We start from the raw sequence: 144,179 nt of genomic DNA on the forward strand, positions 1-144,179 counted from the left end.
AAAGAGTTGACCAATATAATTTAGACTTAATATACAATGATACTGCTTAAAACAAAACAAAACAAAACAAAAAACATTTAAAATGTAATTTGCTTCACAGTTAGGCCTGAAATAAAACACAGATGATTACTTTTCTAAAAGAAAACCCAAAACATTCACATTTAATAGACAATAAGCTGCCACAACTGAATGCTTTAAAGTAAAATGGAATTTAAGGTCAACATACATGAAGTGAAAGATGCTACAAGATAGAAAGGAGCTTCTTTGTCAACAACAGTGATCATTCAAATGACTTTTTTTTTTTATGTTTTTATTTTTTATATTTATATTTGTTATATTCATAAAAGATACGTTATCTGATGTGTGGTTATTTTGACTTGAGTTTCTCCATAGCACTATTTGTCAGTGATGCTTAACCCTCAAAGAATAGGTAATAAAGTGTATGGTTAAAAAAAAAAAAAAGATACTGAAAGAAGATAATGAATAAAATTTTGTGTCTCAGTGAGCATCTACTTACAAAGTCATGTGGATAGTCAGAAGGCAGATATGAATCTTTAAACAGAAAATGTTTTGATCTCTATAACATAAATAATTAGCATTTTTTCTAGTATACAAAAACTAAGGATTGGACTTACAATTTCTTATCATGTTAAAAAATAATATTCAATCTTAGGGAAGAAAATTCACAAAAAATCACCAACTGCACAGCTGTGTTCCTAGTTCACAGAGCTAACTAAAATTCTCAGACAGAATAGAAAACAGCAATTAACAGAAAGCAAGACCATGGTTTTCTGCTCTCACAGCAATAAAACAATGAGTATATTCTAACTATTTTCTAGCTAATGAGTGTAACTATTCAAATCTATGCTAGTCCTCTCATGTCATGCAGTAAAGCCCTAAAAATAAATAGTGACTGCAATCAAATCATAATAGCGAATGCAAATCAAAAATAGTGATTCAGTTTGTCTTGGCCTCATGTTGTTTAAAACATCTGGAGGTTTCTTCCTCAATTAAAAACGAACAAGCTTTTGTTCCTTTAGTGGACAGTGTTTCAATAAGAAAAAAAAAAAAAAAGAGAAAAACAAAAAACAGCAAAAAAAAGCAGAAAAAAATATGTTTTTATATATATACAGAGACACACACTCAAAAAATTTCCTTGGTTTTGAAGAACCTTTTACTAAGTTTTCCTGTAAATTAAATTCATGCATTCTAGGAGACTGCTCATCCATTACAGATTGGTGTCAGGAGTATGACTCTCATATTCATGCTTTGTGGGCTTTTAAATTTGCATTCTTCTTTGCACTTTCTTTGTTTGTGGTATGTGAAATGTGCTTGTTTTGTTTTGTTTTTTCCCCTCCAAAATCCAAATGAATAAACATAGTCTTCATCTAGATGCTAAATTTAGTAGCAAAACACGTATAAACTGTGTAACTGTGTGTCCTAGGAGTCCTGCATAATACTTTATTGACAAATAAGGCCATTCTATAAAGAAAAAGGAAAAGAAATAAAAAAGAAAAAAAAAAAAAGAAAAAAAAAAAAAGCTAACTATAAGAATTTCCTCAAATCGTTCTGACAGCTTAGATGGACCAAATCAGAAGCATTCACATCTGCCTTAGAAACTATAAAAACTGTGAAACCTTTCATATGTTGATCCAATACATTTATGAGATTGCCAAGAAATTTCTCTATGAATTTTATAAGAAAAGCATAAATAAATAAATAAATAAAATAATCCAAGGAGAACAATGTTGTTCATGAAAATAGTGTCAAAATTGTCAACAAAATAATATTTACAGCAAATGACGTGTTTTAAATGGGGTTCAAACTTAAGTTTATACCAAGTTATTATTTTTTTACACTCTTTCAGAGTTCTAGAATGAAATCTTTTAAACAAAGTTTGATATTAAAGGATGACAAAACCCCAGAGAAACAGGGAAATTGTGTGCAAATTGCGCTGCTTGACACAGGCACCTTGGTCTATTAAAACAGAAAACCAGAATGAAAACCCAGCCTCACAAGTGCACAGAACATGCATGGGTATGATAAAAAGCCCCAAGGTGCTTCCCTAATTAGACTGCATGTATCAGAAAAAAAAAATAAGAAAAAAAAAGAAAAAAGATTCTGATTCATTATGTGACCTATTACTTAACAAGGATGCAGTGCAGTATAATCTGTAAATACACATGTTGAAAGAAAATATATGAATAATCTGCTTGACCTTCCTGAAACTTCTCAAAGTTAAGGATCTGAGCATGTGATTTAAATGCATACAGGAAACAAGTGCAGAATTATTTATTTAAAAAAATAAAAAAATAAAACCAACCAACCAACCAACCAGTCTTTTTCCCATATTATTATGGGTATAATTTAATAGCTGTAAAAAAATTTACAAACGTCTGTCTAACATACATGAAATTTAAATACAAAGTTCTTTCCATTAAACACAACAGTTTAAAGACAATGTTCTTTCCAATAAAAATATTGGAACTAATAAATTCTATGATAATGTGCTGAAGATGCAAAACTGTTCCCTTTTCATTTATTATTAAATCTGAATTAAGAGGCAAGGGCTGTATCTTTTTTATAATTTTCTGCTGCTGACAAACTGTTTACAATTATTCTTAATTAACCACAAAATGATTCTGTAATTAGTGACAAAGTTCAAAACTGCAGTAAGTGAGCCTTTTGTGAATGTATTTTTAAATTAATTCACTGTGGTTTGTTTTCAATCCTTCTGTTTTGCAAAAATGTATAAAAGAAAAGAGTTTAAGCATGCTCTTGAAGATGTGATGTGTCAAGTCAGTTCAAACAAACAATTAAATGAAGAAATAGTAAAGTTTCCACATATTTATTTTCTAAAACATTTGCCCCTAATCTACAAAATAAATATGTGCATATCCATAAAAATCTAAATGGCACTTCTAAAAACTACTAAATCTAAAACCACTGAAAGAGTTTGTAATTACTCTTGTACATCAAATAGCCCATTGCACCAGGGCTACCTCTCTTTAGGCTTCTGGAAGGCCTTTGTGTTCCTGTAAAGGAAAAGTTTTAGTCCAAACTATAGGACAGCTTTATAATTATGGCATAATTGCTTTAATAGGCAGGCCTAAACAAACAATCTACCTTGACCTTGACTGGTCACCAGGTGTTTGCCAAACCACATTCTTACTTCCTCTCCTCAGCAAGAGAGGGGCAGAAATAAGATGAAAAAACTTGTGGGTTAAGAAAGAAACTCAACATGGGATAGATTACTTTTTTTTTGCCAGTTAAAAATAGAGTAAGATAATGAGAAAATCAACCAAAACTAAAAACATCTTTCCTCCACATTACACACATTTTGACAGGTTCAGCGTCACTCCTGACTTCTCTACCTCCTTCCCACCTAGCAACATAATGGGATGGGGAATGCAGATTGAGGTCAGTTAATAAAACTTTATCTCTGCAGCTCCTTCCTCATACTTTTCCCTCACTCTAGGGTGGAATGTAGTACTTCATGAACAGTTCTTTCCCATGTGCTGCAGTTCTTCAAGATGTGTCCATTTTTCTTACTCCTTTCTCTCACAGCTGCTACACAGCATTTTTTTTTCATTGTTTCTGAGCCAGCAGCACACGCTTGCAGCCCAGAAAGCCAAATACATCCTGAGCTCCATCAAAACAGTGCTAATAAATTTTGGGCATATTAACACTTAACTATTTTCTTGCTTTCAGTTCTTTCAGAATATCATAAAATGATGATAATTCATAAGTCTGAAAAACCCAAAACAAAATTCTTCACATTATTCACAGTACATTTGTCATCACTCTACTTTTCAACATCCACTTTTATACATTTGCATAATATAGTTCTTACCGTGCACTATTTTCTCCTCCAGAATCCCGAAGATATTTTCACGTAGCCTTCACTAATAATCACACACTCCTGATTATATAACATCAGAAGCAGTAAAAAGTCAATGGAGAATCAGATGCAAGAAGTTTCAAAAGTATCTCCTTTCTTTTTTAAGAATTTTAGAATTTAACTGTTTTAGGAAGTTTTGGCAGAGCAACCTGCTGGTATCGCCAGTATGTTAGAAAACTTAAACTGCATACATACTCAAACAGGAATCGACAGGAGTAAATATTTAAGCAATCCAAACGCACTCTTGAGAGAGACACCATCATAAGTAAGCTTAAAAAAAATAAATTCATATTTTGAAAAAAAGGACCAGCACATTAGTAATAAGAATAGCCTTTGGCAAGGATAATATGTCTGAAACAATTCTAGTAAAATTCATGGAGTGTTTAATGAACCCTACATTATTGTGATATAAGGAAAAATGTAAAGTGCTAAATGGAGCTTGCTGCTGTCTTGCAGATTTCTCCAAGCTTCAGTTACTGAGTCTTGAAGTCTGAGGAGCTGGACAGGTAAAGAAAAAAAAATAATTTAATGTTAAGCATAACATTTGAAATGAACTCAACTGCAAAACATCCATTATCTCGCACTGGAGAATTGTTTACTGATTGGCTTGTCTTCTGTGCTCACATCTTGGAAATGTTTTAGAAGCCAAAAGGAATTTCACTGTTAGAAAAAAAGATTTTACTGCATCACACTTCACACACTACTCATCATCTTAACCCACAGTCACAACGAAGCTTCCCCTTTCTGAACTTGAGTGTCAACATTGAGCAATGCTGTGGCCAGAGATATTTTCCCATCCTCTCTACAGTCTAATTTCCTCAGGAAAACACCTCTTTTTCAATGGGAAGGGCCATTACACACATACACACACAGACCAGAAGTATGGCTAGCCACACCAGTTGATCAGGATTGTACTTTGCTCCTGTGGCGTACACACACCTTCACTATCTTAATTAACTCCCATGCTGACATGTGTGGGTATCTATTCGTAGAGTTGACTCTAATTCTTTCCAGCTTCCATGGGTATATGAGCTACCCACATGCTGTGCTCCTTTTCATCCAGTGACTAGCTCCAAATCTGAGTATTTCCTTTGGTCTCCTCCATGCTGGCTAGCCCAGATTGAAGTTTGCTAGCAAGTTACATGCACAGAGATACAGAGTACAAACTCTGAAGACAAAATATTTTAAACTCAGAATAGCTTTTCAAATCATTAATCAGATATCCTCATGAACCAGATGTCCTTGCATCCCACATATCCTTATGTTCCAGATACACAGTGTACACAGTGTACACCTCTGTGCTGACAACTTTCAAATACTTTAGCAGTATTATTCTTCCACTGCAGGCTCAGTTTAATGCATTACACCTGGTATTCATGAATATTTAATGAATATTTCACTGTGTAATTTTTATGACTACTAAACACAGTAAAGAAAGACTAGAGAAAACCTGCAGCTGCAAAAATACAAACTTCTTCTAAATGTTGTCTGTATACCTACAACTTTATACCTACATTGAAGGCAATGCCTAGGTTAGTGTTTGCATTCATTCCTAAAACTTTCTGCCCAGCTTACCAGCAAATGTGCAGTATTCTTTGGGAATAAAGATCTTTCATGCCTTAAATTCACTATCATTTCTCTTCTACAAATAAAAATAAATAATAATGATTAAAAAAAAAAAAAGTCCTTTGTTAATGAAAATGGGTGCATTGCCATTAAATTTAACAGAGATGCACTGACTGGGAGCATAAGACCTATTGCAAGGTTTTCCACTTATTAGAATGACATCATGTTAAAAAGTCTGTTATAATACAGTGTTTTTGTGCTATTCCTCAATGCTGGGGTTAGTAGTTAGCTCTCCAAAGCTTGTTGTCTACTGTATCTAATCCTCAGTCACTACATGCATTAATCCTATCTATTTTTACATAAAGTAAGTTTGTCAGTTTCAATGTCCATATGGAATATAAGATTCAGCTTATACAGTCTTTGTGTTGAGATTTGCACATTACCAAATTTAGCACTGAAGTATTTTCTCATACTGACAAAGGTTAGATGGAAAGATCAACAACACAGCAAAATCAGGGGAAAAGTACCCCAGTCTGCAGGGATTTTGCAATGTTCACGTATTTAAAATAGACTAAAAAATAATCTGTAACATTTATACTCTCAACTTGCAAGCATGGAAATAAACTTGAACGTTGAACCAAAGAGCTTCTGCCTTCAAGGAGTCTGACATCTGTGCCCCTGATATTCCTCAGATTTGTAGCAGAAAATCAAAACATCTCTATCTGTACGTTTAAAAAGAGAGTTAGCAAATATAAGTCTGTCTATATTTCTGTTTATATATGCACCAGTTAGAAACATTTTTAATGACCAGGACAGGTTTGGTTTTTTTTTTAAAATGGATATTTAAAGAGAGATGAAAAGTGTGCCAGCACAAATCTAATGCTGAGTGAGCTGTTTCACCCTTAATAATTATATCTAAATGACTGTATAGCTGCTCAATAGCATTTTCTTCATAATCTTTTAAGTGCAATGATTTATCCAGCAGCATTATAAGTTATTACACAGAAGAAGTTGTTAAGTATATAGTATATAAAACAAACAGAAATTTGAATTTAAACATTTGCAACAACAACATGACAGCTGTCTTTTTTGTCAGCAACTTAATCACCTAATTGATTTCACTGAGTATTGTGAAAGTCTTGGTGCAATTTATTTTTTTTTCCAAATATTTCTCCCCTGTTAATTTAGTATTAAGATCCATTTTGTAAAATGAAGTTGTGAAACTCTATATTTGCTTCAATTTACTTTCTAGGCTATGTGATCTCAGTTAAGATGAAGATAAATATTTGTTTTGGGGTTCATACTTGATGCAGCCCCTAGATTGGCAAAGATCATCTAAAGTGCTATTCATTTTACATGCACTTTGTAGAGAAAGTCCAATGAAGCTTCAGTGAAGTACCAATGAAGTAATGAAATACCAATGAAGTAATATGAGTGCCTGATAATTTACAATATAATAAGGAGAGATGACCACTTTCTGCCAATAGATAAACATACGCAAAACCAAACCAAACCAATCCAAAACAAAACAAACTAAAACAATTTTGAAGGTCCAGGGATAGTATATAATGTTATTATCCTTTGATGCCTTGATGTAAAAGCTCAGAGACAACGTGAATGTGATATTCTCAGATCTGTGAATGCAAAAGAGAAGATGGCAGAACAAAGCAGAAGAAAAATCCATCCTATTCACACAGGGGTGCATGCAGGTGTGCATATATTAGCGTGTATTTATGCATCATACCCTCTATAGAGTGCTTTGCAATTCTGCCAAGCCTTCTATCATGCCTCCACTGCCCTTACACTTGACAGTGAAAGCAAGTTAAAGCTGCATGCATAGAAATTTTAAAGGTGTATCAGGAGCTTGCATTCCTCACCTTAGGACAATATCAACTTCCAAAACACTTACATGTTTTTTAAAAGTAGAACAAGAACAGTAAGATCAACTTTAAATGACAAGGAGAAAATTGTTTTCAGTATTGAGATCATTGCAAAAATTCTGGAACAAAAGCTGTTATAATCAACACAGTACTTTTAATTTGATATGTAATTAAAAGCTGCATTTCATTTTAGAGCTAATTAACTTTTTTTTTTTTTTTTGGTCAAAATATGAAACCTCTACATTAAAAAGAAAGGCTATGTTTCATTTAGAAAATGCTGAAAAAAAAGACATAACCTCCCTCTTTCCCCAAATGAAATTAATAACTATATTTTACTTGAGTTTATTAATATATTTTTTCATGCAAAATATGTTTTTCAATGAACTAAATATTATTATTATATTATGGTCACCTATGCACAAGATAACTCTACCTCTTCTCAAGAATTATGCATTGCTTTTACCCAAATTAATGTTCCACTATTATCTACTTATTATCCACTATTATTATTATTCACTATTATCTGGGGTTGCATAATTAAAACATATTGCTTTAAAAACTATTCATGTTTGAGCTAATATTTGGAAAACAAACCTAAGTCAACATAAGAATAAGAGGTGTTCTTTACTTCTTTCTTTATTTATTAGCCACTTATATATTTCCTAAAGACAGTCTGAATTTGACATAAACATCAGATTCTGCAGGATGACGTCAGGGACCTACAAATACACAAACAAATCAGTATCTTATCAATGTACCCAAGGATCATGCTAGTATTCAGCACACTGAAAACTGTTGGAAAGTTCTGTCTGCACTTTGGAAATGTGTAATTATAAGCAAACTCAGATTTGGCCTATTTCATTGCAAATATTTAAACATAATATATTAAGATAATATCCTGGGGGGGAGAGGAGGGGGGAAGGGAAGGGGGGTAAATAATCAATTGGATATTTAAAATGCCATTTGCAAAAGTTGTAAACAAATTTCCACCATAATGCCTCTCCCACCCCCCAAAGCAAAAAAAAAAAAAACAAAAAACAAAAAACAAACAAACAAAAAACACACACAAGCATTAACACACAAAGGAGATTGACTGAGAGCTCAACAATATGTCCGTGTTGCTAACATCAAAGAAAAATCTTGTCTCCTCCTGACAGGAAAGTTATGCTACTTCATGCTATTCAAATGATAACATATTAAGCTCTGTTTTGCACTAATATTTTATACCATTATGTAAACTCACATGGGTGCTAAAATAATCAGAAATCCTAAATTCTGTTAGTTTGCAGACCCAGACTCTCAAAACAAATAACAATAAAAAAAATAAAGAAAAAAAAATAAAACACTATGAAGCTAGAAGAACTTAGATGTAATAAGTCAACCCACTTTGAAGCTAGAAGAACTTAGATGTAATAAGTCAACCAATTTCTTATTTTAAGTGAAATTGTAAAAAGAAACTGAAAATTAAGGATAATGATTTTGTGTTTATATAGCACTGTAGAGAATCAGTTATCTAAACCACCAGAACCTCTGGCACAGAGAGGTTGCTAATTAACAGTGGTTGGATGTTAATCACACTTCTCCCCTCTTCATTCATTCCAATAAGTGCTTGCACTGCAAGTGCTCTTGTTGGTTTGAGAAGAGCAGCTGTACCTACTCCTATGTATTCAATCAGACAGATGTTAGAAGGGCTTTGGATTTCATACTTTTGTCTGAAAAAAAATCTTACTGTTACAGTCTCTATCTTAAGACTAATGTTTCACTAAGGTGGTATCTTTACTATGGCACTGAAATTAGAGCAGTTGAGCAGCTGAGCAAGTTGAGCAGTTGAGGTAAGTACTCAATAAGTAAATTATAGTCAACTGATGGAAGGGGAATGGGAATGGGAATGGGAAGGGGAAGGGGAAGGAGAAGGGGAAGGGGAGGGAAAGGGGGAAAGGAAGGAGGAGGGGAAGGGGGAGAAAAAAAGGGAAGGGAAGGGAAGGGAAGGGAAGGGAAGGGAAGGGAAGGGAAGGGAAGGGAAGGGAAGGGAAGGGAAGGGAAGGGAAGGGAAGGGAAGGGAAGGGAAGGGAAGGGAAGGGAAGGGAAGGGAAGGGAAGGGAAGGGAAGGGAAGGGAAGGGAAGGGAAGGGAAGGGAAGGGAAAGAAATAACATATAGTAATATTTCAATACTTTTTTTTTTTTTTTTTTTTTTTTTCATTATATTTTATAGCAAACACAAAATTGATGAGGTTGAAAGCTACCTCAGGAAATCATCCAGACCAAATGTCTGCTCAGGCAGAGTCAGGGTCAACAAGAGCAGGTTGCCCAGGACTGCAAAAAATAAAAATAATAATTTTTGAAAATCTTCTATTTAAATGGAATTTCTTGCATTTCTGTTTATGCACATTTCTTCTTGTCCTTTCACTGGACACCACTGAGAAGAGCCTGGTTCTGTCTCCTTTACATCATCCCATCAAATATTTGATCCCCACAAGCCTTCTCTTCTTCAGGCTGAACAGCCCTAGCTCTCTCAGCAACTTTTCATACATGTATGAAACATGTTCCAAACCTTTAATCGTTTTTTGTGGCCCTCTGCTGGATGCCATCTCGTAAGTTCAGTGTCTCTTGTCCTGCAGAGTCTAGCAGTGAACATACCACTCTAGATGTGTCCTCATCAGTGCTGAGCCACTGAAAGGATCACCAGTTTAACCTGCTGAAAACAGTCCACCTAGGACAGCCTCAGAGGCTGTTGGCCTTCTTTGCAATGCTGCACTTTGCTGACTCATGTTCAACATTTTGTCCGCCAGGACCTTTGGTACTGACCCCCTTATCTCAAAAAGGATATTCTAAAATAGTAAAAGGGCAGCAAGGATGATCAAAACTGAAAGGTAGTTTTTATATGAGAAAAAAAATATTATATATGGGGCGATGAGAGATAGTAAAGATCTGTAAAATCACAGGTATCATGAAAAGTACAAAGTGATCAGTTAATTCCAGTATTTTCCAATAAAAGAATCGGAGACATAAAAAAAAAAAAGTTAGTAAGAGACTGGCTTAAAAAGGGTAAAAGAGTTCATTCATGATAAGTCTGCTTATCACAGAATCACAGAATCATAGAATTGTCTAGGTTGGAAGAGACCTCAAGATCACTGAGTCCAATGTCTGACCTAACACTAACAAGTCCTCCACTAAACCATAACACTAAGTTCAACACCTAAACGTCTTTTAAAACTTCCACGGATGGTGACTCCACCACTTCCCTGGGCAGCCCATTCCAATGCCTCACAACCCTCTCAGTAAAGAAGTTCTTCCTAAGATCCAACCTAAACCTCCCCTGGTGCAACTTTAGCCCATTCCCCCTCATCCTGTCACCAGGCACATGGGAAAATAGACCAACCCCCACCTCGCTACAGCCTCCTTTAATGTACTCATAGAGAGCGATAAAGTTGCCCCTGAGCAACTTCTTCTCCAGGCTGAACAAACCCAGCTCCCTCAGCCGCTCCTCTTGTAAAGACTTATCATCTTATGGGTTTAAAGAAGAAGTCCATGAAAGAGAAATACATTGTGGCTTAGGAAGTAAGTAGATACTACAGCACAGCTAAGGAAGTTCCCTGTTTTACGACATTTAATGGTTAGCATAGTGACAGAAAAAATATGCTGGTGTTATCCGTCTGTCTCGCACATGAGGGAGGACTTCATTCCCTGCTCCTGAACATTTTTTAAAAATGACAGTACATAGACAGACTGTTTTCACCATAGCCATTTCCTTGTTTGGATACCTTGCAAAATAGTATGCAGCATTAAGGAGCATAATCCAGACCATTTTTTTTCTATTGCTGACATGCAGCAAATGGTTGCAGGTTAGGACAAGAAATGATAACTGGTTAATTCTTTCATAGTTAATGATCAGAATAAAAAGCATCAAAAATTGTGAAGTTATTACCTTTTTCAATGTTATGTTATTGACCTTATTGAACTTCAATTAAAAAAATTATAATGGTCCATGAAAATAGCAATTTTCAAATGTGTGATCTCCTTCCTTCTTAAGTTATTGTCTTATTACATACAGTATAATTGCATGATAACAGACATGAACTAACTCCACATAAGCAAGTAACACAGATGGAAGTTTGTGGAAATGTGGTATGCATACCCGTGTTAGTTCTCCAAAGTATGTTGTCACTGTACTGGACCCAAGTAAAATAAAAGCACACTAGGCCTTTAAAATTATAGTATAAAAATTAAAATTACAGTGCATAAAACTTATTGTGGTCTTACTTTATCTCTTTCTTTGGTACATTTCCTTTCCTCTGTTCTGAAGGAACACATACCCATAACTTTTAACTCTGTGTTTCTAGTGTATCAAAAGGAATTCAGATATATTTTGTTTGACAGGTCTTCCCAATTCACTATAAAATTTGTTAGCTTATCCTTGTCATTTTTAACAAGAAAAACTGTTTTATCTTTCAGCACTTTTTTTTTTTTTTTTTTTTTTTTTTTTTATTCAGATCCTTCTGTTCATTTAGAGAAATACAAGAATATTTCTTAAAATTTATAAGTTCCATAACTTCAAGATTTCCAATGGCACAGATCTGTCCCTTAGTTATGATGTCAGTTAAACCATACATTGAATAATTCTTTGACCTTTTACAGACTGGGACTTCAAAACCACTATCATCTGCCACATAAGAGTATGTAGCTGGAGAAAAGAGAGAGAAAAAAAAAAAGACAAAGTGGGTGACAAAGTCTCCAAAATGATAAATATATATAATTTTTTCATTTTCAGCAGAATAAACTGTTTTTCTTGGTATGAACATCAGGTCTAAAATCAATGGGAGCTAAGATCAATGGATTTAATGAGCACTAATGAGTTAATTGTCTAGCAGTTCACACAGAAGGGCACTAAGAGCTCAGCAACTGTAAGACCAGCATACACATCCTCAGCAATAGTGGTGTCATGCTGCACAGAATAGTCTTCAACAGATGCTGTACCAACTGTATCTGCAACATTGGAGGCCTTAACTCAGATGGAGGTCCAGAAGAAAGACATATCTCTGCAGGTTTCAGGCTTCAAGAAGCACCTTGGTCCTCTTTCTGAGGCTGGGACAGATGGCCTTCTAAACTCTAGGAGCTATGGTCTTGTGAGATATGGCTGCAAGATCAAGTCAGGAGTCTGCACAACACTAGATCAACTGGATCTTTTCTGAAACACTGGAATTTCAAGACAAACATCCATCTGAAGTGGTAAGACAGGCACAGACTGTGTCTATCATGTTGCAAAATGGAAATTCCCATCATGGCAAAGGCTGGAAGCCTGTCACCAGAAAGGCTACTGCTCTCCCTGAAGGCTTGTAACTATTGCATAGCTTCACTGCCCTCACAGCTGAAGCTGGGATTGCTGTTGAAAGGAGCATCTCTGACAGCTAAGCCTGAACCTTTCAGGGCACCAGAAGGAAGCAACAAGTGGTAGCAGTGGGAGACTCCAAGGGACAAAGGCTGCCATTTCTCAGCCCATCCTATAATCTATAATCTGTTCAGAAAGGGCCCACGTTCCTGAGACAGTGAAGAGACTCCTGTGTCTAAACTGACCTTTGGATAAATATCCCCTTTTGCTCTTCCTTGTCAGTACCAGTGATACTGCCAGGACCACCATTGATACTGACAGGAGAGGGATAAAAAGTGTCAACCATAACAGCGCTGTTCGTGGGATGATGGACAAGGGCAAGGTGGTGTCTTCATGATCCTGAAAGTGAGAGGAATGTTTTTAAAGAGGACTGGACAATCTCATTGGGATAATGGAAGTGTTGTGGCATAACTTACATGCCTGGAGAAGTGCAATGGATGCAGACCCATGGTCAGGAAGATACTACACCCTCACTAAGAAGGTGTAGGTGACAGAATGGTTGGAGATCTTTTTTTTGGATGAGCTGAGAGCTTGTAGGTCAGAGAGTAACATCATGGGGGATACTATGATAACTTCTACAGACCACGTGAATGAGAAGAAGTAGGTGAGTTGAAGTAGTTTTTTCTTTGGAAAACTGGAAGAAGCCTTGAGTTTGTAGGAATTCCAACAGGAATTTCATGAAATTCACCTGAGGGAAATGCTAAGTCCTGCCCCTGAGGAAGAATAATACTGCACGTGCCAGGAACCACATGACTGGAAAGCAGTTTTGCAAAAAGGCACCTGCAGGTCCTGGTGGCCTCCAAACTGAACATGAACAAGCAATGTGCCCTCATGGCAAAGAAGACCAGTTGCTGCCTGGGCTGCATTAGGCAGAACACTGGGCACTGACAGAAGGTTGTCTTTTCCCTCTATGCAGCACTGGTGAGGCCACATCTGGGTGCTGTGTTCAGTGCTGGGCTCTAGAGGACAAGACAGACATGGACCTACTGGACTGAGTCCAGCAAAAGACTTTATTTAATGCAACTTTTGAAGAAGGGGGATTGAACTACATGATCTCCAGAGGTCCTTTCCAATCTCAATTATTCTATGATTCTGTCATATTGGACCTCTTCTCTGTCAAAGCAGCTTTCAAAGTTGCTTCTTACAAGGAAAAAAAATAAAATAAAAATTGAATGTGTAGAATTTTGACAGAAGTAGCACCATGAATTTTCCTATAAGCAGCCATAACATGCTTGAAAATAACCCTTACATGCTAAAAGCATATGAACGCATATGTGAGCATCCTGTTTCCATTAATAGCAGTTCTTTAAAACCTAATAAGTGGAAAGAATTACAAAGAAATAAGCATCAAAATAAATTTAAAAACATGAGCACATTGACAACAGATGTTATTCCAAGGGTGAGAATTCCTGGTCCATAAACCACTAAATCAGTGAAACTTTTAAGTGGAATGTAGGAATGACATCAGTTAAGTAGTGTCTACACCTGCAAAATATATTTCACATTCATCTTGGTCATTACAAGACATCCAGCACTTCTGAGTCTTGACAACAAATTACATAAAGTTCACTAGACTTTCCAGTTTACATTACTTTACTAGTAACTCATTTATCTTTTAGATAATTTCTGTTGCTTATCTTATCATCATCTAGCAATAGATCATAAAAACAAACTAAAATCCTCTCCTTGCAGGATTACAATATCAATACAAAAACTGAAAATGACAAATGTATAAATATTCATGAAACATTTTATTTCAACATTGGACTACTTTTTATTTGCAATTACATTAGTCTTTGAGCTATTTTAACAACACCATTTCCCAACAGCATTTCCGGTACAGGAAGAAAGCTATTATTTACCTGAAATAAGCAGAAAAATGTGAATGAATTTATTGGACTGCTGTTATTGTTCTGTACAGATTATAGAGACTCAGAATTGCGTGCATTAAACATGTGCATAAGTATTATAACAAAACCTTACTCACAAGTAAAATAAAAATAAATATATATAAAAAAATCAATTGTAAAGACTCTGCTTCATTTTTTATTTAGACATTTTTAATCTCTTCATTTAGTATTATGCTTACCCCAAACAGAGAAGCAGAAGCTAATTAATTATCCATATCTGATAGAACAAAAATGTGTCTGACAATGATATATTACTTGGGAGATTTACTCTTTCTTCCTTTTCCTGTTGATCATTCTCTCAAGGAAATTTAGAGTAGCAGGAAGAGAGAAAAAGTGGTTCACCAAAGACAAAATGTGTACTCCATTCTATCTGCATCTAATCAGATCAGGTAAGCATTGTGTAAATAATCTGATTAATTTCAGTGCCCACTTAGGTGAATAATAAGCAAGTCTACATTTGTATACCACTGAAATAAAATGCAATTCTTCCTTTTATATCATCTGTGTTGGATCTGCCTTTTATTTCTTTTCCCCATACATTTATATACTGGAATGCACTTGCAACAGAATAGCTAAGTGAGATAGTGCAGGACATGTACGCATTCTACCTGGTGGAGAAAGGCTACAACAAATTGCCAGAAGACAGCCTCATACACAGACAAAACAAGGGAATCTTTCATTCTCAGGAAAGAAAGGGAAGGAAAATAATATTAGAAGTCCTGACTTAAATCAGAAAATTGAGGTTTTGTTTGTTTGTTTGCATGTTTATTTTGTTTCATTTTGTTTTTATAATGATGCTAAGGGGTTTGGGGAGATTTGGGGGCATAACATTTCAAAGGTAGTATTTAAGCATTCTGCAAACATATCTACCAGGAATATTTTATTCTATATTTGATTTCCTACTTCTGTCAAAAGAGCAAAAAGAAATGACTAAAGCACATCACAGTTTATGAACCTGTCTATGGCCTAGACCTGTCACAAAAATACGTAAACTACTCAAGGCTGCAATGTACTGCCCAGGGAAGAAAGAAAAAATAATTCTTAATTGCTATATTTATTTATTAATAAATATTTAAAATAACTTAAGATACAAGATACCTTATTTCTACTGAGTATATATTCTCCAGTATACCTCAAAATAATTCAAGAAAACAAACAAACAACAACTACAACAAAACACCTCTATCACCAACAAAGAACATCCCAACCCTGCAACTTGCTTCGCGTACTGCAAGCGGTAATTGCCCCTTCAACCTTTCAACCTTTCTTACTTTCAGTACTTGGACGCAACTTAGTTTGGATATTTTTTTCCTTCACTTGTTTAAATTTTAATTCCAGTGTAGAACCTGATGGATGAAGTATAGAGCTTCTCTTATGGAAAGACAAATAGATGTGACACCTTTCTATTTACCAAGAACATTCAGCTTGTTATTGAGGAGTGAATTGACTATTATGCTATTCTGGCAAACATAAAGATACATTTTAAAAGGTATAATACCAGCTGCTCACAGAAATTCAACACAATTCAGCAACTTTTCATCTGGTGTTGTACATCTATTTTCTTTATCTCATCTAGCACATTCTCCTGCTGGAATAAAGACACTAAGAGACATCAATCAAGTATTAGTGGCAGACAGATTTCAACCGACTGCTTCTAAATAAGATACTGACAAAGAAAAGTATGAGACCAAACCATTTTCATCTGAAAAACATTGCTAATATAATCTGTTGCAAAACAGTAAATGAAGTGAGTTTGCAGCATTAAAATAAAATAAAATAAAATAACATAAAAAAATAATAAAATAGCTTCATGAAGAGAAGTATTTTCTATAAGGAGTTTTTGTTAATTCTACTTTGTTTTTAGTACGTACTTAATAAAGTTAACAGTTTGAGGTTAATATAAACTACAATCTACAAAAATTACCATCAATTTTCAGTTCTTCTTTTAATTAGATTCTACTAAAGGAAGCAAAATGACTAGCAGAATAATTTGTATATGAAAAATATGCAAAAATCTTTTATCTTATCCTGTAAGAAAACTTTCTGCCAAGGAGAGTCAATAGAAATTTTCAGAAAACAAACAAACAAACACATATATACAGTTTGAAATATCAGTGAGGAATAAAATATAATAATAATAATAATAATAATAATAATAATAATAATAATAATAATAACAACAACAACAACAATAATAATAATTGTATTTATTTATATTTTATTATTATTGTTATTATTATTATTAATAATAAATATAACGAAAATTTATTATTATAATAATATATATTATTATAATAATATATAATTAATAATATAGTTTATAATTAATATAATTAATAATATATTATACTATTAAAATAATAATAATAATAATAATAATAATAATAATAATAATAATAATAATAATAATAATAATAATAAAGTTAATTTTTAATTAATAATGTGGTAACATTAATGTGGTGTTCATTAATGTTACTACATTACTGGACACTAATGCTTCCCCCATGGTTCTGAAGAAAAAATCAGCATTAAGAACAGATACAAAGGAGAGTACATATGGGCCATAGATCTGATTTTATTATTTTAATGAGCTTTCTAAAAATTTGTTGAGTACCCTAAAAGCTTATCAATGTTTACTTTAATTTGCATCTTATCAAATCTCCTCTAAGGCCTACTTATCGAGATCTTTTTTCCTAATTCAGATCAAGAAGATGACTAGAAAACAAACAAACAAACAAAAACATCAAGCAGCAAAGCAGAAATATTGTAAATTCTGAAATATTATTTCATTTTCCTGACTATAAGTGAAGGCTTGGTGATAAATAAATGTAATGTATTTCAACATTCTAGTATGAATATTGAAGGTTCTTAAGTGTATTGTATTTCAGGGCAAGATGTATTTCATTTACAATTATTTGAATAAAGGTGGTTTTGTTTGTTTATTTGATTTTTCTTCCTTGTAAATACAGTCTTATATATATGCATATGCATACATGCACTTTGGTCTGTCATACACTGCAGGAGCTGAGACAAATATTGACAATGTGTGACAGAACAGTGGTAAAAAATATGGCTGTATGGAGAAGAAATATATGCCATCTCTGTTCTGCAACTTTTACGTTTTTAAGCAGAAGCCCAGAATCACTATCACAGCAGGAATTTAGCAAACTTAAAGGATGTTTAAGCACTTGCTCCTTCTGTCAAGACCTTTATTAGAATATTTTTAAGACTAACAATGTATTAGAATACAAAATAAATTGAACGTATTGGAAATACAATACAAGTGAGTAGTAAGTGAGTGGTCACATTAAGTCAGAGTAAGTATTGCATAGAATTTCTGTTTCTTTATCCTTTACTGAGTGCAGTTTGTTAAGCTCTCTGATAGGTAACACAGCTGGCTAGAACTGCACCTTGGTTCTGCATCTGCCTACGGAAGGAAGACTAAAGAGGGAAGGATAAGCCTTTCCAATGTATCTAAAAATATTATTACCACAGCATCTGAGTATTTCAGAATTAGCAATATATTAATTTACCTCAGAAACAATATTGTTCTCTGTTGAAATGTAAAGGATAATAAGAGTGGGAAAAACAACAGCAACAACAACAACAAAGACTAGAAACAAATTTGAAAAAGATGAGATGTTATACCATTAATTTTCAAATTTGATACTAGGACTTGAACAAAACAAGCTCTAGTGATTCTAACATTCTGCAGTCACACATCACAATAGGGTGTAGATGACTATGTTGTTTAGATGGCTTCAAAAGCTTTAGAATTCTTCATAATCTTGAGGATGCTTAGAATAGTGAAATGAATTGCTGTTTACAAGGATAGTTTTTGCTAGTGATGCACAGTACAACTGATCTGTCAAACCAGCACTATTCTGTCTCTGTGTAAAATATCTAAATAGATATTTTAAGTACTGAGACGTCCTTTTTCATTATTTTGTTAGCCCATTTTCAATTCTCAGCTCTGACTATGTCTAAGATTTTTACCAGACACATGTAAAAGTTCCATTTTGTCTGCAGACATGAAGCTGGAAATGTATAACAGCCTGATATACTTACATGTGAAAAGTAGCGGTTGAAAGACTTCATATTCAGGAATGATGTTTCATAGCTTACAAGAAACAAAGACAATCAAAATACTGCAAGAGAAGTTTTGAAGGATAAAAATCAGATTACTTCTTTTTATTCAAGACTTCACACAGAATCACACAGAATCACACGGAGTTTCTAGGTTGGAAGAGACCTCAAGATCATCGAGTTCAACCTCTGACCTAACGCTAACAGTCCCCACTAAACCATATCTCTAAGCTCTACATCTAAACATCTTTTAAAGACTTCCAGGGATGGTGACTCCACCACTTCCCTGGGCGGCCTGTTCCAATGTCTAACAACCCTTTCGGTAAAGAAGTTATTCCTAAGATCCAACCTAAAACTCCCCTGGCGCAACTTAAGCCTATTCCCCCTCGTCCTGTCACCAGGCACGTGGGAGAACAGACCAACCCCCACCTCGCTACAGCCTCCTTTAAGGTATCTGTAGAGAGCAATAAGGTCGCCCCTGAGCCTCCTTTTCTCCAGGCTGAACAAGCCCAGCTCCCTCAGCTGCTCCTCACTTCTATTTATATAAAATAGCTTATCTATTTCAGTATTTATTTTTTATGATTTACTGTTGATATTTAACTCATATTGCAAGTGATAGCTAGTTCAGTGGATGCAATGTTTCTTGTTTTCCAAGATTAAAACAAACAGGAAAATAATGTAATGAATCACGTGAACATCTCTTGGAACATCTCTTGATAATTACTAGCTTGCTTAATGATTACTAAAAGAGTATAGCATTTTAATAGCATTTTAAATACTTTTTTTATTTTTTCTTTCTTATTCTCTCTCTTTTTTTTTTTTCTCTCTCTCTCTCTCGACTTAGTCCCAGCAGGTCAAGGGAGGTGATTGCCCCCCAATACTCTTCCCTACAATGCCCCACTTGGAGTCCTGCATCCAAGTCTGGGGCCCCTAGAACAAGAAGGATGTTGGTGAAGGATGTTGATCTATTAGAGCAGGTCCAGAAGAGGGAAGCAGAGATGTTCAGAGGGCTGAAGCACTTCTCCTATTAAGAAAGGTGGAGAGACCAGGGGATGCTCAGCCTGGAGAAGAGAAGGCTCCAGGGAGACTTCATTGTAGTTTTTCAGTACTTTTCAGTACTTAAAGGAGGCTTATAAAAAGATGGAGAGCAACTTCCTGCTCAGGCAGATGATAATGGTTTAAACTAAAAGAGGAGAGGTTTAGATTTGATGTCAGGAGGAAATTCTTCACTCAGAGTGTGGTGAGGCACTAGAAGAGGTTGCCCAGAGAAGCTGTGAATGCCCCATCCCTGGAAGCTTTCAAGACCAAGATAGATGGGGCTTGGAGCAACCTGGTCTAGTGTAAGGTGTCCCTATCCACAGGAAGGGGATTGGAATTAGATGATCTTTAAGGTCCCTTCCAACCCAAGACATTCTATGATTCTATCACTCATGATTCTATGATTGATTCTATGATTCCATAATTAACCACTTACCTAATATTCAAGACTGATGCATTAACCATCAGAACATTCTTTCCTTCCTTCTCTACAGAAGGATGGTAAATAAATTCTGTTCTCTAAAGTCACTTAGTTTTGTTTCAGTTTTTGACTCCATACCATGTGAAGTGATGGTTAAGTGCTTTCCAAATATGGACTTGCATGGTGAATAGGACATGCTGATACAGGAAAGTCCATTTGCCCTGTGGAGATGGATGTAAGTGTTGCTGCAAACAACTTGTCCACACTACCCTACATTTCTCTAATTCCTGAAAGATTACAGCCTACTGACTCTGGAATGAAACATCTGCTGACACACAAATGAATTCATGAGAAAGCAAAATTGGGTTCTGAAAGGAAACCAACAAAATGCTTGATTTCTTTTCATCTATTTGAAAGCATTTTGATTTTAGCAAGATATTTTTTTTTTTTATGAAGAAAACAGAGTTGAAGAGAAGAAAAAAGAAGCCAGGTATAATTACAGTCATATCACCTCTTAGATAATATCTATCCTTAGTGTGAAGTATGAAATTTAGTTTTAAATGTCCTTCAGAGGAAATGAGATTACCATTCATTTCTAAAACCTCATTAGGCACTTAACAAGATTACTTCTTCTATTTCCACAAGCTAAGGAATTATATCTGTCTTTCGCATATGTCTTGAGTTCTTGGCTGCAAAACAAGTAGGAAGTAAAATTTAGATCTCTCAACTACATAAATCTCTCTCACTACATGTGAATCAGTCACTGATATAACAAAATCCTACCTGTTTATCACAGTGTAGTTCAGGCTTGTGATGTCAGGAATCCTTAATCTACTTCTTATAAGGTAATGCATTTATGAAAATTACTCGTATAAAATAACTATTTTAAGATGTGTGCTTGTTTTGCAAGTATGATCTTAGATTAAACTGAGTGGAAAGGATGGTTGAGTTTTGTGAACTTACAAAAAAAAAACAAAAAAAAAAAACAGTTTATCACTCTGCAGTTGTTGCATATGTCTAGAATTTGAGAGAGCCAATGTATGGATGTAAGACAGCACTGTCTTCTCTTCAGATCATCTGAAGATATATCACTTACTAATTTCTTCTAAAACCTCTCATTTAAATCTGCTGCATCAATGATAATGCATTTTGGAGGCAATAGACTACTTGATACCTTCCACTTTTCATTTTCTTTTTCCCCACACAAAGCATCTGAAAAGACTACACAAAGTATATCCAGTAAATGCAGCCACTGACCAGAACATATGTACTAATGCTTATTAATTAGTGATTTATTTGCTTTCTAATCCATTGCTAAAAACTAGCAATTGTCCTCAAACAGTCATGTCCAACCAAACCATCTTCTATGAAGTATGGCAGTGCTGGATTTTAAGTTCCCTTAAAATTATCATTATCCAAGAAGATACCGTATCCTGATATGAACACATTATGAATCATGAAAATGCTAGAAAGAGTAATACTTAATAGGCATAGAGGTGAATTGAATTATGTATATATACAATATGTATATACACATATACATATTGTGCCAGGGGAGGTTTAAGTTTAGGAGACATTTCTTCTCAGAAAGAGTAGTCAGGCATTGGAATGGGTTGCCCATAGAGATGGTGGCATCACCATTCCTGGGGTGTTCAAGGAAAGATTGGACCTGATGCTTAGGGACATGGTTTAGTGGGTGACATTGGTAGTAGGCTGATGGTTGGACCAGATGATCTTGAAGGTCTTTTCCAACCTTAATGATTCTATGATTCTATTATTCTGTTTTAGCATGCACACCTACATCAAAAAATTACAGACTGGGTTGAAATAGCCTCTGAGGGATTCTCGTTTCTGTTCTCTATGGCTGAAATCCAACAGTACAATGTTTTTCAGGGTCCAGCAGGAGAACCCATACACTGCATATAGTGAATATTGAAGAATATTGCTCTGGAGAGACAACATGACTACTGGTGAACTGGGGATGGACTCAAATTCATTTAGGATGACCACAATAATTATTTGCCTAATTCCTAGATTGACCTTTCTAAGAGAATGTGTTAACCAAACTTTCTCTTCCTAGGACAAAAATCTTGTGGCACAGAGAATCATTGTTTCAAGTACAACTGCTTATATTTTTTTCCAAGTCTAGAGTTACCTAACGTCCATGTGGATGACAGCAATTCAGAAATGATCTAGGCACTGTCAGTTCTGTTTTTCCTCAGACTCATGGTGCATAGTTGCCCAAACATCTTAAAGGAGAACTTACAGCAAAATTAGAAGTTTCTTAGGAGCAAGAATGTGTTTTGTTTGTTTGTTTCTTAAAATTCAATGAAGAGCTATGTTGAATGTTTTCCTTTGAGTGAATTGAAAGAAGACATTTCACCAGTGCCATGGCATAATCTATGACCTTTTATTTCATGAAGAACTATTTTATTTTATTTTATTTTATTTTATTTTATTTTATTTTATTTTATTTTATTTTATTTTATTTTATTTTATTTATTTTATTTTATTTATTTTATTTTATTATTTTTTTTCTGGAAAACTGTTTCTGTGTTTTAACACATATTACAATTTGCTTCTCAAGGAAAACAGCAAAATGCATTACAAGACACACTAATTTATGGAGGACAACACACATTTTCCCAGTTCAGTAGTATATTTCTTACTCATAAAGAGTACGTGTGTAGTGCATTAATCAGTATTTCACTTATACTTTTGTTCAGTTCTACTTTCCATAGTTTGCATATTTATTTATTTATTTATTTTGAATCCCTATGTATTCTTTTGTCGTAATCATAAGTGCTGGAATTCACTAGAAAAAAAAATTATATATATTGAATATACTATTAGAAATGTCCATTGTTATTATTATTATTATTTTATACAACCTTTGCGCATTTTATTCTGAGTTTTAGATAATAAAAATGCACAGATACACAGGAGGAATAAATTCTTTTCTTGAATACAGGACAGCTGCTTCTGTTTAACTACAGGACACAGTTCATAAGAGACATCAGGCTAAGGATGCAGCCTTAGGTGAATTACTAGATATTGCCCTTTTCCATAGCAACTTTGAAGAAAATAACTGAGAATCTCAGCAGTTGGAATCCACAGTAGCTGGATAGATAAGGACACCCCTCTGAGCTAAAAGACACAGTAATAGATACCTGGAACTGGACACACAGTATACTAAAGCAGAGGACTATTTTACTCAAACATAGAAGCAGATTAAGGCAGTTTAATAATATTAGCTTACTATTTAATAATATTAGCTTACTATTACAGTAATATTGTCTTGTTTTGAACTCAGGCACACTAATACAGCATAGTTGGTGAAAAACACCTGAGAATTTTTGTACCTAGTATTCCAGTAAAAGTACTATTGTCATTGCTAGGAAGGCCTCAGGTCTTATAGTAACTATGCCTAATGTTAACTGTGCATGGCTTCAGTCCTGGTCTGTCAAACTTGTTATTGACTTATTGTATGAAACAACGCTTGTTATCATGTCTCCTGTTACAGTGTGGAGCTTTACTGTGGGACAGTAGCAAATCCTTAAAAAACATAGTCACAGGCTCAAAACAGAAGCCCAAAACTGTAAACATGTTCATTACTGGGCAGAATTAAAGAAATGCAACCTCAAGAACTAGAAAAAGATTCCTTTTTAAGCACGAGGAAAGAAGCAGCTAAGAGAAAAAACAAGCAAGCAAACAAAAACAGCTAGGCAGCGTAGTAGGCACCTGCCATAGCCTGGGAAAGCAACATGTTCCTGCCCTGAAGCCAAGGAGTAAGAACTGATCTTGTACAGGAGACTGTCTTGAACTGAGATAAAAGGGAGAGGAAAGACGTTCAGTTTTGACTTCCATCATCAAAGAGTTCTTGTGTCTGATCACCCTGACCTCAGCAACTAAAACCATCAAGAACAGCAACAGCTCTCAGTGTAAACAAACAAACAAACAAAAAAACACCCACAGCATCAGGCTTTGAATTCTCACAGATAATTTAAGAAAAGCTTCTTAAGTACTATCTCCTTTGAATATGTATTGATGAAAATCATAGAATCATAGAATATCCTGAGTTGGAAGGGACCCTTAAGGATCATCAAGTCCAACTCTTTGACACCACACAGGTCTACCCAAAAGTTCAGACCATGTGCCTAAGTTCACAGTCCAATCTCTTCTTAAATTCAGACAGGCTCGGTGCAGTGACCACTTCCCTGGGGAGCCTGTTCCAGTGTGCAACCACCCTCTCTGTGAAGAACCCCTTCCTGACGTCCAGCCTAAATTTCCCCTGCCCCAGCTTAACCCCGTTCCCGTGGGTCCTGTCACTGGTGTTAATGGAGAAAAGGTCTCCTGCCTCTTGACAACCCCTTACGAGGAAGTTGTAGACTGTGATGAGGTCCCCCCTCAGCCTCCTCTTCTCCAGGCTGAACAGGCCCAGTGACCTCAGCCGTTCCTCATACGTCTTCCCCTCAAGGCCTTTCACCATCTTCGTAGCCCTCCTCTGGACACTTTCCAACAGTTTCATGTCCTTTTTATACTGTGGTGCCCAGAACTGCACACAGTACTCGAGGTGAGGCCGCACCAGCGCAGAGTAGAGTGGGACAATCACCTCCCTTGACCTACTAGCGATGCCGTGCTTGATGCACCCCAGGATACGATTGGCCCTCCTGGCTGCCAGGGCACACTGCTGGCTCATATTCAACTTGCTGTCTACCACGACCCCCAGATCCCTCTCTTCTAGGCTGCTCTCCAGCGTCTCATCGCCCAGTCTGTACATGCAGCCAGGGTTTCCCCGTCCCAGGTGCAGGACCCGGCACTTGCTCTTATTGAACTTCATGCGGTTGGTGATCGCCCAGCTCTCCAACCTGTCCAGATCCCTCTGCAAGGCCTTTACGCCCTCATTTGAGTCCACAACTCCTCCAAGTTTGGTGTCATCAGCAAACTTGCTCAAAATACCCTCTATTCCTACATCCAGATCGTTTATAAAAATATTGAAAAGTACCGTCCCTAAAATGGAGCCTTGAGGGACCCCACTGGTGACCGCCCGCCAGCCTGATGCAGCTCCATTTACCATAACCCTTTGGGCCCTGCCCGTTAGCCAATTGCTCACCCATCGTATGATGTTTTTATTTAGCTGTATGGTGGACATTTTGTCCAGTAGGATCCTATGGGAAACCGTGTCAAAAGCCTTGCTGAAGTCCAAAAAAATCACATCAGCTGGTTTCCCTTGGTCCACCATACGGGTGATCTTATCATAAAAGGAAATCAGGTTAGTTAGGCAGGACCTACCCTTCACAAACCCATGCTGGCTGGGACCAATGACTGCTTTGTCCCCCAGGTGCGCCTCAATAAGTCCGAGAACCAACTTCTCCATGATTTTACCAGGCACTGACGTGAGACTGACAGGCCTGTAATTGCTAGGGTCTTCTTTCTGACCCTTCTTGAAAATCGGCACAACATTTGCCAGCTTCCAGTCTACCGGGACCTCTCCAAATTCCCAGGATCGTTGAAAAATAATTGAGAGAGGTTCCGCGATGACATCCGCCAGCTCTTTCAGCACCCGGGGATGAATCCCATCCGGACCCATGGACTTGTAGGGATCCAGGTGGAGTAGCAAATCCCGCACATGTTCAGGGTCAGTTGGGAGTTTGTCATCCCCACCGTCCCGGCCCTCCAGCTCAGGGCACCCTGGGTCCCGAAGCCCATCATCGGCATTGAAGACAGAGGCAAAGAAGGCGTTAAGCGTCTCTGCTTTGCCTACGTCATCGTCTGTGAGGAGACCTTCCCTATCAAGGAGCGGCCCTATGTATTCTTTAGTTCTCCTTTTTCCGTTCACATATCTAAAAAAACCCTTTTTATTTTCTCTCACAGACACAGCCAGCTTCAACTCTAGCTGTGCTTTGGCCACTCGAACTTTCTCCCTACAAACACGAACAGCATCCCTGTATTCTTTCCATGACGCCTGGCCCTCCTTCCAGTAGCGAAACACTCTCTGTTTCCACCTAATCTCCATTAGAACGTTCCTGGTCAGCCACGCCGGCCTCCTGCCCCGCCTGCCTGACTTGCGATATTTTGGAATTGCCTTATCTTGTGCTTCTAGGAGGCATCGCTTAAAGAGTGACCAGCACTGGTGGACATCGAGGCCTTCAAGAGCAGTTTCCCAGGGGACCTTACTGACTAGTTCCCTGAGCAGCCTGAAGTCCGCTTTCCCCATATCTAGGGATGAGGTTTTGGTGGCACTTTTCCTTCTGTCACCATAAATTTTGAACTCAACCACTTCATGGTCGCTATGACCGAGGCGGCCACCAATCACCACATCTCCCACCAGACCCTCTCTGTTTTCTAGCAACAGGTCTAGGAGGGCACCTTTCCTAGTTGGCTCCGTTAGCACCTGTACCAAGAAGTTATCATCTAGGTGCTTCATGAACCTCCTGGACTTGCTCGTGTCAGCCGTGTGGCACTCCCAGTTAACGTCCGGCAAGTTGAAGTCCCCCATAAGGACAAGGGGAGTTAATCTCGAGGCCTCTCTTAGTTCTGTAAAGAATAATTTATCGGCGCTATCATCCTGGCCAGGCGGTCTGTAATAGACTCCCACAACGACATCCCCTTTATTCGTTCGTCCCTTGATCCTTACCCAGAGGCTCTCAACTTTGCCATCGCCGACCTGAAGTTCCACACAGTCCAGCCCCTGCTTCACATACATCGCCACCCCACCACCTCGCCTACCCTGCCTGTCCCTCCTGAAGAGCCTGTAACCATCTATCGCAACACCCCAGTCACAGGACTCATCCCACCAGGTTTCGCTTATGCCGATGATGTCATAGTTGCGGGACTGGGCCAGGACTTCTAGCTCATCTATTTTATTCCTCATACTGCGTGCGTTTGTGTAAAAGCACTTCAGGTGCGTCTCCTTACACTCAGCACCTTGTGGATCTGACCAAAGGACCCCACTGGCACACAGCCCCTCTGATTCTAGCGTACCATCCCTTAGGTCTTCACCGGCGCGCCTGGTTTTAGCCCCTTCCCCCTTCGACTCTAGTTTAAAGCCCTATCTATCAGCCCTGCCAACTCCTGACCTAAGATCCTTACCCCTCTCCGAGAGAGGCGCATCCCATCCGGTGCCATCAGGCCCGGTGTAGCGTAGACCTTCCCATGATCAAAGAAACCGAAATTCTGCCGGTCACACCAGTCTCGAAGCCACGAGTTTATGTGAACAGTACGTCTTTCAGCTTCGATCCCCCCTATCGGAAGGACAGAGGCAAACACCACCTGCGCCCCTGATCCTCTAAGTAGTCGCCCCAAATCCCTAAAGTCTCTTTTGATCGCCTTCGGACTTCTCGTTGCTACTTCATCACTACCAGCCTGAAAGACCAGTAGCGGGTAGTAGTCAGTGGGCCGTACCAGGCGCTTGACTTTCTTGGCAAAGTCTCTCACCCGAGCCCCAGGGAGGCAACAGACTTCTCTGCGGGTTGGGTCCGGTCGGCATATCGGTCCCTCTGTCCCTTTCAGAAGGGAGCCCCCCATAACAATAGCCCTTCTTTCTTTTTTGAAGGATGATGTGGCAATGCGACGTGTAGGTCGCATTGTCTTAGGCGCCCCCTCCAACTGGGACGGGTTTTCATCTACTTTGTCATTTAGATTGTCTTGCTCTAGTCCTTCTTATCGATTATTTAAGGGTAGATGAGAAGGTGAGGTGGGCAGAGAGAGGGCTCGCCTACCACCCCGAATAGGCACCTGCCTCCATTCCCCCCCTTGATCTAGGTCTCCTCCCGCTGCCTGGCTGGAGGAGGGAACCTCTGTCTTCTGCATAACAGGAGACGCCTGTGCCATGGCAGTCTCGTGAGCCTGCCTCAGAGAGGGTAGAGCGCACCTCCACCAGTCAATTTCCCTCTCTGATTCCCTGATGCTCCTGAGCCTGTTCACCTCCTCCCGGAGCTCCGCTACCTGGCTGAGCAGTTCTTCAACCTGGGCACACCTCCCACAGGCATACCCACCACTGCTGTCGGAGACCGACAGAAGGCTGGGGCACACTCTGCAGCCCAGGACCTGGACGGCTGCGTGTTTCCCCGAGCCCTCCGACTGAGTAGCCACACTGGCGACCGTGGCTGGAGATGCCTCACGAGATGCGGAGGCCACGGTTTTCTGCCTGGTCGATACCATGGTCAGGTTCTAGGCAAGCAGGTTACAAGCACCGAAGGGAGAGGCAGCTGCAAAAGAGCGACGATGAGCCCCCCGCGCGAACTGCCGCGCAAACTGCCACGCCCTTCGACGTGCCACGCCCTGTTTGCCCGTCCTGTTCGCCGCGCTCCTGGTCGCTCGTGCTCCCTAGGGGCAGCTTTTAAACAGCCGGGGAGGGGGCGCTGCTGGCTCCGCCCTCGCCTCGTCAGCCTCCCTCGCGAGGACAGCCGGGTCCCGGCGGCTCCCCCGAGTGGCCTCGATGCCGGACAAAAAGCCCTGTCCGCCTCGGTCCCCTGCTCCGCTGCAGAACACGTCTGCCCCGGAGCCGATCGCCTCAGCAAATGGCTCTAAAACGGTGGCAACGCCTGATTTAAATAGCCCGCCACTGACGTTGCTGGCTTCGCCCTCGCCTCGTCAGCCTCCCTCGCGAGGACAGCCGGGTCCCGGCGGCTCCCCCGAGTGGCCTCGATGCCGGACAAAAAGCCCTGTCCGCCTCGGTCCCCTGCTCCGCTGCAGAACACGTCTGCCCCGGAGCCGATCGCCTCAGCAAATGGCTCTAAAACGGTGGCAACGCCTGATTTAAATAGCCCGCCACTGACGTTGCTGGCTCCGCCCTCGCCTCGTCAGCCTCCCTCGCGAGGACAGCCGGGTCCCGGCGGCTCCCCCGAGTGGCCTCGATGCCGGACAAAAAGCCCTGTCCGCCTCGGTCCCCTGCTCCGCTGCAGAACACGTCTGCCCCGGAGCCGATATGTGTAATGAATAAGAATTAAAGTGTTATTCTTCAATTTAAAATTGCTCTGATTTCTATTTGAACATTCCTATTGCAGCAATCTCTGATTACCTAATAGGAATAGGTATATATCATCTCTCTGTATATGTACATGTATGTCAATATACAAACATATATAAATAGTTTCAAGACATGAATGGATATGTCATGTAGAAATTTAGTTTTTGGGCCTGGTGATAAATTTAAGATCCAGCAGATTAGAAATCCAAAATTTTCACTTATCTCAGTCTTAAATTTGTGACACCATTTTGGCTGGAAAAGGCCATTGGAGATGACAAAATCCAAATGAATTCCCAGAGCAGGCCCAATTCTATTAGGTTGAAATCAAATTTTGAACATCTCCACAGCTGCAGATTCCACTCTGAGAAAAGCCTATATTCATCTGTTGCAGCCAATAAATCATGTAAGTAAGCTTTCCCATCATATGTCTGTAACCTGAAAAACAAAAACAAAAACATACTTTTGCATCTGTGCATTGACTAGTGATTTCCCCTTTTTCCCATTTTGTGCACTTACATGTTTTTAAAGACAGGCTCATGAGAAGGACGTGCTGCTTTAACAGGAGAATTGTAAGACCATCTTTCATCACAGTATCTCCTATGCTTTTGCTTCTTTTCAGGTTAAGAGAATTCTTCACTGAACAAAGTCAGTTCAAAGTTTTCCTGCTTAGACTACCAAGTCCCTTTGGTAGCCTAGTTATTACTCTCTAATCTACAGGAATCTTCCTGAGAAATTTTCTAATCTGGAAAAAGCTTCCTGCTAGGTACAAATGAAAAAAGTCACCAGAAATCTTCCCCAACAGCAACTAGTCACCAGAAGATGATTCCTGAGAAATTGTTTTCTGAAATTGGAAAGTCTGGAGAGCTGCTGCAATAGCTGCCATGTCTCTGGTAGCTAACTCTTTTTGCTCTGCCTGCTACAAGATCCAAACAGTAATTCTTAATTTAGCCATGGGCAATAGGTGTCCCAAGTCCATTCTTGCTCAGAGAAATGACAACAAATTCAGATCAGGCTGTTCAGGGCTCTGCCCAATTGTGTTGGGTTGAATTTGGCCAGCCACCGTATGACTACCCACCTGCTCTCTCATTCCCTTTCCTCAACAGGTCAGGGGGAGAAAATAAAATGAAATAGCTTGTGGGTGAAGATAAAGACAGGGATATGACTTAATCACTTAAGAGCAAAAGAGACACAACTGTTGCCACTGACATGCAATACACCAGTGGTGTCTTAAAAACCTCCAAGAACAAGGATTCCACAATATTTCCAACAACCTGTTCTAATGCCTAATTCTCCTTACTTTTTTTTTTTTTTTTTTTTTTTTTTTTTTTTTTTTTCTCCACTGTTATACCAAACTGGAACATCTTTTGTTTCCATTTATGCTGTTGTCTCTTGTTCTGCTCCACTCCCTCAGCCTCTTCTCATGTGGCAGACAGTCCAGCAGAGAAACTATTACCTAGTGTTTCTTGTCCAGATAACAAATATTAACATGTTTATTGTACTGTGGGGTTGGGGTGGGGGTGGGGGGCATGAGCAAAACTGAAGACACCCTTCCAGATACAGGCTAATGACAGCTGAGCAGCTGAGTGAAAAAGAATAGTCACTTGCCTCAGTCTTCTGGCAGTGTTATTGTTCATACAGCCCCAGGTACAGTTTTCCTTTTCTGCTAAGGCACACCACTGCCTCATGTTTAGCCAGTATCTGCCAGGAGCCCTCAGGTCTTTTCCAGTCAGTCACCAGCCTGTCCCAATGTATATGTCTTTGTCAAATTTCATGAGATTCCTCTTGGCTCATTCCTATGTCCTACTCAGGTCCTTCAGAATGATGGTTCTGTCCTGGAGCTTGCTGAAAACATCATCCAGGGATATTGTTATTTGCAATCTTGATTGCATTATGTTGCCTCCCCTAATTAAAGAGATGAAGAAGGTGCCTGAATTTGTAAGACAACCCTAGATACAGTATGACCCTTAACATCATCCTTTAAGCTCACTGCTTTTCTTTTTTTCTCACACATAAATAATCATTTCACCACAGAAGGCAAACAGGTTTCATTTTCTGATTTATTCCTGGTATATTCATGCTGGTTATGCTTAATTACCTGCTTCTTTGTGTCCAGAAGTGGGCTGTGTTCATAGACTGTCCAAAAGACTGAAGCAAGGTTGACTGGCCTCTATTTCAACAGACTATATATATCTTTTTTTAAGATGTTTGTATCATTTTCCTTTCGCCAGTCATCTTAGATCTTCTCTCTCTGTACTACCAGAGAGACAGTATAGAGAGTGATGAGAGTAGTAATGTTTCTCACAGCCCTTAGATGAAGCCCATCTGGCCCCAGGGTCTTGTATGGGGTTCTGAAGAGATTTCAACCTGCATAGATCCTCCTCCATTGCTGGTATCTCCTCTGCTCCTGAATTCTATCTCTAGAAACGTAAGTGTGGGAAACCTTGCCAATGAGGGCCAAAGCAAAGAAGATATTTACACCTCTGTCTTCTCCTCTGTCGTCACTAAATCATGCTCTCCATCTGGCAGCAAGCCTGTACTTTGTTCATCCTTCTACATCCTTCTAGCAGTAATAGCTCTTCTTTCCCTTGAGTCACTTACATATTTCAACAGCAGCTTAGCTGTTTTATATTTTTCTTTTCCTAGCATTATCCTTTCATCTCCATAACCATATTTTTACGTTTTTCCTAGATCACCTGTCCTCACTTCTTCTTGTATATCTCTGTTTTGCAGTGAAGCTCTGTTGCAAGACTCCTGGTCAGCCAACCCAGCATACTGATACATCTACTTGGTTGGTTGATAATTGGGATACAGCAAAGCTGCAGGGAAACAAAGACATCTACAGATTTTTAAGTATATTTAGTAAAACAAAAACAAAAACAAACAAACAAAAAACAACTATCTAAAATTGCAAAATATTTTTCAGTAGAGAAATACACTCTTCAGCCTTCTTCCTACTGAGTAAAAATAATTAATTTTAGAGATTAAGTAAAGATTGAGATCCCACAAGATAAATTGCAGCCAGCAAAAATACTGAATATTGTTGTGAATCTCATTAATTTTGCAATATATTTTTATAAAGGTCGCTAGTCAATAGCTGAAATATTAGCAAACTATGAGGTGGCAATGATAACTTTAACAAAGAGAAGGCTGAAGCCTGACACCCCCTACTCATTCCATTAATATCACTAAAGTTAGTCAAAGCAAGAAGGATACTTGTTTTGTTTTGTTTTGCTGATTTTTTTTTTTTTTTTTTTCAATTAGAAGGTTTATATTTGTAATCTTTTTGAGCGTCAACATTTTTCATTAAATCTGTAATACTGACTTCGTTTGGAGACCTTTCAAGCCTTTCACTCAGTTATCCATCAAGCTGTACTACACTGAGTTGTCAGACGAAGCATGTAATGAGTAAACTTTTCAAAAAAATAACAGATGTTAATGTTTTTTGACTAGGAAATATTTTCTTATCACAAAATTATGAGATGCCTTTAGGGCTGTTAGTGAGATATAAACAAAATTCATCAAACTAGATTCCTTTTTCATCTTAGAAGGAGCTTCACAAGTTGCTCTTCATTCTGTTCAGTATCTCTAGAATAGCTATATTTTAATACATGATTAAGATAGTAATAATACATAATAGCAAATAAAAAAAAAAAAAGAAAAAAAAAAAAAGACAGAGAATAAAGGTTTTCTTTTGTTTCTCCCATTGAAATACAGCACCCAGTGAAATTTAAATGTTGTTAGAGCTTTTAAACTAAGACTAGATTTTTTTCCAAAATATCTATTCAAGATTCACCAGTTTATAATTCTTAACTATTCATGGACTAGTATTAGAAAAGTGCTGTTTCTTTAAGTAGGAGCAAGCCTTGACCATGGGCTGATGCTCCTTAGTTCCTGGCGGTTTCCTTTGTCCTGCCATGGTTCCTGGGGCTTCCCCTGCACTTTTTTGGACTGACTTCATCTGAGGTGATAATAATCTATTGGCTACTGTGTGGATTCTTGCCAACTGTGAGTCCTAGATGTCCAGTCCTACGCAGGAAGTAATGAATGAATTCCCTGTTTTGCTTTGCTGGTATGCACAGCTTCTGCTTTACCTCTTGGGTTTATCTTAGCCAACAGTTCTCACACTGTTACCTTTCTGATTCTCTTCCCCATCCCATCAACTTGGGGAAATTGAGCACGTGTCTGTGTGGTGCTGAGCTGCCTACTGGAATTAAACTAGAACATATACCTATACCTACACCCATACCTATACCTAAATTCTTTATGCAGATTTTTAGCCTGTAGTGGAAGAAGAGATGTTATCAAATATTTTAAGATGAATGCAGACACTTGGCTTTATTGCATCTTCTACTAGCTCAATCTATTACTTGATTCAATGATGGACCAAGAAACAGATTATACCTCTATTTCCTGCCTTATCTTTTGGGGTAGATAGGGAGGCTAAAAACTCCTTTAAATTAGCAGCCTTTCTGCCAAGGAAGGCTAAGATAAATTCCATAAAGCAGTGAATTTTGTAAAAGATTACACTGAAGACACATTTATGCCCCTATCTGTGATATAACAACAAAAACAAAACAACAACAACAACAAAAACACTATTCAGGGACAAGCTGTATGTAAAACTTGCTGATTTTGAGATTGGTAGAATGTGGGACAAATAAATACCAGACAAAGCACAGAGTTTCATTATGGTCATAAATAAGCTGTTCTGTAAATGAAAGTATCTTTGACACCTGTTTCTGAAGCTCTTGCTTCTTCCTTTCTGCATTGTTTCATAGAATGTAGGAATTCTATTTCATTTCTTCACACACTTTCTTCACACATTTCTTCACACACTTTGTCTATTCTTTTCCTGCACTGAGAGAACCTAACACAATAAAGGTGTTTTTGCTGTTGTTGTTGTTTATAACAAAACAAAACAAAAACTAGCATACAGCTTATATACAGAGATATAGAGGGAAACAACAGGGCAGCTCTTCCCTATCTCCTTTTGCAATAAGTAGGGATGAATCATAGATTACAATAACTACATACTCTGAAATCCTACTCATTTAAAATGTTAGGACAAAGAATTTAATGTTTGGAAAAATCTTCCTTTGTTCCTCATGTTTTATGTAAAAACAGGAAGACTTGGAACCAGGAACATTTTCCACTGTAAATCTTTAAATTTAATTAGTAGATTAATTTCTATATGAAAATACTATTGAAAATATGATTTAGTAACATTAGATATATAATCCAAATTGTTATTTCCTTCTAAGAATATATTGTAATACTTTAAAAATATCTAGGACCCAGATCCATAAAAGACAATTGAAAAACCTAGAGTCCTATTTAGGGTGAGTTTATGGAAATCCAAAAACATGTGATTTAAAACATGACATAGCAGCTGATTTCAGAGTGATCATTAGAAAAAAAATAAGCATGTTAATTCCTACATTCACAATTGCATTGTGCCCTATCAGATCTTGTGTATTTATTACTTGAATATCCACATGTTGGATTTTATTTATTAATTCTTCAATGACACATATTGTCATTTGTAAGCTGGAAGCCTCAGATGGTATCAAATCCCTTGTTGAAGGCATTTAATATTGTTGCAATAGCTAAATAGGACACTGCCGTTCAAATCCACAAAAAGAAAAGAGCAGGAGCAAAGACACCATGGAATCATGAGCTTTATTATTCTTTTTTTTTTTTTTCTGAAACATTTTTCATGATCTGGCTTATTTTCTTTGTGCAAAGCATTATTCTCACTAGGCTGTTAAAGGAAATTATAAAAGATAAGTAGAATTGTAACAAAGAAAACACAATATTAAATGTAATTTTAAGACAGAAACCTTAAACATTCCACTAATCTATGATTATTTTTTTCTCACCATCTATTTAATATAAGCCCTGCTAATTTTGTTTGAAAAACGTAATTATATTTCACATAAAACATATGGACACTCAAAATCAGATTTTTTTCAATGTCACTTAAAGACACATAGAAAATAATAATTTCCAAAACAGGTGTATGAACTCTTAAAGTTATAATTATGTAAAATTTTGTTGTACGTAGCCTTATAGTGCAGTAATTATGTTGTTGCCAGTGTAATAGGCCATAAGCTTTCAGTAAAACCAGTAAAATGGGTCTCAGGACTTGTAAGGCTCCATCTGGATATGTTTTGACCTGCATCTAACTTTGTTCTAACTGCAATTATTTAATTGTTAATTGACTATTACCAACATTGTTTGTTCTTTTGCCTAGCTTGTACAACTAGTCTATCTTTTTAAGTGTATAAAAATATACTAGTGTATCTTTCAATATATCTTTAACAGTAACAGAAGAATGAGAAAGTATGCAATGTATGTAAAAAACACACATAGAGTACATTTGGATACTGGTGGATCTGGAGACCAATGAAAGAGGAACAAGGTATAGTATGTGTCAGAAAGCATATAAAAATGATGCTAAGCAGCCCCAGAAGTTTGTATGTATTGGTTTTAGCTGAATATAGTTTTAACCATCAAGTCTTAGTATCATTATAACTGGACTAATAACAAATCTTTGTTAAGACTGTGAAGACCTAAATTAGACTAACACCACATTCCTGGCTATAAGGTGTGTTTGTCTGAAGAGAACTCAGAAGCCCACAGAGCTAGACCTCTGAAACAGAGGAGTGATTTATACCAAATTGAGTGCATTTGTGATTTAGGGATGTTCAAAAGTAAATAACTACACATTACATGCATAGTACCAAGAACAAATCATTAAGACCATACAAACCAAGAGTTAACTCTCTACTATCTACTATCCCAGCAGTCCCACAACAAACCAAAAGTTAGATCGGATTTCTTTTTGTTGCAAAATGCAAAAAGATCCATAATCTTGCAGGCCATACTCATGCCTCAGTATATCATAGTACCATTGCACATATGTTTTGTGATGGACCTACTTATGTTTTCTTTCATGCTCTGTGCATACTTCCCACCATGGGATGGAGAAAGGACTGGTGAATTTCTTTAACAGGCTATCTGGTCATTCTGAGAATAATTCGTATAGGACTTTAGGATTATGAAATAAAACTGACAACCTCTTTCTTTCTTTCTTTCTTTCTTTCTTTCTTTCTTTCTTTCTTTCTTTCTTTCTTTCTTTCTTTCTTTCTTTCTTTCTTTCTTTCTTTCTCTTCTTTCTTTCTTTCTTTCTTTCTTTCTCTCTTTCTTTCTCTCTTTCTCCCTTTCTCTCTTTCTTTCTCTCTTTCTTTCTCTCTTTCTCTCTTTCTCTCTTTCTCTCTTTCTCTCTTTCTCTCTTTCTCTCTTTCTCTCTTTCTCTCTTTCTCTCTTTCTCTCTCTCTTTCTCTCTTTCTCTCTTTCTTTCTTTGGGTAGACCTGTGCGGTGTCAAGAGTTGGACTTGATGATCCTTAAGGGTCCCTTCCAACTCAGGATATTCTATGATTCTTCCTTCCTTCCTTCCTTCCTTCCTTCCTTCCTTCCTTCCTTCCTTCCTTCCTTCCTTCCTTCCTTCCTTCCTTCCTTCCTTCCTTCCTTCCTTCCTTTCTTTCTTTCTTTCTGCCTTCCCTCCTCCCCCCCCCCCCCCCCCCCCCCTTCATTAATAAGGTAGTTCTTGCTTTAAGGAGAGTTCAGTTTGGAATTAAACAACTCACATTCTCCCAGTCAAACTGTGGGTGTTTTAGTGTATGTCTGGTTCCCCATGGTCACCAAGGGAAAGCAGTGCTGGTACTCTACACCAGATAGGAACCCAAATTTTCAGCATGCCTACATAGTGGTAAGCAGCTTTCAGATTCCAGTTTTCAGGGCATTGGCATCATTACTGGTGTCTCTGTACAAACACTGTTTAGAGAGCAGACAACACATTTCCTTCTAAAGACATGCTGGATGGAGAGGAGAGGAGAGGAGAGGAGAGGAGAGGAGAGGAGAGGAGAGGAGAGGAGAGGAGAGGAGAGGAGAGGAGAGGAGAGGAGAGGAGAGGAGAGGAGAGGAGAGGAGAGGAGAGGAGAGGAGAGGAGAGGAGAGGAGAGGAGAGGAGAGGAGAGGAGAGGAGAGGAGAGGAGAGGAGAGGAGAGGAGAGGAGAGGCTGACAGACAAAGCTGAAATAATTGGAAAAGATGTTTTGAAGAAGAGTAGCAGGTTCTGTGTCTAGAAAAGACATCTGTATTCTTCCGCTTAGTAACTTTAGTGACATCACATAAAAGGCTTTGTCTGTTTTTGGATGTAGCATAAAACTCAATCTGTAAAAGTGAATTTGGACTAAAGAATCAGAGAAATGTGTATGCCAGAACTTGAAAGGATTAAGAATTCTTATTTTGGGTTATGTCTAATGGTTTATCAAAAAGTGATCAAACAGATCAAACAATAACTGGCCAGTCTGAAAGTTCTTATTGCCAGGAAGATGTGGGGAATTTCCATTCTTCCTGTTTATCTGGATTTTTAAAATACAAATATAATCGGTTACCAAGACATATGGAAATATTATCATTTGATTTGCACATATTTTCCCACATATCCCCTTGCCTATTTTTAATCAATACATAAGAAACATACAAAAACATATATTTTTTCTCAATAATTATTTGCTTTATTGCTTAAATTGTGAAAGGCACATCACTGATTGCAGTGAGTCAGACATTCCCAAATCACCATTACTTTAGACTGTCCATTTAAAATTATAGGAATGCCCCCTAGCACATTTTTTTTTTCTTTCTTTCTTTCTTTTTTTTTTTTTTTTTCCTTTCTAGTTTGTGGAGTATTTTAGAAGAATCTTACTTCCCCTTGGCTCTACCTACCACTAATCCATTTCATAACAATGACCAAGAAGGCTGACAGCTCATCAATGCTTATTTTGTACTTAACTTGTTGTTCTATGAATAATATAGCATGTCAATCATTGAAAAATGATGTTCTATCAGCTATCATTTACCCATTTGTCTTAAAATCAGCAGACTCAAAAATTACATTCCATGCAGTGACATTTGAAAGCCACGATCCCATATCCTGATTTTTTTTTTTTAATTTTTATTTTTATTTTTTTTTAGGAATGAAAGGTATTCTTTGAGACTGAATACATTTTAAGTGCAAGAATGGGAAAGTTTTATATATATGTGTGTGTGTGTGTGTATAACTATGCAGTCTGATTAGTATCACCAGACTGAATCACTAGCAGCTGCACTGAAGTCAAACGGATGGTACAACATATGAAACTTCACAGAAATAAAATCAATATTTTATACAAGATTATGGTTAAAAATTTGGGTATAATTTAAGTTTTATTTTATCTAATGTTTTTGATTTATAATTGTGAGAATAAACAACTACCACAATTTTTTTTTTTTTTTTTTTTTTTAAACAGGGAATTTGTATCACATATTTCCAGACCAACCCACTTCTGAAGAAAGTTTTCTTTTATATATGCAATTCAGACTCAAGTAAAGCTCTAAATAATTTTATTAAAAATATATTTAAAAACTGTTTAAACCATAAAACATCTGTATTTTCTGTAAGTTCACAAATATCTTCATTTTCAGCCATAGAAGGTATTAGATAAGCGTAACTGAAATATGAATCAGACGGGATAAACATCCCCTTAAAACTTGACATGTCATGGATCATCTGACAATACACTTGTCTATACTGTGTATCTATCAGTAATAAAGGGAAGTTATATATATATATATATGTTTACAAAAAATAGTAAGATATCATCTTAGTACAATTTAAGATATATATTTTTTATCTATTAATTTCTAGATTTTCACTCTTTTTTAAAACTGCTTCGTTATATCTGATGTGCTTTTACATATTTTTATATTTTAAGTTAAATAACTTCAAATGCAGGTAGGCATATCTATTTGTAAAGCCATCTGTGTACAGCTTGATTTGGCACAGTTCTCAGTGGTGCAGAATATGTGTTTAGGTGATGCAGGTGCAAATGTGGCTTTGAATTAATTTATTATTGAGTTTCTTTGGCACTGGAGAGATTCAAGAAGCATTTTAAGTTTCAGCAGCTTTTTCTGACTGCTGGTAAAAGCCATAGACTTGTCTAGATTCTTCAGAGATTATTATATGATATCCTTGTTCTTTACCATCCTTCTCAGGGGTACTGAGGGTACTGAGGGAACTGGCAGAGGAGCTGGCCAAGCCACTATCCATCATTTATCAGCAGTCCTGGCTATCGGGGGAGGTCCCAATCAACTGGCGGCTAGCAAATGTGACGCCCATCTACAAGAAGGGCCGGAGGGCAGACCCGGGAAACTACAGGCCTGTCAGTTTGACCTCAGTGCCAGGGAAGCTCATGGAGCAGATCCTCCTGAGAGTCATCACGCAGCACTTGCAGGGCAAGCAGGCAAACAGGCCCAGTCAGCATGGGTTTATGAAAGGCAGGTCATGCCTGACGAACCTGATCTCCTTCTATGACAAAGTGACGCGCTGGGTGGACGAGGGAAAGGCTGTGGATGTGGTCTACCTTGACTTCAGCAAGGCTTTTGACACTGTCTCCCACAGCATTCTCCTCAAGAAACTGGCTGCTCTTGGCTTGGACTGGTGCACGCTTCGTTGGGTTAGAAACTGGCTGGATAGCCGGGCCCAAAGAGTTAAAAGGAAGATAAAATAATACAACTTACAATAATAATAATAGTAGAACAATATACAAAGCAAGTGATGCACAATGCTATTGCTCATCACCCACTGACCAATGCACAGCTTGTCCAAGATCAGTGATCCTCCCCACTCCAGCCAGCAACCCCATATAATTGTTCAGCATGATGTCAGATGGTATGGAATACCCCTTTGGCCAGCTGTCCTGCTTCTTTCCCCACCCAGCGCCTTGTGCACCTCCAGCCTCCTCAATGGCAGAGCAGTGTGAGAAGCTGAAAAGTTCTTGGCTTAGTGTAAGCACTGCTCTGAAACAACTAAAACATCATCCTTTTATCAGAATTATTCCCATCCTAAACCCAAAACACAGTACATATTAGCTACTAGGAAGAAAATTAATTCTATCCCAGCTAAAACCAGAACACTTGAAAATGTGACACAGAAATTAAATCTGCTCTAGTCTTCACTTCTTGCCTAGTGTTCCTCAACTCAGACTTGCCATGAAAGTAGTACAGAGAAAAAATTGGCTTATGAATCATCAGTCCTATGCCTTTCCTGAAACATACTGCTGCCTTGGGTTAGAAACTGGCTGGATAGCCGGGCCCAAAGAGTCGTGGTAAATGGAGTCAAGTCCAGTTGGAGGCCAGTCACTAGTGGAGTCCCCCAGGGCTCGGTGCTGGGGCTGGTCCTCTTTAATATCTTCATCAATGATCTGGACGAAGGCATCGAGTGCACCCTCAGTAAGTTTGCAGATGACACCAAGCTATGCGCGTGTGTCGATCTGCTCGAGGGTAGGAAAGCTCTGCAGGAGGATCTGGATAGGCTGCACCGATGGGCTGAGGTCAACTGCATGAAGTTCAACAAGGCCAAGTGCCGGGTCCTGCACCTGGGGCGCAATAACCCCAAGCAGAGCTACAGGCTGGGAGAGAAATGGTTGGAGAGCTGCCAGGCAGAGAAGGACCTGGGAGTGATGGTGGATAGTCGGCTGAATATGAGCCAGCAGTGTGCTCAGGTGGCCAAGAAGGCCAACGGCATCCTGGCTTGTATCAGGAACAGTGTGACCAGCAGGGCTAGGGAGGTGATCGTCCCCCTGTACTCAGCTCTGGTGAGGCCGCACCTCGAGTACTGTGTTCAGTTTTGGGCCCCTCGCTACAAGAAGGACATGGAGGTGCTTGAGCAGGTACAGAGAAGGGCAACGAAGCTGGTGAGGGGCCTGGAGAACAAGTCCTACGAGGAGCGGCTGAGGGAGCTGGGCTTGTTCAGCCTGGAGAAGAGGAGGCTCAGGGGCGACCTTATCGCTCTCTATGGGTACCTCAAGGGAGGCTGTAGCGAGGTGGGGGTTGGTCTGTTCTCCCACGTGCCTGGTGACAGGACGAGGGGGAATGGGCTTAAGTTGAGCCAGGGGAGTTTTAGGTTAGATGTTAGGAAGAACTTCTTCACTGAAAGGGTTGTGAGGCACTGGAACAGGCTGCCCAAGGAAGTGGTGGAGTCACCATCCCTGGAAGTCTTCAAAAGACGTTTAGATGTAGAGCTTAGGGAAATGGTTTAGTGGGGACTGTTAGCGTTAGGTCAGAGGTTGGACTCGATGATCTTGAGGTCTCTTCCAACCTAGAAAATTCTGTGATTCTGTGATTCTTCATCGGTACATTGCTCAACCATATTCAGCACCTGTGACTATCATTCACTACAACTGTTCAAGAAACCCGGAAGTCCATATATAATGACTGGGATTATTCACCAGCTAGAACAAAATTTTTTAACATTGCTCTTGGCACCACTATGAAAGGGTCAGGATGGGAGGTAGGGACCTGAAATGTTGTATTTAATGAGAAAGCATTTCCAGTTAAGAGCTACTTTCAGCATTTCTTAAACCTCACTGATACTCAGTGAGATTAAGAGCAGGACCTGATTATAACCAGTTCAACAGCTTAATTTCACAGAAATATTTTGGTGTATTGGAAGAAGAAATAAACAATATTTTACTCTCTTTGTTTTGAGGAGTAGCCCTTAATAATATTTGTGCCTTTATTCCTGTCCAAATTACAAAATTATAATTAAATTTCATTACTTCTCTGTCTTTGGTGTTTTTTTGTGGTTGTTTGTTTTTTTTTTTTTTTTTTTTTTTTTGTTCTTTTGTTTTCACATATTGCTGCAAAAATAAATAAAGAAAAAAATACTAACACAAAATTTCAGGAAGTTGGAAATAAAAGGAAAAAGTAAATTAAGACTTGAAATAAATGTGATGGCATTCCTCTACTACATAATCTTACTGGTATTTCTACATGGAATTCTCAGAGAATTGAATATTATTATAACTGATGTCCCTGATGTATCTTGTCCTAGCATAATTTTATGATTACTCTGATTATCAACACTGTTATGGAAAGGGTATTCTAACCACAGTCTTAATGAACTATGTGCTTTGACAAATAAGATACAGTTAGTGTCCTCACTCCTAACTTAACTACCTTAAATATAAAAGAAGATGAAGGATAGGAAAGAATACAGACGGAATGAGGTGAAAAAAAATTATCAAAATTGTACAACATTTCAAAAAAACTTGAATTAAATCCTTATCTTTGAAGGCTAATATCTTTCTTAATCATATCCCTCTATCACAATATCATCTTTAGGTAGTGGTGGTGGCACACTTTTTGGGGGGAGGGAAGTTGTATATGTCTTTTTTTTTTTTTTTTATGTTTAACAGTTAAAGTTGAACAATGACCAGTATATACAGGTCACTGTAAACCACCTGCTTTGATAGATCATGCAGGGGAAACCACAGTGAGGATCTCATCCTACCAATGAGTGTCTTAGGGGAGAGCAGCAAGAGAAAGAAGCAAGTTATAGTCACTTGCCTATGAAAGCTCACTTCTCAGCTAATGGAAGCTAATCTTTCTTCTTGATCCTGAGGTAAGACAAACTGAAGGCCTGTCCAACACCAATGTCTGTTGCATTAACTGTTTCAAGATGTAAAGACTGAATTCCTTTTATTTTAACAAAACAAAATGAATGAACCATTGAATATGAAACTTGGTAAGAAAATGAATGTAATTTTAACCACCTGCTTAGTTTGGTGCATCTCATATATTCCAGATAAAAGAGATCCTTCTTTATATAATGATACTATCAGTGCTGGAAAGGAGGTGTATGGGGGTGGGGAGGTGGGGGAGTTTGGAGGTTTTTTTTTTGGTTTGTTTGTTTGTTTGTTTTAGGCTATTTTCTACATACTATTAAACCTGTGCAGTATAGTACAGCTGTAATTGGGAGAAAGTATATGCCCCAAGACTATCTAGATTAAATTCTGCTCCTGCCTGAAGTGACTGACAGCTATGCAGTCTTTCTACAGAATTCAGGCCTCTACAATGAGAATTACTTGATCAGACATAAAATATGCCAATTACCTGCTTGTTTAGCAACAGAGAGTGGTCCATGTAAGATGAAAGGACTAGTAGTGTCTTAACTTTACATCAGGGACAACTCTTACACATAAACATTTTCTGTGTGTATGTATGTGCATACATACATAACAAAACATGAGTGTGTGTTTGTGTGTGTATACATACTGAATGATATATAACACCCAGCAGTATTCTACACTTTTGCAATTGTGTAAATGTTAGTTGCCATAGCAGCAGTGCATTGCACTGAGATATGAGTAGTCTTGCCTTAATATGATTTTGATCATCTCTTTCTGTTGTAAAATAATATTAAACTGGAAGTCAACAATAAGTGAAAATACCTCTCTAAGCAGTAATTGAGGATGTTAACAAGATGATCAGCAGGAAATATTAACCAGTATTTAACTGTCCACTAGAAAGCAGTATAACACTGAAAGCTACTGATTTTTACTAAAACCAAACCTACCAAACAAACAAAAAACAACAACTCAGTAGAAAATAGCTCTCATTTCAATGCAGAACCAGTCATCTTAATTGCAAGCAAAATAATTTTCTCTAATCTTCTACTTTTTAAGGTCTTTGTTCCTAACTTCTAATTAGACATTGTTTAATGCATCCCTTGTCTACAGAACCCAGAGACTAGAAATGATGTGTTGATACAAATCTCCCCCACACACTATCATCTCATGCTTTACTTACAAGCTTACATGCAGTGGGAAAAAAAAATAAAAATAAAGTAAACCGAAACCTAGCAATCTACCTTAGAGAGAAAGGTCAATTATAATGAAAACAATGGAAGATTTATGTAATGAATATATTGTGCCTGATGGGCATCATCTGCCAGTTTCTTTATAATTGTTTAAGCAAATGTGAATCATGTTAAAACTAAAAAACTGCATGGAAAAAAAATGCTTAATTTAATCTTGTAGAAAAGTGCTTTTATGACTTTGGAGCAAGGATGTTGAAGTATTGAAACAGAACTTAGTGAAATTTATGCAACCAACTAGGACAATCATTTTTGGAAGTGGAAGGTAGCTTGTCATGAAAGATTTACGTCCAAATAGCCAAGTAATAAACAACTCCATGGAACCAAGAATTTCCTCTTATTATATCATTTCCCTAAACACATATTCATATCCTTTTGAAAATTCTGACTACAGAGCATACAAAGATTTTTTAAACTTGCTGCTGTTCTGATTACTAAAATCCTGGTAGGTACACCATGCGCACACATGCACACAATACAGTACACTCAAAGCTGTTTTTCTTAGCATGAATTCCTGATGGCTTATAAAGAAATACTCCAATGAATATAAAAGCAATGATCTCAATTTGTCCATACATTTCAGATATATACACTGGTGTATATGTTACTTATTTAAATATGAATGATCTTTTTATGAAAACAAGAGGCATAACATTACAACTTACACTGATTTTTTTTTTTTTTTTTGGCATATGTTCTACCAGCTTGTTCTACATTTTCTATTAGATGATTTCTACTTTAACCTCTAACTTTTAAAACTGTGTGTATGTGTGAACAGATCTGTTAAAACATATTTCCCAAAAAGTCATACTCAGCAGTCTACACAGGATAATGTGACAAAGACAGCACATACTGTAAAGATCTATATGCTCACTGTGTTTAAGATTCATTCTCCAAAACAATAACAATGAAAAATTTATCCTAGTAAACAGTTCTGAGTTTTTTTTTTTTTTTTGTCTTTGTTTTTGTTTTAATGTTTCAAATTGCCTACTTATGAAGAATTTCATTCTGTTCAATTCCCTGTTTCTAGGCAGACATTTAAAAGTTGTTTCACTTCAAATGAAGCCTGTGCATCAGTTTTATTTAGCTTCTTACAATATTCTTTGTCAAGAAATTTGAGACTAAAATAGCTATGCAAATTCATTAATCTCATAAAGCAATTAGTGTGAAATCCAGTAACTGTTAAATGATTCCAAATGAATTAGTTGCAACATAACATTTAATTTTCAGGAGTGTGTTTATTTATTTATGTTACATGGCAATCCTGACGAGACAAGTGCAAATATTTAGACCTTAATCCTGCAACCATCACGAAGCAGTTTTCCTCACTGTTATACATAAGCTGCAAGGCTGGTTTCTAAGAAACAAATAAGAAGAAACCCACGGTTAGGGAGAGGTTTCAAAAAGCACAATTGCTTTTTAGGCACTTCACTGTGGTCTGGATTTTAATAATTATTGAGAAGAGCCAGATAAAGTTACAACAGTCAGGACATTTATAATAAAATTGGGTTCTGTCAGGTCTTAATAGCCCTGAGAAATTCACAAGGAGCTACACATGATCTTCCCTTTGGCCCAAAGGCCACTCTACTAAGCACTGGTGAAACTGTTGAGACCATATCTGGAGTATCATACCCAGTCCCCGGTTCCTCAGTGCCAAAGCAGCATGGGCCTTTTGGAGTAAGATAATGAAGGGACTGGAGAATCAGGGATGTGTGAGGCTGAGAGGGATGGGACTAGTCAGCCTGGGAAAGTTGAGTGGTATAGACACTACATTGTAAAAACAAAAGATTGTAAGAAAATAACAGGTATGAATATTCAAGCAGTTCAGAAACAGTATCTGAGACAAAATCACCATGGAGACAGACTGAAGTTCTTTTGGGCTAATGCTGGTTATCTACTAGCAATCTTTGTGGTTGGGGATGTATGGAGAAGTATGCAACACCATCAAAAGCAAATATTACTAAGAATTGTGCCATGATGTAACTCTAAATTACCCCAGAAGACCTGGAAAAACAATGCTAAATATAATGCTTGGGATTAGACATTGTTCAAAGGTATGTATATATCTTCATCAGGACAAACCAGAGATATTTTTATTTTTTTTCGGAAAAATCTTGTAAGAGAATGAGAATGCAGAATAATAGGGTCACATGTGGAGATATAGTGATATGCCTAGTAAGTAAGATGTAACATTAGTAAGAAGGCTAACAAAAAACTAGACTGGATTTGAGGGAATCAATTACTTAGAGGTCTTTCCTCAACACCTGTTATTCTGTATGTTGAACATTATGTCCAGTTTTCATACAAACACAGACACAGTAAACAAAAATGTTGATAAACAGGTGAGTTCAGCAGAATATGCCCCAAAACATCAGGAGCTGGATAACTTGCCCTCTAAGGAGAAACCAAGGTAGTGTAGCTTATTTAGCCTGGACAGAAGTCAATTATGGGTGCTGATGGTGGGATCATCAATCTTCCAGTGCTTATGAGGATGTTACTGAGAAAACAGAGCCTGACTTTTTACAGTGATGAGAACAAGCGAAAATGGACATAAATTGATAAAGGGTATATTTCAACTGTGTATATGGAAAAAAAATACATTATTGGTGTTAATTAAGCATTGGAACAAGTTGCAAAAAGTTTGTAGATATTTTTGCTTGTTTTTTTGAGATCTAGGTGGACTCCTCTGTGCAACCAAATGGATTTGATATGTTCTTGAAAACATTTATTATTATTATTATTATTATTATTATTATTATTATTATTATTATTATTATTATTATTATAAACCTTTCTAACTTCTGTAACTTTTCTTCATGGTTTTGGGTTATTCCCAAAATCATTCCTCTCCTCATTTTACTCCCTTTTTCCTATAGGTCTGTAAGAAATTAATGATACTACCAAGTACCTTTGTACTTGGATTCTAAACAGAAGATCCCACAGAGTTAACTATACTGGGTGTTATACTATAGAGTTAACTATACTACAGAGTTAACTATATTGGATGTTAACGTTCAACACACCTTCTTATATTTTCTATTCAAAAGAATGAAAATATAAATGCATTTTTCTTAAAAATTACCTTTGGTATTCTGGGAGAAATATCTACATAATACATTGGAGAAAAATCTTAGCCAATAGAATTCAATGCAATAAAAATTAATAAATAAAATAAATAAAAATTAAGTAGAGGACGACAGGTTGATATTTGATATTTTGAGATTTACCTTACCTTCTCTGGAGAAAACAAGTGGAAGAAGTGGATGCCTCTTTTCATTTAGAATGTGTATTTTATTTTTTCCTTGGATATTTTTGTTTTACTTAGTGCAATAATAGTGAATTCATCAGGGACCTTATACCAAATTAACTGTAAGGCAGGAATGAATCATTCATATTTAAACATCTATTCCATTACTATTAAAATAGCTAAAATAGCTGTATTAAAATAATAAAGCAATGGTTAAATCAACAGTTTCTCTCTCTTAAGTTAAACTAGTTATAGAACTGTCTTTTGTAATAGGCAGATAATTAAACATTGATATGTTTGCCTCATAGCTAGCAATAAATTAAAATGAACAGTAAATACAACCAAGGAAATAGCTGGACCTGTTCTTTTAATAGCTCTTGTTTAAATAATACTGAGTAAAAAAATTACAGGAAAGCAATGAAGAAGAAGAAGAAGAAGAAGAAGAAGAAGAAGAAAAGAAGAAGAAGAAGAAGAAGAAGAAGAAGAAGAAGAAGAAGAAGAAGAAGAAGAAGAAGAAGAAGAAGAAGAAGAAGAAGAAGAGGAAGATAATAGTCATTCCTAAAACTATAGCATTAAGCCATTTATTTATTTAACTCTTGTAGAGCTTCCCCTGAGGTTGTTTCAAGTACTCCTATTCTTGTCAATTATTTTCCCCTAAGAAGACAACTGAATTGCATTCTGATTCTTTCCCCTTCTTTTGAAGTATCTTTTTTTCCTCTCAGTTTTTAAATTCAAATGAGTGCAGAAAATTTTTACCAATCATGTTTAAAATTTAGTACAGTTTACATTTACTTGCAAGCCTAGAAAGTTAAAAAAGAATAAATCCTACATGCCTAAATTCTGTGATCTGTAAGATTCTGACATTGTTTTATAAGTTATATCTTTTTTCCTTGCTCCAGCATGGGTCATTCCAAATAGCTGCAGTCCTTCAAGACTACTCAAGTATGGGTCCTCTCCATGGGCTCTTGCTCTTCAGGATAAACGTGTTCCAGCATGGGTTTTTTACAGACCAGAGTTCTTGTTAGTCATCTCCACAAGCTGCAGTGTAGATACCTACTCCACCGTGGTTCCTTCCACTGGCTGCAGGGAGATCTTTGCAGTGAGATCTTTCGAAGAGTTGTTTCTCCCTATTTATTTATTTTTTCCTTCACTCCTTGCTGTCTTTGCAGCATCTTTCCCTTTCTTAAATATATTTTCACAGAGGGACAAACCTAAATATCCTCTGCTACTAAAACCTTGCCATCAACAGCCAATACATTATAATTAGAATTTTAGAATTAGAATTAATTGAACTAGAATTTTAGAATGAGAATGAGAATGAGAATGAGAATGAGAATGAGAATGAGAATGAGAATGAGAATGAGAATGAGAATGAGAATGAGAATGAAATAGAACTAGAACTAAAACTAGAACGAGAATTATTTAGAAGTAGAATTAGGGTAGTTCAGTTGGAAAGCACCTACAAAGTCATCAAGTTTTGGTTAACTAAAAGTTAAAGCATATTATTAAGGATATTATCATGCTTGAGCATGAGATAGGCATGAGGCATCAACCAACTCACAACTCAGATCTTTGAGCTCTGAGAAACGCTTCAAGACTGTGGGTTTCTGTTGGCCAAGATGGGTTGCTAAGCTTTCTTCTTTAAAACGGAAATAATGACTTTCAGCTGAATGCCTACAGAGAGTTACTGCAAGAAACCTTTTGAAAAACTGTTTTACAAAGTAAATTTAAGAAACAGTTTCACACTGAACCTCCCCAACAAATATAAAAATAGCTGTAGTGCATCATATCAGTGGTAACTGAGAATTGCATCTGTTTTTCAGTAGTGGGCAAAGCAGATACCTAGTGGAAAATATAAGAAAAGGGCAAGAAAGAGGGACTACAAGAGAGCTGTGGAGGGATTCTTTGTCAAGGAGTGTAGTGATAGGACAAGGAGTAATGGATTTAAACTAAAAAGGGTAGGTTTAGATTAGATATTCAGAAGAAATTCTTCACTATAAGGTGAAGAATCATAGAATGATTCATATTAATTGGGTTTGGGTTGGAAGTGAACTTAAAGATCATCTAATTCCACCCCCCCTGCCATGGACAGGGACACCTCCCAGTAGACCAGGTCACTCAGAGCCCCCCCCCAGACTGGCCTTGAACACTTCCCGGGATGGAACATGCACAGATTCTCTGGACAGCCTGTGCCAGTGCCTTACCACTGTCATAGTGAAGTTCTTCCTCATATCTAATCTAAATCTACCCTCTTTAAAAGCCATTACTCCTTTTCCTGTCACTACATTCCCTGACAAGGAGTTCCTTTCCAGCTTTCCTGTAGACCACCTTTAGGTACTGAAAGAATGGTACTGGAAGTTCTACAACATCCCAATTGGATTTTCCCTAATTATATACACATAAGTACTAAAAGTTCAGGGAAATATGTAAGAACAGGGTGCAGTAGCAAAATAAAAACAACATTTATTATCCAAATATAACACTCACTAGAAAAACTGTGCATTTTGGTTTGTTTCCTTTATTTTCTATCTCCTTTAAAACAAAATAATACAGATTTGACTTAAACACCCTATAGAAATCAATGTTATAAATATAATTATTTCCTGATATTAGTTTTTATTAAGGGTTGCCCAGAGCATGGCTTCCTCCTCCAGTTGCTCTGGCCCAGGCCTGCACTATCCAGCTGCTGGGGTGCCCAGGGTCTCTGCCCAGGCTGGGGGATGCAGCTGCCACTTTCCCCTTTGCAGGTTCAGCTGGTATCAAAGCTGATCACACATCCCAGAGACACCCGCACAGGACACTGATGTGGCCATTTACACAGACTGCTACAGCCAAGGTGCTGCTGTTGCCACCAGCCATGCACAAGATGCACATCACACACCCACACTGACAACCACATCCCCTCCTCCTCTGGGGCTGGCAGGGACATGGGCTGGTTTATGCACACCCATAACACTCCCAGTGTGCATAAGAACAAGCAAACTCACCAGCCACCCTGGGTACTAGCACAGGCTCCTCTTCCCCTGCATGTCTGTCACGGGTTTGCATTTCCATCAATTCCCATGCTCTCCCAGTCCAGTAGTTGTTGTGTAGCTGTTTTCCAGATGCCCTGAGGGCAGTAAGCACATCTGAATGATGACAATTTTCCCAAATATACCTGGGCTATGATTCAGAAAAGCAAAACAGATCCTGAAATATTCTAGTGTTTAAAAAGGTGTTTTAAAAGGGTGCTCCAAACCAAGACTTTGAGCACATCACCTCTTTCTGCAGTTGTGGGTTCATGAAGAGCTATAACCACAGTTCGTACATGACTACAGACTTGTAATATTATGTAGAGGGAGGTTGCTTTTTAGGTAAAGAAACTGTGCATATGCTTAGAAGCAGGGGGTTTAAGTGAGGGTTTCTAGAACAAAAAGAGTATTTGAGAAAGGTTAAGAGCAGATTAAATTTTCATAGTAGTTGAAACAGTGAGATGAGATATCCATGTTCCACGTAAATAGACTACAGTCACACATCTGTCAAGGTGATGTTTTTGAAGGGTTTTAAAATGCAAACACTGATGGGGAGAGAGATGACAAAATTATAGAGATATACACTGTGAAAGGAAGGGGAAGAAAGAAACAGCTTTTAGTAAAATGTTATGACTGACTTCAGAAATTTATTTATTGGATGTAAACTATCCCTCAGCAATACTTAGTATTTGGAGCTGAGTGGAAAAAAAAATTAAAATGAATTTTACATCATACTGCCAAGTAGCACCAGCACCAGGATATTACCACAAAACAGTAGTTCAACCTTCACCTTGCTCTCAGGCAAGTGGGAGGTGGGACTGGCAAAAATATATTCCCCACACAAAATAGAGAAAAGAAAGCCTTTGAAATAGGCCTTCAGGGTAGGACACACACACTCTCACCAAAGAAAATCTTTTGTTGAGTAGCAAAAACAAGTTGATATGCAGCAAAACCAGCTTCTGTTTGTAAACTGATTTTCACCTACACCTGACTGCATCAAGTTGTTCAGCACATTTTTGACAGTCATATCAGCAACCAGGCCTCTGAAACAACTGTCCAAGGAAGTGCCTGTTTCTAACAAGCTAGAGAAATGGTAATCAAAGGAAAGAAAATAAAAACACCTTCTCCCCATCCACCCTCTTCCACCTCCTCCCCCTAAGTGGTGCAGGGGAGTGGGAGAATGGGGGCTGCGATCAGTCCATAGTACTTTGTCTCCGCAGCTCCTTCTTGGTCACTCTCTGCCCCTGCTCCAACATGGGTCCATACCACAGGGTCCATCCATCAGGAACAAACTGCTCCAACATGGGTCCCCCACAGGCAACAGCTCCTCCCAAAAACCAAAATAAAAACAAAACAAAACAAAACAAAATAAAAGTAAAAATAAAAACAAAACATATAGGTATATAAATATAATATATACATATATATTTATAATATACATACCTATATATTATTAAAATATAAATAGGTAAACAAGAATAAAGGTAAATAAAATAAATAAAAATAAAAGTCCTTTCATTACATTCTTATATAATGTTGTACTCTTTATAGTGTACATATAATTTAAAATATCCTTTATTATTTGTATATATTATCTGTACCAGATATGTGCAAAGACAGAACTTAAATTTTGGAAAAAATATTTTTATTAATCTTCTAACAAAGATTTTTTTAGAGAAGATGATAAGTTTCTATGAAATGTTATTATATTTTAAATGAGAACAAATAAGAAAATAAAGTTCATTTCCATGAGAAAATCTTAACACTGAAAGTAATACACCCAGAATTTTTAATCATGTATTTCTTTTAATTTCCCTGCATATTTCAGGAATCAATGAAACTTTAGCATATCATATCTTGTTTATCTCTAAATGCAAAACTAATCTAAACAATTAGATGTGCTGTTTTATTTTATTAATTATTTATTTTAAGGTAATATGCATTTCTTATACAAAATATTCTATACAACAGGATAGTATGATAGTGTCTAGTATGATAGCATTATAACCCTCCATTAGGGCCATGTAGTTCTTTGAAAGCATCTGTTTAGATTACGCTAAACAGCATGTTGTTCAACAGTGCTTCCACACAAAATCCCTGACATACTGTCAAACTCAGACTTGTAAATTGTCTACTTTGAATTGATTCTGGCATTGGAGAAAAACTTAATTATTTTAAATATAACATAGAGGTGGAAACCCACAAATAGGAATAGATAAGCAATTAATTTAACCATCATTTTTAAAAAGGAGTCCTGCATACAACTGTTTTGCAAGATGTCTAAATCCAATACAATGCTTACAACATTCTTTTGATTTAACTTCATAGGAGCAATTATTCTCTTTTAATTCCCAGCACTTTTCCAATGCATGACTGGGTATACAGTATCACATCCATGATTTTGCGGTTCAGGTGATTGAATATTATCTTTCTGAACTGTGTTGCTCTTTAGCTATCAATAATTTCAATGAAACATCATGAAGCTGGGTAGAAACAGATGTGCTAGAAATGTACAGTGAAACAGTATGACTAGTTCAATTATCTAAAACATTTTGGATACAGGCAGCAGAGATAAAGTGGAAAAACAAATTCTGAAGATTTTTAAAAACACTAGCTCAGATTATATCAAATCCTTATTACCTTGTAATAAGCTGTTATATTGCCAGTAGCTCCTCTCTGAAAACAGCAGCTGTAAATCATATGAACAGTTACAATGCCAATAATATTATTTGAAATAAGTAAAAAAAAAAAAAAAAAAAAAAGTAAAGTCTCGCTTCTTTGAAAGCCTGGCTGATTAGACTGAACAGCAAGATCATGCAGGGTGTTACTTCTTCGATCCAATTACAGTAACTATAGTCAAAATTATAGTCAAATAAAAGAGAAAAAAAAATGAGAGGAGAGGAGAGGAGAGGAGAGGAGAGGAGAGGAGAGGAGAGGAGAGGAGAGGAGAGGAGAGGAGAGGAGAGGAGAGGAGAGGAGAGGAGAGGAGAGGAGAGGAGAGGAGAGGAGAGGAGAGGAGAGGAGAGGAGAGGAGAGGAGAAGTATTAAATTGAGAGCAGATATCACTAAATAATTAATATATTGGAAAAAGTGTGTGATGGGTGGAAGAATGAGGATAAGCTTTGATCAAAGTAAGCGTTGTGATGCTTTCTGGTAAAAGAAGTAAAAGAAGTTGATTTGCATCAAGCTGAAAATGATCTGACATTATTTAAGGTCCATTTTTTCATTATATTAATTGCCTAATGTGCAATATGTCATTATAAATTAAACTGAAGAGTCAATTTTGAAAGTGTCATGAAAAAATATTTAAAACAATATTGCTTGTCAAATTCAATCCAAAATGGGGTATCCTTCCAGCTCATCCATTCCTCAATAAATACACTATATACCAAAATAAAAACACTATTTACCACAGATGCTGGGCCTGTGCATTTCATATTAACTAGTCAGAGATGTAAACTTTGTCATATTATTTGTCAGCCTCCTCTAGCTTTTCCTGCTTTGAGCTGGCAGTTACCAGATGATCTATGCAGGTTCCTCCCCATTTCCTTCCTTTAGTGATTCTAAGAAACCAAAGATATACTAATATTCCACATATAAATATATGTGGAAATAATGAGATCCACATTTTTTATTGTTCTAGGCAGTTTGGAATTTTGTTGTTGCCTACCAAACCATTAAGGCCTTAGTATCCTTAATATAACCTTGATAATTACTTGAAACTAAAGGCAATTCCATTTTCACTTTCACTTTCTATTAGAGCTAGAAACCTTGTCTCATTTCCACTGTTTAATGGTCTCTTCAATAGAGCATAATCTGTCAGACTTAGCTTTCCTTGTCTTTATCAGTGTTCCAAGGACTGCAGTTTTGACAAGTCACCTGTATAGCAGCTCTGCCATTCATTGTCATCACACACAGCAAAATCCACTGAGAAAACTCAGTGATAAGCATAAGAGTTTTTAGTATCTTCAGTTTTTAGTATCTACTAAAAATGATATCATGAATAAATTTCAGATTATCAGTTGTATTACTATCATATTCTGTATTTTAAATGCTTAGTTTTTATGGAACCTGCTATAAATTAAATGAATTGAAAGCATTAATTTTAACAGGTCATCACCTCTGTTCATTCCTTCCCCCCACTTCTTTCCCAAGAGAGTACAGTGAGAAGAGTAAAAGGATGGAGAAATCAGTGCCACAGTCAAAGGAATAATAACAAATAGTATTCCTCTTAATATTGAAGTATTTCTCATTCTTTGCATTATTTCTTTTCCACAAACCATTAATAGTTTCAGAAACCAAGCTTAAATAACATCTCACAAGTTACAGTTTTAAGATTCCAAGCTCTTCAAATCTGCAAAATTGAACTAGAAATGTTCTAAGGATGATGTCTCCCCCAGCAGTTATGCTAACCAGTTCTGTCTCATTAGCTAGTTAGCTTGAAGAAAATCTTTGTGGCATATTGGTGTGTCTATGTCTATCCTGATGCAGAATGATGAAGAGTACATAAAAGTTTTTCACTGATTTTAGTTGAGGTTTAATATGTTACTAGAAAGTTATTTTGTTTTCCATAACATTTACTTGATAAAGCAATGTAAATGTTTATTATGCCTTTGCTGGAAAGTATATGTCCTGCCTTGTAAATGAACAGTTTTAGGCCTTTTTGCAAAAGCAGCATGTTTGTATGCACTTTGTATGTACAGGTGTCTGTTTAAAATCATGTTTAAAGTGCAAATCTGTTTAGATTGACAGTACCTTCGCATAAAGAAAGTATATTTTTAAACATGCAAATGACAACACTTCCTCCCATTTGTTCAAGGAAGGTGAAATCATGGCACATCAGGATCAAGGGAAATTCTCCTTCCCATCTTGCTAACCCAAAGCCCATGGGCCCTTAGACACAGAGCTTGCTTCTTTCCCAGACTGCTAAAGCCAGGCAGCAGTGCTTTCCTGGTTCTAGGTCCAATCAGTAGTGAGAATGAACACATAGCCCCAACATACCAACAGAGCAACACAAAGAGCTGTACCTTTTCAGACAAAAGTGATGCTCATGCAAACATATCAATATCTTATATCTTGCTCCTACTTAGTGGCACATCAGGTTTATAGCCCATAAGCAAACCCTACACCTCCGTACTATCCCGCATAATAGATCTCTCTGGTAACTGGTGTGGATCTGTGATCTCTCCATCAGCTGATTCTGTGATCCTTTCGGTATTGTGCCCACAGACCAAACATGCACCTAGTTATCAGTTTGCTTATATATAATAAGAAACTTTTAACCATTTTATTTTTTTTTTTCCTTTTCTTTCCATTTTGATTACACCCTAGTGCTATTTTCCCATTTTCCACACCTTTGGCTCTTCTTCAAAAGACTCTGCAAATTCCTACCATCCTCTCAAAACATCCCTTCAGTTTGCTTTTTCCTATGACAATTATAATTAACTTGTTTCTCTCTTTTTAGTCAGTTATTTTGTCCTGGCTGAAGTTCTGCAAGGCTGTGCATGGGAAGCTCCTTCCCTGGCCCATCCATCAGCGACCTAAGGATTCCAGTCTTCATTGTATTCTTTATCTACAGCTTGACAGGTTTTGTATATCTCTGCATTTTATTAATTACTTTCATAGTCTTTTGCATTTTTCTTTTATGCTGAAAGCCATTAAATAGATATCCTTCAAAACAAAACATCTTGCTGTCACGCTCAATGCCCAAATGTCCTTCCTTTGTGAAGCCTCCTCTTTGCTGCTTTCTTACATACTATTAATCACAAGTGTAACATGCTGATTTCAAGAGAGTATTGTTTCCCTTCATACCCCTAATCAGGATCATCTGGTCTTCCTTGTGTCATCTTGTGTCTTTGACAAAGCTCCCAAATATTATTGTCTCAATTTATTGGTCCCTGTCTCTAATTTCTGCTTCAAAGACCTCTGTATATTCTGTGGCTCATTCCCTGACATAATAGTTATCAATATTTATGACTCTACATGCTGATACACAGTAAAAAGGGCAACTTTATATTCCTTTATTTCTTCATAAATTTGTACAGAGGGAAATTTAATAATTTAGCATGTTTAACATGTTTAGCACATCTCTGCAGATAGTGTTTACATAATGTTTGTAAAACTTAGAAGTAAAAGGTATGGTTGAATCTTGGCAATATAAGTTTTGCAGATGTACTTTCAGCTTTGCTGCTCATATAAAATTATTTAAAAATAATTATTATATGGCTGTTTTACCCAGAAATTGTATAAATATATACTTTTTATTTCATAAATGTCCATAGTAGTATTGCTTAATGTAAATATGACATGATAAAGCATTTCATATATAAGGTGGAATTTCTGCAAGTTTTTTTTTTTTTTTTTTTTTTTTTTTGATAGATATAAACTCTTCCATTACTCATTTATTCTCCAGTAAACATGTCAGAAAAAAATAGTGTCTACAATTTCTTAACCATCAAGTATCCTAAAATATGGTAAGTCTTAAATGCAGTTGTAAGTTCTCGCAACAAAAATCTCTTCACTCAAGGGGTTTTAGTACCTAAAGTCCAAGTGTCCTGGCTGCTAAGTAAATCCATAGAATTAAAAGCTCCAGTTTGTTCTAAAGGTGTGCAAGACATTTTCTTTTGCTGACCTGAGACAGTCCTGTGCAAGACAGAGCTCGTAGACATCAGTAGGCTGCTAAACACATTGAAAGTAAGATATTCTGGTCCATGTTCCAAAACTCTCCATAAATATCTGGAGTAAAATACCAACCCTAAAACAGTCACTGTGTCAATGGTAATATTGCTTTATCTTTATTTCCTTTTCCTTTTTTTTTTTTTTTTTTTTTTTTCTTGTAGAGACAGATTTCCAGGTGTGAATTTTTAGAAGCAAAAGTAGACTTAATGCAGGTTTCCACTTCTTTTCCTTCAGTTGTTCTCTCTGAATATCTTATGAATAATACAACACAAAATGATGACTGGATGTTGTGGTAGGTTTTATTAAATATTTCTTTAAATATACATATCTATAGGAATATTATGACTAGCTGCAGCAGCTCTGCATGATAGAGAAAAAAAAAAAAAAAAAAGAAGAAAAAATATATCTGCATTTAAAAAAAAAAAGGCAAAATTTTCAAGTACAATTAAAAATGTTAGTTTGATATTTTTCCACATCTCCACCAGAAAATAATCTTTTCTTAACTTATCTTTCCATTATTTGACATTTGCTACATTCCCATCAGCTCAAGGGGATCTGAGTTTTCTTTAAACTGATACTGATTTATGTTAAAAATATTTTATTAATTTGGTAATCTTTATTCAAGGCTTTCAAAATGAAACAGAACTGTCCCCTGGGAAATACACTCAGCTGACCAATTCTAAAATAGACTGCTTTATAATGCCAAAAGGTGGCATGAGGGTGAATTTCTTACTGATCTGAGATGCACTGCATACTACCATACCTACAGCCATATTCTTAATGATAATTTATTACTACTGAGAAGGGGACAAGGAGGTCAAATCTGTCAACTGGTTCAGTAAGCATGTGCTGTTACTTGTTTTCTTTCTCAGTTTTTGCAGAGATGATGGATAGGAAAAATAAAGCATAATGCATTCTCAAGGTTGCCAGGAGCAACTAATGCTTCCAAATTGGTATTCATGTTTTATTACATCTTAAATTTCAGCACCTTAAAAACAATAACAGAAATTGCATTTTCACAAAGAATCTTCCTTCAGGGAATGTACTTCAAGTTTACTGTCTTTTTTTTCTGATGTCTTTGTCCATGTATTACAAACTCCTTGTTTCAAAAAGAATATAGATTTATCTTCACATATATATATGTTCAAAGACAGGTGCATATAATTCCATGTTCCTTAAAGCTTATAAATTTAATTCCTGTAAGGTATATATATATGATCCTAGCAAGTCTTTTAGAGAATTCTTTAGAGAAGCTTTAAGGAACAGTGAATTATCTATGCACTTATGAAATATTATACACATGAAATATGAGCTTGATCCAAGGACAACTGAATTTTAAAGGAGGACTTCACTCAGGTAATGCTGAGTTCCCTGATCACCTTTCCCTTTTGAGAACCAAAAGGTTCTATTTGGCACTGTTTCTTTCTGTCTTTACCTGGAATCTACATCTTTACAGAGACATAGCCAAGCACTTTTCACAAAGCAAGAAACAGAGGGAAGAAAGAATATTTGTCTAGCATTGTTATTAAGCAGATGCACAAGTATTTTTAATTAAAAACAAAAAAAAAGTCAGTAGCAATCAATTGATTCAATACAATTTCTATCACATAAATATAAGGCAAATTCTTAAGCTCTAATTTGTTCAAAACTTGAATGTAGCTGTCATACTGGTATGAAAAATATTAGACAGTACAAAAGAAATAGAAATGAATGGCTGGAGAAAGAAAAAGGAAAAAAAAGTGTAATAATATCTTTGAAGCTGAGAATCTCTTACTAGTCAAGGGGGGTAATACAAGTTACACGGATTTTAATATTTTTTTTTTTATTTTTGAAGTTTTTAATAAAAATTCATTGACCAGAAAACTTTTTATATGTTACGAACATCAGAATAATTTTACTTATACAGCTAACAACTTATGCTAACACAGAAGCAACAACTGCAGCCCTCTGTTATCAAAACCTTGCCACATAAACCCAATACACATTGGTAGTAAATATTTTTCCCTCATTATTTATCATACTGTCTCAATGTAATTTGCATGAAAACTTGTACCTCATTTCAGATAAGGTTTTCTTATTGTGAGATATGTTCATCTGATTCGTGTCAGTATGGAACGATGCTAGGGCTGCATGGTATGATAAATGTGACCTTCTGTCTTACATACCCTTGTATAACCACAAGTCTAAGAAAAACAGAGTGGTTAATTTACATAATTCTTGTATCTTGCAACGGAATGTTTTAGCAATTTGTGTCAATAGAGAGCTTGAAGGGAATTGTATTTTTAGGCTTTTCCTTGAAGTCTCTGATATCTGGGGGGTTTCAGAATAACTGCTAACTATTATGACTATTGCATGGGACACTATGCAAGTTTCTGATATCTGGCCAGGAGATTAAGGAGACGGGGAGAGCTGAAGAACAACTAAAAGACAAAGCTTGCAGGGGGCATTGCACAAGTCTCTGACATACAGCCAAGTTGGACAAAAGAGGACAAGAGGGAGGAAAACTAAGAGTCTTCAGCATGAGAGACCCCCAGAGACCCCCAGAGGGACCACCGGAGACTGATACGCATACTCCAGTAGGAGGGTTTGGATTCCAGGAACTAATTATAATAACCCTGTTTTTTTTAGAAGTAGTAATGAATATATATTAATCTAGGAGCATAAAAATCAGCTGCTTGATGTAACTGGTGTGTGTCTTGGTGGAGCAGAGACTCCCGGAGCACCCAGCGCTGTTTGCTTACCTCTATTCCTTTAATAAGTTGTAAACTTTGATTATAGTCCTATTTTGAAGACTGACCCATTTATTATATTATTGTCCAGTAGTCACTGACAAATTTTTCAGAAGTAATACAAAAGTAACATTCTGGAAAAGCATGTGTATTTTTACTTGCCCCAACAAAGATTTTGTTCTTAACAGATATTAAGTTCTGTCCCCACCCTAACATTTTCCCACCCTTTAGGAACTATTTTATTGCAAAATAATGCTAGGATAATTTTGCTTAAAAGACATTTTTTGATAGCTCCAGCAGAAATAGCCTTTTTCTTTGAACATTGCAGTGACAAAAAGTCAGGTAGAAATCAGTATTACATAAGTGAGCATAACTATGCCAATACACATTATCACTGATCACTTTTAACTTCTAAGTCTGAATTCTGAATAACTTTATGTTGTAGTTTAACCAGGGAGACAGTTAAGCACCAAACAGCCACTCTCTCACCCACCTGCCCCACCCAAATGGGCTGGGGGAGAGAATTGAAACAAAATAGTAAAAGTTCGTGGGTTGAGATTTACCTATTATTTAATAGTGTTTTTAAAAGGAAGATAAAATAATACAACTTACAATAATAATAATAGTAGAACAATATACAAAGCAAGTGATGCACAATGCTATTGCTCATCACCCACTGACCAATGCACAGCTTGTCCAAGATCAGTGATCCTCCCCACTCCAGCCAGCAACCCCATATAATTGTTCAGCATGATGTCAGATGGTATGGAATACCCCTTTGGCCAGCTGTCCTGCTTCTTTCCCCACCCAGCGCCTTGTGCACCTCCAGCCTCCTCAATGGCAGAGCAGTGTGAGAAGCTGAAAAGTTCTTGGCTTAGTGTAAGCACTGCTCTGAAACAACTAAAACATCATCCTTTTATCAGAATTATTCCCATCCTAAACCCAAAACACAGTACATATTAGCTACTAGGAAGAAAATTAATTCTATCCCAGCTAAAACCAGAACACTTGAAAATGTGACACAGAAATTAAATCTGCTCTAGTCTTCACTTCTTGCCTAGTGTTCCTCAACTCAGACTTGCCATGAAAGTAGTACAGAGAAAAAATTGGCTTATGAATCATCAGTCCTATGCCTTTCCTGAAACATACTGCTGCCTTGGGTTAGAAACTGGCTGGATAGCCGGGCCCAAAGAGTCGTGGTAAATGGAGTCAAGTCCAGTTGGAGGCCAGTCACTAGTGGAGTCCCCCAGGGCTCGGTGCTGGGGCTGGTCCTCTTTAATATCTTCATCAATGATCTGGACGAAGGCATCGAGTGCACCCTCAGTAAGTTTGCAGATGACACCAAGCTATGCGCGTGTGTCGATCTGCTCGAGGGTAGGAAAGCTCTGCAGGAGGATCTGGATAGGCTGCACCGATGGGCTGAGGTCAACTGCATGAAGTTCAACAAGGCCAAGTGCCGGGTCCTGCACCTGGGGCGCAATAACCCCAAGCAGAGCTACAGGCTGGGAGATGAGTGGTTGGAGAGCTGCCAGGCAGAGAAGGACCTGGGAGTGATGGTGGATAGTCGGCTGAATATGAGCCAGCAGTGTGCTCAGGTGGCCAAGAAGGCCAACAGCATCCTGGCTTGCATAAGAAACAGTGTGGCCAACAGGGCTAGGGAGGTGATCGTCCCCCTGTACTCAGCTCTGGTGAGGCCGCACCTCGAGTACTGTGTTCAGTTTTGGGCCCCTCGCTACAAGAAGGACATGGAGGTGCTTGAGCGGGTCCAGAGAAGGGTGACGAAGCTGGTGAGGGGCCTGGAGAACAAGTCCTACGAGGAGTGTCTGAGGGAGCTGGGCTTGTTCAGCCTGGAGAAGAGGAGGCTCAGGGGCGACCTTATTGCTCTCTACAGATACCTTAAAGGAGGCTGTAGTGAGGTAGGGGTTGGCCTGTTCTCCCACGTGCCTGGTGACAGGACGAGGGGGAATGGGCTAAAGTTGCGCCAGGGGAGTTCTAGGTTAGATGTTAGGAAGAACTTCTTTACCGAAAGGGTTGTTAGATACCGGAACAGGCTGCCCAGGGAAGTGGTGGAGTCACCATTCCTGGAAGTCTTTAAAAGACGTTTAGATGTTGAGCTTAGGGATATGGTTTAGTGGGGACTGCTAGCGTTAGGTCAGAGGTTGGACTCGATGATCTTGAGGTCTCTTCCAACCTAGAAATTCTGTGATTCTGTGATTCTGTGATTCTTGGCTCCCACAATAGCCAACACAGTATGGAATTCTGTAACATACATCTTTTTACCAGGTAAGAAATAAACAAGTAGTTTAGATTTAGGAGGATATAAATTGTTGACATGGTAAAAATAGGCTTGTGAACATGTCTAGTCCTTTCATTTAATCTACTTTCATTTAGTCTAATTGACAGATTGTTTTATAGTCTGAATTTGGAACAAAAGGGGTATGTTACTCTTAATTTCTCTTTCCTAATGATAGCATTTCTCCTCAAAGTTTATGATAGAGAATGTTTATCAGATTAGTGTGAAAAGTGTTTTTTTTTTTTTTTTTTTTTTTTTTTTTTAACTAATACAGAAGAAAATTTGAATAAATAAGGTATTTTAATGACTAGACTGGCTCTCTATTTGGAACTTCATTTATAGTCAAACTCCACATCACAAGTTATCTAAGGTATTTTGCACAATAGATGGAATACAATCTAATATGGCATTTGAGGAAGAAGATTTTTTATTTGAAATTTCTACAGCCCAAGCCAGGTTTTCCATTAAAGCATTCTGAAAAAGTAAAGCAGTTGCTGAATCACTTTGTTTCAGCAACTTAATATCCTTCTTGTAGTGAAGGGACAAAAATTAAACACAAAATTCCAGGTGTCCACACACTATTCATGGATTAATCTCTTAGCTGAAGTCTTGTCCTTGAAGCTTATACTCCACCAGTTATACACCACAGTTTATACTTATATATTATTGCCTCTGTCTTATAGAGTATTCAGCATGTGCATTTTGTATTGTTCTTTTTCTTCAGTGATCTGCAGTACTATATTACAACAAAAATCATGATATACAGTGTGTTGAATACATTTTATTTTACTATTTTTATTTACTATTTTTATTTTTTTCCCCTTAAGCTGTTTTTGTTTAAGGGGAAAATATGACAGCATTTCTTCATCTGACTACTTGGGAAGTTGCTTAAAGCCCTGAGGACTCCAGGCTAGTCTATGTCCCATTTTTAATTACCACACCCCTGTGCCATTCTACATACCATCCTATGTTCCCATTTTGAAAATATTCTCTGTTATATTGTGTCTATATCCCCCTGCACCACAATATTCTCTTATTCATAAATACTCTGTAGAATAACTATTCGTCACTATGACTTATACTAAAATTATGGCTATACCAAAGAAATATAAACAAAACAAGAAAGTTAGAGGTATATACTCATCAGAAATATTGCTGTTAGCTCAGCAAGTTGAAACAAAGCTCCAGGAAAATTGAGACAAGTTCAGGCAAGGTAAGCCCAACAATCATCAGTCTGGAGTTCTTGGGAAATCAGTAAAAACCTGTGGCTTCTTGCTACCAATGGCAATATTGTTGACTAGTCTAAAAGGTAAAAACATGTCTGGGAAAAGAAGACAGAAGAAGGGGTGGGATAGTTAAGGAGTCATGATCCTCAGACATTGGGAATATGGTGAACGTAGGAGTAGATACATAATGATCTGATTATGTGGTTTCTTGGTGGAAATGACCGATACAGAATCCCAGTGAGTGATTACACAATAAAGTTTACAGGAAAAGATCTGTCTAAAGCAACAGATATTTACAATATAATGGAACTGGGGAAAAAAAAAAAACCACTACTTGAACACTAATTGAATGCATGTACATGTGCACTTACTTGACTTAGGGGTTTCTATTTATATTCTTCCTCTAAGCTGGCAGATAATTCTCTCTTTCATTAATTTGTAAGAAGGTTGTTAGATCTTGTTAGAAGGTTGGAAGATTATGCTATCAAGCATTTGCAGTACGCAAAAGGACATTTTATTGTTGTTGTTTTGTTGTTTTGTGTTTGTTTGTTTGTTTTTTCCCCACTCTAGCTAATGAATATTGGTTGATCTGTACTTGAAAAGAGATGACAGCTTACTAGTTAGAATTACTTAAAAAAAAAAAAATCCTTTTCACTGAAAAGGTGACCAGCACTTGCTAAACATTTCTCTGTTGATTTGAAAAGGAGTCGTGATCATTAAGCCAAGATTATACAGAACTATTTTCAACATTTTATTTTTGACAATTGGTCTTTATAAGGGCTAAAAAAAATATAAATATAAATAAATAAATAAATAAACAGTACTAAAACAACCTGAACAGACTGAGCAAATAGCTCTATATATGAACAAGTACAAATAATTTTGATTGACTAATCCTTTACATATTTGCAGTCTAAAACATGAGAGGAGGGAGTTTTGTTTTTGAGAAAGCACTTGGAACAAAGCACATACATACACATGCACTGTGAACATTTTCAGGATTTAGTAAGAGTGTTTTATCAAACAAATGGAGAACAGTATTGGAGGTAAAACACCCAGAATATCACAGAAAGGGTATATGTATATGTGTATATATATATATATATATATATATATTATTAACAATGTGAATTCTTACCCATAGTGATGCAAATATGCAGAAAGATAACTTTTAATCAAGTAAAATGTGAGTAGCCTGAGGGTATATTGGAAGTTATACGTAGACAATATATTTTTCAGTGCTAGAGAATTTGACACAAATTATGCTACTGATGCTATTTCAGTTCTGAGTGCTAAATACTAGCTATACACCTCTAACATTCATTAGAGTTTTTTGTTTTGACTTGTTTTCCTCTGGTGCTGCATTTTAAAGTATTTGCACTATAATTGATAAGCAACTCCTGAGTGGGCCAGGTCTAATTCAAAGACTCTTCGGGTGCTCTGCAGTATGTTATCATTACCTTTTCTTATTTTGTCCATGTAAGTTTCAACTTCATCACCTCTAGGATGCAAACAAGATATATATACATATTTTATTCCTCCTAAGTATTCATTTCCTGAAATTAACAGTACCATTAAACTATCTGGTGCAGAACCACTGTTGTTTGCAAACAGTTTAACATTGTAAGTAGTCAAAATGAAAGACTTCAAAGAGCAAGGTCACCTCTTGGAAAATCAAATAATAATAACACTTGCACAGTTCTCCAGAAATTAGCATATATTTCTAATTCTGAATGCGTTCTTTTGACTTTATTTTCAGCAAAAGTCTAAGGTGAAAATTTGTGCTTCATTTCAGCACTGTTGTTTAGTTTAACAGGCTAAAAGCAGATATGATTCTTACTCCTTTCAAGGGTACTTTATTATTTTGACAGTTCTCAACCAGCATGTCAGATCAACAAGAACAATACCCTAGTGGTTCAACAGAGCAAACTGCTTAAACTCAGGCACAATAGACTGCAACCCACTAATTGACACTTCTGTGTCAAGGAGAAATAGAAATACATATAATACAGACAATCAGATGACTAGCTGTAATTTTTATTCTTGGAAATCCATCCCACAAAATAAATTAGCATAACATTATTAATATAATACAAGGATCATGATTTATTTTGTCTTCCTCTCCAAACATGAACAGGTCTATTCCTGTTTTACAGTGGAAGTGTACACTAGGGACCTGGTTCCCTGACATGAGCTTACTCTGACATAAAGTTTACAAACTTACATTAACATTGTTCAATATGAAGTTTGTACAAGATTTTTTTTTCTTTAGTTTCTACAGCTTCTACAGTTTTTACAGTCCAACCTGAACATTTCATAAAGTTACCTTTCCTCACATTCCTCACAGCTTATTTAATATTGGCTGATGCACTACTACTTTTTGAGAGGTTAGGAATAAAGTTTTCTAGTACAAACAAGGATGTACTACCTGAAAATGGTAGTTATTCAATCACATTCAACTAATTGTTTATAGAAGTTCAGTGAAAAATCTTATTGTATCTTTTCAGTATCTTGAATTAGGATTGAATTAAGAGGTAAAAACTAATTTATTTGAAGAATAAAACATAAAAGTATAGAGGAATGTTGTTGGTTAATGCCTTTTTTAACACTGTTACTTGTATGTGCATGGAAAATCTACCTTGTATTTTTATCTTGTACATTCTTCCCTATCTTGAGAAAATGAATCAGGCATCTTAATGACAGTCACCTGTCTGAATCCAGTATGAGGGTAGGATATACAGCAAAGAAGTTGGAGGAGGAAAATGTATTGCCGATGAAACTGCAATCCTACTGAAATGTGAGCAGTGTGCAAAGCTGCTCACTGTCCAGATCTAGAAGCACCACATCAAGTTTTGCTGTGCATCTCCACTCATTTCTTTGGGAACAAAAAATCTAATAACACAAGAAAAATCAGATTAGGTTGGTTTAAAAGAGATGGTGTTTCTCTATACGTACTAGTTGTCTAGATCAGTTATTTGTCATAAAATATAAGTAACATTATTTGGAATATTGTGAGACATAATTTCCGTGAGTTCATTATAGCAATCAATACATTTAGAAAACAAAGATGAAGTTAGCAAGATTTTTGTTAAAATATTTTTTCTAATAATAATTTTAAATATGGGTGTTATGCAAAAATAGTACAGAAGTACTTTTTCCTACTAGTTTTATTCTATGCTTTATATAAAAGTAAGGTGTTTTCATTTAGCAGAAAACATGGATCAAAGTCCCCTTTTCTTAGGAGTCACAACAGCAAAAGAAGAAATGTCTTCAAGGAGAGAATTGCTTCGTGCCCCAAGCTGTCCTCAGAGAAACAAATTTGGTGATGGTATCATTGATTTTTAAGCCCAAAACCAATAAGGAAAAAAAAAAAAAAATCAGAGATGGAAAGTTATTTTTAGAAATGTCCAACTTTCAAACAGCATAGCTTGCTGTGAGAAAAGCTGTAAATGGGGAGAAAAGCTGTAAATGGAGAGTGGGTGATCATCCAAAACTGCTTGTCATCTAGTCTTTTATTTGAACATACCATGAGAGAAAGAATAATATGTTACAGACATAGAGTTATATTAGTACCTATATATATAGGTACCTGTCTATCAGGAGCTATCCTAGCAAACTAGCATTTTAAAGCATAAAAAATAGCAAGAGGTTAAAAATAAAGGTACAGTAAAGAGCTGTTGGTTATTTTCCAGAGGTATATTACTGGGGAGAGAAATAAATAAATATTCCAAATTGGGATTTCTGTCAGCAATCATAACAGATAAATACTGGTCAGAAACCATATGATTTCCAGCTAGGAAAAGTAATGTTTACTGAGACAAAAACTTCTAGCTGAAATTGAGCTGCTTATAGACTATGAGGATGTCCTCAAACCTCAGCTGCAGGGATGTGCAAAATCTTCAGAGAGCAAGTCCAATCACTAGATGGCAGAATTTTCTAATTAGTTAAATGCGATTTGTTAACCACCTTTGGGAGCAAACCTGTGCATCCATTACTGAATGAAGTGCATCTAGTTATTCCAACCTTCGATTGTGCAGTAGAGCACAAAAATTTGCTGCTCAATCCAGTCTTAAGTTTTTAATTTTTATTGTTTAGTATTTTTTCTCAACTATCCCTTCCATGGGAAAATATACATATATATGTGTGTGTGTATATATATTATTTTATATAAATTACTTTAAAGCAAGCATACAGCAGTGCTGCACTAGTAATTCTGTCTCCAATTTTCAAATATGCCATTTCTACAATGCACGTTCAAATGCTGTTTAGTAGTGTTTTACCTAGCATATCACAGCACCCATAAAATTCTGAAGTGGGGAATAAGGGAATTTAACCAATTTTGAAATCCATGAGAAAAGACTTTGTTATGGTTTCACATTTTTGTAGCAATGTGAAAGGAAAGGCAGACCAATCTTCACATATGTGTAGAAGCTAGGCAGATCTTTACCCAGCTCTACATGCACTAACTGTTAATGGTAGAAGATGGGGACCTATGCATTTCTGAGAGTTTTACTATCTATCTCTATGTCACATCCCTCTCTGGGGGTAAATACTGCTAGTCCAAATGTTACAGATGGAAAATGAAAAAGCTTTTTGCCTTAAGTGACATGCCAGAGTCACACAAGAAAAAAACAGAGGATCAGAAACATAAACCTGAATTTTCCCACTGCCAGCTGAAGACATTCAGTTGGGAGACTGGGTGTGCAGTCTTCACCCGGACCAAAACATAATACCTTGACAATTTTGACCTTGAAAAATCTAAACAAAATTATGAATTTTGGAGAATACTATAACATATTAAACCAAACTTTTATGCAGATGACTTAAAATGAAAAGCCCAGAATTAGTATGTGCATTCATAAGACCCTTCTACAGAAAGAGTTCAAGTATAAGCAAAAGTAGAGAAAATAGACTGAAATTCAGGTGAGAGTGATGACACTGAGGAATATAAATTCCCTCACCAAGGAAGAGAAGATGGAGCTAAAGCTGCTAGTGAAAAAGTCTTAAATGATTTCTGCAGAATGCTCAGTAGTTTTCTCTGGTACAGTCAAGTATTACCTGATGTAGCAGAAAGTCTATGACTTCATTAATTCATGTTTTAATAAATGATGCAGCACTGTTTACAACACAGTGAGCATTTTTAAAACATAACTGCAATATTTATCAAAGTGCTACAAAATTTGTCAGTTAGAAGCCTTTTGCATCTCATCTAGTTACAACATATCCAAGCAGTTAACTAACAATTCAGGAAGAGCTAGCTAACTTGCCTGAAATAATAACATTTATAAATATTTGTGGAGAACACTAATTACTTAAAATTCTTTTGTTGCATACTAGAATTTTTCTCTTTGAAGGCAGACAACCTGTAGATGCAACTAAGTTATTAAAATCAAAGTTGTCCATTACAGCTCTCTAACAGCTTGGTACTACCAAAAGAGGGCAGTTTCTTTCCTTCTTTTACTCTCTCCACAATGTCAGTAATCATCAGATGCTCTGCAAAATCAGTATAACTTTATGGACTTTTTAAAAAATAAATACAAATATCTGATCTGGTAAAATTAAGTGATTGGTGTAGCAAACTTGATCACTCCAAGCAAAGGACAGGGAGAGAATTTGCAGCCAAGAGTCTACGGAAAAGGTAAAAGGACTATCCATTCCACAGTGGGAATTTAGTATATCAATTCAAGTGCATTTTCATTGTAAAGTCTATGTTATGTAAGTCAGTGAAGGAGGCTCCAGATTGATTATACATGAGCTCATGAATCTGCAGTTCCTGAATCCCTAAGAAGGATGATACCTCTGCAGATTTTCTGGGAGACTCAAGTGACAACAAAACCAGCACTTTGATATTTGCATATATTTTGTAATATTCCTTTTCAAGTTCAGATCAGGCTGTTCATCTTTTTTTTCCACTTTCAAAATTCAGCTGGTTTTCCAGAATGTGGCATTACCATATCTAAGAAATGATAGATGTAGCATGTATTTACTGAGAGGGGACACACGTAAGGAAGTGGTACTCAGTGATTTCTTCATTTTCCAATCACTAATGAGGTCTCCCAGATGCCAGAGTTTAGTAAAGGTTTTCAACGATGAGAAGACTTACCAAAGTGAATGAGGGATGTATCAGGGGTTACTTGAGATAACTTGACTCAAACAAGGCTTAGGAATCAACACAGGTTCATTTGAAGTTACTGAGCGGGTTGGCTTGCAAGTTACTGAAGGATGTCCTTGCAAGACCACTCACTATAATCTTTGTTAGGTTTTGGAGATCAGGGGAGGTCTCCCAATGCCTGAACAGAAAAAAAATGTTATACTTGCCTTCAAAAAGGGTCAAAAAGATAATTCAGACTGGATAAGCCAGTCAATCTCACTTTGTTCTCTGGGAAAATCATGGAAAAAATCCTCATGGACATGTTTATGGACACCAGAGAAGGAAAAAGGTGACTGGAAGTAGACAGCATGAATTTATCAAAGCTAAATTATGCTTGATCAATCTAATTGTATTTAGGTTAAAATGCTTGTGTCTCGGGATGAAAGGAGATCAGTAGATGTCATTTACTTTGATTTTACTAAGGTTTGTTACTGTATCCTATAATACCCTTCTAATCAAATTGTGATATTACAGTCTGGGTGGGTGGATAGTCACACGGGCAACGTCACAACGTGACTATGTTGCAGTTGTATACTTGTGTATATCGCTGTATACGTACATGTATATATATATTTGTACTATATACATAAAGTCACAGAATCATGGAGGTTGGAAAAGACCTTCATGATCCAACCATCAGCCTAAAACCAATGTCACCCACTAAACCATGTCCCTAAGCACCACATCCAGCCTTTCCTTGAATACCCCCAGGGATGGTGGTGCCACCCCTTCCCTGGACAACACATTCCAATGCATAACTGCTCTTTCTGAGAAGAAATGTATCCTAATTTCCAATCTAATCCTCCCCTAGTGCAACTTGTGGCCATTCCCTCTAGTCTTATCCCTAGTTATCCGTGAGAAGAGGCTGACACCTCCAGCCCAGCTGGCCAAAATTCCTTTCAGGTAGCTGTAGAGAGCAATGAGGTCTCCCCTGAGCCTCCTCTAGACAAAACAACCCCAGTTTCCTCAGCCACTCCTCACAGGACTTGTGTTCCAGGCCCTTCACCAGCTTTGTAGCCCTTCCCTGGACACGCTCCAGGGTCTTGATGTTCTTGTAGTGAGGGGCCCAAAACTGAACCCAGTACTCGAAATGCGGCCTCACCAGAACAGAGTACAAGGGGACGACCCTGGCCCTGCTGGCTACACTATTTCTGATACAAGCCAGGATGCTGTTGGCCTTCTTGGCCACCTGAGCACACTGCTGGCTCATGTTAAGGCGAGCATCAACCAGCACCCTCAGATCCTTTTCCTCTGCACAGCTTTCTAGACATTCTGCGTCAAAACACATAAGCTGCTTTGGTTGTTACATTACTCACATAAATTTTTGAAATGTGCATGCATTGTGGAGCCATGCCATAACATCATTTAAAAACTACTTGTTTGCTATACTGTTTTAATATGCTAATATTTGGCTTCAGGCAAAGTAGTATTAATTATATTCTGATTGATGCATTTCTAATTTATACGTGGCCTCTGTTTTGGCTACATTTGGCACAGTGTTTAAAATTCTTAGCATTGAAGCCCATCAAAGCAGAGCAATTCCACCTGATTCAAAAAAGAATAATGATTATTCATAAAATATTCTTAAACAAATATCACCTGGTGCATCTTCAGATTCCCGTGTTATGCTTGGCTGATACCCATTAGCTACACCAAGGGATATAAAAACTGAAATTATGCAGATACACTTTGGACCGCAGTAGTAGACAGATTTACTTATAATACCTATTTCAATGGGAAACTCATTTTGAATAATAGAGCATAATATTATTGTTATTGCATAATTTTAGAATTAGGATAATATAATTTTTCAATTCTGCTACCTTTATTGACTGAATCACTGCTAAGTCTCATTATTTTTATCTCCAGTTTTCAAATCTGATTTTTTTTTTTTTTCTTAAGACACCAAATATTATGTTTGATGATTGTATGGAAGATTCATTTCTTTTACAAATAAAAATAAAAATAGAAATATCCAATGTTTATAGTTCTGAAAGGAACCTCAAGGGAAATAAAGAGATGACCAAACTTCCCAAAATCATACTTTTGTTCCTTTTGTTTTTGGATGTGGGGTTGGAAGTATGTTGAGTGCCCATCTGTCATGGGTTGGGCCCAGTCACTTGGTCTTTGAATCACAACAAAAGTACATGCAAGGGTGAAAAGTATTTGTCATCACAGAGGAATTTCCTTTGTTAACTGTGCTTTGCCTTGGACATTTTTTCAGCTAAAACTTTTGAGAATTATATGTCTTCTGGATCTGTTCAAAATAATAAACAATGCCTAAGGTACATCATACAATACATCAGTTCTTCAGATATGACCTTACTGAAGACCTCATGTAAATACAAGGTGTCACTTTTGGACATATTTATTCAAACTCCAATTTTAATTAGATAAACAAGATAAATAAAACTTTTAAAAAGTTTTTAGAGCAGCAGAAACAACACCATATGCATCAATAAAGACATGGATCCATATGGATCTTGAAGTAAAACCTGCTTCAGAACACCTTGCAGATAAGTGAATCCTTGACTACTAGCTCTAATTGTCTAGATTAATCCATTAATTGCTTTCAGAGAAGTAACAGATTAACTTACTGATTTAACAATTTCCATATTCATGATTTTTGTAGCACATTCGCAGACCAGAAGGTGATAGAAAACTGCTAATTAGCCTTGGATATGGAGGACATCAAGGAGATTGACCTAGATATGTCACTAGCAAGGCCATTTGTGGCATATGCTGACAGAGTAATAAAGTAATAAACAGTGAAAACATTCTCTGGGGGAAACACATATAACACCATGTTGGGTAGTGGAAAGGCTGAGATTCTGGTAGAACACCTACACGTGGATGCTGGGCCACAAGCCCATGAAACCAAACATGCAACTATCACTGTCTGTCTTGTCCCACTCAGTGGGTGGCAAGGGAGGTGGATCTTTATAATCTCCCAACAAAAGGGCTAGTCTTGCTTGGCAGGGCCATGGACGCAGCAGAGTCATGACAATGACTCAGAGGAACATGACAATTTGTTGGTTCCTTCTGACAGCAATCAATAAAAGTGCAGATAAAGGTGTTTGGCACAGGTATTAATCCCTCACCAATTGCTTTATGGCAAAACTGGGCTGTGCCCAACGACAAGAAAGCTTTTGATACTGTCTCTCACAGTATCTTGGACAAAATGATTAGACTACAGTTAGATAAAAGAGTAATAAGATAGGAGAACAATTGGCTGATGGGTCAGGCCCAGAGTGTTCCTGTGGATGGGGTTACATCAGGCTGGTGAGCTGTCACTAGTGCAGTTCCCCGGGGCTCCATTTTAGGACCAGTGCTCTTACATGTTTTCATAAATGATTTGGATGTAGGACTTGAAGGTTTTTTGAGCAAGTTCGCACCCACCAAATTGGGTGGAGCTGTTAACTCTGTCAAGGGTGGTGAGGCCTTGCAGAGAGATCTGGACAAATTAGAGATCTGGACAATCACCAATAACATTAAGTTTAACAAGAGCAAGTGCCAGATTCTGCACTTGGCAAGGGGCAACCCTACTTATACGTACAGACTGGGGGACAAAATACTGGAGAGCAGCCCCACAGAAAGGAATCCAGTGGTTTTGATCTACAGCAAGATGAACATGAGCCAGCAGTGTGACGTGGTGGCCAGGAGGGCCAACCATATCCTTAGGTGCATCAAGCACAGCTTTGCTAGATGGTCAAGGGAAGCGATTGTCCCACTCTACGCTATGCTGTTGTGGCCTCACCTCAAGTGAGGTTTCACCACCCTTAGATCCGGCACTGTTGGCTCAAGTCATGGTCTTGATCTGTAGTTGTAGGATTGACACTGGAACACGTATATGCCCACCCTTATACAGTCTTGTTAGTCCGGGACCACCCTTGGGGCAGAAACTGTCTCACACATAAGTGGTTTTGTATTCTCGAAGCTTTGGAACAGTTTTTGATGATTCCACATTCTGCTCCCAGCAATTTGCCCAAACTGATGTTCCCCAACTGGAAAGGGGGAGCAGAGAAAGGCAGCCTGAAGTCCTGCCTCCATCTTGGTTCATCATTTTCCTGATCAGAGTTTTTTGAGGCAAAAACAAACAAACAACAAAAAAAAGGATCAAGTTCCTTGCCCGTCTTAGATGGTGTCCTCTTCTCCTGAGTCCATAGCTAGTCTGGCATAGTCTGGCAGGTTTGAGTGTGAAGTGTGCAAATACCACAGAATAGAAATCTTCAGCTATAAATCACTGACTGTGTGCTATATCCCCACTGTTCAGTAAATAAATTTGAGATTCTTTGAAGCCAAGTTTTGTCATTTTGTTCTTGTACACACTGCACTTCTAGTTTTTCTTTGAAAATTCTAATTTGTCCATAAACGCTATGTGCAAAATCTCCATGTACTTTTATTTTTTTTCCTTGATTTTATGCATCCTACATATAATGTGAAACTTGTCTGCTGTAAAATTTGATTCCCATAATATAGTGGGCATACATGTATATTCCAGAAGTAACTTTGGATAAATAGAGTGGAGGTTTCAAGACAACAAAGAACTTATCACAATCAAATCCAAGGCAAGTACATAAATGCCAACATTTACTTTAACTAAAAAATATATGCCATAAGAATGATGAATGTATTCTTCATAAAAATGACAACAGATCTTCCTCTAAAAAAATGTTATTTGAACAATACGTAAAAATTGCCTTCCATAAAAGTTTCTGTATTCATTTCAAATTGAACTTGGAACAACAACAACAACAAATCAGAGTTCAAATATTTAATATTCTAAAACTTGTTAAGTTAGCGTTTTTAAATTTATCTCATTAAAGAAGAAAGAGAAAAGGTTAACTGGATATCACAAAGCGCAAATAAGAAAAATAAAGTCTATTGTGGCCCAGAGGTATAGCACTAAGAAATGCAAGCTTCTGTACTCAAGCACAAACAAAATAGGAAAATAAGCCAACAAATGAAAGATCACTAAATGTGTGACAATAAATAAATAAATAAATAAAATAAATAAAAATTTATTGTAGCCTTTGAAATACATTTTTGCCTCTTGAACAGTTGAACAACAAGAAGGGGAAAAAAAAAAAGAGAACAAAAATGTTCCATTTTAAAGTATTAGAATTAAATAAATGGAGGAGCCCCTAGTCATTGTGAGGGGATGGGGGTTAGGGGTGGAGGGGACAGGTTTTTCAATACTGCGGCATTGTGGTATCATGCCACTTTTGTAGAAAGAGTGCTTCTCCACCAAAAGCTTGGAAGGTGCTCAGCACTTTGATAAACTAGCTATAAAACAGCAGCAAATTGCAGCTGACCAGGCCTCTAGAGGATACACATGCAGACAGTCTGTTACACTTTGACAATTACTTCTGCGGCCAAGCAGTTTGTTATTAGGGATTTAGAAAAGTGCTTTCTCAGGAACAGGAAAGACATGAAGAACAACAGCATTGAAAAGCTGCAAGAACAGCGCTGCTACCTACACAGCTTCCATAAACACAGGAAGAGATCTACTGACTGGATGAGGCTTTGAAGTTCTATGTGATTAGAAAGCAAAAGACCTCTGCTGGGAATGGAAATTACACTAGTGTTGTTTATAAATAATTGACCCTTGCTGACTGTCAGCAATCCTTACACAGGGAGAGCAGCCAGCCTGCAGCATCCTGCATCCTCCTCAGGTCCAGGGGCCTGGATAGAGGACAGAGGGTCCAGAGGTTCTTGTTACTGGGCTGTGGAAGGTTTTTGACAACCACAGCACTGTAAGTTACCAGGGAAAAATTAAGATACACAGAAAACCCTTCAAGCAAGTATAGGAGTGATGTTGCGCCTATGCTGAGATACAGTCTCTCCTCTCTTATTTCCTCAAGGCTATGATTTTCGCAGTACCTGTCAACCTGTCACTGTAGTCACCTACATATTCCACAGTGCCCTGGTAGCTGTAGTGCCTGACTTTGTGTTTGAGCTTCTGATGGTAATATATACTTTTCCTTAATATAGTCAAAGAAAACCTAGAAACAAAAAGAACCCATAGAAAACAAATACTGAGAATGTTAAGAGGAAGAAACTTAGATACACAGTGGTGGTATAGCCAGTGATGCTCTGGGAGGATTGGAAGTGTGGTTCTGCCATTAAGGCAAATGACTTCTTTGCTTGTTCAGGCTCAGTAAGAAAATATTTTGACATATTGGGTTCACAAGAACATGTTGCTAAGCAAACACAAAAACTCAGGGTCTAATTAAATAAACACTGCTCTAATTGGCAGTTTCCAAAATACAGAAAACAGTAGTGGCCACTGGAGGGCTCAAACACATCTTAAAAATTATTATCCGACGTATCAAATCTGCTTGGCCACCAAGCAAGGAAGAGACATAGATGTCATTAAAGTTGTAGAAGTAAACATTTGAGATATAATATATTGTAGCTAGAGAGCTGCTATTATGAGCAGAAATTTAATTTGTATACTTGTATTTCTAGCTAACAGTAGCTAAAGAATAGTAGTAGATGGAAGATTTTCTAAAGAGAAACTAATGTGGCCACCATATATATATATATAAAGCACCCAGTGCTTTAGTCATAAAGTGTTATAAAATTCTTTTGCTTTCTATGAAGGGCAACTCTGTGTAGGATAAGCAAAAGCAACTAGATAGTAATTTTATGATTCTGACATTTTTACAGGTTAAAGTGTAGTAATCAGAGAAGTGTGATTTTTATTAAACCAAATTATTATAAATTAGTATTTTACTAATTTATTTCTGGAGACTTGTCAAAAAATTGTTTAAGGAGGAAGATGTTAATTAACTAGGAATTTGATATACTTCTGATCTGACGGATCTAATTGTTAAAATAATCTCTCATGTATTTTTATGTGAATAGAATAGAAGATCTTCAGGGATTTTTATTGGAATTACTGTCACCTGCAGGTTATTAATCATCTTTAAAAATACACATTTCAGATAAGTGTCTTGAGGAAGCTAAACAAGTCCATTTGGAAAGCTCATCAGCATAATAATATCTTTAACTACTGAGGCTGTTATTCTCTTCAGGGCAAAAATAGGCCATGTTTTCTACTGTGAGAGCCAGAAGAACCTCAGATGAGAATCTGCAACATCAAAATACATGAGTACTTCTCAATGAAGTACTGAAAATTGAAATAGACTCCAATATAAGCTAGAAAGGTTGAACAAGATTGTAGTTATTACCACTTCAGATAAGTAAAATCATGGAATGATAGAATCATAGAATGGTTTGGGCTGGAAGGGACCTTAAAGATAATTTTGTTCTAACTCCTGGCCATGGACAGGGACACCTCTCACTACATCAGGTTGCTCCAAGCCTGATTCAGCCTGGTCTTGAACATTAGCGGGGATGGATCATCCACAGTTTCTCTGGGCAACCTGTTCCAGTGCCTCAACACCCTCTGAGTAAAGAATTGCTTCCTTATATCTAATCCAACTTTCCCCTTTTTCAAGTTAAACCATATCTCTTTGTTCTATCATTACCATCCCTGACAAAAAGTTCAATTCCAGCTTTCCTGTAGCCCTCTTTATGTACTGTAAGGCCACTATAAGGTCTCCCCAGAGCCTTACTTTCTCCAGGCTGAAGAACCGCAGCCTCCTCAACCTGTCTTCATAGGAGAGGACTTCAAGCCCCTTGACTGGTTTTGTGGTCTCTGGACTTGTTTTAATACTTTTATGTCCTTCTTGTGCTTTGTGCCTCAGAACTGAACACAGTGCTCTGGGTGGGGTCTTATGAGAGCACAGCAGAGGGGGAGAATCACTTCCCTTGCCATGCTGTCCATTCTTCATTTGATGTAGCCCAGCTTGGCTTTCTGGGTTGCAAGCTCACATTGCTGGCTTCTCATCAACCTACATCCCCAGGTCCTTCTCCTCAGGGGTGCTTTCAATCTATTCTCCACCCAGCCTGTATTTCTGCTTGGGATTGCCTGCCCAGATGTGGGACCCTGTTGAACCTCATGAGGTTCATAGAGGCTCACCTCTCAAGCCTGTCCAAGTCCCTCTGGATGGCATCCCTTCCCTCCAGCATGTCAGCTGTACCACACAGCTTGGTGTTATCTGCAAACATGCTAAGGGTGCACTCAATCTCACTGTCCATGTCATTGACAAAATGTGTCAATCCCAACAGGTAAAAGGAACACCATTCATTACTGATCTCTACCTGGACATTGATTTGTTGACCACAACTCTGACTGAGACCATACAGCCAATTCCATATACACCAAATGGTCCATCTATCAAATCCATGTCTCTTCCACTAGGAGACAAGAATGTTGTGCAGGAAAGTGTCAAATGATTTGCTCAAGTCTGGGTCAATGATGTCAGTTGCTCTTCCCTTATCCACCAGTGATATAACCCCATTATAGAAAGCCACTAAATTTGTCAGGCATTTGCCTAATACATATTAATATTCACAGCACAGAGGTCATGTTCTCAAAAGGGAAGACAGATTTGACAGATTTTTAGTGACCATGAACATGCTTAATTCCTGTTAATTATGTATTTATTTATAACCAAGTAAATAAATATTTATTTAAAATACATTCATAATTAGTTTATAATATAAACAATATAAATAAATAAAAATATTTATAATATCAACAACAGCAATATAACTATTTATTTTTATTTATAATTACTTATTTCTCATCATAAAAATAATGAAGGTGGACAGATCTGGTAGATCACTTTGCAAAAGAAAAAGAGAGAGAGAGAGAGAGAGGAAAAGAAACCAAAATTTGAATAGATTTCCCAGAAGATTAATCTTTGTGAAAAACAGCAAAATAACCAGTAGTAAAATGTCAGCTGTTCAAGAGCAACAAAAAGTCATAGAGGCTATAAATATAATACAAGTCTTCTGGATATTGAAAACAAAAAGATGCATACTAAAACATATGAACATCTTTCTCATGGCCCATTTGTTCTTGCTCAGTGATCTGGGGTCTTCGGCAAATTTAGCTGATATTGCTTCCCTGTAAAATTTTTCCCAGTGAAGCTAGCCTTTTATTCAGGTATAATGTAGGTTTCATGTTGATACAATACCTCAATCGCGTTATTAGAGGAAGGAAGAAAGAATTTTCAGAGGAAGTGTCTCCTTTGGACATTTCTGAATCTTGTTAACACTCAACTTAAAATCTAGCTTATAACTTCTAACGCAATTGCCACTTGAACGAAATATTTTTTCAGCTTTCTCTCCACTGTGGAATATCTGTTTCTCTTGAATTCAAGGGGAAACAAAAATGGGATAAAGTTTCCTTATACAGCACTGGATACTGGAACAAATATTCCAATCTCATTTTTTTATATGGTGGCACAATGGTTTTCTTTCTTATTCAAGTTTTGCTGTATTTTTCATGGTTCTCTGACTTTATAAAGTACATCTTCCACTAATCAAAGTTCCTTCATTTAAAATTTTAGAGAAGCATGCTATTGTTATGTGATAGCAAAAGACAAATTTTATTTACATATTTATTTATTCATTTGTTTATTTATTTATTTTTCTGCCTATCTTAAAAGAAAAACAGCGGTTATATCAGCAATAGTGGTTAGGCGCAGGTGTTGATCTGCTCAAGGGTAGGAGGGCTCTACAGAGGGATTTGTGTAGGCTGGTCTGATGGGCTGAGGCCAATTGTATGAGTTTCAACAAGGTCAAGTGCCGGGTCCTGCACTTAACGCACAAAAACCTAATGCAACGCTACTGGCAGGGGAAGAGTGGCTGGAAAGCTGCCCACCGGAAAGGGATGTGGGGGTATTGGTCAACAGCAGGCTGAATATGAGCCAGCAGTGTGCTCAGGTGGCCAAGCAGGCCAATAGCATCCTGTCTTGGATCAGAAATGGTGTTGCCAGGAGGACTAGGGAAGTGATCATCCCCCTGTCATTGGCTCCAGTGAGGCCACACCTTGAACAGAGTGCTCAGTTTTGGGTCCCTCGCTACAAGAAGGACATCAAGGTGCTGGAGAATGTCCAAAGAAGGGCAACAAGGCTGGTGAAGTGTCTGAAGAACACGTTTTATGAGGAGTGTCTGAGTTGTTTAACCTGGAAGAAAAGGAACTTGGGAGACCTCATTCTACTTCACCATCACATCACAGAAACAGCGATAGTGTTATCTGTATAAGAAAAAAAGTCATGATATTTTTAATGCTTCACTGCATAGGAAAAAAACTATCAAAAAATTTTAATAATATCCAGTTCTAGATGAAGTTATATTTGAAATATTTGGCAAGAATTGTCATAATATTAGAATAAATATTTTTTTACCCTGCATTTTGTTGGTCATATAAATAACAAGTTTCTGTCTGCTACAGAAGAATGTTCTTATTCACTATCAAATGTGAATCACTGCTAACACTACATATATACATATTGTTACCTTGAAGTGTATGATTAAATTGAAGTTGATGTGTAATGAAAACAAGTATTAACAAGTGCCGCCACATAACTTAGACTATTAAATTCTTTCCCAGAAATACAGTAAAAGTCATGTCATGAATTGCTTTTTCTTGAAAGTTAAAAATTTATTACACTAACATTATTCCACGGCAGTAAGTTTCAGAGCAAATTGTTTACTCTGTTTTCATTATAATTTTTCTAGTAGTCTTCAGCAAATAATGCCACAAACTGAAGTTCCATATTTATTTCCAATGAAGGTAATATAAATATCTTGAGGCATTTTTGCAAGTCTTGTTTCATGGTGTAGTACAGCTTGGAACTTAAACGGATATGCCAGATTTTGTCCAGTTTGGAATCAATTTCAAGTGGATAAATAAAGTACTACGAAAAGTTCTGTTCAAGATAATTTTTTTGTTTGTTTGTTTGTTTTTTAGGCAACCACCCTTGTAATTTGAGACCTAAATCAGTAAGAGAAGAATGTGATACCTTACATTCTCATATAATGAAACCTTGTACCGCTTATTATCTTTTGAAGATTTTTATTTATTTATTTATTTGTTTATTTATTTATGTATTACGTTACATATACAAATACATCACATTAAATGGCATGCTTGTAAGGCATTCTTCCAAAAATGTTTACACCATAGATTATCAATATTCAATATATCAATATATCAATATGTTGTATTTACTAATAAAAGTATACACAAGCCTGTGACCTTCTGCTGCTACCACTTTTTAGGACAGCTGGATGAGGTAACTAGGGAACAAAACAGCAATAGTTCAGGCCTGTAACTCTCAGTTTATTTATAATGTTGAAGAAGAAGAAAATGAGAATATGTTGCAAAACTGTCTTGATTTTGTATACAATTAATTTCCGTATGAACAAAAATTTTCAGTAATTCTTTTGAAATCCCAAGGTGAGAAGATTCCTGGCAGTGAATGATAAATAAATTGTTTGTTTCTGAAAGAAACCTATACCAAACTTGGAGTATATTAATCCTCATAAAACCATAAGTTTTTGCATCCTTGGAGTCAGGTTCACATTACAAAATTTGTTTTAATTATTTCTTATTATTTTATGAGTTAGTTTTTCTATTAAATTTATTGTCCTTCACTCTTGTATATTTTTAAAAAGCAAATGCCTATGACCTGTTCTATGAACTGTCTTCTGGGCACCATACTCTTAGAAGTGTCACTTATTCAGGTTGAAAAGAAAATTTTCAGCAAGAAATGTGAACGTGTATGTATGAGTTTTCCAAAGCAAACAAAGACATTTCTGTTATTGCTGATCACAAATATTTAAAATACAGTGACTGTTTTTATTTTTTTAATATATTTTTTAATGCTATTATATGTATATATACATATATGTATACAGCAAAGTGTGTGTTTAAGCTCAATGAAAATCAAGCTGCCCTTGACCATGGTTTTACATGATTTACATAAAATACAAAATTTAAAAGGGGAAAAAACAAACAAACAAACTGTCAGATCAGCAGTTCCCCAGGTCATAAGTACTCTGACTGATAGTCCAAAAATACCTATGCATTGATAGTCAATGCATATCATACAATCAAAATGAGTTTGACCTCATACAATCAAAAAAGATGTGCTAAAGGAGCCAAATATAAAATAGATTGTATGAAAGACATACTAGTTCACTAAAGCACTGCAAATGCAAAAGAGCCAAACAATTAGGACTTTGAAAAGAAGCAACACTGAAATCTATGTACTTAAAAAAATGCATAGTCACACACAAAAAAGAAATATTTATATATTTATATTAATATTTATATATTTATCTCTCTTATAGATATTCATTCATAATAACTTGAGAGGTTTTACACCTTTCCATTCAAGCTATGTGGAGCTGGTATGAACAGAAAGGGAAAGCACTAGATAAAATAAAATAAAATAAAATAAAATAAAATAAAATAAAATAAAATAAAATAAAATAAAATAAAATAAAATAAAATAAATAAAAGTTAAATTTATGTGGTTTTTTTTTTTTCAGTCTCGATTGACCTTCTTTCACAATCTGTATCACTGTCCCCCAGCCAATTCCACATGGTCTAATGAGTTACCTAGCTCATTTCCTGCTAAAGAACATTGAAAGAAAATCAGTGAAACAATCTTCTACTGAGCACCTTTTTTCCTATTCAGTTAAAGGCAAAGACACATAAGAGTACATAGGTAGAACAAAGTCTCCCAGATTAAAAACAAAACCAACCAACCGACCGACCAAATAAACAAAAACAAAAACAAAACAAAAACACACACACACACACACAAAAACAACTAAATAATAAAAAAAAAAAAGTTCTGAAAATCTCCATGGCTCTTACTTATTCAGTTACCTAATGAAATTAGTTTGTTGCTAGTGAACTGCATTTTAAAGTTGTCCTTCATTAAGAGTGTTTCTCTGTTTCCACCTGGTATGTTGCACAGTGCTCAGTAGCTTGACACAAGCCTTATACACACAGCACAGGTAACTGTTGTGCTGCCTCCCAGGTATGTGTGCATGCTTATGCCATAAATATTTCATGTAAATTTCATCAGGCAGCCTGAAACTGAAAGAAAACAGATTTCTTCTTTTCTAAATTTCATCATTCCCATTTGCTGCCTTCTCACTCTGGACCAGTAACTCTCTGACATTTATTTCTACATAAAAAAACGTTCAAAGTTTTTTATATGAACTGTCAAGAATGAAAATATATATATATATATGCTCCTATCTGAGACTAATTTATAGCCCGTGTTTTGGTCATTCCTCTTGAGGAATGCGGGTTGATCTCCTCAGGCAAGGGAAGATATGAACCAAGTTTTCAGAAAAGCTACAACAAGTGAGTTAGATACCTTTACTATCTGAACTGCCTTCACTTGTGGTAAATATGAACAAGCTTCTTCTAGTCTTTGTAAACACAGCCAGAGTTCTAACCTGAGGCTATGGATATCAAGTAGTCAATAGACTTCGTGTTAGCTTTTCATGGATTTCAGGATCCATGCATTTAAGTTACAATTATATAATAAGGACAAATTTCAAGAATTTGTTATAGTAATAACTGCGGTCTGTGTACACATCCTTAGTCACCAGTTCCCTGGGTGATCCTGGGACTCCACAATGAGTCTGCATAAATGAGACAACAGGCTGATTTGAGATGGTGAACAGCTTTGAAACAAACCAACTTGAGAAAAGTGGTTGATTGAAGTCCTGCCACCTTCACAACAAAGCATTTGATTAAATGCTCTAGGCCTTTCCTGGTGGGAATTTCAGACAATCCCAGAAATTCTTCTCCAGGTGCTGCACTGCATGGGTTGACAGACAGGCAATTATGCATTCTTAAATATGCATCTTTTATTATTATTATTTTTTTGGAAGTCACAGCAAAATGATCCACACAATTGATGTTGCTAAAAACCTTAGAGATAGCATTTCTTCAGTTAAGACATTCAGTTGATTGAAAGCACTTTAAACAAAAACATTATATCTGTTAAGTATTCTGATAGCTTCACATTGCAAGAAATATGATATTGAAAGCATTTTGGATGTCCTGAAAATGTATTACATGCTATTTCATCCAACACTGAAGATAACTGTAACAGCTTCTCATATTCACCCTCAACAGAAACCTAGCTACATTTTGTGAGTCAGAGCATGACTCATTCCTTTGAAAATAAAAGGAGACTTTTATGAATTATTGTCACATTAAAAAACAAACTATTATTTTTCACCACCTAATATTAATTCTAAAAATAATCTCCAGACAGTCCAGCCATCAGTCTTTTTCCTTATCAGACTATTTAAAACACAGGACAGAATTTAAGAGCGTTTTCAAGTATGAAAGTAGAAAGGAATGAAAACAAAAAAAATATCCCAAGTCTAGAGGGGGAACGCCTGTTTACATGCATTGATAGTGATGGGACAAGGGGGAATGGTTTTAAACTAAGACAGGGGAGATTTAGGTTAGAAATTAGGAGGAAGTTTTTCACTCAGAGGGTGGTGAGGCACTGGAACAGGTTGCCCAGAGAGGCTGTGGATGCCCCAACCCTGGAGGCATTCAAGGCCAGGCTGGATGCGGCTCTGGGCAGCCTGCTCTGCTGGTTGGCAACCCTGCCCAGAGCAGGGGGGTTGAAACTAGATGATCTGTAAGGTCCTTTTCAACCCAAACTATTCTATGATTCTATGATATGATTTCTTAACCCTTGAAATATCTCCTAAGGTATTTCTCTATAAGGCATAAAGAAACTTGTACAGGTTTTCCAACAGGTGCCCTTCTATGAATGAAGAGTGAACGTCCATCTTTACTAATTCTGATGGAATTTCATAAGCATTAGAAAATTCATAATGCTTTCATAAGCATTAAAAAATTATTTTTTGTTGTTTAGTATTTTTAAAAAATAAAAATGCATATTATATCTTACCTCCTTTATTGATTTATCTTCCTGTTGCAGTCTGTAATTTTCAGGGTGGATACTCTCCACTTGTGTACCATTTACTTTAAAAGAAGTATAGAATCCTATGAAGCTATTGGGAAAAAAATAGAAATACTACTTATTGTTCAAATATAACACATACGTGCCATATAAAATAAAAGCAAACTATGTTGAAGCAAAACCCACTGAAATGCTGGGAAGAAAAAATTACATTTTTTTTCTCTAAACCTGAAGTATACTTGATGAAGTATTTGACAAAAAGACCAACATATTTTTTTCTTTGTGCTGAGGGTTAAAAAAAGATAAAAACAAATACCATTCATCTTATTTTTATTCTTGTTCTTATTGTTCTTTTTCTTGTTCCTCTTCCTCTTCCCCAACATGAAATCCACCATGATATCATTATGAGATGTAACAACTAAAATAAAACCATAATAATTAAGAAATATCCATTTCCAGATATTAATAACTATTTATTACTTGTATATACAGGTTTTTAATATGTAAAGAAATTTGCAATTTATAAACAAATTCAACACATTATTTCATCCAATTAAAAGGTCTGATTTTTGCAACATTTTGCTGTATTACCACCAGCTAGTAACCTAAACTGTTTGTCTGATTGTTCTTACTATCTACAGACCAGCTAGCATTGAAGTTCCCTGCTTTTTAGCCATTAATTTGACCTCTGAAAAATGTTCTGGTAATGGAATAGTTAGCACGGAGGCCACTGTTCCCTGCAGTCTGCTTCCTAAAGGCTTTCTACTTTACAATGGTATCTGTGCAGTCTTTGTAAAGACTCAAGAAAAGCATGGGGGAAAAAAAAAGTCTGATTAGAAAGTAAAATTTTTTTTGCAATAAATTATCCTTTTTCTGTAATTATTGCATATGGTTTGTCTATCCTGCAAATCTGGTAGCCCTAATTAAATGATTTAAAAATATTTAAACTTTCACATTAAAATAAAAAGACAACTAAAAATAAGTTTGTGGTTTTTATTTTTTTTAATGTTTTATATTTCAAACCTAATTTGCCACTGCCACAAAAAGAAATAAGTGTTTTATTACATTCATTACAGAATTAAGATGGATAAGACTGATAACCAGCCAAAAATAAGTCTTTGAGCAATACAGAGAACTGAATATAGCAATAGCTCACAGCTGTCATGGAAGACCATTATTTCCATGATTTACAACTGTAACAAATAAAATCTTGCTCTTGCAGCTATGCCAGGTTTAACCCACAACACCAAATCACCACACAGTTAAAGAGCCTACTAGAATGATCAGATGATAATGCTAATGCTTTTGAGCAGTTTGGGAATTTCTTGTCCATTTAAGACTCAGTCACTAATTTGTGCAAAATAACACAAGCTACTGAAATATGACCAACTTTGATGGAGTAAGCTGAATGGGCCACATTTGTGATCCCATTTCAAACCTTGCTGAAAGAAAGTCTTCAGTGAGCCTTCTTATTAGTGGACTTTGAAACTAACCTTAAGGATCTTACAAGATCAAGCTGGTGTTCTGTATTTCCAGCTAATTAGTGAAAACATCCACACTAGATGAGTAAAAGCGTGTCTCTTATAAATGAATTTGTTGATAAAAAATGCAAACTTTTATCATATTCATAGATATGTTATAGATTTGTTAAAAGTGTTCTCCCTATCATTTAATCTATTGTAGTTGTTCTTGCAAAAACTAATTTCAGATAGCATTATTTTAGGCTTTTACTTTCTTCTTCTGTGTCTGGAGCAGTCTGGAAGCCAATGACTGTAGAGTTTCAAATATAAATACTGCCCTGCAACATAAGTTGTATATCCATGGGAGACTTATTTCAAGTCAGAATTTCAAATGACCTGCTGTACATTATTCTGTCTGCCCTGAACATCACTTGAAGGATATTTTCTAGTGAAGTTTTATAGTCTGACTGAAGCTCTTTCAGCATGCTTTCTAAAACTGAACCAAGGACATGTCTTGCAACAATGTGTTCAGTAAGGTCAGATCGTTGAATGGGACAAGGGTTAAATTGCCTGGCTGGAGCTCTTCCAGCACAATCTGCTATTTCTAAATTCTAAGACACACGCCCGGAAGCAAGACTTACATTCACCTTTTGTATTCCAACTTGTAACTAGGGAAAAGGCTTTAACTGTGCTCTGCAACAATATGTCACCTGCATAGCCCAATCAGTAACTCACCGAGACACATTAGACTCAAATATACTTCATTTATTTCTCAACTGCCTTATTTATGCATGTGTTTATAGACGTGCAAGTATTTCTGCCTCCTGTATCTGGAAGTAGCTGTGTCAGAATCTAATCAGAGCTTCACCTTTAAGAGCAATAACTCCAGTTTCTCCCCCCAGAAAACTGTAAGAAGTAAAATTTTTTATCTTTAATAGTAGCTACAGACAGAAGAGACGAGTTTTGGCCTACAAATGCTGAAATTCAGTTTGACTTGCTAGGTCTATTTCTGATAAGAAGTGAGATTCTATTTTAAGAGTTTCAAAATTAATCTCCTTTTAACCTCTTTATAAAGTCTCAGATGGGAATTATGAGTTAGGTATTGTGCTAATATATTTATTATTTTATTTATTTGTATACATATCGCTGTTCTGGTTAAAATAATAATAATTAAAAAAAGCTTATCTCACAGCATTTTTTTTCTTATAGTTATTGAAAGTCATTAATCTATAATGCAAATTCTAAAAATAAGTTAAGATTTGGAAGGAACAGTTATTGGTTTTTAGGCTGAGTCATGACCAATTCTGATTTTTTTGCAGGTATTTCTAGAAAAGTATGAAAACCAAAAACTGGGTAGGTAAGATTTTCACCGTTAAAAGATTTTCAGAGTTAAAATCTGATTATACACTTAGTATTAACCTGTACAGTGTACAACTGATAAATGATCTCATACATGATCAGTAGATAAGACTCTTGCTGAAACAAGGCCATTCCTTTACAAATATGTAGATTTCTCCTACTCTCTGGTTATAGCTGATTAAGCTACCAAAATAAATACATTTCCAAACTAGTCAAGCAGGATGAATTCCCTATATAGTAATCAATTCAAAGAACTTTTTGATGGCAGCTTCTGGAAATTTCCACCTCAAAAGAAGGCATATACATGAGACAGCAATGTGTCCTTGCTGCAAAAAAAAAGTTAATGGTATCCTGGGCTGCCTTAGGCAAAGTCTTGCAGGCATGTTGAAGGAGGTGAACCTTCCCCTCCACTCAGCACTAATGAGGCTGCATTGGGTTATGTGCCTAGTTTTGGGCTCCCCAGTACAAGAGAGAAGTGGACATGCTGGAGAGAATCAAGCAAATCACAACTAAGATGATGAAGGGACTCTATCCTATGAAATCCTGCCAGAGTTCAAGAAGACGACATAGACATATGGTTTAATTTTTAGGTAGTCCTGTGTGGGGCCAGGAGATGGACTCAGGGATGCTTGTAAGCCCCTTCCAGCTTGGGATATTCTGTAATTCTATGATTCAGGGCTAAGAGAGCTGGGACAAAAGGATCATGAGAGAATCTTGCAGCCCAGAAGGCCAACTGCATCCTGGACTGCATCAAAAGAGTGGCCAGCAGATTGAGGGAGGTGATTGTCTCCCTCTGATCTGCCCTTGTGAGGCCCTACCTGGACTATTGCATCCAGGTCTGGAGTCCCCAGCACAAGAATAATGTGGGGCTGTTAAAGCGGGTCCAGAGGAAGGCGACAAAGATGACCAAGGGGCTGGAGCACCTCTCCTAGGAAGAAAGGCTGAGAGAACTGGGGATGTTCAGCCTACAGAAGAGAAGGCTCCAGGGTGACCTCATCACAGCCTATCAATACTTAGAGGGGTCTTATACAAAGGATGGAGAAGGGCTCTTTAAATAGATAAGATAGATAATGACAGGACAAGGGGGAATGGTTTTAAACTAAAAGAGAAGAGATTAGAGATTAGAAGGAATTTTTTCACTCAGAGGTAGGTTAGGATTGGAACAGGTTGCCCAGAGAGGTTGTGGATCCCCATCTCTGGAGGTGTTCAAGATCATCAATGTTAGATGAGGCTCTGGGCAACCTAATCTAGTGGGTGGCATTCCTACCTATGGCAGGGGGCATGGAACTAGATGATCCTTTGATCCTTGGAACTAGATCTTAGGTCCCTTCCAACCCTAGCCATTCTATGATTATGATTCTATGTTCTTATCAATGTATATAAATGCCTGAAGGGAGGGTGCAAGGAGAATGGTGACGGTCTCTTTTCAGTGGTGCCAAGTGATACGAGAAGAAGTAATGGGAGGTTCCATCAGAACCTCAGGAAAATTTTTACTGGGGTGGTGACCAAGAACTGGCACAGAGTGCCCGAAGAAGTTGTGAAGTCTCTCTCCCTGAATATCTTCAGAAGTCATCTGGATGTAGTCCTCAGCAACCTGCCCTAATGGCTCTACTTGAGCAAGGAATTTGGACCAGATGACCTCCAGAGATCTCTTCAAACCTCAACCATTCTGTGATTCTGTGACTCTGTGATACTGACAGGATAAAAGAAGTGAAAAAATCAATAGCATGAATTCCCTGGAAATAAATGTGTGCAATAAAAAGCTAATTTTCTCAAAGGTGACAAAAGTAAGGTCACACCTTGAAATTCTGCAGTCATTTCCACTGCAGAACAGCAGAGAAAGAAAGAATGTGAAATCATACAAATAACCTGCAAAGGCAGTTATTTATCTAATCTAAATTACACAACTTCAGTTCTTAGCTTATCCTGTAAGTACCTGTAAGTTTAAAATTCTTACATTTATTTTATTTTCAGTTCTACTGGAGCCAAAATGACAATATTAAAAACTAGAGTACCATACACAAGAAGTTAAGTATGCTGCATAAGAAAACTGAAGTGCACTATGCTTTGTAACAGATAACATGAAAATGAATAATGCAAGAGTCTAAAATTGTCATATCTAGACCAATCATATAGCTATTGTTATAAATTACAACTCTCTAAACTACTTACTGCTGAATCACATATTTAGAAAAACCTAATGGCCGTTAAACCTGTTGGATTTTTAAATTTTATCTCTGGGTATTATAAATGTCTGTAACTATCCTAATTGCAAATCTATTAACAAAATATGCAAGTATATTGTGTATCAGCATATGCATGAGATACATGTGATTAGCTGTGAGGGCTGTCACCTCTTGTTTTTAATAAATACAACAATAATGGGATTTTCTAAGTGTCCTATTTCTCCCCAAATACCTACTTCAGCTTAAACAACATAAGCTCTTTTCTTCATTCAACTACAATTTAATTCAATGAGTCTCCTTTGTGTGCTTAATTCTACTGTAGGAATTTGGGGAATTAAAAGGTAAAGCTTCAATTATTTCAAGGGGCAGAAAATGAATAGCTTTTTATTATCTATTGATTTAACTCATACCTATGAACTCCTTAAATTTTATTTTAATTACTATAAAATTAGAAAAAGCTCAGCAAATATTCAACAAGATACTGCTGCAGAAAATACTACTCTTTGCAACTAATGACAAAGACACTATATTTTTGAAATTTGTATGGGTAGACAAGGTGATAAGGAATTTATGTTTTCCACTCAGCTGTTTTCTGTGCTCTAATCTACGTTCTACTGTCTAAGGAACAAATTCAGCAAGAAAAACATGTAGCAGTTACAGGGGCTAAAGCATATTTTTTACAAAACCTAAGCTTTCCATAAGAAAAAAAAAAAAAAATCATATGGAAAATCAAAATGATGTTTTTGTGTTTGTTTTTGTTTTCTGGAATATTTTTTGACGGAAATATGCATATACACAAAATGACACTCCTCTACCTTTATAAGTGAGAAAAGACCTCCTATGCACAAAAATTGACATTTTCTACTTTATTTATCTTGGTGAAAGTAGTTTGAAAGTCCAGTTTACAGAGGCCTTGTCAATCCCCTCCCACGGGATGCCATCCTTCCCAAACTGATCCTGTGTGGGCTGCCCACAGGCAGCAGGTCTTCAGAAACTGCTCCAAACATGGCTCTGTACCCCGGGGTCCATCCGTCAGGAGCAAACTACTCCAGCACGGGTCCTCCACGGGCGGCAGCTCCCCGCAGACCTCCTGCTCCTACGTGGGCTCCTCTCCAAAGGCTGCAGCTGTAACCTGGGGCCTGCTCCTGCAGGGGGTCTCCATGGGCCGCAGCCTCCTCCAGGCCACATCCACCTGCTCCACTGGGGGCTCCTCCACGGGCTGCAGCATGGAGATCTGCTCCATGTGGGTCCCACGAGCTGCAGTGGAACAGCCTGCTCCACCAGGGGTCTCTCCACAGGCCGCAGGGGAACTTCTACTGCATGCCTGGAGCACCTCCTGCCCTCCTTCTGCACTCAACCTTGGTGGCTGCAGGGCTGGTTCTCACGTCTCTCTCCCAGCTGCTGTTGTGCAGCATTTTGATTTTTTTTTTCCCCTTTTTAAACTCTGCTTTCTGAGGTACAACCAGCATCGCTCACTTGCTCAGTGCTGGTCAGCGTTGGATCCCTTTGGAGCTGGCTGGAGGTGGATCTGGTATGACATGGGGATCTCTTCACAGAGGCCAGCCCTGCAGCTTCTCCCACTCCAGATACAAAAACCTTGCCATGTAAACCCAATCTACTACTGTAGCACACTAAACAAGATTTTTGACTTTGAAAGGTTTTTGTATTGATATGACAAGTACAAAGTCTTAGTAGTTTGTGTGCTGGCCTTTACCTGAAAAGCTATGAGCCAGCAGTGTGCCCTGGCAGCCAGGAGGGCCAACCGTATCGTGGGGTGCATTAAGCACAGCATTACTAGTCCGTCAAGAGAAGTGATTGTCCCACTCTACTCTGTGCTGGTGCAGCCTCACCTCGAGTACTGTGTGCAGTTCTGGGCACCACAGTACAAAAAGTATTAAAACTGTTGGAGAATGTCCAGAGGAGGGTGATGAAGATGGTGAAGGGCCTGGAGGGGAAGATATACAAGAAGCAGCTGAGGTCTCTTTTTTTTTTTTTTGTCTTCTCCAGTCTGGGTGACAAAGATGATGAAGGGCCCAGAGGGGAAGACGTATGAGGAGAGGCTGCGGGGCTGCGGTCACTTGGCCTGTTCAGCCTGGAAAAGAGGAGGCTGAGGGGAGACCTCATTGCAGTCTACAGCTTCCTTACGAGGGGGAGTGGAGGGGCAGGCACCGATCTGTTCTCCTTAATCACCAGTGATAGAACCAATGGGAATGGTGTCAAGCTGAGGCAGGGGAGGTTTAGGCTAGACATCAGGAAGAGGTTCTTCGCTGAGAGGGTGGTCGCACACTGGAACAGGCTCCCCAGGGAAGTAGTCACTGCATCAAGCCTGTCGGAGTTTAAGAAGTATTTGGACTGTGCACTTAGTCACACGGTCTAAACGTTTGGGCAGACCTGTGTGGTGCCAGGAGTTGGACTTGATGATCCTTATGGGTCCCTTCCAACTTGGGATATTCTACGATTCTATGATTCTATGAACTTTCTAGTGGTCAAGTGCCACTTGTCTAAATGCTTCTGTCTTAAAGTCAGGGAATGGCTTGTAAAGAACTGATCTGACTAATCACTGTAAAATGTAAGCCCTTGATGCCAATGAAGGTTTGAGGAGCTAGTGCTTGTCATTAAGTTTTCAGGGAGAAAACAATGAAAAGGAGGTAGACTGTATTGAAAGAAGTTATAAAAACAATTTCCAGTTTACATGAGAAGGAAACCCCTCCATACACCTAATATTAACATTGCATTCATTCTGTCATTGGGATGAGACATTGGGATGATCAATGAAGACTGATCACACCCTACCCCATCACTTTCTTCCTAAGAAAAGATGAAATATAAGCTGTGACAATAACATGCATGCACTCACACACTCACACAAGCACCCACACCCACATACCCACCCACCCACCACAAACACAAAAATGTTTCGTATATAGGAAGGCTTTTTACCTGGATTTTCACTGTGTTACTAATTATGCTTTTCTGTACTGATTAGATCTCCTGGACTATTAAAAACTGTAGATTATCAAAACTTTGTTAAACAGCAAAAACATTAATCTGAGTAGATATAAATTTTTCACTCCAGGATATGTATATGGTGTATCCCTTTTTCCTGTAACAAGATTTTGAATGTAAGGGGATTTTATTTCACCATGACATTGGGAAAAAACAGCAGGGTTGCTGCTATCAAATTTTCTGTGTTTGCATAAATTGTAAACCCGTTCTTTCCCAAGTATTAGTGACAGTGTAGGCCTTTGAAGGTCCGAGTCAGTTATTAGACCAAATCCACAACAATTTTTGAGGGGAGTGGCAAGTCTGAATCCTTCATTATGTCACTGGAAGTTGCCTTCATAAGTAATGTTACACAGAAAGCTGTGACAAAGCCCAGCTCAGAGGAATCTCTAGCTCTGTTTGGAAAAGAAAAAAAGAAAAAAAAAAAAAAAGCCTTGGCGAATAGGGAGAGAATGCCAAATGATATTCCTAAAATACTAAAAACATAAGATTTTATTGTGATACCTCCAGCCTCAAGACAGACTTTATTTCTGATGTATCTAACTCACATAAAAATACATCTCCCATAAGGTACTTGCCATACATGTTTACTGATGACTGAGACCCATATAATGGAAAATATGGCATAAATATCTCAGCAAAATTATTTATATAATTATATATTTTCAGCTTTCTATATAAACTCAGGGAAAATAAACAAAATAGAAGAAAACAGTGAAGTATTGACCTCAAGATCAGATCAGTATTGAGTGTTGTAAACAGAAGGGCCAGTTGTGAAGAACTGCAGGAAGCACTCATAATACTGAATATGTTGCCAAGGCAGATACAGAGGAAACTCAATTTAGACAAATGTAAAATGACACACAGAAAGAAAAATCCTCATCTCAACACACATCCCAAACCACAAACAAAACCAACCAACCAACCAAAAAAAAAAAAAAAAAGGAGACATGGATATTGGGCTAGACTAATCAGCTCCAATATAACCATATAGTACATGGATGCTGAAAAAAAAATTGAAAATGTTACCTGTTTACAAATATATATATATAGTACATTGTCACTGGTGCAATCCCAAATGTTGATGCAAAGCTGACATTATTCTGGCATTTAAGTCAGCAGTGCTGCAACATTGCATTCCCCTCAGAAGAGTCAGGCATCAAGGAACCTTGCTTCAAGCCTAATTTACTGTGATTGGTCTTGATGTGGATCTCTATCATATGTCAGGTTCTCAGGCATGTCATATCCCCTTTTGTCTGAGATCTTTGCATCCATAAATTTGGCATCTGGAATTCCAATGGTCATTGACATTTTCAAATTTTTGAACTGAAGAATTTTACTGAGAGAGTCTTGGAATAAAAATTCTGCTTCATATAGAGCAATGAGAAACCACAGAGGTATAAAATTATTATTTATTTCTAAAACAAAGTGTTTTAATGACAAAATATGCTTTTACTATGTTCATATTGCTTATACTATGTTCATAAAAGTAAGAAACAAAAAGTAATCTAGGATGAATATTAAAGCAAAACAACAATAAAAAAAAAAAAAAAGAAAAAAAGAGAGAACTGTGTAACAGTATTGAAAGTAAGGGTATATTTTCAGAATTGTTTTCCTATTATTTCCGAAGTTATCTACCCATAATTACTGTCTTGCTCTACATAACTGTGGTGGTTTTACTCAGGTGGGCAGCTGAGCTTCACCACAACTGCTCTCTCATTCCCCCTCCTCAAGGGGGAAAGGGGAGAAAATATGATGCAAAGGGCTGAAGGTTTGAGATAAGGACAAGGAGATCACTCAGCAATTATTGTCATGGGCAAAACAGACTCAGCATGTTATATTTCGTTTGTTTTCTTGTTTGTCTTCTTAAAAAGTTATGGGCATAAAAAGAATCTAATTTCTGCCTGTAATCTCTGACATTGTTTCATCAGCATCTGTTCTGAGTAGCCTGAAACTTCCATTTCTGATGGTAGTATATTTTTATAGAATCTGAGGAAAGGCTGGTGACCCTCTCTTCAAAATGTCATAACCCAGAAGTATCACAGACACAGTACTCCTTTTTCACAAATGAGTCCAGTCACAGAAAACACCAGGTGCCCATAAGGGCTCCTCCTTTATTACTGTTGGTTTAGACAGCCTGGAATATTGCAGCACAAGATCAGCATGAAGGAAAAATGAGCTTGCCTTTCACCATAGCAGAAAGCTTGGATAAAAAGAGTGCTTTGACTTTGACCATCTCAAAATAGACTGCCACTGTTGAAATTCTCAAAAATAAATTTGGGAAGCCCAAGAAGGTGGGCTTTATTTATTTATTTATTTAGTTAGTTATTAATGAAGGAATAGTAACTACTAAAATCACAGGCATTTTCCTGTCACAGAAGAGTGTCTATGGGGATAAGCACTCCACACATTTTGGTCATGACTAAGAGCTTTGGAAGCTCCCTGTCTGATTTTGCCATTACAGCCCATTCGTGTTCCCATAGATAATAAAGCCCTGTCTCTTCAGGTAACCCACAGTTTGTTGTGTCAAATATCCAGAGGTGGCACCTGCCAGAGGATTCCAGACTATCCAACACTGGAAAAGTCACTGGTTGAATTTAAAAGCTGCAACCTATCAATTACTGTACAGCTGTCCAAGAAGTAGGCCCCCACTTGATATTCACTGCCTTACATTTCAATACTACACATTATTACACATATACTACACATATTACACATTTCAATATTTTCCCCATCTTTAACAATGAACAATGCATAATCACCATAATGTCCTTCTTCCATGATCTTCAGTCTCTCTTTAAATGTCACATCTTAGTGTCATAAGATGGTTCCTTCTGCAGGCCAAAATTTTCTGGTTGGCTTTGTGATATCCCAAGTGCTTTGTTTGCTTGTATGCTTGATTGATATATTTATTGAAATATATATATTTTTTTTCTCTATGAACCACTACTATGGTTGACCTCACCATAGCAACATTCCAATTGAAAAGGGTCTACATAATTTTTATTTCAGTGGTGCTGGAAAAATGGGGGAATTTACCATGGATGCATACTGGTGAGAGTTTTGGAAAATGAATTTAGGACATTCTACTTTGAATTTCAAGACCCAACTCAACAGATGCATTATTCAGACACCTCAAGGGAATGATAAACATGCTTATGCAGATGATTTTCCATTTCTATGGTGCATTTGGACTCCATGCAGTAATTACAAATAAAAAACAAAACCCCATAAAAAGCTACTGCAAAGATAAAAGTGGAGATTTCCAGAAAAAAGATATATATTTAATGTTATTGTTTCCCTCCAGTATAGAGGGTAACAGCTCAGAAAGTCAAGAGTGAATTTGAAAGGATTCCTAGCAGTACTTTTAAGAAAGAAGTTTTACCATTACATATTTTGCATAGTTAGTAGCTTTCTAATTCAAAACACTCTGCAGACACAAAATGCTCAATCATATTACTGGAATAGCTAAAGGACAGAACACTGAAGTAGAAATAATAACTCTACACAACTCTGTTATAACTTTTAACAAGACTTGCATAATATTCCAGTTTATGAATTTCTGTGCTTGAAGTGAGATTATTACTTGCACATCATACTTTTAATTTTTACCCTTCACTTTCATTTAATTTAAAAAAGCCCAAGGTTATAATCTCTCCACTATGCTACAACTTGTTTTACAAGTTCCCCCCCAAACCCAATTTTTTTTAAATCCTAGGAACACTCTAATTAAATTCAGAAAAAAAAAGAGCAATGAGAAAATATAAATGATTATTTTAAATGGAATCTAGATTACCATGCTAGTAAAAGAAATGCAGTTCCAATCATAAAAATGTCAAAACAGTTTAAGAATTAGATTTTGCCTAAGAACTGGCTGAAAGGCAGGTCTCAGAGGATTATGCTCAGTGGCACAGAGTCTAGTTGGAGGTCTGTAGCTAGCAGTGTCTCCTGGGGGTCAATACGGGGTCCAGTCTTAATCAAATTTTTAATCAATGACCTTGATGATGGAGAAGAGTGCGCCTTTAGCATGTTTGCTGATGATAAAAAACAGGGAGTGGCTGATACCCCAGAGGACTGTGCTGCCATTCAAAACTATCTTGACAGGCTGGAGAGATGTGCAAAGAGGAACTTCTTGAAATTCAATGAAGGCAAATGCAGGATCATAGAATCATAGAATCATTTATGTTGGAAAAGAATTCTAAGGTCATCTGGCCCAACCTTTAATGTTTCACTGCCAAGCCCACCATTAAACCATGTCACTAAGTTCTACATCTACACATTTGTTAAAGACCTTCAAGGTGGGTGACTCAACCACTTCCCTGGGCAGCTTGTTCCAGTACTCCACAACAATTTCAGTGAAGAATTTTTTTCTTAATATCTAACCTAAACTTCCCCTGGCACAACTTAAGTCCATTTCCTCATCTTAAAGAGGATCCTTCACCTAGGGAGGAAAAATGCTATATACTAGTTAAGGTTGGGGGCTGACCTGCAGGAAAAGTATCTTTTCAGAGAAGGATCTGTGGGTCCTGGTGGACAACAAGTTGACCATGTCCCAGCAATGTGCCCCTGTGACCAAGATGGGCAATGGTATCCTGGGGTGCATCAGGAAAAGCATTGCCAGCAGGTAAACGGAGGTAATCCTCATCCTCTACTCCAGAGGATCCTTCCATATGATCTCTAGAGGTCCCTTCCAACCTCAACCATCCTGTGATTCTATGATTACTTGGTATATTTTTTGACAATTTAAATGTATATCATGGCCCTGACTGCATCAATAGTCTGTAATTGACATGACCAGCCTCTCACGGGACCCCTCACCTCAACTCTCTGCCAGTGGCCCAAGATCTCCATTGCAGTTCAGTCCCCTAAACCCCACCCTCACCTGAGCTATGCTTGTTGGAAAGCCTATACAAAGCCCTGGCACCTTCTTATCTTCAGTTAATGGCTGGGCTCTGCTCAGACTTAACTCATTATCCCTCATTTGTCAGATGAATGTTGGACCTGTCACCAAACCTGTTCTTCTTGCCCTGCTTGGGTACAGCGGTACTGTGCCTTCAACAGGGAAAACACTGCCCTGACAGTGTTGCAATCTCCCTTGTGTCCCCTTCCTTTGAGGGGCAGTCCCACTTTTCCTGCTTCCTGATGATTTTATCTTTGACACAAATACTGTGGCTTTGGTCACAAACTTAACACTCCTATGTAGGTTAGTCATTTTTCAGTCCTTGAAAGCACATCAAGAACATAAAATGTCACAGTTTAAGTAGTCCATGGTTACTGAATAATGTCGCCTGCAGCAAAATAAATCCTGATCCTTGCAGGGACCAATTATCTTACAATACACTGATTAAGTGGTCAGAATGTGTCATAATTAGTAAGTATTACTTGAAGACAAAAGGTCAATATTCTTCTTGTTCTTCCTTTAATGTGGATTTCCTTTGGCAATGAGGTTTGAGGAAGGGAGGAAATTAAATACTTTCCTTATTGTAGGGGATTGAAGAATTACAAATGAATTATTTCTAATGACATTTGGTTTAGTCGTTCAGCTTTAGCTACCATATAGCAGCTCACCAGTGACACATATTTGCAAAGCATAATATAACTTCATTAAATAAATAATAAAACAACAAAACAAAGAACAACAAAACAACCAACTGTATGAAATGGATACATCATAAAATAATGTAAACAAGTGTAAATCATTAAAAGCTGAATCTGATGAGACGTACCAATATTAATCCACAGTCCTACCATTGTTTCACTATAGAATTATAAGTAGTTAAATGCTTCTTTGAACCTTATTAATAGTACATAAGTGGAAAGTTCCTGACATGAACATTTGAATTTTTCAAAGGTTTTTGCACTTATGGGTTAAATGCAGTATGGAAAGCCAGGAATATTGTTAATTAAGATCATAATTCAAATTACAAAAAATGTCTGATCTAGTCCATTTAAACAAAGATTTACAGCCCAAACTAATTAAGAATGACTTAATAACACAATTTAAGGTGTTATACAAAACATAAACCTCCTAGGACTGAACCTACATTCTTGAATATTATGATCACCCAATGGTCCTCTGGGTTTAAGGTTGATGGTGTCTATTCAGGTAGTGCTGGCATATTTCAACACCCTGAAGCCTTGACTGGGAAAATTGGGATATTCGTGGTATCTTCCTCTTTGCCAGGAGGGGGATGATGTTTTTATTTTCTTCCTCATTCTTGAGATCCATTTTGTTTATTTTTTATACATTTTTCTAGCAGAGTCTGTCAACACTCTCCTATTTATTTGCTATTATTCAGCTGTTCTCTTCTCATTGTTATCTCTAAAACTGGTTTTACGGTTTTACCTGAGCAATATGAGGCTTCCTCCCTGTAACCAATGATTGTCTATTGTGATTTACATTTCTTTTTTGAGAACCCTGGGATCACTCCATACCTAAAATCTTCTGCACAAAATTTTATTCTGGAAGAAAGAGGCAACTCAATATACACTGAATAAAATAACTTTTTTTTTTTTCTTCTCTAAAATAAACCTGAAAAATAAATATATGAAAGGCAAAATTATCTGCTTGCTATACAACTGTTATCAAAGCTAAAATCTGCTCAGACTGAGACAGAACTAAAAAAGTCCCAAGACCCTGAGTTGTGCAGTCTTTACAAAGCCTTGGGACTTTTACTTTTTTAATTTTACTTTTTACTTTGCCTTTTTAAAGGCAAAACCCATTTCAGGAATGATAGAATTCATGATGTTGTTGACAGATCATTATCTAAGATTGTTGTTAGAAACATTCCTTTTTTTCTTCATGACAAAAAGAAATTTTTGTTTTCTCTTACAATACAATGTGAAAAGTAGAGCCAACATTTGGATGTCCACTGCAATGATACTATGCAAAGATGGCCATTTCCCTATTATCCGCATTTTCACCAGAAAAGTGTGTTGTATGACCCTGGATGCACTTTTGAATGACCAGGCATGTTGACGCTAGATGGGGCACAGATGTCCAGGTGGGGCAATAGTGTTCTGAGCAGTAAGCTGGCTGAACTAGTGTGGAGGGCTTTAAACTAGGTGTGGTGGGGGAAGGGGACATACATCTGAGTGAAAAAAATCATACCTGAGAACACTATCACTAAGTAATGGCCGGTAAATGCCTCTGAACTGTCCCAGTGCAATCAAGAAAGATTCTAGAACAGCAATACAACTGATTTCCCAGCTGAAATGCCTCTACAACAATGCACACTGCACGGGAAACAAGCAAGAAGAACTGGAAACTATGGTGCAATTAGACAGATATGTCCTAATTGCTATCACCAAAACATGGTGGGATGGATCACATAAGTGGAATATTGGAACAGAGGGCTACAAACTAGAAAGGATAAACAGGGAAGGAAGGGACAGGGTGTTGCCCTCTGCATTAGGGAAGTGATTGACTGTGAAGAGTTGCCTCTGAGAAACAGCCACGGACAGGTTGAGAGCTTGTGCGTGAGAGTTAAAAACCACACCAATAAAGGCTAGCTTGTGGTTGGGGTCTACTACAGGTCACCTAATCAAGGGGAACCTGTGGATGAGGTAGTCTGGTTTCAACTACAAGAAGTGTCATGCTCACATGCTCTCATCCTGATGGGGACTTCAATCACCCAGATGTCTGCTGGGAAAACTACACAGCAGGCTGTGAGCAACCCAGGAGACTTCTGGGGTATATCGAGAATAACTTCCTGTTGCAGGTATTAGACAAAACAAGCAGATAATCATTATCTTCTAGACAGTTATGTGTTTTAAAGAGAGAAAGAAAATAAAAAGCAAGTGTGAAATGTTTTCAAACGTTGCCTAGCAAAATTATTTCTTCATGTGTATTTTGGTAGAAATTGACATTTATTTTCCCTGATATTTCTAGTTTTTCAGAATTTCAGGGTCTGTTTTGTCTTGTCTTTCCCACTCACACCCCATGGTAGATTTCCTGGAACAGAAATAATATCATTTTGAAAATATATTAAATACAGAAGCCACATAAACTTCTTGTATGGGGTGGATACAGTCCTTGTTGTTCTATATAATGATTAGAGGGGAGGAGAAATAATTTTCTACCTAAACAACACGCCATTAACTTTGACTGAATATTTCTTTGAGTCTAATACTGTGTTCAACTGAACCATGTGCTCCTAGAAAACTTGTTCTGAAGATATTTTGAAATGAAAAGTAGCTGTGACTCTACTATTTTTCTTAATAGATTTTTTCCTTTTAAAGTATTTTTTGCTCTTATTTCCTTTCCCAACCCCAACACAGTTTCAGTTTGACTGTCTGACAAAAGGTGCATTTAGCACCTTTTAATTTTGAATTTCTCTACTAAGTTAGAGTCCCTATAAATATTATTGAAAGGGATTTGGCTTTTAATCAAGTCATATTTCAGTTGTCTTTTAGATAGCTGATCACATTTTTAAATTCTCACGTTAATGTGTGTGTTTTTTTTTTTTAATGTTTTCTGTGGTTCTACATGTTCTTCATATTTTTCACATCTTTTTCTTTACATTGTAGAAAATGTACTTGTATAGGGTATTGCAACAGGAAGTTAGCTGAAACTGTACTTTCAGATGAAAATGACCCATCAAATACTGTCCTGTCCTGTTATTCTCCTGTATGGACAGATGGATTATATTAGTTCTTCGAACAAGTCATTCAAAAATCTGACTTGGAGGCTCACACTTATGTTCTTACAAAGGCCCCTACACCTCCTTCCATGTTATGTCTATATGCATACAGTGACACAAAGTCATGCTACTTTAGTCAAGGATCCTGTATATACTTTGTATGACTCACTACTTCAGATTTAGAAAGGAAATATACAGTTGTGTGTATTATCTCCATTCTTTGAAGCATAAGAGTGTTGGACTTAATACAACTTGCATACCAAGACGATGAAACAAGGTGAGGATTACTTTACTATGCACTTTCAAATCATAGCATCACAGAATGATAAAGGTGGGAATGAATCCCTGGAAATCACCTATCCTAAACCCTGCTCTGTTCATTGTGATGTTTATCCTCTATTAAAACACAACATGTTCAGGGAAGCATCAATTCCCTAGTCCTACGCATTTCAAACAAGACCTACTTGATTTTAATATCACAAAAGAATAAAAAGGGAGTACTAAGAACAAAGAACAAACAAGTAAATTTCAAATTTCAGAGGACAGCAGCCAATAGTACTTTGAAATGCATTCCAATGCATTTCAGGAAGAGGAAAAAAGGTAGAAACTAAATTGGAAGCATGTGTCCAGAATAAGAAAGCAATTTTTTTTTTTTTTTTAAAACCAAGACCTTCTATTTTTGCTCCTTACATTTTTATTAAATTTGTCTTTGTAAAATGAGAATCGTATTGCCCTGAAATACAGGGGGGGGGGGGGGGGGGGGAGGGGAGGGGGAGGGAGGAGGGAAAAGGGAGGGAATGGCAATAATAGAGAAGGGAGAATTAAAATAAAGTACTCTACACCTGATTTTATTTCTTCTCACTGAAAGAATCTAGGATTCTTTCTCCAATGGTGAAAGCTGATCTCCATTTTCCTCTTCTCTAAATATATTCCAACAATTTATTCTATGTTATCCAAATCAAACCACAGTTTCTAAAAACAGATGGTTGCGCTAGAAAATAAATATTCACAAGTATTTATGGTACGTTGCTACAAAGATGTTAATAATTATTTTCTAGGTAGCTAATGAAAAAAAATATTTATTGTAAATAAATGTGTACAATTAAACATTTTTTTTTCTTTTATTTTCCTAAGGATCTGAAATTAAAATGATAATTTAAAAACCTATTGCACATATTGCAGTTTATTGCCTTGGATACAGATTCTTTTGTTTAAGAGATGTGGCAAAATCTGGGTCAATTAAATGTACGTTGTACCAAACCTGTGGGTTTTTCAATTTGCGGTGTAATTACAATTGTGATGTAGTAGAGTGTAAGGGTTGTATTTAAATGCACACCCAACACACATAGTCCTTAATCCCTGGATTGGGCTAGGACAACAACCTAGTGAGTCTCAGATCGCTCAGATGAAAATATCATTGCAAGGGTGTTGGTGGTGGAGATTCTGTCACCATCTTGAGAGCACCTGGCTATTCTGTTCAAGATTAGATTCCCTTTGTGAAAGGTAATCTTGTACAGATAATCCTAATAAATTAGTTGTGTGTTTTTTTCTAGTCAACTCTCCATCTGTGAGTGTCTGTCCAAGAAAAAACATAATAGAAGCTGTACTCAGAGTAAAGAGAAGTGACAGGAAACACAATCCTCAGCTTTGCACCACAGTATTATACTTTCTAGATTCTTATATATGTGAGTACATTATCATTTTACACTATATATAATCCTATTACGGTCAAGCACAAGTTTTTTCTTGCTTCTACAAAAATTTCCAGCTGAGGGGCATAATTTAAACACCTGAAAAATGAATATGCTTAAATCTTTGCAGATTCAGTGCCTGAAACACTCTTCCCATCACACAGTCATTTGTATAGAATTTCACCTTGTGCAGAGGGGACAAAGGAATCCATAGGTTCTCTCAGGCACTTTTGAAGACAGTTCTATGCATTGTTTCAATGTAGAAATTAATAGGCTGGAGTCTCACACAGAATTTGCAAGATTATTTTTTTTAATTAAACTTAATATTTATATGCTCTGAAAATTAAAATGACTGCAGTATAGACGATTTTAATGACCACTCAGTCATGAGAGGTCACTGACTTTAAGTCAAACTTGGGAATGAAGAACAGAGTATCAGTCCTTGTTTTACATCTGCCTAGAAAATTAATGATGTATTAAAATTTAATGGCAGTAGAGTCCATCACCCCTCATAAATGGTCTATCTCAATGTGTCAGTGTGTACATTAAAACAGTGTGTCTTATAGTAAATGAGAGACCGATCAAAAATTAACCCAATTCTCAATGTAATTACTATGAGACAGTGATTGGACTAACCACTCTTATCTTCTGACAGTGATTGAAATGCTACTACTCCTCCCCACTGCAGACCTCTACATTGGAATCTGCTCCATTGAAAGTACACAATTTATTCCAAATTTACCCCAGTATCAACAAAGCATGCAACAAATTCCATAAGGATTTTATAAAACCTCATCAATTAAAAGTGTAAGGTCAATTAAAAGAGTAAGTGTCAAGAGTTGTAAAAAGATTTTATCTTTGATATTATATATTTCATACATGAAAAGTATTTATAATACTTGTACTCTTAGAAGTAAGCAGCAGCAAATCATAGAATCATAAAATGGTCTGGGTTGAAAGGGACCTTAAAGATCGTTTAATTCCACCCTCCCTGCCATGGGGAGGGACACCTTCCATTACAATAAAATGCCCAAAGCTTCATCAAATCTGTCCTTGAACAATTCCAAGGAGGGAACATCCATAAATTCACCGGGCGGCTTGTTCCAGTGCCTCACCACCCTCTGAGTGAAGAATTTCTTCCTTATATATAATCTAAATCTACCCTTTTTCAGTTTAAAATCATTACCCCTTGTCCTGTCACTACGCTCTCTGGTAAAGAGTTTCTCTTCATCTTTCCATGTCTTTGTCTCTGTGGCCTGGATCATAGCCCAGCCTGGGATTTACCAGAACTATACATTCTGGAAGGTACCAGAATGGCACCATTGGACAACACCAACTTTGGAGGAGGCCAATATGCTAGAGGCCTGCTGTTCAGGCTAAATATAACTAAATATGCTGGAAGCTGGTGAAAAGTCTGTCATGAACATCATCAAGTTCAACAAAAGTAAATGCAAGATGGGGCTATCTTGAAAGCAGCTCTATAGAAAATTATCTGATGGTCTTCTTGACAACAGAATGAATCTGAGATAGCCAGGTGCTCATGCAGCAAAGAAGGCCAACCATACCCATGGCTGTGGTAGTAAAAGTGTAGTCAGAATGTCAAATAAAATGATCTGGCCTTTGTGAAACCATATCTGGAATACTGTGTCCAGTTTGGGGCTTGCCATTGTAAGAGTGATATTGACATACTAGAGTGAGTCCAGAGTAGGCCTTGGAGTGCAGGCCATGCATAGATAGGCTGAAAGAGATACTCAAAATACTCTAAAATACCACCAAAATACTCCAAATGCAAGAACCACCCAGAAAACACCTGAACCGTGGACCTCCCCCTTCTTACATAAAACCTGTCCCTCCTGTTCAACCCCACTTAAAGAACATGTGGTTCACTGATGTGTCTTCCAGAAAGGAGGGAAAGGTATGGAAATACTGAGCAGTAGACTCAAATATTAATTCAGGGGACATAATCATGACAGATGGAGAAGGAAGTTCTCAGGTGGGAGAATCGATAACTGTGTGGAGAGTGGTAATTAGAGAAGCTGAGACTAAAGAACCAGTGTTTATTTATAAAGATTCATATGCTATGTTCAAAAGATGTACTGAATGGCTCCCATTTTGGGAACAAAACGAATGAGAGGTCAATTGAGTACTGGCATGGCAATAAGAAAAGTGTTAGGAAATCCTAAATGTCATTAAACAGAAGTCCTTTCTAGTAAGATGGATTGCTGCACACCAGACAAGAAATCATCCAGTTCACCTTTTCATTAACCAGGTGGATTTATTGACCTGCTTGACAGGGGTGGCAGCAGAGAGTGAGGGGAAAAAAAAAAAAAAAAAAGAAAAAAAAATAGAAAAAAAAAAAAAGAGCATTTATTGGAATGGTTGCATGTAAAATGAGGCAAAACCTGGGAAGCAAGGACCTATTTAAAGAAGCAGTAAGCAGAGGGCATTCTCTAACCAAGGAATTATGCAACACATTATTTTCACAAGCAGCCTATGCCATCCTCTCTTAGGAGAATACAACCCTCTTAAGGACTGACATACCCAAGAGTTAATAAAGGGTTGTGGGACATATTTTGAATAATTTGACTGCACATGCTTTTGGAGAATTGAATTTTCATGTTCAACAGCTGTCAAAGAGGGCCATACGGAACCACTTTGGCTCTGGACATGCTGTTAGAACAAGGTGCATGTAGAGTGCTTAACCATACAGCTACAGAATGCTGCATTACCATACAAAATGCTATGGCCGAGAGGATCTGAGAATCACTTGAGAGTCACTTCCCTCAGATTCCTGCAGGTGGGACATGACACCAAGTTCTCTTTCCTGTGGTCTAGGCTGCAATTTCTGTTCACCAACTGCATCCAAGACAATCACACTGAGTAAGGGAGAAGCAAAGCTTCTCTGTCTTTGGCTGTCTAAGTACTTAATTCAGGTTGTAAGGCTAACTAGAAACATTGATCAGTCTCAGATAAAAATCACTATTCCATAGGAGAAAAGCTAAGAATACAAGGAAATCACTGTCAGATCTTCCTGTTCAAAGTCACACTGTTTCACAAAGAAAGTGAGCATTTGAAACTTCTCCCAAACTCTTTCTTGAAGGTCCACCCTACCAGGTGTGTGGTAGCCAAGAGAAGAACTGGCAACCTTCCCTTTGTTCCCTCTTACAACACCTTTCAAAATAAAATACATTATAGAGTACAAATGAATAACTGGTAATCAGAAACAACTGTACTTTCCATCATGTTCATTTTCCCTCTTTTGCTTTAATATAATGAAACTAATGGGACCACTCATGCAAGAAGTTTTAAAAATGAGAACTAAGTCAAAATCTCACACATAAATGTTATCAAAGCAATAGACTGTTGATACAAAAGAGCACTGGGGATTTTATAAAAGTATATTATAACCCTGACAATGGGAAAATCCAACATGTTCCTCAGAAATAATTTGGATAAAATTTAAAAGCTATGGACACAGAAAAGCAAGTAGTAAAGGATTATTGATACAAAACAGACTATAATTTTATAGAAAGTCCCAGAAAAATAAGATTACGTAAAATCATATATTTTTAAGCAGGTCTTTGGGCACCAGGGATTTGAGTTTCAATGCTTCTGAGCAGTCTACTCCAACAGAATTTAAGGTAAGTTATGCATTTTAAACAACTTCAGAATGGAGAGAAGAACTAATCTTCAACTGTGATTCGTACTCAGAGGTAGTGTACTCTTTGGGAAAAAAAAAAAAAGTAGAAAAAAAAAAGTAGAAAAAAAAAGAAAAAAAAAAAAAGGTAAACAACAATTGAGAATCAAGCTTTCTTTATTATATCCTGGAGAAGATTTCTGATTTTTTACCAATGTTCCTATACAAAATCTACTGCATGAAACAAATCCTTAACAGTAGGAAAAAAGAAAAAAACACACGCACACACACAAAAGTTATCCTTGAACTTTATGATTTTAAGCATACAGAATACATTTTTTTAATATATTTTTTAATAAAAATCCTAAATATTCTGGTATTTATTTTTTAATAGCATCAAATCCCTAATAATTGCATAGTCTGTTGATCTCAAACAGAATATCATTATGATTTCCAGTGAAAGCATGGAGGGAATGACCTCAAGTTTTTCCAGATAAGGTTTAGGTTGGAAATTAATTAATTTATTCTCAGAAAGAGTAGTCATACATTGCAATGGGTTGTCACCACACCTGTGGGTATATAAGCAAAGGTTGGACGTGGTACTTAGGGACATCGTTTAGTGGGTGACATTGGCAGTAGGGTGATAGTTGGACCAGATGATCTTGCAGATCTTTTACAGCCTTAATGATTCTATGATTCTATGGAAAATACATATTGCTAGGGTAAAACTTTCTGTACTGTTAGTGTGTAAATTGAAAAAAATGGGGGTTACTGTGGGTCAGAAAAAGAACATAAAGTAATATTACTATGCAGTTGCCTGTATCCAAGGTGGACCTACACTAATATAAAGTAAGGTTTCTATTCAGTAATTTCAAACTAATTCTAGATGGAGTACTGAAGTATTAAACTCAATAGATTAATACTTTAAACTCAATAGATTTAACAAAAATCATAAATCAGTTGACATAATTCAAAGCTTAGATCCACATCATATGCAAAGTGCTGGTGGCATGCAAATAAAACCCAACAACAAAAGCTGATGGTAACATGACAGAAGTTGCACACATTTTCTTTCAGACCTTTTTAAAACATTTTTTTTTGAATGAGAGAAGAAGGAAACACACTTTATAATAAAGCAATGATTTATCTGTCTTGTCTTTGATAGGAGAAGAAAATCTTTCCCAGATGACTTCCAATAACACTTCTTGACCTCTTAAAATGGATTTGAGACTAGTCCCAATCAGTGGCTCTTATATCCTTTGAGGTTGTGGGAAATAAGAAAGCAATAACTGAGATCAACTGAGATCATGACAATTGCTCAGTATTATTGCCCATGGGCTAGTGAATATCAGCCACTAGTGTGACTGAACAATAAGAAAGTATCACTAGTGTAGATTAATTTATTAGAGGAGCTCTGTGGTTGATCATCTACACTTCACTTCTGCTTAAAAAGCATGCCTTACTCTGCTAGACAATACTTGCAGTAAACTGACTGAAGGCAAATATGGGAGTTTTATTTCCAAGGGGTTTGCATACCTCCGTGTGTCATACAAGATGGAGTGAGTATCAGAATTGTGATTCAATACTCTTCACATTGTTCACCCCATTCAATACAATGTAGATATTAATTCCATTACAGCTAAATGGAAAGCAATTACATTTTTCATATGGTAACTGCAACTCAATGGTTTTGAAGGATGGAAATCCATTGAATACTAGTTTCTTATTACCAAAGATATCATTCAAAAGCAACCTTAAGTCATGAATTACATGTTTAAAACAATACTAATAGTGAAAACCAACAACAACACAATTCAATAGTCTGCTAACAATTGTAGGTAGAGAAGCCTTAATTTTTATTTAAGCCAGAAGTTTTAGAGATTGAATTCTAGAGATGGACTTTAAGTTATAATCACTTCTTTTTTTTTTTTTTTTTACAATTTTATTTTTCCCCATACATATGTTTCAGTGTAAATTATGTAGAAGTCTTGCTGCCTAACTGGAAAGGAGTCATTCATTAGTCTAAATACAAAGATATTAAGAATAAAAAGAAATTTATACTGATAGGAGTTTGACATCTGAAGTCATAGTATGGGGGTCATTGACAGGCTATTTGTCAATGCAATGCATAGCTATATCTATCTGTTCAAATAGCAGTGCTCTGTATGTCTCAGAATTAGAGAATCATCTTCCTTAGCCTCCATATGTCATTCCAGATTCAGTAACTGATAATGCTTAGCTGTAATTTCTATTTCATTTAGTTAGCTTTTGATAACAGTGTGGTATTGCCTGCTAAATGGTATTGGTTTTATTTTTTATTTTTTACTTTTTCTTAACTTTTGCAAGTAAATATATTTGTGACCACTAAGTGAATTGCTACAAATAAAAACTAATCAGAAATTATCGCATTCTTTGCAAAAGTGTATTTCTACCATAAAGGAATGTCTGGTAACTAAAAACTCTCTAGAGCTTAATCGTAGAAAATTTGTCTCAGTTAATATTGAATTATCGAGCTTCTCATAAAAGTACTGCTAGTTCAAGCAATTTCTTCACCAGCTAGAAAGTTCTGGGAAGAAAAAGAAAACAACAACAACAACAACAACAAACAAACAAACAAAAAACTAAAATTACATTGCAGAATTTTGGACATTTTTGATTTCCAGGCATAAGCATATTCTTTACGTGTACACAAAAGCACATAGACAATTACATAATCACTGCCTAGCAACAATTGCAGATGGGGGTGCAATGTACCAGTAACTGAATATTGATGTAAATGTGGACATCCGCCTGAGATTTGTACTTTAACTCATTAGCTATTAGATAGACCTGTTTTCTCAGCTTCCTGCATGTGTGACACTGCTGGCACAATAGATGGAGACAATTCATGTGATCAGAGCTGAAATAAAGAGAACTACCTTTCCCACTGAGAATAACCCACATATGGTTCACTTTAAATAAATCATGAAATCAAAGCATGAATCCTGTGTTAATATTATATATTTAAATGTATATAATGAATGATTTACTGATACCAGCTAATTCTTCTATAGTTGCATGAGCACATTTTTCTTTGAGAAAAGTTACTTCCACTGAGAAAACAGTTTGCCAGTCTCTATGACTCTTTTTAAAAGTCATCAAAAAAAGGAAAAGTCTCCTCACTCTTTGCCAGAACCTTTAGATATCAGATCAGGTTCTTTGAAAAACAGTATTAACAGTAAAATAGTATATATCAGTATATATCAGTATATATATATTTTCTCTCCTGCAAGTATATGCTATTTTTTTTTTCTAATAAGTTTTATCTCTCTCTTTTTTTTTTTTTTTTTCCTTACAATGCCGCTTTACATCATTGACCAATTCTCATACAAACTTCTATGGAATTTAAACCAAATGGGCATGTTTGTTACATAGATTTCAAATAATATGCTTGCTTGCAAAATCAGTTATTAAAAGATGTTTTTACTTGAAAATGTCCAGTGTATCTGGGTTATATACTGTCTTCTGTAAAACACTCTTTCAAAATTCCAAAAGAAATTTTGGAGAATTTAAGTCTCAACCTACAAGACTCAATCAAGATTCAACTTTGAATGTTTATACACCCTAACACTAACTCAATGTCAGAAGTTTTATGTGATTATATACAAATGCCTACAAATGTGTCAATTTTAGTGCTATGTTTAACTGGTATTTTTTGTTAACATATTTTTCCATTTTTATAAAGTCACTCAGGGTTTAAAAAAATATTTGTTATATTCAGTCATTAAATTCTTCATTGTAAAATAATAATAACAATAATAATTAAAAAAAAAAAAAGTGGAAAACAAGAATTTTCAATGAATGACCATATACCTTTTCTCAAATAGTGTAATGTGTAAGTAATGTCTGAAAACAGTTTATGAATAATTTTGGGGTATTTTTAACAGAAAGAAAATGTTGTGTCATACTTCTTTTTCATTACTTCAGTAACAGAAATAAGTAAAAAATAAATCTCTACCTTTTGAGAAGATAAATCATTTGGCCCTTGCTAGTTATCCCAATTATCTTTTAATAGGAAAGAATATTCAAACTGAGACAGAAAGCAAAGAAAAACAATTATGATAATGAGAAATGAGCAGAACAAAATATTGGAACTAACTGAACAAAGCTTATACCAGAAATTGAAAATTTATAATTTTAAAGGAGTAAAGTTTCAAAATGGTTTCTAAATAAGTTATCTTAGTAAATCTATTCATGGAACTGAATGAATTGATTATATGCATTGTAAGCGGTTATGATAACGTATCATTTATATTGTTGTAAGAAAATAGTAATAACAACTAGTTAACAAATCATTATATTGGAATATATCATGATTAATATAAATATATAGTCACACACTTATATATTCATGTATGAAGATGGGGTGTTGTCCTCTACATTAGGGAAGTGATTGACTGATTATCTCCGAGAAACAGCCACGGACAGGTTGAGAGCTTGTGCGTGAGAGTTAAAAACCACACCAATAAAGGACAACTTGTTGTTGGAGTCTACTACATGCCGCCTGATCAAGGGGAGCCTGTGAATAAGGCATTCTTGCATTCAACTACAAGAAGTGTCACGCTCACATGCTTTCATCCTGGTAGGGGACTTCAACCACCCAGATGTCTGCTGGGAAAACTATACAGCAGGCTGTGAGCAATCCAGGAGACTCCTGGAGTATGTCAAGGATGACTTCCTGTTCCAGGTATCAGACCAACCAAGCAGATAATCATTACTGGACCTGGTGCTCTCCAATGCAGAAGTGACCTCATTAAAGAGGTTAAGGAGTGAACTAAGAAGGTTCAACAAGTCAAAGTGCAATCCACTGCCCCTGGGTTGGGGTAATCCCAGACATGAGTACAGACTGGGTGAAGAACTCGTGGAAAGTAGCTCTGTGGAGTAACAATTGAGGGTTCTGATGCACAAGAAGTTTGACACGAGCCAGCAGTGTGTGCTTGCAGCTCTGAAGACCAACTGCATCCTGGGCTGCATCAATAGAGGAGTGGCCAGCAGGGGAAGGAGGTGGTTGTCCCCCTCTACTCTGCTTTTGTGAGGCCCAACTTGGAGTCCTGTGTCTAGGATGGGATCCCCCAGCACAATGAGGATGTGGGTCTGTTAGAACGGTTCCAGAAGAGGGCTGGAGCACCTCTCCTAGAAAGAAAGGCTGAGAGCCAGGGGTGTTCAGGCTGAAGAAGAGGAGGCTCTGGCAAGACCTTGTTGTGGCTTTTCAGTACTTAAGGAAGGCTTATCTAAAAGATGTAGAGCAACTTTTTCCTTAGACAGACAATGATAGGACAAGGTATAGGAACATGTTGCCCAGAGAAGCTGTGGATGCCCCATTCCTGGAGCAGTTTAAGACCAGGCTGGACAAGGCCCTGAGCAATCTGATCTAGTGAGAGCCATCCCTGCCCATGGCAGGGGGTTGGAACTAGATAATCTTTACGGTCCCTTCCAACCATAACAATTCTGTGATTCTATGATTCTACGAAGGAGCTATGAGACTACCATAATCTAATGACAATTGTTCAAATGCCCTTAGAAGTTATTGCTGACTGATGAAAGCAAAAGATTTCATCAAATTTTCTTAGTGAATTTGAGTAATTTTTGTTTCTAGTCATTTGGTTTCAAGATGTTTTCTCATCAGAAATTCTTTCTCCAAAACATTTTTAACCAATATATAGTTCTTTAAAGTATCCTTAATAAATAATGTGTAAGTGTATATGGTTCTCTCTTCTCAAGAAGTCATTTCTTCAGCTTTATTTTTATTTTCTTATAAAATGGAAAAAAATAGTCTTTAAAATGGTATCCATGTAACAGAAATATTAATCCATTTATTAGATTGCATATTCATTAGCAGTTATCTGAATACCCCTTCACCAATGAAAATTTCCCATAACGTAATAATATTAAGAATGACTAAGACTATTTCTGCAATATTATTTAAACAAGATAGATTAACATTATTTCTAAGATGACTGCTTTAATCATCTGGCACTAGGCATTTGAGTGCATATGAAAATACTATTAACATCAGGCTCTGTGATGACCTTTAAGGGAAGTAGTGTGTCTTTCACACTCTTTACAGACTGCTAGGTGGGGAGAAGTTGCAAATTATCCTGTCTTCAGCTCATTTGTTCAAAACCCACATAATCTTACCACTAGGGAGAATACTGATCTTTTATTTCTTATAAGATTTAATTTATGTCCTGATTACAAAAGAAATAAATTTGATTTAAATACACACAGAACACAGACTGCGTTTATTGCAATAAAATACTCATTTGCATATATAAAAATAATTCTTATATCCTGACTTATTATCCAGTGATTTTGTTTTCATGCCATATTGGGCTAGAATGGATTTTTATGTAGCTTTGAAAGTTTCATGCAGACAGGTTTGAGTCATAATTGGATAATAGTTTGGAAATAAAAATATATATGTATTAAATTGAGAGGTTTTTTTTTTTTTCATTTTTTTTAACCAAAAAAAAAAAAGAAGATTAAAGTACATGCAAAAACTTTTAATTGTTAGTGGTGACTGCTAGTTTACAGAAGAATTTCAACAAATTTTTAATGTAAATAGTACACATAATGTCAATGGCCAGTGGCTACTGACAGTTCAGATTGCAAATACTGCACAATCTCAAAATTCCTCATTCAATTCTATCTTAATTTGATATTATTTGCACCGTATTAAAATTAAGTGAATTTTATACAAAGAGACAAGGTCTATGTAACTTGATTTTTATTTTTTATTATTATTTATTTATTATGTATTCTGTTTATAATTAAAAGAGCTTCATTGTGATTATAACAACTGCTTCCATAAAAGTCTGTTTATACAGTATGCAAATCCTGAGGGTTGTGTTTTGCACTGGTATTGTAAAAATACTTTTAAAAGGCTTTTAATTCTTTTAAATGCTAGATACTGTATTTCTAACCTGAAAATCAAAACCAAATCCTAAAGCTGACATACTACGTTCATCATGATTTCTATATTGATTTCTATATTTAGCAGTGGGGATATTTTGTCACAGGTAATTGAACCTACAACAGGATTTGGAGAAGAGAATGGAAATAACTTCATTCAGTCAGGTTTAATTCATTATCTAAATTCTAGGTATTTGGCCCAATAAAATAAAACCTTGTCAAATTGCCTTCTATTTTAAGTTTATGCATGCTTTTAGTTGTCTGGAGAATTTCTCTGTTCACCAATTATGTGGTTTCACACAGAATTCTTCTCTCCAGATTTTAAGAGCAAACAAAACCAGAACACAGGGCATAAAAAATAGAACTCTACCCCTTAAGGAAATACTCTATTGGTTTCTTAGCCTGAAGCATGTCAAAACATACACTAGGAACCAAAGAGAAATTAAGTAGTTCAGTTATTAGAGGAAATACTATTACTACTACTACTACTACAACTGCTAATAATAGAAGTCCTCTTCTACTGTGAAGGTATGAAAGTCACAGAAATAGTTGGTATGGATGTAGGGACACTTAAAGATTTATGAGACATTTTCTTCTGGTTTTGATAGCAACCATGGCGTCAGCTGTGTGAAGATGAATTGCCATAAAGTCCACACAAAGAATGTACCCTGAACATACATGTGTAGATCTAACTGTGTTAAGTTCTTTCTATCTCAATCTTTAACCTCAAGGGAAAAAAAAAAAAAGACAAAAAAAAAAAAAGACAAGAGGATTCAGAAGTGCCTCCCCAATACCTGTAAGATAAATGAAGTCTTTATGCCTCTTTCAAGAGGCCAAGTCCATACTACTTATTGCTCTTGAAGGAAGACATTTCACAGATCTGAGAGCACAGCCACTAAGATGTAAGCCAAACTGAAGCTTTCTTTCCACCCCTCTCAACGATTAACCTTTTCCCTCTGATCTCCAAAGGTGAGATGAAAGATTCCCAAAGATCAGAATTCCTACAAGAGAGTGTGACCCACTCTATTAAGGGCTTTAAAAGTTAAGACTAAAACCTTGAACTCTATCAAAACGCCAACAAGCAGATAGTGCAGAGTAAAGCAGTGAAAAGGATCAAAAAATATCCACCCAAACTTTATAGTAATTGCCCTACCATATTCTATAGAAGTTGGAGGTAATTGCTGAGCTTTTTTAACAGCATCGTTAGTGTACATTTGAAGTAGTTTGACCGTGATATAACAAAGACATGTAATAATGTTATGTCAAAGGAGAGTGCTGCAATCCAGTGACACTGTAAGCCTAGTATAGAAACCAGCCAGAAAAAAAAAAAAAAAGAACAAAAACATCTGTCTCTTGCTTGTTCAGTGGTCCATCAGTGAACTACATACCTTCTGCAGGAAAATATGAGTACACATAAGAGACCTGTTATAGGTCTCCCACATTAATTTGCCTATGTTTAGTCATATACCATTGTGGTTTGGGAACTGAACAAGTTTAGTGGGATGGGAAGCACTGCTTGGAGTAATTTATAGCAGAAGAATATAATGAACATTCTGCATTATGATTTATGAGATTAATATTTTATGTGACATTTAATTTGAAAAAATTGATAATAATTAAATGATTTTATTTTTTCAAAATTTTTTCAAATTTTGCCACAATTCCTGGTAAAACTATTGGAGACCTATGTTGATTGTGAGCTGAAAACGCCTGTACTTTTGGCATGTTATGAGCAGATACCTAAATACTGTATGATAAATATGTCTTGATTCGTATTGTGAAGAATAGGAAATACAATCAATATGACTAATTACAGTAAATGTGTCTATATTAACTATCCATATTCAGACCCGTGGAGACTATGGACCAAATCAATGTTATGATTCCTTTTTCAACATAAAATGGAAAACTGGTTCAATATCTCACTTATGCAGAAACAAAATTAAAGGTGAATGTTACATATTTGTGAATCAGAAAATATATACCTTCTATTTGGAAATTCTAGTTGAAATTTATATCCTTGAATTTAGTCATGCAGTTAAATGTTCACATTTAAAAAAAAAAAAAAAATCCTATTCAAAGAGTTGAGTAGCAATATAAACTAGTTACTATAAGAAGCTTTGTAAAATTATTGGGGCTTTGAATTCCATGCTATCATGACAAATGTGCTTAGAAATCAACCTTGATCCTAGGAAGTCGATGACCAGACTCTCATAAATGTCAGCTGGACTTTTTACTAAAAATTACATATTTGTTACACAGTAAAGCACTTGTATTATACACAAAAACAGAAAGAAAGGAAAAAAATGAAAAGAACAAAGAAAGAAGAAGAGGAGAGGAGAGGAGAGGAGAGGAGAGGAGAGGAGAGGAGAGGAGAGGAGAGGAGAGGAGAGGAGAGGAGAGGAGAGGAGAGGAGAGGAGAGGAGAGGAGAGGAGACGAGACGAGACGAGACGAGACGAGACGAGACGAGACGAGACGAGACGAGACGAGACGAGAGAAAAAAAGAAAAACATTCATTCCAAATATATTAACAAGGAAAAAAAAAAGAAAGAAAGAAAAAAAAAATAACCTACTTTTTATTTCCCTTTCAGCATATCTATTATGTTTCAAATAAGCATTTTTCCCCACTGCTGGGGTTCTTAAATAACTTCTTCAAGTACTCCAGAGTAGTGTTGAAAAATCTATGAATAATGTTCAGCTGAATTATATGTGTCAGAAACAAACACCTCAGCTGCAAGCACTTCTTCCCCAGAGACAACATGTTAAAGCAAGGTAAACATCAATTCTACAGCTCTCACGTCATCTTACCCAGGTATAGCCAAGTATGATCATGCCACAATGTCCTTAGAAAGTAAAATATTTACAGTTTGTGAATAGTAGTCACAGTTTCACAGTTTGTGAATGTTAGTCCCTTAATCACTTTTCTTGGATTTTCTCCAGTAGCTTCATGTCTGTTGTACTAGAGAAACCAGAACACTGGTTTCTGGACACACTGCTCCAGGTGGGTTTTTGCTAGTGCTGAGTAGTATCACCTCTCTTGACCTTCTTGCAACACTTAATCCAAAACAAGAATACCATTAGCTTTCTTAGCAGCAAGGGCACATTGCTCAATCATGTTCAACTTGCTGTCTGGAAGGACCCCAAGGGCCTTTCCTGCCAGGCTGCTTCACAGCGGTGTGGCCCTCAGCAAGTCCTGGTGTATGAGGTTGTTCCTCTTGCAGTGCACAATTTCGTACTTCTCTTTGTTAAACTTCATGAGCTTCCAGTCAGCCCGTATCTCCAGCAAGCCCATTTCTCCCATGCTGCCAGCCTCTGGAAGACAGCACAGCCCTCTTGTTTATCAAACACTACTCGTAGTTTTGTTTTGTTGGCAAATGTGCTGAGGTTACACTCTTCCCCATCATCCAGATCATTAATGAAAATATTAAAGAGGACTGGACACATTATTGACTTCTACGGTCAACCATTACTTACTGACCTCCAGACTTTGCACCACACTCTGAGCCTAGCCATTCAGCCAGTTTTCTATTGACTGCATTTTGAACCCACCCTGCCAATATATATCAGAAGTTTTTCTACGAGAATCTAATGGGAGACAGTGTCAAAGGCCTTCCAGGTATACAGGTACCTGTGTCCAGGTAGACAATGTCCACTGCTCTCCACTGATCTACCTGACTGGTCATTTCATCATAGGAGTGTTTTTAATTGGTCAGGCATGACTTCCCCTTGGCAAATCCATGCTGACTATGTCTGATTATTTTCTTGTCCTTCAAGCACCTGGAAATGGTTTCCAGGATGAGCTGCTCCATCATCTTCCCCAGTATTGAGGTGAGGTTGATGTGTCTGTAGTTCCCTGTGTCCTCCTTGCCTTTCCTGAAGGCAGGAGTGACATTTGCTTTCCTACTTTTTATTATTATTATTACTATTTTATTATTTGTGTGTGTGTGTGTGTTTTGGCACTTCTCCCAGTCACCATGATCAATCAAAGATTGCCAAGAGTGGCCTCACATCTGCCAGCACAATCAGCAGTCATGGATGCAATCCTGTCAGGGCTCGAGTATGTCCAGTTTGCTTAAATCTTCCATGACCTGATCCTCTTCCACCAAGGGTACATCTTGCTCCAGCCTCTCCCCTGGTCTCTGGTTCTTGGGATTGCTGAGGAGCAATAGATGTCAACACAAGAAGGATGTCAGCATGAGAAGGATGTTGATTCAGCACAAGAAGGATGTGGGTCTGTTAGAGCAGGTCCAGAGGAGGGCCACAAAGATGATCAACGGGCTGGAGCACCTCTCCTAGGAAGAAAGGCTGAGAGAGCGGGGGATGTTCAGCCTAAAGAAAAGAAGGCTGTGGGGTGACTTCATTGTGGCTTTTCAGTACTTAAAGTGGTCTTGTAAAAAAGAGGAGGGAGACTCTGCTCAATCAGATAATGATAGGTCAAGGGGGGGGTGGGGGGGGTTAAAGTAAGAGATTGGAGATTTAGATTAGAGAATAGGAGGAAATTCTTCACTAAGAGAGTGGTGGGGGACTGGAACAGGTTGCCCAGAGAAGCTGAGGATGTCCCATCCCTGGAGGTGTTCAAGACCAGTTTAGATGAGGCCCTGGGCAACCTGATCTAGCGGGTGGTGTGCCTACCTATGGCAGGGGGCTTGGAACTAGATGATCTAGATGAGGTCCCTTCCAACCTGAGCCATTTGATGATTATATGATTCAAAGCAAATAAGCCATTTGGTACCTCAGCCATTCCTATGCCCTATGTATCCATTTGTCCCATCTTGATGTGGGTCCATGTTTTTCTGTAGTCTTCTTTTTGTCACATGTACTTTTGTTCCTTTTGTACTTATAGAAGTTTTTCTTATTGTCTTAGACATCCCTGGACAGATTCAGTTCTATTTGGGCTTTGGCTTTCCTAACTTCATCCCTGGATCCTTGGACAGTATTCCTCCCAGGTTACCTGTCCTTGCTTCCACCTTCTGTAGGATTCCTTTTTTCATTTGAGTTTGGCCAGGAGCTTCTTGTCCATCCATGTGGGCCTCCTGGTATTTTTCCCGTGTTTGTTGTAAGGGACCTCTCCTGAGCTTGGAGGAGGTGATCCTTGACCATTAATCAGCTTAATCTTTGATTATTAACCAGACCTTGTTACCAGTAGAAAGAAATTAAGAATAAAGTGAAAAGGTTCTTATGTGTTCCATCAAGCACAGAACTTGTCACGAGAAAAAGCAAAATTTTTGCCTACTCTTTTAATTAAAAAGTTGAAGAGACACTGAGGTTTTATGTTTCTGTTTACTTAACAGCAAATATCTGTAATGCTTTGGTGTAACTCTTCTCAAAAACACAAAAGAGGATAGGCAAAACTAGCCTTCATGTACTGGGCAAAGTTTTCCAAAATGTTTTAAAAACTAATGTTTCAGTGCTGGCATGGAAGAATCACTGAAAAAGTTCAGTGTCAAAATTAAACTAAGGAGAAAAAGAAAAAGCAAAAGCCGAAACAAAACCACAAAGCAAAACAGAACAACAACAACAAAAATAAACTAGCAATGTTTCTTTTAAGAACACAGTAAAGGAAGTTTCAGCCAGGGAAATGCATTGGAAATGAGGAATTTGCATGAAGTTCACTGTTTGGAAAACAAAACTTGCAAGCTAAAACACTGCTAACAAAGTCTGTGAAAACATACCGTCTTCAAAGTCCTAAAAGTAATGATTACTTATCCAACAGTCTCACTGCCCAAGGAACTATATGGAATACCAGTCAAACAAACAAAACTGTAAACAGCTTCTGGAAATATATCACTCTTTTAAACAAACTCATTTAAAACAAACACAATCTGAAGTACTTAGGCATCTCCAAAAATATATCTTACTGTGAAAAAATCAGCAGTAAAAGAAAAGCAAATTGAAAACCTATACATGATGCAGAGAAAAGACTGTCTCACACCTTTCCATGACATTAACGATAAAGCCAAGTAAACTTTGTAAAAGGTTGAGAGGTCTTTGTATTTAATCTAGACAGTTAAAAGAGGTTAAAATACTGAACCAGACCATAGTAATGGTCACAGTTGGAGGTGTACTTGCTAAATAATTGTATTTTCAAGTGGGTAGGCCATCTTCAAAGCTGACAATTTAATGGTTTCACTGTGGTCACTGAGTTTTAAAATTCCTAACAGTGGTAAGTTGTCTTGATTCTTTTCTGTTTTGAAATAAAAACCATATAATGTTCAATTGTGACAGATCAGCATCATGTTTACCAAGTGACAATGTAATGCCCGAGTCATTCAAAACAAGGCCTGTTTCATGCACAAACAGAAGCAGGTTAAGCAAAACATAATTAGTATTTGCTTGTCTTGCCTTAAGGCATAAGCACACTAAAATAGTACCACTGGAAACCTTAAAAAATGCTTTTAGCTTTTTTGTTTGTTTGCTTGTTTGTTTGTGTAATGTTCTTCAGTCTTTTGTAACACAGCTAGGCATAAATATATAAATTTACTTATATATATACACATAAACACATAACTATATGTAACCACAAAGAGAGCATCAGAGACCTGTGGTAGAACTGCAAAGAGAAAGTAGAAGGAAGACACTTGTAAATAGTAAAACAAGCAAGGTAAGAATAGAGAATTGAGAACAAGCAGGAGGGTTGTGTGCTAGAAAAAGACTAAAAAGGGAAGGAGTCCAGCAAAAACATAAAAGGACCTGTTCTCCAAAATTATACAAATTATGTGAAGGGCAGATGAGATTATCACTTTTTCTCTGGGGAGAAGAACATAAAACATCGAGGTTGGGAGGGGAAAGCTAAGGAAGAAAGATGACCACTCCAGTTTCTGCTTTCCACCATCTCTGACACAAGCATCTTTGCACCTTTGCTGGGTCAGCTGGCACTCACCATACTGTTGTTCCATTCTTTTCTTATCATTAATCTAGCCCATGGCCCTACATAAATGTGTGCTTTATGACTTTATATTGATTAGCTAAATCTATGTACAAACCATACCTGAACTAGTTGTGACAATCTTGTCACCCATCCCATAAAGACTTTATCCTGCATCAAGCAACAGACAGCAAACTCTGAGGCAGCAGATATATTTTCATGCAAATCAAGTGCTAAAGGAATCAGATGTTTGGAGGGTGAAAATAAACACAAACATAAGCAAGAATCGGTGTAATCACAGAAGATGTCTGGTAATGTCCATGACAAAATTTCCTTATTTTATATCAAAACTACATGGTTTATCCAAATGCTTAAAACTTCAGAGGATTCTCATGTATGGTTATTATTACTTTGATGCCATCTGAGATGTACTTCAGTGGTAAATTTACATCACAGGTGTAAAAAAATGTTGCTATATAACACCCCTAATAAGTTACTGGATGTATTATCACAGAATCACAGAATGGCTGAGGATGGAAGGGACTTCTGAAGATCATCTAGTCCAACCTGCTGAGCAGGACCATAGAATCATAAAATCATAGAATGGCTCAGGTTGGAAGGGACCTTAAAGATCGTAGAATCATAGAATCATAGAATCCTTAAGGTTGGAAAACACCTCAAGATAGTCCAAGTCATGTCCCAGGCCCTTCACCAGCTTTGTAGCCCTTCTCTGCAGATGCCCCAGGCCCTTGATGTCTTTCTTGCGGTGGTGAGCCCAAAACTGAACACAGTACTTGAGGTGCAGCCTCACCAAAGCAGAGTACAAGGGGACAACTACCTCCTTGGTCCTGCTGGATACACTATTCCTGACACAAGCCAGGATGTTGTTGGCCTTCTTGGCCATCTAGGCACACTGCCAGCTAACTCCAACCCGTCATCTAACTCCAACCCCCCGACATGCCACCCACTAGATCAGGATGACCATCCGAACTGGCCTTCAACACCTGTGGATGGGGCATCCACAACTTCTTCTGGCAACTTTTTCCAGTGCCTCACTACTCTTACAGTGAAGAATATCCTCCTAATATCTAGTCTAAATGTATCCTCTTTTAGTTTAAGACTATTAGCCCTTGTCCTGTCATTATCTACCCAACTAAAGAGTCCATCTCCATCTTTTTTATAAGACCTCTTTCAGTATTGAAAGGTCACAATGAGGTTTCCCTGGAGCCTTCTCTTCTCCAGGCTGAACATCTCCAGATCTCTCAGCCTTTACCGATAGGAGAGGTGCTCCATCCTTGCTGGTCACACCTCTTTTGATGCAGCCCAGGATGCAGTTGGCCTTCTGGGATGCAAGTGCACACTGTTGACTCATGTTGAGCCTTTCATCCACTAGAACCCCCACATCTCTCTCCACAGGGCTGGTCTCGGTGAGCTCTTCTCTCAGTCTGTATTCCTGTCTGGGATGGCCCTGACCCAGGTGCAGCACCTTACACTCAGACTTGCAGAACCTCATAGGGTTCACATGGGCCCACTTCTCCAGCCTGTCCAAGTTGCTTTGAGTGGCATCTCTTTCTTCTTTGGTATGACCTGCACCACTGAGCTTAGTGTCATTTGCAAACTTGCTAAGGGTGCACTCAATCCCATCGTCTATGTCATTGATGAAGATATTGGAAAGCACCAGTCCCAAAACAGACCCCTGCGGTACACTGCTCATCCTAGCCTCCTCCTAGACATGGTACTATTGACCACTACTCTCTGGCTGTGGCCATCAAGCCAATTCCTTATCTACCAGATGGTCCACCCTTCAAATTCATATCCTTCCAATTTAGAGATTAAGATGTCATGTGGGACCCTGTCATAGGCCTTAGAAGTCCAGGTAGATGACATTGGTCAGTCTTCCTTTGTCAACTGATGCAGTCACTCCATCACAGAAGGCCACCAGATGGGTCAGACACTATTAACCCTTGATGAAGCCATGCTGGCTGTCCCAGATCACCTCCTTCTCTTGCATGTGCTTTAACATTGCCTCCAGGATGATTTATTCTATGATCTTGCCAAGCATGGAGTTGACGCTCACCATCCTGTAGTTCCTTGGGTCTTCCTTTCTACCCTTTTTTAAAAATGGGACTGATGTTTCCCTTTTTCAAGTCACCAGGGACTTTGCCTGACTGCCATGTTTTTTTTAAATATGATGGAGAGTGGCTTGGAAACTACATCAGTCAATTCCCTCAGGATTCTGGGATGCATGTCATCAGGCTCCACAAACCTGTAGTTGTTAAATTGCATCAGGAGGTCCCAAACTTGCTCTTCACTGACAGTGGGAGGGACTCTTCTCCCCCAGACCCCACCTAGAGGTTTAAGGACTTGAGAGATGTGGAATCACAAAATCACAGAATTGTAGGTGTTGGAAGGGACCTCGAAAGATCATCGGGTCCAACCCCCCTGCCAAAGCAGGTTCCTTAGAGCAGGCTGCCCAGGTAGGCGTCCAGACAGGCCTTGAATATCTCCAGAGGAGACTCCACAACCTCCCTGAGCAGCCTGTTCCAGTTATCCGTCATCCTCACAGTGAAGTTCTTTTGCATGTTGGTGCAGAACTTCCTGTGCTCCATCTTGTGGCCATTACTCCTTGTCCTGTCCCCACAAACCACTGAAAAGAGCTTGGCCAAATCCCTCTGTCTCCCACACCTCAGGTATTAATAAACATTGATGATATCCCCTCTCAGTCTTCTTTTCTCCGGGCTGAACACACCCAGGTCTCTCAGCCTTTCTTCATAGGGAAGATGCTCCAGGCCCTGTATCAGCTTTGTGGTTCTCTGCTGGACTCTTTCCAGGAGATCCCTGTTTTGTTTTGTGTGTGTGTTTTTTTGTTTTTTTTTTTTTGTACTGGGGAGCCCAGAACTGGACACAGTACTCCAGGTGAGGCCTGACCAGGGCAGTGTAGAGGGGGAGGATTACCTCCCTTGACCTGCTGGCCACACTTCTTTTGATGCATGCCAGACCACTAGTGAAGACTGAGGCAAAGAAGTTGTTAGGTACCTCTGCCTTCTCATCATCTGTTGTTACAAGTTCTCTGTCTTCATTTGTCAGAGGCGCTACACTCTCCCTAGTCTTTCATTTGTGGCTAATATTCCTGTAGAACCCATTCTTGTTATTCTTCGCATCCTTCGCCAAATTTAGTTCCATCAGTGCCTTGGCTTTCCTGATCTCATCCCTGCACATCTGGACAATGTTTCTGTACTCTTCCCAGGGCACATGGCCCTGTTTCTACAGTCTATAAATTTCCTTCTTTTGCCTAAGTTTGATCAGCAGGTCCTTCTTCAACCATGCTGGTTTCCTACCTTCTCTGCTTGATTTATTACATATGGGAGTAGAGCGCTCTTGCACACCAAGGAAAATATCCTTAAAGAGTTATGAGCTCTGATAAGATTACCTGTCCCTAAGGACTGTGTCCAATGGAATCTCATCCACTAATTCTCTGAACAGCTGGAAGCTGGCTCTTCTGAAGTTCAGGGCCCTGGCTTTCCTCTTAGCCAGACCTGTATTCCTCGACATCACAAACTCAACCAGGGCACGGTCACTTCAACCTAGGCTTCCTCCAATGGGCTTTTTAATGAGCTTCTCTGCATTGGTGAACACTAGGTCTAGTAATGCTTCTCCTCTGGTTGGTTTGTGTAATACCTAGAGCACATTCCTCTAATTCCTAGAGCACAAAAGAAGAGGAAATCCCTTAACTGCTATTATTTTCCAAATTCTTCTTTCATTTATCCTTTTGTCTCATTTATCCTTATTTAACAGGTTCTACAGTGTAACAAAGATGCTTTGTGCTTTCTCAATTCTGTTGGTTTATTCCCTTTCTAACATCCTATGAATTTCATTTTCACCAGCAGTTAAGTAAGCACAATATTAAAACTACCGTATTTGTATGAAATGGAAAAAGAAGCAAAGAAATGAATAGGAGACAAATATATTGAACATATATAAAAACAATAGACTTATTTTAAGTTATTTTAAAAATACTCATGTAGTTTCTTAAAATAGCAACTTGATTTATGAGAAAACCAAGTGAAATTGTGTGACTGCTGAATCTCCAATATTTAGCAAATCCTAAAAGATGATTAGCTGATGCATATGATTTGAAGATAGACAATACGTACGTATCTCCATCCGCTAAGGAAGAAATTTCTAAAAAGAGCAAAAAGTGAGGTGCAGGACAACCAGTCTTTCCTCAGTCCCTAGGAGAGTGATAGAGCAAATAATCCAGGAATCATTTCCACCAATACTAAGGAGCAGAAACTGATTAGGAGTAGTCAGATTGGATTCATGAACAGGAATTCACACTTTGACAACCCAGTAACATTCTTCAGTGAGATTACTAGCTTGGTGGATGAGGGCACAGCATGCTCCAGTAAAGGCTGTGGGCCAACTGGCTAGGAAGCAGATCTGCAGAGAAGGACTTTGGGAGTCCTACTGGGCACTAAGTTAAATATAAGCCAGCAATGTGTCCTTGCAGCAAGAAGGCCAATTTCATCTGGACTGCGTTAGGAAGACCATTGCCAGCAAGTTGAGGGAGGTGACCTTTCATGTCTGCTCAGCACTTGTGAGAGCAATCTGCAGTGCTGCGTCCAGTTCAGTGCTCCTCAGTACAAGAGAGATATGGGCATATTGGAATGAGTCTAACAAGGAATTATGAAGAGGATTAAAGGAGCATCTTTTTGTAAGAGGAGAGGAAGAGAGAGCTGTGACAGTTTAGCCTTGAGAAGGCTCAGGGGGAATTTTATGTATTTATATAAGATGGGAAGGAATAAAGAAGACATACCTTCCTTAGTGGTATCCAGTGAAAAAGCAATGGGCACAAACAGAAATACAGGAAATTCCAATTAGATATAATGAAAAACTTTTATTTTCTGTAATACTGATCAAACACTGGAACAAGCTGCCCTGAGAGGCTGTGGAGTCCCTCACCTTAGAGGTATTTAAAAACCATCTGGACACGGCTCTGGGCAACCTGATGTAGTTGACCCTGCTTGAGCAAGGGGTTGGACTAGATGATCTCTAGAGGTGCCTTCAGATCTCAATCATTCTATGCTTTTATGGTGTTCAGAACATTAGTTAACACACAACAGATGAAATGGTGAATTAATATTATTGACCAGTATTTAGCACCACTGTAACTAACTCTAAAAAGTTAGAGCTCTACTGAAACCACAGTAACACTATTTAGTGCAGAAGGATGTACAATCTGAAAGTACAGGCTGAAATTTGATTATTTGATTTTATTATTTTATTAAGTAACATATCAGTAACTTGCACAAGTTACTTAGATCTTGAACAATAATAGAACTTGAACTTTTTCTACTCTTGAATAATATTAAAATTTCAAACTTATTTAATTACTTTTCTTTTAGACTACTGGTGCAAGCTTTTTCTTTCCTTAATGATATTTGCACTTCAACCAGGAGAGATTTGGAAAACAAAATATAGCATCAGTGTAGTTCATTCCTGAGATATATGATACTACCTTATTTCCAACTCAACAGAAGCTACGCTGTTCTATAGACAGTTACTTTTATTTTTTTTTTGGTCTAATTTCTATTTTTTCAAATGTCACAAATTTTCAAAAAATCTCCTCAATTCATGAGAAAAAAATGTGGTAAAAAAAATTTCTGGAGCTACATTTTTGATTCAGTTATCAGAAATCTTAGACACTGAATCAAACACTCCCTTTTCCTGAAGGTAACCCGGTTCAATGAAAATGTCAGAGGCTGTATTCTCCTGGAGGCCTGTCTGAATGCTGACAAAGTTCTTTTCCAATTTCCTTTAAAATGGATTTGGGAAACATTTATTAGTTCTTTGAGAAGTGTTTGTAATTACTTTTTCTTTGCTCTTCAGTGTATGCCTGTAGGCTGTTTTGCACACACTGTCTACTGCCATTCTGTGCAATGTGCTTTGACAGTAGATATTGTCTCCAAAATAATAAAAAGTGTAGATGTACTTTGTTATCCTAATCCATGCAAAATTGCTACAGATGATTTTGTGAATTCCTTCAGATCAAATTCTACAAAAGTAGTAACTAATGTTTAGTGTAAATATGGCCCTACTTACATAGTTTATAATTTTAATTTTACTTACACCATACTACATAGTGCTTAAAGACTAGATTCTGGTAGCTTTAAACTCCTTAGGCACTAATTTAATAGTGACAATTTTTTCTACAGAATATCAACACTGGGTTCAAGTTTGATCAGGATAGTGCTTTAGAACTAATTCTTTACTCCCACTTAGCAAATTCAGTTCACATTTTGGAAATTCTGTGGCACAAGAATTGGATTCTTTTTAGAAAAAAAAAAAAAAAGATAATAATAAAATGCTCAGGACTATGTTGAAGGCAATACAGTCACTAATAGGCATTCAATCAATGGTACTAGACTAGAATGAGTCTAAAATAAAATTGTCAAAATACTAGCGGAAAGTTTATTATTGATCAGTACTTCTTTGCCATACAGATCTGCTCTTTTCTTACTGCACTATTTGGTAGCATAAATATAACTATACACCTAACCTGAGTGTTTCCATGGTGCATCACACCTGCATGAAATTAAACTACATTTGAAACTTTATGGATGAGAAACCCTAGCTGGCATTCAGAGTTTTTATCAATATTGTTTCCATTATCCATGTTAAAGAAACAGGTACAAGGACAAATTTCAGAGGCAAATTCTGTGACTGTATTTACTTCACTGCTGATTTGAGGGTATTTCACTTCTTTCCATGCCTCTACATTACTATTTTGACTTTTCTTTCTTTTTTTTTTTTTTTTTTTTTTTTTTTTTTTTTTTTTTTTTTCCCCAGGATGATAGCTCATTTGTTTTATTTGCTGAAATCTGTTTTGTTTTAAATGTGCATTCATTTAAGAATTCTCTTTTGGCTTGCAATCTGCATATAAGAAATGATTCTGTGAACACACATTGTAAACAGTTTTCACAGAGGTTATATACAGTAGACTCACCACAAATTCTCCTCTCAAACTGTAAAGTCAAAAGACTAATTTTGAAATACCCAAGATATACATGTAAACATGAGCATTTTCTAAAATACAGGATCTATTTGGTTCCAGGATGTTATACATATGTTGTTTAATATAGACTGGTCACCTCTTTAATGTACATTTGTCTCTTCCTTGTCCCAGTGAAGTAGTTGCAGTCAGCAGTAAACCAGAAGTGAACAGAAGCCCTGTCTCCCAGGTCTTTTAGTCCAGCATCATCTGTCACCACCTCCCTGGAAAAAAAAAAAAAAACTATTTGAATTCATCATAAACAGAGAATTCTTCCAATGTTCATTATTGATTATACACCATTACTGAGAATGAATGAAACTGTTGTTCATCCCAGCAGGAAAAGGCTAATGATCAATTAAGTATGTGGATGACTGTGAAAACCAATATTTAATGGTGAGTATGGCTTTGGAAAAGGAGTGAAGTGTACGCTAATCTAAAGTCCTTCTCTATTCAGAAAAGCCTTCAGGAATGTCTATGACACTCATTTGATTTGAATGTGAGCTAAATCTATGCACACAAATAATACATCCAAACGTATTTTTTATTAAAAAAAAATAAATTAATTAAAAAGACTTTTAATACAAAATATTTGATAGTTAAATTTTTTAAAAAAGAAACCTGTATAAGTTAAAGAAAAATCAACCCTATGGCACCTCTGTGGCCTCTTTATGCATTAGACTTTGTGGGCTGAACAGAACAGTACTGAAGCATGAAGAATTTAACTGAATGAAGTTACATTTAATTCAACTATATTGAAGACAGAAATTGCTCACTTCATTTGAAAAAGTAATTGGTTCTCAATAAGTACAGATAATTTATCTGTCCATCTTAAGGTTCTGCATGACATCAAGAAGCATAGATTCTAATAAACTATCTTAAGATCTGGTCAGTCAAATGTACTTACTACAACTATTGTTTGCTTACTGAATTCCAGTATCTCCCACCACAAAACAATGGGAAAAAAATAAGGAAAAGAAGAAGTTATCATGGATATAAACATTTAGTTTATCAACATTCAAAGTAACACTTTAAAAATAGCCTATTAGAAAGAATTAGGACATTGTTCTCAATAACAAGGAATAAGACAACATTAAATTTGCCTATCTGTTAAAATTGGATCCACTGTACGCCCATCAATGGATTTAATCAGACAATGAGATGTTCTGTAAAGTCTCCTGTACTCTGCTGTGCCTGTAGAAGCACGTTTCAGTAATTGTTCCTACTGCCCTTTGTACCTAGTAAATGAATGATGAATAGTTATTAGAAGTATGGCTCAGTAGGATTATTTATGTGACATATTTCAGAAAATATGTTTAATTAAAAATCAGCAATGCAATTATGAGTATCATAAATGAAATAACAAAAGCAATATCAAACAGTTAATTAGATTTTTATTATTATTTTCTCTCATAAATGAAGTTAAGGTTTTCATATGCATACATAAAATCCTTCATTGGAGTTATTTGACTTATTATATAGGTGTCAGCAAAAAATATTAACTGAAATATATGGGAAAAACAGCTTTCACTGAACATCACTTTTGGGAATTAATAATCACTCAGTTGTGTACCTCCTGCCCAGGTCAGCCTGGGTCAACTCACTATCCTACTCCTTGCTGCCCATGCTGCTGGACCTGGAAGCCATATGGTGGTCCCACCTCTCTTAACCCCACAGAACAATTTTCCTGCCACTGCTACAAATAACTTCCTCATGCCATCCTGGGACTGGATAGCAGCTCAGTCTCTGCCTTCCTGACCACCCTGGAAGCACATCAGGGCCAGAAAACCCCTCCCACATCTCCCCTCTCAGAGGCTGCCAGTTGTTTTCAGCCTCCATTTTAGGGTGCTATTTCCATGGCAGGCACCATTTTGTTGCCAAGGCTACCATTTCTTGACAATGTTGTGACCTTAGAACATCCATTAATTGGCTAGCTGGTCTTTAGGCACAGCAAGCAGCTATCTTTCCCCAAAGTGGTTTATTTTGTCATGAGAAGCACAATTTAGTTAGTCATGTGCTATGTGTGCTTAGCCTGTGTGTAAGTTGCCTTTCAACCACTCCTGTTTTATTGTGTGCGATCGCTGAGAAGTAAAAAGTGTCGATTTAAATTGCCTGTAAAATGGCTTTATTTTTGATGTGTCTACCTCACCACACATTTCAGTGTCATTAGTGAACTTGGTGAGGGTACTTTCAATCTCACCACCCAGGTCATTTATGAAAATGCTGAACAGCGTGGCTCCCAGTGTGGGGACGGGCTGTCAGCCTTAGCAAAAACCCTGAGTACAGTCTGCCAGACAGCTTCCTACCTGTCTCACAGACCACAGAGCCATTCTGTGGGAAACAGTGTCAAATCACAGAATCACAGAATCACAGAATTTCTAGGTTGGAAGAGACCTCAAGATCATCGAGTCCAACCTCTGACCTAACACTAACAGTCCCCACTAAACCATATCCCTAAGCTCTCCACTGCTCTATGTCCACAGAAGAAGGTGACGTGATCAGTCAGGCATGATTTGCTGTTGGTAAATCTGTTGACTTTGCTTGATCAGCTGTTTTGTTTGGCATTTCTTCTGTTAAACCTTCCCTTTCCATGTAGTGTGTAATATAAGCAATGATGTGGCTTTTGAAATGATTTAAAAAATAAAAATAAAGAATTTCCACGTTCATTTTTCACTCATCACCAGTTCTTATGAGCTACAAGATTTATTCTGAAAAAAGCTTCTAATATGATCCATATTTCTCATATTAACTGGTCTTTAAAATGTAAATCAAGAACATGTAAATATGTATTTCAAAATAAATCCAGAGAATGCAGGAGAATTGGAGAAGCAATATTTTAGATATATACTATGGGGTTTTTTTGTTGTTTGTTTGTTTGTTTTTGTTATTTCCAATTACACTTACATTATGCTCTAAATTATTTGTCTCATCATAACGATATGGCAATCTAAATGTTAAAAGCAAAGGAACAAGGAAACAAACAAAAAACACAAGCAGAACAAACCAAACCAAATAAACAAACCCCCCATTTTTCCTATCAAATTAAACATTTATTGTAATGACATACCTTTTCAAGTATTTATTCAAAGCTGATAAGCTGCATAAATTTTTTACGAGCCATTTTCTGCACCACCTAACTGCAATGACAAACTGACAGTGCAGCAGTGGTATTCCTTACACAAAAATACACACTAATCATTAGAAAAAAGAACTGGTTTCTATGGTTAGGTATGCAAACAGGAATCTGCAGATCTATACACACTGCTTTCAGAATTGAACTACGAAGAGCTATGTGTCTTTCAAATCATACATTCTGCTCCAACCACTGGCAGTGCAAACACTGAGCTCAGTAGACAGCAGCAGGCAGCAGCAGGCAGCAGCAGGCAGTACACTGCATCTGGACCATATTTCTCCATACAGTGCAATCCCATGATCTTTAATGTATTGTAGCCACCACTGGCCTACAGGCTACTGCACCCCAAGTCACAGGGTTGCCTGTTAGGAAGAAGGTATTACAGCTGCTGAAATAAGTCATTTAAGTGTAAGACAGGCTAGGTCAGGTAATTATAGTGCCTGCTCATACAGTAGATTGTTTGTTCCCATTAAAAGGGCTATGAATTAAAGCCAGTACAGATGACTGCCCATACTTTAAGAGGACGTTGCAACTATAATACACATATACATGTCAGCTAGAGATCTCTGTGAGGGGAGTATTTAAATTCACCAAGCCACTTAATATTAAAAAAAAAAATAATATCTTAAACTTGTTCATTAGCAACACACTTTGTGCTAGTGACTAGCTCTTGATGTACTTACATCCCTACAAACACAAAAATGACCATTTTTGACACTCACATTCTAAATTAGCTCTGTGTTTACAATACCACAGAGTTAATGCTGTATAATTAGCACTCATCTCTATGTAGTACTGATATATATGTCATTGCATCTTATTCATCAGTATTAAGGTAATTGGAAAAGCTGGGAAAGTTGGAAGAGAAATGGGTTGTCTTTCTATTCCATCCCTCCTTGCTTATTGCTGATTTTCTGTGCTGCTAGTCTCTCTCTTAAAGGGGATCTTTCCTACTGCTTTCCTACTGTGGATACTGCTTACCTTGAGTTTGGTTGCATTAACCATCCTTCTCAAAATATGTTACTATTTTCCATAGCAATATTAACTTTTTTTTTTTTTTTTTTTTTTTCAAAAAGATCAATGACAAGAGGTCAGTGATGGAAAGCAAAATATTAACAAAGTAAGCAATGATTAGAAAGTCCAACTCTCTCTCTCTCTCTCTTTTTTTTTTTTTTTCCAGTCTTTTTTGTTTAATTCAGAAATTAATAAACTGTTGTTAGACATTTTATGGAAAAAAAAAATAATCAAGCAATCCTAAATTAAGAGTCCTTGCAATATCATTAGATATGCAGGTAGTCCATGCAAACCTTTGAATGTCTTTTTTTCCAGTTCTGAATCAGAGACATCAGAGCTATCCAAACTCTGAACTGTAATTTTTAGAGTTTATTTAGTCAAGAATCTGAGTCAATTTATAGTAGATATTACTTTCCCAATATTATGGCATAAGTAATCTGGATGGAACCTCTGCACTACTTCTTTGTCATGAATGTCCACATGAAAGAAAGACTGTCACAAGAAACTGTTTATAAACTGCTGCAAATTGTGTTGAGTAACAGAATACAGTTCCAGCTTTTCCCTTTACACCAGCACTGTCATACTCAGAAACAAGTTTCATGGGGCCTGATACCAAGTCATGAAACATTAGAATAACAAATGATACATTAGAATAACAAATTGTGTTTATTTGTCCCATTAATTAATCATTATTTTAACATGTTAGAAAAAAACAATCAAATCAGAAGTCTTTTTTTTTTTTTTTTTTTTTTTTTCCTCTCTTTCATACTATTAAAAATGTTTGCTTAAATGATTTATTTCCAAAATACATTTTCTTGGGGGAAAAAAATACCTGGGGGCATTGGTATAGCAAATAGTATCTATATTTGTAATGGAAAATAAAAGCTTCTTCTTATCCTTTTATGATGTTTGCTTTGCCAAACTTATGTTACATTTTTTACAACCTAGTGAACACTTCTATTGATGTAAATACTTACAGTCACTTAAAAACCAGTGGTTTGTAAAACTAAAACCTCTCCACTAGCATGTTCTTCCCGTGCTGTTCACTCACTTTAGAACAGAACTTCTGATATACATGTTTCAAGGTTAATGACTTATCAGCTGTTATATACATACGGTGAAATTATGGCAGTCAATGTTTTTTTGAACAGGCTAATATGACCATTTTACTTTTAATTTGCAGCTTGAAGAATTAGCATAGAATCATAGAATCACGGAGTGTTTTGGATTGGAAGTGACCTTAAAGATCATCTTGTTCCAGCCCCCCTGCTGCGGGCACAGACAACTAGACCAGGTTGCCCAAAGCCCCATCCAACCTGGCCGTAAACACTTCCTAGGGATGGGGCATACACAGCTTCTCTGGGCAATCTGTTCCAGTGCGTCACCACCCTCTCAGTGAAGAATTTATTCCAAATAACTAATCTCCTTTAGTTTAAAGGCGTATCTCCTTGTCCTATCACTACACTCCCTGACAAAGATTCCCACCCCAGCTTTCCTGTAAGCCCCTTTTAGCTGCTGGAGGGCCACCATTAATGTTTCCCTGGAGCCTTCTCTTCTCCAGGCTACAAGACCCTACCTACAACCCTACCTCCCGCAGCCTGTCTTCATAGGAGAGGTGCTCCAGACCTCCGATTGGACTGTACTGTCCTGTAGACTTATGTAAATTTATATCAGCAAGCTCAGGCATATCAATAAATGTCTTCCATGTGAAGCTGTGCCAGGTCCAGATTGAGCTATTCCTATCTACATGTCTGACCTCTAATCTGATTCTTCCTTATCTTGGCTTATTTGAGAGATGAGGAAACCCAGAGATCAGAGATCACAAAAATCTCTGTAAGGTGTACGGCAGTGACCACCTGGAAGAAGATTATGGGAGATAATATTGGCTAACAAAGTGGGTTAATAGTCTTCTAGTTTACCTAGTCTCTATGTTAATGCAGATGATTACTTGTGATTGATTCTTAGGTGAGTTTACCATTTCCATAACTAAGTTACAACTTAGTGTGCGAGTTGTAACTCGCACACTAAGTTGTAACTGTAGGGGACTGTACTGCTAGCCTAAACACTGCTTGAAGATCATTTAAATAATCTCCGATATATCTAGTCTGTACAACAATAAAGTGCACTTAAATGTGCTCCATGTTAAACAAAGATGACATCAGATAAGGGAATATAGTCCAGGAGATAGTCTTGGGGAAAAAGGAATTTCAATAACATTCAGCTTTTGTTCCTTGCCTAGAATTCCCAGTATTTCATTTCTTCCTATCTAATAAAGATAAAGTAGCTAAGAGCTGAACCAGGGAAATCCATTGTGCATTCACCTTAACTTCATGCCAATGATTTTTTTATTATTATTTTTTAAATTGAGCAGAAATTTAAAATTTAAGTGAATGTTCTACAGTAGTCTGTAAAACATCAACCAATTAAGATATCATTCCATACATGAGCACTCTGTACTCTGCCTGATAATTTATCCAATTAATTATTATTATGTACTATTATTATTATATTTATTTTATTTTTATTTTATTTTTATTTCTTCTTGTTGCAATGCAAGGTTTTGGGTTTGCTTCTAAAACTTGTTCTTGAACATCAAGGCAGGATAGAAAGGAGTTTTCATCATTGTTGTGCTTGCTGTGTTGATTTGTTTCTTTCTACTAAAAAACAGCAATCAAACAAGCAAAGAAACAATGAAATAAACACCAAACACACTATTGTGAAGCATTTGTTTGTTGTTGTTGTTTCTTTTAAAAAGCAAGTGCAATGCTAAGCTGATAATGCTAAATGTTTTTTTAATGAAACTTCAGACCTGACCTTGTACAGTACCTGACCTTGCTGATCATTGCCTAGGGCAGGTATAAGTTTGCTGAATTTTAATTGTTCAAATAGGTGAGGGATCTAGCACATTTTTTAGTTTGCCTACGGAAATACTTACTTCTCACCCATAGTGAAATATATTTGCTTTATAATTTAACAACTTCTTGTAGCAGGCAGAACCATCATTTGAAAATTTGCAGTAAGTTTGGACCCCAGCTTTATTAATGTGCAGTCTTAAGATTGTTTATCATCACAAAATAAAATAATGCGAGATGTTCAAATTATGACATTCTAAGATATATTGCATAAAATGAAATTAACTGCTATAACAAATGTTAAAGTAACATGGTTATGTGAAAAGAGGTAGACCCAACTAGTAGATAACACAGAAGCAAGATTTTTCATCCTTATGACTACCTTATGACTATATTTACAATATACACATCCGTGTAATAGCTATATGCCAATAATTTAATAAGTTGTCTTTGAAAAAAAATATGTTAAAAAACAATATGCCTTTTAGATCACCCGATTAACATATATGTATATATATACACACATATGGACGAATTCATATTTCTTCTGCATAAAATATTAATTTATCCTATGTAGTGAATATCCACATGCATATATGTATATATACCCCCCACAAAAAAAAAAAAATAAAGATCGCATGTATGCATTCAGATACCAAGATAGTGAAATCCTGGAGGATATGTTTTTCTCCATTTTCTTCACATTATATCAAGATTATTCACTTGCAAAATTATTTCTATAGTGAAGATGCTGATGCATCATAAAATTAATTTTCTCTTCTATAGAAGGCTGTTTATGATTTTTGTTATAATATTCTGATCAAATCCCAAATTTCTTATGGCTCAAAGAATCTCAAGGCCCATTAGAAAAGATAGCAACTGCCAGAAATAATCTATAGTGTGTGCAAGTACTCCTTTCTTTGTACGGCAGAATATTATTATGGAAATTACAGTAAGGCTGATAGTTCCAGAAAACATCAGCCATGCTGAATAGATCTGTGGTGGCTTTGCACTATAACCACAGTAATTTGTTGCATCAACAGAGGTTTACTAGAGGTTTCTGAGTCTAGCAGATATCTGATAGCAGTCAGCACTCTGAGGTTTCCTGTTGCCAGCTCAGCTGAGTGCATACTCCCAGTAGATTTGTGCACACACATAGTACACACATATGTGACCAGACACAGATCCACTCAGGCAGTAAAATACATCCACCTAAACACACAGAACTCAGAGGAGCATGAACAGAACCAATGGCCTGATTACAGTTCAATCAGAGTTAAAAACCACTATGGAAAACGTTATATTTGCATGTGTGTATGACTGTTATCCAAAATCCCCCATCTTCCCTGGACCTACAGCCCCTGATTTTCATGGTCTTGCTCCATCTGCTAGTTTTCAGACTTTGCTTGCTGGCTAGTCCAGCCTGAGATTTGCCAGCATGCACCTATACTGACTCAACATGTTCAAAGTGCACCCATACTGATGGAAGAGAGGGAATTTAGTGAGAATACAGGATAGACTGCAGTAGCCAAAAAGTAGGACTTAGATAAGGGTAATAACCACAGTGTTCACACTGAGCTGGCCCCTTCTTTCCCTTTATCCACCAAGCCACTTTTCCTCACCTTTTATCCCACCCCTGAATGTCCCCCACATTGCCACAATCCCACAATAGCCTTTATTAAGAAGGTTTGATCGGTTTTCTCACTTTGAATTTTCTAGTAACCTGTTAAAAGATATTTACAATTTTAAATTACATAAATCATTCAAAATCTAGCTGCAACTCTAGTTACAGAAAGTTAGGCATGCATGTATAGACAGACACCAATTCTCTAAGACTTGTTTCCATTACGAAAACAAGCTTAAAATCAAATTCATATAATTTGTAACAAATTTTGTAACAACCCCTATGACAATGCTGCTAGCCCATCCAGAGCAACAATATTCCATCTTTGTTGCCAGATGGATGTTTTTTCCTTCTGCTCTGAGAAACAGGAAAAACCTGTGCATGACCATTCCCCTTTCACCCACTAAGTGATGACACTAAAGATCAAAGATCAGCAGGAACAATTTTTTTTTAATAAGAGAAAAGGGAAGGGAAGGAAAGGGAAGATGTATATATATATAGTTTCCTGACAGTAATTCCCATGGAGATTTGAGTACAATAGAATATATGCTTCCATTAAAAAAGCTTCTCCCCTCCCCTCCTCTCCCCTCTCCTCCCCTCTCCTCTCCTCTGTGTAAAATGTACAAGATTTTGCATACTCTATCAAAATATGCTGGGCAAAATGTTATTTTTATTAAAGGGAATAAAGGAAGAGAGCCAAAGGATTTAATATCATAGAATATAAATACTCATGAATGTAAAACTTGTGAATATTGTTAACTTATTTAAAATTCTAGTTAGTACAGAAATATAGTCCTCAAGTTCTGACATAAAAAGAAAGCCATTCAAGTGTCAATTGGCAGAGAATTTTCTTTTTTAAAATATGTTACAGATGATGGATTTACAGTTTCTTGTGATTTTTACTTGAGCTGTTCTTAAGGTTTTCAGCTTGTTGCTTTTGTTTCATCTCATTGAATAACTTTTCTGGCCAATCATTTATTTTGATGAGCTCAAGTGATTTTCATCTTCTCATTGTGTTTCTTTTGCCTTCTTTTTATGTTGCTTTATTTAATACTGAACCTAAATATGCTGGTATTCAGTACCAGAACTTCAGAAGGGCTTATTTATTTGTTTGTTTGTTTGTTTTGATGTTTCGATAGGATAACTAAAATCCAGGAAATCCAACCAGATGTAGGCAGGACTAGCCTATTCTTCCATCAAAGTCATATTTATTTATTTATTTATTTATTTATTTATTTATTTATTTATTTATTTATTTATTTTCCGCGATGAAATTATTTTGGAGAAGCTGAATTCTTTTGTAGTCCCAGTTCACCTAGACTTTTGGGAAAAGGTGCTGGACCTATGACAATGGAAGAATGGAAGAATGGACAATGGAAGAATGACTGAAGATAAAAAGGTTTGTTCCTAGAGATCATCAACTAGGAAATAATTGTCCTTCAGTGTTCCACAGGCCACAAAAATCCTTTACAGAATATGCAATTCATTTTATTTCTTCCACCAGCAGTTTATAATTCTCCTTTCATGTACCAATTTATCAAAGAATTGGTCCAATTTATGTAGAAATAACGTTTGTGCATGTGAATCTGGGAGGATTAACCTGTTTTTCTGTTTTGTTTGTGGTGTTTTTTTGTTTGTTTGTTTGTTTGTTTTTGAGGGTGTGTTTGTATCTAGAAAGTGTCTACAATAGAGCTAGATACTCATGATTCGCTGCAGTTGTATTGCATAGGGGAGAATTTTTATTAGTATCAGAATTATCATGGACTAATAGTGCTATCCATTAGTTTTTATAATGAAAACTGTCAACTTTTTGTTTATTTATTTGGTGATTTGTACACGTGGCATTTCATTTTCAAATGCAGCATTTATTCAAATAGCTTTTTAAAAATTAGCATGTTATGATTTGTTTCCAAAGTGAGCCTCAAGTTGTGCTGGTGAAAGTTTAGATTGGATATTAGAAAGAATTCATTTACAGAAGAGGTGGTTTGGCACTAGAACAGGCTGTCCAGGGAGGTAGTGGAATTTCCATCTCTGGAGATATTTAAGAGATGAGTGGATGTGGCATTTAGGAACATGCTTTAGTGGTGGACTTGTAGTGTTAGGTGAGTGGCTAGACTTGATCTTGAAGGTCTTTTCAAACCTAAAAGATTCTATGATTCAATTTCATATTCGTGAAATACTTCTTGCATACTTCACATTTTTTTTTTTTTTTTTTCACAGTGAAACAAATATTACATGTCGAAGATGACAGGTTTTTTAACTTCAATGCACTCTTTTTTCATATGGATACTGGAAAACAATAGGGTAGCATCAGAATACTATTCTGTTTCTTAACAAAATCACTTAGTGGTTTGTTTTGTTTTTGTTTTTGTTTTTTTTTTAATGATGGGTTTGAGTTTTTCTCATTTTAGAATAAACCCTTATTTTCTAGGAGATAAATAAATAAAGGATTACAAAAAGAAAAAAGAAAAAAAAAAAGATTTTTTTTTTTTTTCTCATGAAGAATAATGTTAGAAAAAATGCAGATGTACCTTATTTTAGTTAGGACATTATAATGTCAGAAGACAATAAATGTTTCTGGAAGCTTAAGGTGGAGTTTAGAAATCTACTTTGGGCTATAATCTTTCATTTGAATTAGAGTATTATTCATTACAAGGTGTTTGTATCTTACTTCCATTTTTATATTTCAAAGAGTAAAAATTAGTACCTAGGAAATAAGTTTCAACATGTACACTGCTGGGATAAAAGGTTCAGAAAGGCAATCAAACCTGAATTAATACCTTATTGTAAAAATGTCTTCAACATAAGGATGCTAACCATCAAGCTTCAAATCTGTAGAGGTGTAGACTTCACTTCCAAAACTAGAAGATATCAAACAGCACTGTACCATCACAGCAAACTAAAACTGGGCATCCTCAGAGAAACCTGGCAATATTTTTTTTTTTGCTGTGGAATGTAGGATTGATTCACCACTCATTCCTTAGCTGCTACTGGAGATACACAAAACATGCAGTAGTTAAAGCCTTACACATTAAAGGCACAGAGGCATTCTTTCAGAACATCTCAGCAAGAAAGTTGTTTCCTAGCAATACTCGTTTTTTTGATTAGGCTGATCAAGGTTTATTAAAAGGAGATAAAGCAATGAGAAACAGAGTGAATTAATTTCACAGAAAGGAGCAGAAGTGTTTTCACTCTAGGCTGGGAAAACACTGCTATTTTGCAGCAGCGTTCATGATGTTTTGCTCAATACCTTTTACATGGTCAGATCACAGCCAGTGGCTGTGCGTGGGCAACCACAAAGACCTTAGCCTCCCTCCCATGCAGGAACCATCAAAGACTGCATACATTCATTGTTCTGCTGAGGTCTTCCTGTTTGTATTGTCCTGAAAAAGTAAATGGGCTTGCAAAACTATAAGCTTGCTTCTCCCTCTAAATCTTCTGTAGTTGGCTGTATACATTGTCTCACTACTTCTTCAAAGGCAGGGCAAAACTAAGCTCTTCACGGTAGTCCATGGTGAAAATGCAATAGGGAAACAGCATATAATGGAAAACATTTTTCTTCATGAGTGCAGACAGTCATAGTATCATGTTCCACAAAGGTCATGCCATCTACGTCCCTGGAGGTATTCAAGACCGAGCAATTTGGTCTGACCCCAGAGCTGACCTGCTCTGGACAGGAAGTTGGATGACAAAGTTCCTTAGGTCTCTTTCAATCCAAATTACCCTATGACTGTATGTTTTTGTTTGTTTGTTTGTTTGTTTGTTTGTTTTTAATTATTATTATTTGTTGTTGTTGTTTTTGAAGTTTCAGTTACTGTTTGTTTTGTTTACCACATTACATAGGGCTGCTTTGTGGGTGATTTCTGTTTCTTCAATATATAATCATGGTAATATATGCCAATCTGCTTAAGAATATAAGGATTTCTGGTTATAGATGCTTCTGAGAAGTGTTGTAGAGGTTCTGTAAAATTGCAACAGTTTGTACAAAGTTTTTCCATATTCAAATCTTTTTGTGTAATTTTAAATTGAAAAATCAATTGACAATTTCATCTTTGTAGAGAAGAATAGAAGAATTTAATGGATTAGCTTTATTTTTTTTTGTTGTTGCTTTTTTCTGTTCAGCCAGATGTTAGATAAAAACATTCAGTAAATCCCTTGCAGTCTTTCCCTCAATGTATTTCCATATAATCTTCAGATTAAAAAAAGAATTTTGTCTGTTCAGACTGCTGAAAAGCTGAAAAATCCATGCAAGTGGATTTCTAGATAATTGCGTATAAATGTTACTGTTATCAGAAGGAAGGCCAGAATGTTCACCAAACTATATAATCTGAAGAAATCTTTTTGTCAGATTATTTATTCTGAAAGAAAGATCTTCGTAAATTAGGACTATGGACAGGGCTTTGAACATTAACCGCAATATTTGTAACTTGCAGCTCACTGCAGTGCTCTTAGCAAAATGAGATCCTGCCACCTTTTCCAACATAATCAATGCAATCACAATTCTGAATGAGTTGGCAAAACCTGGCCTCAGGAAAATTAAATGTTAGACAATGTATTCATGAAGGCATTAAGAAAACAGAGGGTATCTTACAAAATGCCTTGAGTGAGCAATCTTTTTTCTGTGTAGCTTCAAAGGAACTGTAAAAGTAATAGCTATCAGATTTTCTCCAGCCCCCTCAGGAGTACAGAGTTTCAACAATAAAGATAATGCAGTCTCCAGCTATATTACCCAGCTACTTGCTGAAGCAGCATTTATCCAAACGGAGCCATAACTCACACCCATGCCCTTCTGTCCTCCATCTTTAAGGTATACATTCCCTGCTGCAAATCAGCTCCCTCCATAGATTTTCCTGCTCTTGAGACACACTGTTTTCCTTTCAGCACAGAAGGTGATGCTACACAGTGAGGAGTTGTGCCTTTTGTGATACTTAGATACCGTTGCTCTGGGAGAAGCATATACTAGAAAAAGTGCTGTTTTAATCAGCATGGCTTCTTTCCTCTCAGAGTGAGGTAGTTTCATGAACAGTTGTAAACAGTCTTCCAACTAGCTGCATTTAAGTTTTAAACTCTTTACTGCTTTATTTAGTACCACTCCAAGTTGGAGAAGTGCTCATTCTGTGGGTGTCACTGTAGGACTTGATCTGCCTGTAAAGAGCAGAGAAGATTACTTTATGTTGGCATTAAAGACTTTCTGGATTAGTCCAAATGGAAAAGCTAAAAGTCGCCAAATTATTTTCCATGGAAGCCTAGATATGGAAGCTTAAAGTCTTATTACTGTTAACTTTTCCTTTTGTGTCAGTCTCATTTATGGCTTCTTATATTTGAGACATTTCAAAGTTTGTTTGTTTGTTTTGTTTGTTTGTTTGTTTTTGTTTGTTTGTTTTTTGATTGATTGATTGAGTCTGACATACAAAGATTTAAAAGGCCAACAAAATCTTGGCATGGGAAAGCGTGAATGAATAGTTGTGTTGTCCAATGTACGTTGAAATCTTCACAATGCATTTGCTTTAAAAAATCATTCTAGATGGCTTTGTTGTGTTAAAAACAAAGTGTTTTCTTGTTCTGAGTGACAGTGACCCATTTGAAATTTATTAGGTCCAAATGCTCAGAGAGAAAACTCCGTTGAAATTGATGCCTGAGAGAGAAATAACTTCTGAAAACCCTACACTTTGCTTAAAATTGGAATATTTCCAGACATTAAGTGTTGAAAGTGATAATGCAATAAATAAATTAAAAAAATATTATAAAAAATTTAATTGATTATAAAAATAAATCAATTACAATAAAATAAAACAGCATACAGTAAAATATTTCTCTTGTATTGATGATCTTCTGTTACAGGAGGAAGGTAGATCCTTTGCTGTTTCTTCTCCAGCCAAAAGTGAAGAAATTGAAGACAAGACTATAAACATTGATATTATATAACGCTTAATCAAGAGTTTTCAGAAATACTAAGACATAAAAATGTTAGCACACACTGTAAAATATATGTAGGACACATTCTTTTATGCCTTGTTTTATTGTTATAATAAAAAGAAAAAAAAATAATTTAGATAAAACAATTTTATTATTTTTCTTTTATTCATAATTTGAAGTCCCCATGAATTCTAATGTTAGTAAGTCTATAAACTTATTTCCAATCTAGAATTAAATAATCATATACTTAATGTGACTAATATTCATTATGATCATATGAAGTATTTTAATAAGAGAAAAGTTTTATTTGACTGAGAAGTGCTGTACTATAAAACCCATTTATTGTGCAAACACTTTACTGGCACTTTTGAGAAATTCCATGTTTGCTGAATGGAAAACAAACAAACAAACAAAACTGGGAAAATAAAGAGACTTTAGTATTTCTCTTTCTTTCTTCAGAGGACCAAAGTGAAACAAACACTCTATTATATTAATCTCTTTTAAAAGGTGGTCTATTAGTAAATATGAAATTAATGTATATTCTGCATACATTGTATCACCTGAAATATATACATATATTTATTTATTTATTTATTTATTTTGTTTTCTATAGAGACTGTAATTCATTATGAAAGTAAATAGGATGGGTCTAACTGTTGACATTTTTGTCATGATCTTATTTTCAATCTGAGTAATACACTATACAAATACTTCATGTATCAACTTCATCTTTCCCCCAGGGCTCGGTGCTGGGGCCGGTCCTCTTTAATATCTTCATCGATGATCTGGATGAGGGCATTGAGTGCACCCTCAGTAAGTTCGCAGATGACACCAAGCTAGGTGCGTGTGTTGATCTGCTTGAGGGTAGGAAGGCTCTGCAGGAGGATCTGGATAGGCTGCACCGATGGGCTGAGGTCAACTGCATGAAGTTCAACAAGGCCAAGTGCCGGGTCCTGCACCTGGGGCGCAATAACCCCAAGCAGAGCTACAGGCTGGGAGATGAGTGGTTGGAGAGCTGCCAGGCAGAGAAGGACCTGGGAGTGATGGTGGATAGTCGGCTGAATATGAGCCAGCAGTGTGCTCAGGTGGCCAAGAAGGCCAACAGCATCCTGGCTTGTATCAGGAACAGTGTGACCAGCAGGGCTAGGGAGGTGATCGTCCCCCTGTACTCGGCTCTGGTGAGGCCGCACCTCGAGTACTGTGTTCAGTTTTGGGCCCCTCGCTACAAGAAGGACATCGAGATGCTTGAGTGGGTCCAGAGAAGGGTGACGAAGCTGGTGAGGGGCCAGGAGAACAAGTCCTACGAGGAGCGGCTGAGGGAGCTGGGCTTGTTCAGCCTGGAGAAAAGGAGGCTCAGGGGCGACCTTATTTCTCTCTACAGATACTTTAAAGGAGGCTGTAGCGAGGTGGGGGTTGGCCTGTTCTCCCACGTGCCTGGTGACAGGACGAGGGGGAATGGGCTAAAGTTGAGCCAGGGGAGTTTTAGGTTAGATGTTAGGAAGAACTTCTTTACCGAAAGGGCTGTTGGACACTGGAACAGGCTGCCCAGGAAAGTGGTGGAGTCACCATTCCTGGAAGTCTTTAAAAGACATTTAGACGTAGAGCTTAGGGAAATGGTTTAGTGGGGATTGTTAGCGTTAGGTAGAGGTTGGACTCGATGATCTTGCGGTCTCTTCCAACCTAGAAATTCTGTGATTCTGTGATTCTAGTAGCACATATTATATATTTAGAGAAGAGGGGAAGGGAGTGGAGTGGAGAAGAGAGGAGGATATTAATAAAAGTCTCCTCAAAACACTGGAGATATACAGATTTGATGGATGGACTGCTTGTTGAAAAAGTAATCGTCTGAGTGGTCTCACTCAGAGAGTTGCAGTCAACAACTCTCTGTCCAGGAAGAGACTTGTGTTGTTCCTCAGGGGTCAGTGTAGGCAGGGACTAACAGCTTTAAACTGAAAAAAAGATGGATTTAGAATGCATATAAGGAAATAATTATTCTCTCAGAGGGTGAGTGAAGGGAGAAGAGAGAGGGAATCATTCTATGATTCTATGTTTTTGTGAAATGTCCAACATGTTTTCAGATGAGTTCTGTCTATTACCTAGGATTTAAATATATAAGCTAAAACAGCCACTATCATGCTTTCTTAAAACACTGGAAGTTTATGTATGGGTATGCAGAAGAGGGGGAAAAAAAGATAAAAGAAAGTGTGTGATCTTATCTTTATCTTATTTTTAGGAACTATGCTTGTTCTGGTTTCACTGGGCATCTTGCTTGCTTCCTCTGATAGATTCTTCTGCTTCCACCAGATATTTTATCTATTTTTTCTATATCACTTATTCTTATATTGCAGATTTTGCTACTTACATGTATACCCTCTTTGAGGAACCTGCACCCTGCTTGTGGAAATGTACCACAATTTAATTTGCACCTTTGTGGTTACATACTATATACTATATACTACATACTATATAATATATACTATATACACTTACATATGTTACACAGATTTTTTCTGTTTATGCTATTACTGGTATTACTGGTGTCATAACATTCCTGCACACTGTACAAGTAATGCTATTTTACTGTGCTTAACTAAGTAAAATGCAAGCAAATATTCTCTGTATCTTGTGTAGACTGCTTTGGTTTGTGGGTGCCTGTGATTTGGCTACATGGGTTTCCTCATACTTTTCTAAGGCATACG

Source organism: Aythya ferina (assembly GCF_964211825.1).
Source record: "Aythya ferina genome assembly, chromosome: 8".
NCBI lineage: Eukaryota > Metazoa > Chordata > Aves > Anseriformes > Anatidae > Aythya > Aythya ferina.